The following is a 141,875-nucleotide window of genomic DNA, read 5'->3' on the forward strand; positions in this document are numbered from 1 at the left end:
CTGTATTACAGATGGGGAACCTGCTACCCTACAGTGACCCAGGCGTGGTCTACCTCTTTCTGGTGTCCTTTGCCATAGTGACCATCATGCAGTGCTTCCTCATCAGCACAATATTCTCCCGTGCTAACCTGGCTGCCGCTTGCGGGGGCATCATTTACTTCACCCTTTATCTGCCCTATGTACTGTGTGTGGCTTGGCAGGACTACGTGGGCTTTGGTGCCAAAGTAGTTGTGGTGAGTGCTGTGTTAACCACCAGAGTATCTGACGTGGAATGAGGACTGGGAACTGCATTTCACTGTATCTGTATTTACTGTTAAACGAATAATCCAACAAAAAATCTGTTTGCAGAACTGTTCCCTTTCCCAAAATGTAATCAGCCAGCCAAGACATGCTAGATGTCTGAAATTTGAGTCTTTGTTTTTGCCCTGGAACTACGAGGTTAATGTAGCTCATAAATAATGAAAGCTTGTCACTGGACAAAGAATATGCATGCATATATATGTGTCTGTGTGTCTCTGTTTTTCAGAGCCTCTTGTCACCGGTGGCATTTGGCTTTGGCTGTGAGTACTTCGCCCTTTTTGAGGAACAGGGAGTGGGAATTCAGTGGAGCAACCTGCTCTCTAGCCCACTGGAGGAGGACAGCTATAGCCTCACAACTTCCATCTCCCTCATGCTGTTTGATGCTTTGCTCTATGCTGTCATGACCTGGTACATCGAAGCTGTCTTCCCAGGTAACTTTGTACTTTACTGTATTTGGGGTTTGGCTTAAAGGAATACAGAGTTTTCCGCCCTAATCTGCTTCATCTGGTCTTCATTGTCAGTTGTCATTGACAAAGTAGGCACAAACAACTGAAAGCCTGCTAACTTGAAGCATGTTTATAGTAGGATTCAATGGCCACTGTTCTGTTATAAGTGCCAACAGCTTTTCTGTTCTTTGACTAATCACAGGAAAACACATTGGCTTTAACTGTAAGTTCACAAAACACATTAAAAATAGACTATGTCCAGGTGTTAAAATAACTGCCCACTGGCTTCTGTAATAACGCAGAGAAATTATGGTCTTTTGGAATCAACTGTACAACACAGACGCAGCAGATATTCTCATAAGCAGTCATGTTATTTTCTGGTGGTGACTCAGAATTACATCAGTGTTAAATCTAATTATTGATCATTCACAAATCTTCACTGTTGTGAAGCATTAATCAGCACACATTATCACTGTGCTGTGCAGTGCCTAGTCATTTAATTGCGGAAGCTGCAACTATGATAGTATCCGGAATTATACAGGTCCTGTATGACCGACTGGGCTGAATATATGAGGAGTGTGTGGTGTTCAAATTGTTTCAGTTTTGTGCATTGGTAACATTTCTTAAATGCTTTCTGTCTACAATAAGGTCAATATGGTATTCCTCGGCCATGGTATTTCCCCTTCACTAAGTCCTACTGGTGTGGAGAGAAATGTGGCTGGACTTCACCACCAACCACCAACAAAAAAGAAAATGCAGAAGGTAGGCCTTGTAAAACAGTTGAATTTAGTCTCTCTTATAATAATATGAGATTAAATCAGCTTGCTGCTGAGGCTAAATGAATGATGTGTTTCCTTAAAGCAATATGCATCGAGGAGGTACCAGCTGATCTGGAACCTGGCGTGTACATTGAGAATCTGGTGAAGGTGTACAGACATGGTAACAAGCTAGCAGTGGATGACCTGACTCTGGGCTTCTATGAGGGACAGATCACATCCTTCCTGGGTCACAATGGAGCAGGAAAGACCACTACCATGTAAGACCACTAATATGTGTGTGTGTGTGTGTGTGTGTGTGTGTGTGTGTGTGTGTGTGTGTGTGTGTGTGTGTGTGTGTGTGTGTGTGTGTATATATATATATATATATATATATATATATATATATATATATATATATATATATATATGTCACTATCACATTAGAATATATGAGTTATAAATACAGTATTTTGTATTAAATGCTTTCTCTTTTAGGTCTATTCTTACTGGCCTATTCCCCCCGACGTCTGGCACGGCCTACATCATGGGCAAAGATATCCGCATGGATCTGAGCGCCATCCGTCAGAATTTGGGCGTGTGCCCACAGCACAATGTCCTCTTCAGCATGTGTGTAATCCCATTCTCTGTTAAGCTAAACACTGAACATCAGTTTGATTAATTTTTGCTTCATTACTCAGAGAAGAACACAAGATAGCAACTATAAAGTGATAGCACTTTATACTTCATTCTTGCTGTATCTCAGTTAACCCGATTAGCATCTCTGTTGCTTGGAATTGCTGCCATAAACCCAGCTATGAGTGTCCTGTTTCAACTTGTTGTGCCCGGTTGGTCTCTAGGCTGACAGTGGAAGAACACATCTGGTTCTATGCTCGGCTGAAAGGTCTTTCTGAGGACAAGGTGAAGTTTGAGATGGATCAGATTGTAGCAGACCTCGGCCTGCCTCACAAGCGCAAATCTCGCACCAGTCAGCTGTCAGGTAAGCATGTGGCAAAAAGTATTTCTGTTGTTAAACACCCTGCAGCACTGTTACCATTGTCATAGTACAATATATAATTTCTATTAATTCCATTACAGGTGGAATGCAGAGAAAGTTGTCGGTAGCACTGGCATTCGTTGGAGGTTCAAAAGTTGTGATCCTGGATGAACCTACTGCTGGGGTTGACCCATATGCCCGCAGAGGCATTTGGGATCTGTTGCTGAAGTATCGTCAAGGTATAGAACATGGACGCTTCTTTTATATTTTAAAATATTGTCTTTTATACTTCCCTTTGGGCCCTTTGTGTGGTGAATGGAGTATAAAGAAGTATTGAGTCTGTTGTAGTCATTTTAGCTGCTTAAAGCATATAAAATGTTTGATCCTTATTATACAAAGCATCATTGCTTAGTAAATCATGTACTTATTTACCGATACAGTTGCAAATAGTAATAGTTTTCACAATTTTAGGTCGAACCATCATCCTTTCCACCCACCACATGGACGAGGCAGACATTTTAGGCGACCGCATAGCCATCATTTCCCATGGGAAGCTGTGCTGTGTAGGCTCCTCCCTCTTCCTCAAGACACAGCTGGGCACTGGATACTATCTGACTCTGGTCAAGAGGGACTTTGACCTCTCGTTGAGCTCCTGCCATAACTCCAGCAGCACTGTCTCTTACTCCAAGAATAGCCTCAAGAAGGTGGGTATCCATTTAACCAAATAATAAGAGTAAGTTGCTATGTAAATAGGGCATTAATGATGCAGTAACCTAATAGAATGAAAAATAATTAACATGCTTTTTTCCATGTTCAGGAGGACAGTGTCTCTGAAAGCAGCTCTGATGCTGGCCTGGGCAGTGATCATGAAAGTGAAACCACTACCATTGGTAAGCTTTCAATTTTTCAAACGAACGGTTTCCTAAGGAATGAAATTTTTTATGAGATTGGAGATTTACCTTTATCTTCATTTCCTTTACAGATATCTCCCTCATCTCTAATGTCATCTTCAAGCATGTCCCATCTGCCAGAATGGTAGAGGATCTGGGTCATGAGATCACTTATGTGTTGCCTTATGAAGCAGCCAAAGACGGAGCCTTTGTGGAACTGTTCCATGAGATTGATGATCGCCTCACTGACCTTGGTATCTCCAGCTATGGCATCTCAGACACAACCCTGGAAGAGGTACTTCAACATTAATGTCCTTGTTGTATCGTTTTTCATTCTATTACCTTATTGTAACTGATCAAATGGCTTTTGATGCTTGGTTTCATTCAGTCCACTATATGTAACAGTGTAATATAATGTTCATGTTCTGTGGTGCAGATTTTCCTCAAAGTTGCAGAGGACAATGGAGTTGACGCTGAAACATCAGGTAAGCTCAAACCTGTTCTTTTGTTGATGTCACTGTAGAGTATGGATTGTAAATGTGCATAATAGTATGCATTAATGAATTCATTTCTCTGGTTATTTCACTTCCAGATGGCACTATTCTTCCCAGAAGGAACCGTAGACATGCATTTGGTGGTGACCATCAGAGCTGCCTGAAACCATTCACTGAAGATGATAGCTTTGATTTCAATGACTCAGAAGGTGATCCAGGTAGTTCTGTTACCCATCACTCATTTCACTCCCATCTTAGTATATATTAGTACAATAGTAGTATATTACAATCACATCATACATCACATCTCATCTGTCAAATCATGAAATGTGTAGGTGATTTGGCCACAGTTAGCCAAGCGATGAAAATAAAAGGTATTAAGAGTGAGAATTTAGCTCACGCATTTGATGTGTAATGCTGCATCTCCAGAATCTCGTGAGACGGACTGGTTGGGTGGATCTGACGGAAAAGGCTCATACCAAGTAAAAGGCTGGAGTCTGAAGAGACAGCAGTTTGTGGCTTTGCTCTGGAAACGCTTCTTGTATGCCCGACGCTCTAGAAAAGGATTCTTTGCTCAGGTGAGTTCATCATCCCAGAACATTTGTTAAATGCGATCACAGCTCTTTCTCACACTTTCTACAAATACATAGGATATCTCCAACCAAATTTGCTTTCTACAGATCGTGCTGCCGGCTGTGTTTGTGTGCATTGCTCTGGTCTTCAGTCTTATTGTTCCACCCTTTGGGAAATACCCCAGTTTACAGCTGGAGCCCAGCATGTATGAAGAGCAGTACACCTTCATCAGGTATAACCCACCACAATATTTAATTAAAAGTATAAGGCTGCAGTTTCATAATAATGAAGCGAGTTGCTTCCCTTGCCAGCTATTAGCTATTAGTTTTGCAGATGTGCTAGTATATTTAGCTTCCTAGAGTAAAATTGTGCACTCAACCAATATACTATGCACATGGCACCAATCTGATGTTATAGCTTAGTAGCTTTTAAATAAAAAAATTAGTATTGGTATTGTCAGATACTCAAGGTTTCAGAATTGATATTGATGAAAAAGTGGTATTGTGCCATCTCTAATCCATCTCTAATCTCCTGATGACAGATCATAGTCATTTTTCTTACTCCTTGTTATGACTGGGAGGTAAAATAAAAAAAAAAAAAATCTTTGCTGTTATAAAAGCTGCATAAGCCAAGGACACTAACAGGCATGGTTTTACTCCAGCAATGATGCTCCAGAGGACATGCAGACAGGCAAGCTTCTTGGAACCTTAACAGATCAACCAGCCTACAGTGGACGATGTGTAGAGGAAGGAAAGTCTGTGTAAGTGCTGAAATCTTCTAATCATGTCCGACATCTGTATTATAGCACCGAGGTGGAGACAAAATTCTTCTATACATTAAATGGAGGCTTTGTCTTATAGAGGAAATCAGAAGTTTGTGAGCTTACAGAACATACAGAAAGGAATGACTGATTATTTATTTTCTATAAAACAGAGACAGCTCTTGTCCAATTAGAGAAGAGGAATGGGCCCAGCCAGATGTTTCTGAGACAGTGAGGGACATGTTTGTGATGGGAAACTGGAGCATGGAGAACCCTTCACCTCTTTGCGAATGCAGCTGTGAAAAGAAAAAGAAGATGCTGCCAGAGTGTCCACCAGGAGCAGGTGGTCTACCACCACCACAGGTAAAAAGCACAAGAATTACATTAACCCCTGAACTGGGTTAACTACATATTAGTTTTACAGTTGTTACCAAGTAATTTGTAATATTTATGGAATAATAAGTCTTAACATAACTAAATAACAAGCCTAGAAGTAGATAAAAGCTTGCCCTTATTTTATATAGAATATAGTGTTCTTCTTTGTGCTTTGTCTTCTTAACCTTTTCTTTTTCATTTATTGTCTGTAGATAAAAGTTAGCAGCACAGACACTTTGCAAAATCTGACTGGAAGAAATATCTCAGACTACTTGGTGAAAACATATGCACAGATTATTGGCAGAAGGTAAGTTAATGGAGACAAAGAAGCTATGAAACTCCAATAAATGCCTACGTATTATGCATATTAACAGCAGCTGTTTTTTGTTCTTACAGTTTGAAGAACAAGATCTGGGTCAATGAATTCAGGTATGTATATCAGCTTTGTCTTCAAACTGCCTTTATGTTGTGATGTCTTAATGATATATTATAATTGTATGATTTGTCGAGTTCTTGTGTGAAAAACCTTGATTCACTGACACATTTACTGACATATTACAGTATATTAAAGCTAGTCTTCATAAATGTGTTGGATTTTGTCACTCATTCATTGACACCTCTGTCCACAGGTATGGTGGATTTTCATTGGGTGCGAGAAGTTCACAGGCCCTGCCCCCTGCTAATGAGATCATTGATGCTATCGCTCACGTGCGCCATCGTTTCAGCTTGGAAAGGGTGAGTTTCAGCTTGTGTCTGACAGGATCCTATAGATAATTTCTATAGGATAGTGCTTGATTCAAATGTGTACCTAATTTCCATAGGAGTAAAACCTATCACATCATTTCAGTTTACTTCCTTCTGGCCAAAATGAGGTTGATTTAAAATATTTTATTCCTGTGAAGATGGTGCGCATATTTGAATCAAATAAATTATTTTTATTAAAGGATCAAACCATTAACAGACCATCAGTAGTGACTGACACCTTCAGTCAATCTTACTAATTTACTTTACTTGATTTGGTTCCAGGGCACTGCAGCTGACAGGTTTCTGAAAAGCCTATCTGGTTTCATCCAAGGCTTGGATACTAAGAACAATGTCAAGGTCAGTAGACTTGTTTTATGTTTGGGAATGGTTTGTGTTTGATAGCATAAATATCATAATGTTTTGGCTTGTTGGGTTTAATGAAAGTACTATATGCTTGTGTTAGAGAGGTAGAAGTTGTGTGTTTGGGATATTTTTCTTATATATCTGTTCCTTATATGTCCTTACACAATTGGTTCTATAACTACAATGAACAATGGTTGATCACAGCAGAGTTGTTTATTGTTTACTTTAAACAAAGCTGCCCTTATCAACTAAGGCCAAATCAGTAATACTATTAAGTGAGCTGCAGTAAAAGTCTTTATCCACTGCACTGCGTATGCAATTTGGTTTCCTCAAAGTGGTTGTGTTCGAAGAACTAAACTATCTGTTTAGAATAAATGATGTATGTAGAAGATTGGAGACTCACTGTGAGCAGTACCTTCACTGTAGCTTTGTTCATACATATTGCAAACCAACAAGTGTTGAATTGTACAGTACAGTTAAAGTGAAGCTGTTGTAGTTATAAGCTAAAGCATGTGTGAGCTTTGGTGAATCCTCACTAACAATTCGTTCTCCTGTCCTCGAGCAGGTCTGGTTCAATAACAAAGGCTGGCATAGCATCGGAGCTTTCCTCAATGTGATGAACAACGGCATCCTGCGTGCCAGCCTGCCCGCTGGACTGGACCCTGCCAAGTTTGCCATCAGAGCTTTCAACCACCCACTGAATCTAACCAAAGAGCAGCTCTCACAAGTGGCCCTGTGAGTAAAGACAATTTCAGTTAAAAAAAAAAAGAACTTTAAAATTTGCTGTCAGTAAAATATCACAAGCTACTATTCCCTTATTTTCCCAGGATGACCACCTCTGTCGACGTCCTGGTATCCATCTGTGTCATTTTCGCCATGTCCTTTGTCCCGGCCAGCTTTGTAGTCTTCCTCATCCAGGAGAGGGTGAACAAAGCCAAGCACATGCAGTTTATCAGTGGAGTGCAGCCCTTCCTTTACTGGCTGGCTAACTTCGTCTGGGATATGGTAAGAGCTTACTGGATTTCTGTGGACAGCAGACAAAAGTAATATTAAAATGGCATTGAGATGGTACTATAATATATAGCTTTCATTGATAAACTTGTACCTTTAGAGAAGAAAACATTCTTAGCTTTAAAATACATTAATGTAATGAGAATTTTCTAAATAATTTACGAGTTACAAGGTTTTGATGTGACCGGGACAGTGTACTAGTACATGGGAAACACAGGAGTAGAGACTTTGTCTGTGCAGATTGAATGCCAGAGTGCAAACACATGGCTCATACACATACCTCTGATCTGTCCCTTCAATTCCAGTGCAACTACATAGTCCCAGCAACCCTGGTCATCATCATCTTTGTCTGCTTCCAACAAGATGCCTACGTCTCCTCCACTAACTTACCTGTTCTGGCTCTTCTTCTCCTTCTCTATGGGTAAGGCCTTAATCTACCTGGCAACACACTGTTTTCCTACTCAGCACATTTTATGATAATTAAATTTCTTGTAGGCTTTATTCTCCAAGGGATTGTTAATTCATGTGCTTCTTTATCTGTGTCTATGTGTGTACAGGTGGTCCATAACACCTCTGATGTACCCAGCATCGTTCTTCTTTAAGATCCCCAGCACTGCATATGTGGTCTTAACTAGTGTCAACATCCTGATTGGAATTAATGGCAGTGTGTCCACATTTGTATTGGAGCTTTTTGGCAGCAATGTAAGTACTGACCTTTCACTAAAACAGACTAGATTTCAGTGCTTTCCTAAACGTCATAATTACATCAAGATAAACTCTAACCTCTGTGATGTCTCTGATTACAGGAGATTGGTGGCATCAATGACATTTTGAAGAATGTATTCCTGATCTTCCCCCACTTTTGTCTGGGCCGAGGACTGATAGATATGGTGAAGAACCAGGCTATGGCTGACGCCCTGGAGAGATTCGGTAGGATATTGTCTACCGACTCACTTTCCAGATTCACGCAATCACTAAAGCTTATGAAAGCTGATAGCTGCTTATAACAGCCATTTACACATACATACCAACACTTGCCTGTTGCAAAAAAATGGTAATGATCCCATGAAGGTGTCTCCTTATATCAAATTGATTTGTTTTGTTGAGAATAAGAATTGAATGTAGTGGGGCATTATAATGTAATACACTTATTAAGTCTTAATTAGCAAGTATTTGTAATTAGTTGGCTATTTGTATAGTTTTATAATAAGCAGATAGTTATTTACCAGCTACTGGCTTATGAAGCCAGTATAAGCACATTACAAGGGCATTATAATATCCCCCTATACTTTTAGATTATAAGACAAAAACACCTTCAGGAGCATCAATATAACCCTTAATTGCAATATTAAAAGAAGTTTGGGTAAATTCTAATATGACCGTCATTTGTGTTCTCAGGTGAGAATCGGTTCCGTTCCCCTCTGGCGTGGGATATGGTGGGCAAAAACCTTTTTGCTATGGCTGTGGAAGGTGTAGTATTCTTCTTCATCACTGTGCTCATACAGTACCGCTTCTGCATCAAGGCCAGGTAAACATTCCAGTCAGGTGTTGTTATCTTATGAATTTTTTCACAAGATATTGTGAGACATTGTAATAAAGCTGCTTCTTTTAACCCACATTTACATCTATACTGGCTACATCTTTGTTTGTACAGGGGATTTAGTGCTCATTTAAAGCCGATCGCTGAGGAAGATGAGGATGTAGCTAGAGAAAGGCAAAGGATCTTGAGTGGAGGTGGACACAGTGACATCTTGGAGCTCAGGCAGCTGACCAAGGTAGGTTTTTACACATTAGAAGCAATACGAAGCGTCCCTTGTAAAGTGATAGGCCAGCAAAAAACAACCAGGCATTTTTTAGCAATATAGTGATGATTTGGTGGTTCTGCAAAATAATATAGCCAAACACTTTTAGCAGTAAAGTGATGATATGATGTTCCTGCAGGTGTATAAAAGGAAACAAAAGCCAGCTGTGGACAGGCTGTGTGTAGGAATTCCACCTGGAGAAGTAAGTACATAATGTCAATGAGCTTTATGAACTGAGCATATTCAGCCTACATGCAATTGAGAGTGGTTCATATTTAAAATTTAATCAGCTTTACTTTTATTAGGTTCATGATTATTCATATGATTTTTTTTCTTTGTAGTGTTTTGGCTTACTTGGTGTAAATGGTGCTGGAAAGACAAGCACCTTCAAGATGCTGACTGGCGATTCTGTAATCACAAGTGGAGAGGCCTATTTAGCTGGCAAGAGGTAAGCAAATTCAATTCAATGTGTTGTCTGTAACCTGATATATAGCTAATAAATCACTTTGTGCTTTCTATATGCAAAATGCATTTAGTAAAAGTTGTGAAAGCCTTTAATAATTATAATGTAGGAAGAATTCTGCCAATTTTTTTTTTAATTTTTACTTTTTGAGATGTAAAGTCTGAGTGATTTGATGTGAAATTATCCTTTGCATGGAAACTTTACAACTCAGATTTCTGTACAGTGCTGGTGATAGGAACCAGTGGTTGTGACATCTGTGACACAAATATAGGCACGATTTCTGAGTTTAACATATAATGCCGTTAATAGTTAAAACACTGGTAAATCAGAAAAAAAAATCTTTGGGTACTATTTTACCTTAGAACTCGCCTCATGTATCTCTTTACTGTTAATTTGTGTTAAACCTTGTCTGAAACATATTGTAAAATAATGTTTCAGGCTCCAAGCAGCGTATTTATAACAATTTCATGTAATGTTTTTCTTTGAGACATCTGGTTTTTATTCCCACCACTGCAAACAATTCTGCCTTGGCAAGTTTCTCTAGAATGGATCTTTTCACATCAAACCACTGAATGACTGTGTTTTCATCTTAACCCATTGATCTATGGAGAAGCTTTGGAAAATTGTAAAAAGGCTGAATGTACATGCTTGATTTCTTTCTCAGTGTGCTGACAGAGATTGATGAGGTGCATCAGAACATGGGTTACTGTCCACAATTCGATGCAATAAATGACCTGCTCACTGGCCGAGAACACTTGGAGTTTTACGCCATTCTGCGGGGAGTGCCTGAAAAAGAAGTTTGCGAGGTCAGTAATCATCAACTAAAGTTAGTATGGATAGAACTGTGAGGAACCTGATCTTTTGATAAGGATAATTCTTTAGGGAATGACTCAGTGTATCAGATTTCACCATAATCCAGTTCAATTTGATTATGTTGGTATGACTTCAGTATTACAAATGTGACTATGCAGTAGCGGAGCATCAAAAACAGTACACCAAACTTTGTGGGGACTTTCATATTTAATATCATTATAATAAAAATGAAAGAGTTTGAAAACATTCGGTTCAGTGTATCACATTGCATCAATCCATTTCTACCTGCTTATTAATAAGTATCAGTCTGTAGTTGACATTATTGTTTCATGCTGGATTACTGCTGTTAGGTGGCGGACTGGGGCATCCGTAAGCTGGGGCTGGTGAAATATGTAGACAGAGCTGCAGGGAGCTACAGTGGAGGAAATATGCGTAAGCTCTCCACTGCCATCGCTCTGATCGGGGGTCCACCAGTGGTTTTCTTGGTGAGTATGAAGCATATATAAAGTAACCTTCAACCCTTGCTTAAAGACATAACGCACACGACTGCATAATATATTAATAAATACAATGTAAATACCACAAAAAATAAGCCTAAAGATCATATAAGCCTAAGGGGGTTAACTAGTCATCTAAGTTAACATTTGCCATTTGCAAGAATCATCCAAGGTTCATGATGTCACGATTGCCCCCCCCCCTCCCCCCGGCCTGCCCATGTGTTTGCGCTGTCTTTTGGTTTAGCCCATGTGTTTTTGTTTTGGTTTTCCCAGCCCCTTGTTTGGTTACTCCACCCCTGATTGTCCCCACCTATGTTTCCACCTGTGTCTTGTGATCCCATGTTAGACCTTGTGTATTTAAGCCCTGTGTTTGCCTTGGTCTGTGTTGGTCTTTGTAATGTTTGATGTTTGGAAGCTTGTTCTGTTTGTACTGTTTGGATGGTGTTTAGATGTTTTGATCTTGTTTGTTGTTGGATTCTTGGTTGAGGTTCTGTGTTTTTGTTTATCATGTCTGACCCGCATTCTCTTCGAATCGGCTACCGTCCCTTTTTTAAGACCCAAGCAATACCAATGTGACCTCTGTTACTGTCTTTGCACCTTCTGATACTTTAAGCGCCTCCCAGAGGCTTTTAAAGCTGGATGGGTCTTGTTGCACTTGTCACATAAAGCTTGGCCACATCCCTTTGGAAATATGCAGAGCGAGAGACATCATGAGCCTTTTGCCGCTGTTCATACCTGTTCTGCCTGTTCTTCTTGCTCAATCTGTGGGTAACGCTTGTCCTGATTGTTGCTCTGGTAACAGGATGAGCCCACCACTGGTATGGACCCCAAGGCCCGGCGAGCATTGTGGAACTGCATCCTCAGCATCATTAAAGAAGGACGCTCCGTCGTTCTCACCTCACACAGGTAAGAGAGACAGCCAGTTCAGCTTGAAATGATGAAGTTGCACTCATTTTGGAACTGCATTAGTGATGTCGTATAATATACGTATAACTAGTCATATCAGCTTTCCCTCGTCCCTTCAATGCTTCTCACGGTCACTTAGTTTGATTCTTAAGTTAGATGAAGTCTATGTCTAACCTAATCCACTCCTTTTCTTTTGCAGTATGGAGGAGTGTGAAGCCCTCTGCACTCGCATGGCCATTATGGTCAATGGCAGGTTCCGCTGCCTGGGCAGTGTCCAGCACTTAAAGAACAGGTAGGAACTCGGAGAACTGACGCTTTTCAACACACCACAGGATTTCTGCTCAGAAGCCAGCAATGATTGTCATGTGTTGTGGGAATTTATTCAAATTTGGTTCTAAGATTACACCAACAAAATCATATTAGCACTACTAAACACTAAATTCAGTGCACCAATCACTTTTGATTTGAATTTGTTTTTATTACTTTATATACTGGAACAATGTAAAATGTAGTTCTTAATACTTTTAGATGGTAATTTTAGCTGTTGTACTCGATATGTCAGGTATCTCTCCATTACAGGAAAGATATTCTTGTAGACATCATAGATGACCTTCAATAGTCACAAACACAAAGTAAGAGCAGCGATTAATCAGCGTTTTGTTTGCGTATTCAGGTTTGGCGACGGCTACACCATAATCCTCCGGGTCGCAGGGGCCGACCCGCAGCTGGAGCCAGTGATGCAGTTCATTGAGTATGAGCTGCCTGGCAGTACTCTGAAGGAGAAGCACAGGAACATGCTCCAGTACCAGCTGCCTTCCTCACTGTCTTCTCTAGCACGAATCTTCAGCATCCTCGCCAAGAACAAAGACGAACTCCATATCGAGGACTACTCCGTCTCTCAGACCACATTAGACCAAGTAAGTGTATGATTTTAGATAAGCTGCTTGTTTGTTGTTAGGAAATCGGGCTTATCGATTGCTGAACCAGACTTTCTTGAAGTAATTCAACCTTAATAACTAACGACAGTAACACTTCTTTTCCCAGGGTTAATGTCCTGGTTAAAAATAAATGACTTTGACTTGAATGTAAATGAAATTTAGAATAAATTTAAGAATAAATTCAAGTTAAAATTTCAGTTAATAGCGTTTTCCCTCACTTTCATACCAAAACATGAAACGTAGCAAATACAAAACCTGTCTACTTTTATTGTATTTCTAAAACCTCTGTTTTCAGTTTGACCTGTATTTGATGCTCTTCTCCATTTGATGCGCTTCTTTTAGGTATTCGTCAATTTTGCCAAGGACCAAAGTGACGAGGACCACTTTAAAGACATTTCCATAGGCAAGAATGATGTGGTGGTGGACTTTTCTCAACTCAACTCTTTCCTCATGGACGAAAAAGCCAAGGAGACAGTTGTGTGATCCGCCAAACTTGCCACGAACGGATGTGCCGATATCCGTTTTATGAGACTCTAGTGTCATTTTTCATACTTTTTTTTTTCATTTCTTTTTTTTGGTTATACTTCTTCAGTGGAGTGTGCGCCCACAATGGGGCACTGGACTTACCACACACTACTGAGAGAAAACTCAATGCAAATCAATGCAAAAAACAAACAAAAATGGAGAAGAATCCACTACGATGTTGTCAAGGAAGAGCCTGGTGCCACTTGCTGCATCGCAACATTAGCGTGCGTGAAACTTGAAGCTATCTGTTCCAGTGTAGTGTTGTAGCGACAACAGACCAGAGTGCTTATGAAGATTCTGCCTAGTTTCAATCAGACACTGCCAGCAAGACTTATAATTCAGGGCCTAAGTTCATCTCTTTCAAGAACAGACTTACAGACTTACAATTGCTGTTAAGGAGCAGCAATTTTAGCGTCTCTTTGACTATCAAAACTGTTTTGTTTTGTTTTTTTGGCAAAAACACAAAGTGAGATTGTCCACTGCTGTTCAGTGAGGAGGCTTTCGTGGTTGAGTTGACGGTCAACAGTCAACCAATGGAAAAGAGGACAAGATACTGGCCATTCCAAGAAGTTAAGGAAGCAACAAATGTGATTTCGCCTGGATGTAAACCGAGACATTTTTTACTGCCTTAAATGGCTAAAATAGTTTTGCGGATGCTAATTCCTGGTTTCTTTGAGGTGTGTGCTGCATGCTTTACAAAGAAGCCGCATGGGGGACTCCTGCGCGAGCCGAAGCATGTGCTTTATTCCAGTTATAAGAGTGCTAGTACTGTCGCGTCCTACTGTTGTGTTTTCAAGAGGGTTTCAACAGGTGGATCACGGGGGGGATGTATGGCAGGACTTCACTGAGAGGTCACTTTTTTATAATAAAATACAAAACGATGGGGAAAAAAACGATGAGGAGGAGGAGGAGGCCTATAACTAAATATTACATAACCGTTGTGACACATTGTGCGTGCCAAACGAGAGTTCCTAGTGCGCGTCGGGTGACTACAAGCCCAGCGAGTCAGGCTAATGTGTGAGAGCGCCAGCTAGCTAGTTGAAGGCGTATTGTAGTGTGGTGTACTGTTGGTCCACCATTGTAGACTACTCCATGCGCTGTGGTCAGTGATTTTCGTGCTGTAGTAGCCTATACACCACATGCTTGTTTTTAATACAGACATTTACTCCTGAATAGCCTTGGACATCTAACAGTTTAGTCGTTTTGCGGGCCAAATGTGATCTAATAGCGGAACAGACATCTGGGAACAACTTGTTAAGCTTTTACCCTGCTGCAAACAAGAGTGCGGTCCCTCTAAAACCCACCCCGGAAACCAAGCTAATGCTAATGTCACCTGACAGAGCCGTTTTTGGGGGACTTTTCAGCCGTGTTAATAGGCTAACAACAGGTTTGCTGTCCACTGACAAGCAAACCATGACCCCCCCCCCCAAAAAAAACTTTGAGAGCTGCCTTAAAACCTCAGCTTATCCCCACATCCCCCGCCCTGTTAAGTCTACATTCTCACCCACATTTAGCTCAGTATTTCTCTTTGGTGTCCCCCAGATGTTCCCATTATGAGACCATATCTGGCACCACAAGACTACCAGCTCAATTGTAGGCTGCCTGTCCTGTCAATGGGTGTTGCTCACAATTGAGTTGATAACTCAGGATTAAATTCCTTCTATATTTCAGAATTTCTTTGCAATTCAATTCTCGCGTCGCTGTCGGAACTAAATGTATGAACTCTTCCACACCAAACCCTTTCAGTCATCTGCACATTTCATAAGGAATGGACCAGTAGAAACGGTCCAAACATTCAAAATCTCATACAACAGTAGTGCGACTGCTTTCTTACGACAGCGACGTTCTTGTGAAACCACTATGGGCTCTCCTCTCAGAGGCGCTGTTGTTGCTAGCCTAAAGCTAAGAGTGACCAAAAGTGACAAAGTGCCACCGATAGGCTTTTCTGCATAGCTGCTTTATCATTCAATTCCAGATCAAAGAAACAATCCTCACTGCGATTTGAGAGACACGGACGAGAGTCTTTCCAGTCAGAATGCAATTCTAGTTCTGTGGAGAGCAAGTAGCCTGACACCATAGGCCCAACATTGAAGCACTTTATAACAGTCTTTGTTGAACTGGTTTTGTTCTGGACTTTCGAACTTTTTAAAAAGTTTCTACACAGGATGCTCTTTGTTTAACAGAAGTTATTATAAAATGTCTCATGGTCAATTTGTGTTAAATTATGTGTTTACATTTTAAGTATTAAAAGGCTATTTTAGTCTCTTTTATGTCTTTTCTGTACTTATATATGAATAAAAAGACTACATTCAGTTTCCTTTGTTGTGTTTATTCCTTTAAGATGGTTTTGATCAGTACATTGCGGTGCCAGTGCTACAGTAAAAGACACACAAGCTGTTGACATGAATAATTCTTGTTTTTGTAACAGGCCAACGGTGATTTTTAACCCTTAAATTGGCTGAGATATTCTGAATCTACAGAAGTGTCTAATAGATGTTGAACTGCGTTAAGAATCAAAGCGGCGTGCATTATAACTATAACAACAGGCCACTAATGGATGGTAATGACTACCTAGTTAGCTGTGTTCCCTGCCAGAATAACCAGCGTGACTGGTCACCAAAGCAACCCCAGCATATGCTGTTTTTTTTGGGTGCTGGTATGTTGGTCAGCAGTAACCGACATTATTAATGTCGTTGCTGTCAGAACCTTTTTTCAGTTTTTTTTCTTTTTTTCCAGTTTTTAAGAGAATTTGAACATGCATGTCGCCCTTTACATTCATCTTTTGGCCATGTCCCAAAGTGACTGGATGGTGGTGGGGGGTTGGGCAGGGGGCGTGTAAAGTAGGCTTCTTTCTTCCCCTGTAAACGTGTTCTGGACGCTCATATTAAAAAACAGGATATAAAGTTGTTTATGTTTGTGCTGGTTGAGCTGGTCACCCAGCGGGGTCATTTCTATGGCTTTATGTGCTGTTGTTTTCAGCAGGGTAGTAAAGGGCCATCTGCAATACCACGACCAGCCACCAGAGGGAGGCACAGCCTCGACCCTGCGGTAATGAAGTGCAATTAGTGCCACCTGTATTCACGCTTCTTAAACCGAGCTCAGCCGCAGACTCCTGCTCCGTCCTGCTGACTTCTGGCAGCAGCCTGGCCGGAAATTTCGGTAGAGGCTTCATGAGTTTAGTTATGCTGTATTCAGATCTTCTCTCTCTCTCTCTCTCTCTCTCTCTCTCTCTCTCTCTCTCTCTCTCTCTCACTCTCACTCTCAAAAAATCTGACTCTCCTCAGACTCTCTCCTCTGAGCCAGGAGGGGAATCCCTGGGCTTTCATTGGTTGTCTTTTTAGTAGAAATAAGGTTAAACTGTAGTCACGGGAGAACCGAGAACCGAGGCTTTCTGAAGTTTTGAACCGATTCCAAAAAAGATTCATTGTTTTGAAGCGCTCGAAGCACCGCACTCTGGCGCCACCTGCTGGTCAGATTTGTGTACATGCGTCATGAAACCCGAGTTTATTATAGGAGGCAAATCCAGCCAGAAAGGAACCGAAAACAGTAAAATGTGAACGCAAACCTCTTTTTGCCATTTCTTATTACAAACATCTGCGCAAATATCCTGGCAAAGTTGAAAATGAAATGAAATGCCTTCATTTGCGATTTAATTTTTCAGCCGTTTGTGACAAAATTAAAAATAAATTGAAAACGCCGGTTTGTCACTTTATTTTAGTCGTTATTCTGTTTTTCACGGCCAAATCTAAAATGCAGAAGCTAACAGACAAAAGAAAACAAAAGCTTCACTTTGGCTTTTCTTCATGAAACGCAGAATACGTGTCAAAACTAAAATCAAAATGCCAAATTTACTTTATTTCTTTTTCATAGCGATCGGCTGCAAATCTGACTAAATTAATGTAGCCCCTTGTAAATTTGTGGCTAACCTTTTCTTTCATTTCATAAAGCGACCTTGTTTTAAAATGTTTAAAATTATTTAAAAACTATAAAAATGTTAAAATGCCACGTCTGATACTCCGGAGTTAAGTGTTCTCATTTGCTGTAAAAAGGTGTCAATCTCTGTTTAACACTTCCTCGCCTGCTGATTGGCGCTCTGTCTGTGTGGGGGCGGGAGGAGAGGTGTGTGTGTGTGTGGGTGGAGAGAGGAGAGAACACTGCAGATACAGGTAGACAAAGTCATGTAAAACACGTTATATTGAGGTTTCTCATCAAGTCAAGAGCCAGCTTGTCGACCAGAGAACCCCCCCAGTGGACTGCCTTGTGGGAAACGAGGGAAACTCTCCCTCATAAAGTGAAGCTCTGCCCGGAGTCACTGCTGCACTAAGCTCTGCTGGCATCAGCCCAGCCGGCTATCCAGTCCGCCCTCTCGGTGAGCTTATCAGTGAGACTGGGAGACCCACCAGCTGCTGGTGCATCTTCTACACCGCCTCGGGAAAACCAGAGAGCGGTCTGAGCTGCCGCGAGGCTCAGACTTCCTCTGGCCACGCTGGGTTTCCCTCTCAGAAGCAAGGTAGCAGCTCTCCACTCCATCCCCCACCTTAGACCCTGAGTGAGTCCAGGCAAGTTCAGTGTTTGTGGTTTTTTTTTTTTTTTTTTTTTGCGCGGCCATTTAGTTCGAGGCCCCCACGAGAGACACACCCAGAGAGAGAAAGGGGTCCCCGCATTTATTTCTGACCAGGTCAATTTGAGCTTACTGATATAATTTGAGTGTGTGCCCACATTAGTGCTGTGTATTAATAGGGAGTTACTAGATATTTCTGGGAAACCACTGAACACTAAATTGTGTATTTCATGTTTTTTTTGTTATGTGACCAAAAGAGACATCAGATTTGAGTGACCAAATTGAGTGAATTCCATTTTTTTTAAAGCTGGTTGTAATAAATACCCCAGCCCAAGACACAGTAATCCTCTGTGTTTATTTGTATTAATCAATAGAAGCTGGTTTGTTTTGTTGTAAGTTATAATAGTCAGTGTTACTCTGGGTAAACCTGTCATATTTGGGAAGGTAAATTATAACTGAGGTGAAATATTATTCAGAAGGGTTCCTGCACTAGCCTGTATTTATAACTGCCTGTTTTATTTAAGCACTTTCTGACAGCTCATAATTAAATTAAAAAAGAGCACGAACACACCGAACTCATACAGCATAGCCGAGAGTTAAGGGGCGCTACATTAAAATGAAAATGCAAAACGGATAAATCAATAAATCTGTGATTCAGTTTTCGGCGTGGACGCGCTTTAACTGTCAGAATGAAAAGGAGAATGAAAACGAACCTCAGCGCCACCGGCTGGAGATTCACTTTTCATTTTCCACTTTTCCATTTCCTTTTCTAACTGTGCAACATGCAAATATATGTTAATTATATTAATTAAGATCTGGTGACCAAACGGCCCCAGAGAAAACTGTGAAAATGTTACACTGGCATTTATATCGAGATACACCACAGATTGCTGGTCACCACGATATGTGATTGAACCTGAACATTCTGCAAGGAAGAATGAACAGGAAGAAATATTCCCCAGTCTATATCCCAAAGCTGAAAGGAACATGTCCAGCAGACCGATGGCTGTAATGAAAGCGAAAGGTGGCCCTACAAAGTACTGAGTCAAGGGACTGATCATTTTTCCAACCCTATTATTCCAGTTTTTCATTTTCAGAACCCTTTGCTTTTTCCCCACTACCCGAATGTTCGGCCAAATGTGTAAATAAAGCAGGAGGAAGATTTTTTGGGAGTTTTGATTTCTGGCTGTAAGACAAAGTGACTATTTCAAACGGGTATGCAGAATGTAGGTACAGTACTTTTGACTTGGTTTTATTCTGTATTCGGTAGCTTCTCTGTTTTATTTATAGCTCTTATTTACAGCTATCAACATTATTAGGATGTGTCAATTCCTATAAGGCTACATGTTTTAAGCACACTGAGATGAAGGTAGAAGCACAATATTTAATTGCAAAAAAATTGCATCACTGCACAGCAAATGATCAGTAAATATTTGAAAGAGAAGAAAACGGAGAAAACACAGAACAACAGATGAAGTAGTCCAGAAACCTGTATTACAAAATAGACTTCACCTTGGTTTTTATGACCTGTAATCACAAAAAGGCTTCCAGTCCTAAACTATTAAAGGCAATACTTGGCTTTCTACTGTTGGTATAAGATGTTGGTACATCCTCAGTGACACAGGGGTTCACTGTAGTCTACATTCCAGAAATATTATCAAAGTTATTGAATGTAGCATACATCATCCAGATGCAAGTTCAGATCCAAAAGGAAGGATGAATTGTACCTGTCAGTTATGTCTAGAATTGTTAGCCAACACATTCAGCTTTATCAACATGCCAGTCTTCATCAACATCAACATTCCTGTGATTCTTCTCCTCGTGAATACCGTGGCGAGTAAAACACTAATCAATAACCAGTAAAAACCTCACCAGAGTAGTTTATTGAATGGAAAAAGGTACCAGTGATCCTTAAGTAAGCCAGTTATTTTCAAGACAACACAATATAAGTACATTAGCACTTAAATTATTATGGATATCTGACAGGCTTCCATACAGTTCAGACACTCCATACTTTATCTTATCTGATTAATAATGATATAGAAGCACAGAGTATGTGTAAAATTTACTCAGTATGTTCTGTATAAAGTCATGTATTAATGCAAATAAATGCCAGTCACACGTTTCATGTGAGTATCAACATAGAATCAGTATTTTCTGTAATATAAAACATGGTTTAGTTTGTTCTAATGGAAAAAAGACAGAAATTCCAGCTGTTTTACATCATCACTGTCAGAAAAACACCTTGTCTCTCCAAAATGGCAGAATTACAGGAGGAGGAAAAAACATTATCATGGAAATGAATGTAATAAGCGTTTTTCCCCCAAGTTTTTTTAGAGCATTGATGCATCCGTTCATTACATTTTAACACAATGGAAAGAACAGCTGGAGATAGAAGGTTTTCATGTGATGGTGATATATTCAGTCGTAGTGTATGACTGCAAAAGAAAGGACCAAAAGAAGTGTGTTGAAGTGTCAAAGTCACAACTCAACCACAAGTGTTGTGATTTTATCCTAACATTAAATATTACTGTACTTTCAAATAGGAAACATGATGCTGTGATTCCAGTGATTCAAAAGGTCCCACACTGATTTGGCTGGAATGACAATTCTACTTAGACATGCTGAGCAGACTTGCTAGCTGCACACATAACTGCATGCCATGTAATAAAAGAGGATAAGATCACCAACTTCATAAGATCATACTACTACAAAGCTGCCCATCGGGTCTCTCCTTGCATCTTACTTTAACAGACGGTTATGCGAAATCTGTCTCTTATTCCGGGGCTGATCAGAGGATATAGTGATTTACCAGGTCTCAGGTTAGTGAAAGTGTAGATCAGTGATTTTCTATCAGTGTCATAAAAGGACACAGTGCAGTTATCACAGTCTACAAACACTCCTAGCGTTGAAATCTTTTTACTACCTGTTTTTAACTGTTCTGGCATTTTAATATTTACACTGTAAACTCCACAGTGCTCTTCAGGTTCCTTTTCATAACAGAGAACCCAGAATCCATTAGCTGGAGTTAAAGGGACCTTGTACATTCGCTCAGCTTCTTCACTCGCCACTCCAACATACCACGAGAGTTTCTCTTCATTCCTCTCCATCACCTTCACCTCCCAGTAATGTTTTCCAGAGCTGAACGCCTCTTTACACAGAGCGAAGATCTTTTCCTCATCATTTATGTCTTCTAGGTCAGAGCAGCATATTGACTTTCCTGATATCATGAGGAATTGTGGATTTTCTTTTGGGTCTATGGTGAGGTTCACTGCAGAAACAGATGAGTGTTTTATTATCTTACAGTACATACTCACAAGAGTACAGCAATGTTGTGTTAAAGTGAGGTCATTTCTTACCTTTAAACCTTTTCATCTCCTTCCACTCTGCTTAAATAAAAACATCACATTACCAATACAGCAGCTATGTCAGTCACAATAACAGTAGACTGTAGGTTTTCTGCTCAATATCTTTTCTACTCAATACCTTAGGCAGAAGTTAAGAATATGAACCAACTTCAAAATAAACCGACAAGCTGTAAGACTCATCTGAATTACAATAGTGTCCATATGTAAGCCTGATTATTAAAGTCATGCGTTATAGGAGTGTTATTCAGACTTTTGGTGAATGGTAGTACGTTGTAGAAAAGTGGTACACTGTATTTCATGCGGTAAACACTGTTACTTCAATATACCACGCATGTATTGATAAAAGTAAATAATAACAAGTGAATTCCCTTTAAAGTGTTAACTTCTGGATAGATTTTATACAGATTTGAAGGAAATGCTCTCTCAATAGAATAGAATAGAACATACTCTCAAGCCAGTTAAGAAATGGTCCAGGCCTAAAAGTATCTTCCTGAGATAACCAGCGTGGTACAAATGGTGTACATTTTAACAAATTAGTCAAATATAGTGTTGAGACTCCATATTTACAGACCACATTATTAGGAAAAACCATTCTAACACTGGGTAGGACCCCCTACTGATCTCAGAACAGTTTGGATTCTTTTGGATCCCTTCCACCTAAGGGTTCAGCGTGTTGTAAAACACTGTTGTAAAAAATAGTCCTGTTACCCACAGAACTGTCACTCACTAAATGTTTTCTGTTTTTTGCCCCACTCTTTATACACTATAGTGCACGAAAATACCAGGAAATCGGCAGTTTCTGTAATACACTGCTCACAAAAAGTTAGGATATTTGGCTTTCGGGTGAAATTTATGGAAGACATAAAAAGTTCACGCTACAGTGATATTATATCATGAAAGTAGGGCATTTAAGTAGAAGCACGCAATGTGAGCTCCTCATCTCAAACAATTTACTGAAACAAAAGCCAATAGCAGTGGTGGGTACACCCCAACAAAAAAATGTCAATGTCTCAATAACTTGTCATGTGCTGTTGAGCATCAATTACAGCTTGACAACGACGTCTCATGCTGTTCACAAGTCGACTTATTGTCTGCTGAGGCGTGGCATCCCACTCGTCTTGAAGGGCGGCCCTCAGGTCATTGAGGTTCTGTGGTACAGAGTTATGAGCCTCTACATGGCGACTCAGCCGATCCCATGGATCCCAAGGGAAACAGTGAACAGTTGGACATGTGCATTCAAAAGTTTTGAGGTCACATTAAGTTCACCTGTAAAGGTTAGAGCGCATTTTAGGTGGATCCTGAAATTTCACCCGAAAAGCCAAATATCCCTGACTTTTTGTGAGTGGTGTAGATTAAAGCACCCTGTTTAGCACATTAAATTTAAGAATACTTATATAGGATTCCATTAAGGTATATTCAGGCTCTTGTGTTAAACCAAGTGTGTGAAGTCCATGTGATGACTTAAAGTGCATGTGCTGTGAATTATTTGGTACTCATTAGAGTTTTGACCCACCTGCTAATGCAGTCTGAGGATCTGTAAGTACAGTTTGAGGTTTATTTTGCTCCTGATGATTTTTATCCACATGGGATGGGTTCACTGGGTCCTTTTCTGAGAACAGAAGACACAGGAGATACTACTATGGTACAAGTTCAGTTTGACTGACTTATTGCAACATTTGATTGCAACACTGACAATCAAGACAACATAGAGAACTGTATCCCAGCACTGGACAAGCTATTCCAGTTGGGATTCTGAGTACACTGAGTAGTTTTGAAAAGTTCATTGTTGTGTAGATTTCAATGAAACGTTCTTAGATGTTCTCTAAAATGTTCCATAATTAACATTTTAGCAGCAAATATTGTTGGTGAGAGCCCATGTTCTCTGCAAATAGACCCTCACTGTCCATTTTGTTAAGGAGCCCTCCATGACTCTCAGTCTCAGTTCTTCAGGACTTAAAATGTGCTTCAACAGTCCAGTTTTAGTGAGCCTTCTGAAAAAAATCACATTTTTTTCAGAATTCATTTTGAAGTGAACATTAACTTAAACCCTTGAAACCATGTCTGCATGATTTTGGTTATGCACTGCAATGCTGCCCCACGACTGACTGGAAAACTGCAAGATAGAGAAGCCGTACAAGCATTGTTAATAAAGTGGCTGATGTGTGTTTACCCAACCAAAAAAAAAAAAAAAAAATATATATATATATATATATATAACCATTTACAGAGATCACTTTCAGTTCTGCAGACATTTTTAATGTTTTGTGTGTTGTATTGTAAAATGTTGTTGATTTGATGTATTTACCCAAACTTGTACAATGTAAAACATCACTACTGGGTCCAGTACAGTATGTAAAACTTCCAACAAGTGTACACAAATATTTATACAAAGTGTTTTACTGCTGCTCTCCTGCTACCTACAGTCTCAGCTAGTAACAGGTAGGTGCTTTAAGTGTAGCTGTGCTTCAGGTGTAGCTGTATGGTCTGTTTTTGCTGATCTTTATCCATAGGAGATGAATTCAGTAGTTTAGTTTCTGAATAATAAAACAAATGGCTTATGCCTGTTTACTAACATTTCATTGAAACATCTTATATTATCTTTAGCAGGATGTTATCAAAGAAGTCTCCTTTATCCCTACACCTTAACATCTATATATATACACCTATTATTGCCTAGCTTTACATTTCAGCCAGTAATACTTAACCTTTTTACTGAAATGTATTCCACATTAAATCTAATGTAGTGTTTCTAATTGCTCGGATCTTTAATCTGCTCTAAATTGTACCTGCAGTGAGTGCTCCGTCCACCTGTTGTTCAGGAACCTGATGGTCATCTACTCCTACAAACACACCAAGAACAGACACTGTTTTTAGAATATTACCTGAGGTGGAAAGCACAGAACTCTTAGTCTGATATTTGTATGAAGATTTAAATCAATATGAACAAACATTAATAGATGGTGAGAGTTTTAACCAACCTTTTAACAAAGACTGATGAGGTGCATCTGCTGTGGGAGCTTCATGCGGCTGCTTCTCCGCACTGGAGTTCAGTGGTTGAATTTCTAAGTCTAAGACACAAAGTTATTGCTGTTTTGTAATTTGAATTTTTCTGATATTTAACAGAATTGGACCAGATTCATAAAACTCAACTGCACTACACAATTTGTTTGGCTTGGTAATGAATTCTAATCCATAAACTCATTGTGGTGGTGATTAGGCACCTCTTTCTCCTTATGATTTGATTTGATTTAGGGGCCAAAATGAAATGCTGTGTGAAAGAAAACCCAACATTCCCAAATCAGATCTACAGATTGTAAAAAAGGAAGTACAGGTAGTGTTTAGTCGAAATGTAGCAGCAGTTAATCAACATAGCAATATTAGGTAAACTACTACACAGCAAATGAGTCTTCTGAGTTTTATATGTAATGTTGATAATGATAAAATAGTGATACCCATGAATTTTAATTAAAAAATATGTTAAACAATGTCTCAAGCACAGGCAGTGTAACCTTTTCATGTAACTTTCATGTCAAAACACTGTGAATGACTTTATTTACATCTTAACCACTTAATATAGCAGGAATTTCACTTTAATATAAAATCACTAATAATTCTGTTGTAACTGGGACAGCAGCTCACCATTTAAATCATGTCCCTCTGACTTCAATATTTTAAGGCTGCAATAGTGCTTGAGTTTCTGACGGCCACCAATTAAGCTATTGCTGCTTTGTATGTAACCTGTCTTTACAGACATTCATTCATTCACTCAGCTTGTAAATAAGTTTTAACCCAGCATCTTACTTTCTGCATCTTCTTTCTTCTGTTTCTTGGAACAAATCAAACCTTCAGCGCAAGAGACACACATTCAGTGTTAGACAGCACTCTATCAGCCAGCAGTGTATCACTTAAAAATTCACAGACTTCAGGATTCCATGAGTTAAATGTGAAATAGATAACAGTGTAAGCAACAGTGCAGCCCTACTTTAGAAAAGCACCTTTCCGATTTAGGATAAAATACACTCCAAACCCCAAGATGGACAGCAGCAAGATGAGGAGGACCACGATGAAGGCTTCTTTCCATGAATCTGCAACTACACACATACAAAACCAACAAATTCATAGTCTTAAGGCTTTTCTGCTGTGACTGTGTTATGTTTGTTTAGAGAGATTTGTAGTGATAATTGCGTTTCCTCCGAAATATTGTGGTGTTTTCATTCAGAGATTCTCAATAATCAAAACACGACTGTTGTTTTAGATTTTGGGCCAAATTTGTGCTACATCACACAAAACGATTTGCAGATTGCAGTATGCTTCTTGCCTACTTATGAGTTTGCTGCAACAATCATTTGCTATTTAAATTGTTTAAGGCATTAAAACACCGTTTACCATGAACACTGTGCTTCTTCCACAATGATGGAGTTGTTAAAACAATTTAAACCACATTTGGTGTTTTTACCTGGCTAGTAAAGTGTCCTGTCAACTTGTCCCTGGTGCTGTTTGACCAAATCCACAAGTATATTGGGGAAAGATTAGGTTTACCCTATTCCATTTGGATGTGTGGATACTTAGGAAGGCTGCAATGATACATTTGCTTCCTGACAGCTAGGAACAGTATAACGCTTAATCATTTCCCCCACAACTCTACAATAACTCTGCTACAGGCTGTCGACATGAACAACACTCCGTTTCAATTCAACCTGAAGGGTTGTGACATTGGTTGTGACATCACAAGCATAACGAATTTAACATGAGCTGTTTTCACTGTTTAGTTTCCTTACATGCACTACAGTTGTTTACACAATACATGAAATCCTTTTATTTGAAAAAGCAAGACAAATTTCTCTTGATATAGTAATGGGAACATTTTCTGTGTAAATATAGAGCATCACCTGTTGGGATGTGTGGCACAACTCTGCTTTCTCTCATCTCTTGATTAGAGGCAGACAAAGCCACAATGCAGGACAGCCACCCTAAGTCAGAGGAAGATACGAGCAGCCAAGAGCTCACACTCATCAACCCTTCAGAATCTAATGTATATATATGAGAGAGAGAGAGAGAGGGAGAGAAGTGAAGAGTCATTTTAAGAGTGGATGTATGGGCGAAAATGAAAACCCGACAAAGCAGGAACATTAACCTGTTTACTACTGAATTTTTCATTCAAATGCTGTTGATCTTTATTGTATTGTAGGCTTTTTGCATTTATGTCAGGGTTTAAATCTACAGCTTGGCTAAAAGTCAAATGTAAACAATTTCTCTCTCACCCCAAACGTGGCCAACCAATCAAGACATGTTTAGTGTCTTTAGTTTGCTTCTTTAGTTTTGCACTGAGGCAATACCTCATCAATTAGCATCATGCAAACTGTACACTTAAACTAGTACTTTCTCCAAACCATGCAAGGTTGTTGTTTCTCAAATATTCTTGTTTATGTGGTTTTCTGTATGGTAGAGCAGAGCTTACATTTGGTGCCTATAGACACAACCCTGAGATTATTCCATCTTACAAAACTAAACTTTCCTCACATTTTATTAATAAGAGGATTTGATGTTCTAATCCACAAATGATGAATGAGCTTCAGAGAAAGCCTTCTCTGAATTTACAGTTTTAAGGAGTGTTTCAGCCGGGCAAGCACACAGGCAGCCAATCAGAACAGAGGCTTATTTACACAGATCAGTCTTAATGGCTCATTAACAACAGCAGCCTGTTTAACTCTGAGAGTTTACTCATAAAGTGATGTTGGCTTTGATTAATGTCATTAGTTATGTGTAGCTTTGGTATATATTATTGCTGCAGCTGACAAAACTACTGAGTTTCAAACACCGATTGACCACATTTAGAGTGAGAGGGACATTGTAAATCTGCTATTTGGCTGAATGTCACTGAAAATATAACGAAGAGCATTAAAACAGGGTTACCTTTGCTGAACGTGTCTTTGCTTTGGTGTTTCAGTTCTCTCCCCGTTCCATCTCTCCAGTTTAGTGATGGTTTTGGTAGCCAACCATGTGAGTGACAGGAAACATTCACCTGACCTTCTTCTGCATGAGCTACAGAGAGGATGGGAATGGAGCCCACCGCTAGGAGATAGAATAATTACACAATGAAATTCACCAATACCTTTTAGCCAGGCACATTCTGTGAGTGCTAGCACTGTGTCAAGAAACACCATTCAAATGGTGCACTAAGCCAACAAGAGTTTGACTCAGAGAAAGAGTTCAGCTTTACCTCGTATTTTGAGGGACATGTTGCTCATCTCATACCAGCTGTCACTGCTAACCTGACAAATGTACAATCCTTCATCTGCTACTGTGAGGTTGTCCAGTTTCAGAGACACATCCCCTTTTTCCAGGGCTCCTAAGAATGACACTCTGCCCTGGTGCTTTGCTGAGATCTCCACAATCTGGCCACTCTTGTACAACAGAACTGGTGTAGAGTACATTGATGGACGGTACCAGCGCACTTCAAACTTCTTCGCGTCTATACTCTTTGAGACAGTGCAGGGCAAAGACACCGAATCTCCATTCAGGCCTGAGACTGGAGCCTTAGGAACCTCTATGGAAAATGAAGCTGGAATAGAGAGAGGTTGGGTGGTACAGCTGGAAAACACCGATTCTTTGACAGAGTTTACCTATGCAGCTGTTGTGATGTGCTGTTAGTGAAAGAGTACCCGCCCCCCAACACATTTAGGCCCAATCCCATTTCACGCTTCTAGACTCTAAACGGAAAAAAAAGAAAAACCAGCAAGATGGCTGAGCAAGAGACCAAAGAAACCCACAAATGTGAGTCTTTTCTCAGTTAAAATTATGATGACCATTGTATTATCTTAGTTTAAAGTCGTTTCAATGTATTATGATCATTCCTTATGGTCAATTATTATGGTCACATCGCTAAAAGTATGCTAATGTCTCGGCAGCTAGCTAGCTAATTTTCCTGTTCCACCTTAAATAGTCGGGCAGTACTGACAGCTGAAGCGCCAGAATGTAACTGCTGCACCATTTAAAGTGGAACGGTAAAATTTGACAAGAATAACTGACTTCATCTTCATATCACCAATGAATTAGCGGTGGGCAATAATAAATAATGGTCTTATAGCCCCCCTTTGAAAGCATATGATGTCCTAAATGTAACCAAAGCTCAGCAGTGAGGAGCTGAACTTTTCCCTTCACTGCTATCACTGATGTTGGGCCGGGTCGCCTACAGAGCAGCACTAGTAGCTCTTAATAAAGCAAAGTGTTTTATTTTTGTTTTTAATTTGAGGGTCGTCCCATTTTGTAGGGCAAGATTTCAACTCCGCTCCCAGGGGTTAGGGTGACACTCGAAAACAAAGGGTAGGGGTAAAAAGAAGAAATGGGATTGGGCCTTATTCAGATATATTAACACGGTGTAGAATTTCTAAGAAGAAGCATGGACTGAATACTCAACTTTCTCTCAAGACCTAATGAGATATATAACAGCAAACAGGCGATACTACCTAATGAAGTGCCATTTTTCTTCATGGGGAGCAGATGTGGAGCATCTTAAAAGGGCTAATATACCTCTCACTGAATATCTATTGATATAATAAATTAGAAGTTGTCTGCATAAATTTCCCTGCTTGCTACCTTCTTTACCCATATGCAGATTTGATCTGAAGAAATTTGGTTTCAAGATGTAAATGAATTTGGCTCATATTAAAACCCAAGCATAGAAGATAACGAACAACTACTCACCAGAAGACACTTGACTGAGAGTCAGAGGGAGAAACAGCCAAACCCATCTCGGCACTATAGCTGTTAACACAAGCAGACATGAATATTCTCCATATGTGAATGCAGTCACCAAGGGCATCTAACTAATAACAGTATACTTCACCTGTGTACCAATTTTCACACATATAAACATAGTTTAAACAGCGCAACATTAAACAGAACAGCAAGAAAAAAGAAACAAAAGGTAGTAAAAAGAGTAAAACAGGTAAAAAAAACTGACAAAAATGCAAAAATATGTGAAAAATAGTGTAAATGTACAAAACTGTCTGTAGAAGTAAGGACAATAATAAAAGCGCAATGCTAAAGTGAAAATATGTTCTATAATCTACAGCTTGGTTATTGTTTTTTGTGAAATTTCAACAGCTCAGGAACAGTTATTCTACAGCGTTTACACGTTAGCCAAGAGCAGTGGTCATGGAGGAGTCCCGGCTGGGCACGTTCTGGTGTTTTCCCCGCTATTAACACACCAGATCATGCTGACCTGCAGATTAACAAGCCCTTTCTCAGTTGAAGTGGGTGTGTTTTGGCAGGTAAACCTAAAAATGTGCAGGACAGGGGGTCCTTTAGGACCAGGGTTGGGACCCCTGGCCTGGATCAACGGTCACCTGGACATCTAAATTCTTCTTGCTGAGTGATGTACCAACAACAATTGGTCACAACTGTTCCAGCTAACTAACTTCTTCAGAAGGCCTTGATTGGCTGGATCAGATGCCTCAGTGCTGTGTGAGGGGATGAGCAAACAGGTTGGGGGGGTTGGTGACCACTGGCCTACAGGCAGACACAGCCCCTAGAGCTTCTAGGGGTGCAGAAATAAGCAATGCTTTACTATCATTTAAGGAATGGTATGAAGGAAATCTCGTCCAGGAATAGATTCCTCCTTCATTTGTGTCCCTTTTGAATAATACACCAACATATATAAACAACCATTTAAAAGAAATAACACATATCAGGGCAAGAAATAAATGCAATAAACTAAAATAACCGCTTAAAGCCTCTGTGGGGTTCAGATACGTATCAAATGACAGAGTTGCCCCGTGGAGTATATTAGCAGGCAAGCTCCTGTTAATTTACCACGAGAAAATGATTTTTAAAGCTTAGCACAGCATTTAGCCTGTTCCCGCGCGTGACCTCACCACGCGCATCACACACGCGCCGATATGTCAGTCAGGCAGACTAACATTACAACCTAATACTTTTATAATACACAGCCAGCAGTTCTACATCCACATTTCATTCGCTCCAGCTCGACCAGCCTGGCCCAGCGCTGGAAAGCCTGCCGAGGTAAAACAGTCAGAACACGACGCAGAAGATACAGCTCACCAGCTAAACGAGCTCCTTACCCGCAGACATGGTGTCAGCTCTACAGTGAGAGGAACGTAAACCTGCGAGCTTCTTCCCGGGGTGTAAATTAGTATTTACACAGCCAGAGTTTCCACTGAATCTGTTCCTCACACAGGAACAGAAGGAAGGAGTAAAGGGGGAATTCCTTTACTTTCGGTTTCGCTCCTTTGGGTAAGATCCTGCAGGAGGATCCAAAGGAGGAGAAACACTGGGTCCTAAAGCTCAAGCAGAACTTGAAAACGATGCCTCTGAGTGTAACTGCTGAATAATAAGCATGTAGAGTCATATTTTCACGATTTATTCCAATTTTACAGTCCACCTTAAAACGCCGCAGTAGCGGTATGTCGCCGGTAGAGGGCTCTCTTTGAATTCCTGATACACAGCGGTGCTGCTGGAGTCCACCCACTGTCCCACTCTGTTAGACACTCCTACCCTGTTGGTCCATCTTGTAGATTGATCAGTGGTCACAGGACGCTGCTGGCTGGATAGGTTTGGTTCCAGCAGTGACACTGAGGTGTTTAAAATCTCCAGCAGCACTGCTGTGTCTGATCCACTCAGACCAGCACAACACACACTAACACCACCACCACGTCAGTGTTACTGTAGTGCTGAGAATGATCCACCACCCAAATATTACCTACTCTGTGAGGGTCCTGATCACTGAAGAACAGGGTAAAAGGGGGCTAACAAAGTATGAGAAACAGATGGACTACAGTCTGTAACTGTAGAACTACAAAATGCACTTATATAGTAAGCGGAGCTGATAAAATGGACAATGAGCATAGAAACAAGGAGGTGGTCAGAATGTTATGCCTAAAGAGTGTGTCTATATATATAAAATATGTATGTATGTGTGTGTATATATATATATATATATATATATATATATATATATATATATATATATATATATATATATGTATATGTATATATATATGTATATGTATATATATATGTATGTGTGTGTGTGTGTGTGTGTGTGTGTGTGTGTGTGTTTTTCAGACCGTTCTCTGTAAACCCTAGAGACGGTTGTGTGTGAAAATCCCAGTAGATCAGCAGTTTCTGAAATACTCATACCAGCCCGTCTGGCACCAACAACCACGCCACGTTCAAACTCACTTAAATCACCGTTCTTCCCCATTCTGATGCTCGGTCTGCACTTCAGCAAGTTGTCTTGACCACCTCTACACGCCTAAATGCAGGTGAGTTGTGGCCATGTGATTGTCTAATTAGCTATTTGTGTTAACAAGCAACTGAACAGGTACCTAATAAAGTGGCCAGTGAGTGTACACACACACACACACACACACACACACACACACACACACACACACACACACACACACACACACACACATATATATATATATATATATATATATATATATATATATATATATATATATAGTGCTCAACACAAAAATGTGTTGGCCTTAATCAGTGGTCACCAACACTGTTCCTGGACATCCACCTTCTTGCAGAATGAAGTTCCAACCACAATTGGTCACAACTGTTCCATTATCTCAAAATCACCTTTATTCATCATGTTGATGAAGCAGATTGAAATAAGCAGTACAAATGTGTGAGAAAGGAAAGCAGCCACAAATGCTAACAGCATCACAAGGATGTTGTTGTTTTTTCATAATTTCCAGCATGGCACTAAATATATGGAAGCCCATTCCCAGCGACCAGAGCAGCAAGCATTCACCTTTTATCCCTGTTCTGTTTCTGGAAGCAGTAAGTCAAAACTTAAAAGACTTAATATTTCAAAGTAATGTGTTCTCCAAATTCTGACTTAAATATTGACCCTGCTGAAAAAATGAATGCCATGCTTGTCTAATCTGGTTAAGCTGGTTTGGTGCTGCTTTAGTTGGACACCCAGCATCCAAAGCACAACACATGATGGTTTTACAGGTGACCATCTGTGCTGGTCCAAGCTGGTTTCATGCCTCAAAATCATCAAGATATGTCATTTTAAGAGAATATTTGTCATTTTAGGATAAGCCAAGACACAAAGTCATTATTTCAACATAGTAACTTACTATTTTGATAAAGTAAGTCATAATTGTGAGACATTAAGTCAAAACTTTGACACACTGCCACCAGCAAAATTTGCATCAACTTCACCTGATGGAAATGGGTTCCCTTCCTTAAAAGGCTTGCAAAGCACTGAAGCAGGCATACTGCATCTACATTAACTACGAATATTATAATATTAATATACAGAATATATATTTGGTAATGTAGACAAATAGAAAAACAATACACCAGATGTTACAGCATCTGTACACACTTTGTCAAATACTTTGTCACAGCATGCATTTGAGACATCAATACATTATATACCGTGGCTCCAAAAAGTATTTGGACATTTGTGCCAAATACTTCACAATGTTCAGTGTGCTAGGAGACAAAACGTCAAACCAATGAACGTTTATTCAAACAGCTGTCATGTGAGCAGTTTCTTTGTAAACTTCTGCATGCATGTATCCAAATGTTGTTGTACACTTCTGAGTTCATGATTTCCTCAATAATCACAAACTCATGACACCACTGTGAGAAAAACAGCCCCAGACTTTGCTGTTTTACCTCGCAATAACCTTACTTTAGTCTGGCTGGAGTTTCTTATCCCGGCTTTCTCCATACAAAACCATTTTCTTAAACATTCTATGAACCTAAAGCACTTAATTGAAGTTACGTTATGAATAGTCAAAGTGTCCAAATACTTTTTGGGCCACTGAATATTGGTATGCATCTGTATTCTAATACATTCAATATTTCTGACTCTGTCAGATAGCACAATGAAAATCTCTCAAGTTAGACCACACTATGTAATACAGATTTCTTACAACTGCCCGCTGACTGTAATTAGTTTAATAATATGCTGCGCTAGACTGACCACTGACCCTGCTGTGATGCACCACTGTTAAAGTCATGAAGGACTTTAATTAGCTGAATGTTAGCAGGGGTATTTCCAGAAGCAGCTCTGGGAAACACTATACTACACTTGGAAGGCTTACTTCTTAAACCACTTGTTTTTGTTATTATGCTGATATATGTAAATGACCTCTGATCTTATTGGCTGCCTTGTATTTTGCCTTATTCAAAATCCCACCTAGGCTAAAGTGCTGTAGGCTGATATATGTAAATACATTGCTGTTTGTGACATCACAAAAGCAGTGAATTCTAAAGTGGACTTCATTTCCATATGTGGACCACATGGACCAATACATGCTCAAAAAATAAAGGTGCCATAAATGCCAAATACAGCCATTAATGTCTAAACCACCGGCAACAAAAGTGAGTACACCCCTAAGAGACTACACCCCTAAATGTCCAAATTGAGCACTTTGATTTCTTGTCATTTTCCCTCCAAAATGTCACGTGACTCGTTAGTGTTACTAGGTCTCAGGTGTGCAGAGGGAGCAGGTGTGTTCAAATTTGTAGTACAGCTCTCACACTCTATCATACTGGTCACTGAAAGTTCCAACATGGCACCTCATGGCAAACAACTCTCTGAGGATCTTAAAGGATGAATTGTTGCGCAACAAGAAGATTGCCAACACCCTGAAACTGAGCTGCAGCACAGTGGCCAAGATCATCCAGCGTTTTAAAAGAGCAGGGTCCACTCAGAACAGACCTCATGTTGGTCATCCAAAGAAGCTGAGTGCACGTGCTCAGCGTCACATCCAAATGCTGTGTTTGAAAGATAGGCGCAGGAGTGCTGTCAGCATTGCTGCAGAGATTGAAGAGGTGGGGTCAGCCTGTCAGTGCTCAGACCATATGCCAATATCAAATTGGTCTGCATGGCTGTCACCCCAGAAAGAAGCCTCTTCTGAAGTCTGTACACAAGAAAGCCCGCAAACAGTTTGCTGAAGACATGTCAACAAAGGACAACCTGGATTACTGGAACCATGTTCTATGGTCTGATGAGACCAAGATTCATTTGTTTGGTTCAGATGGTGTCAAGCATGTGTGGCGGCAATCAGGTGAGGTGTACAAAGATAAGTGTGTCATGCCTACAGTCAAGCATGGTGGTGGGAATGTCATGGTCTGGGGCTACATGAGTGCAGCAGGTGTTGGGGAGTTACATTTCATTGAGGGACACATGAACTCCAATATGTACTGTGAAATACTGAAGCAGAGCATGATCCCCTCCCTCCGGAAACTGGGTCGCAGGGCAGTGTAACACTAATGAGTCACATGACATTTTGGAGGGAAAATGACAAGCAGTGCTCGATTTGGACATTTAGGGGTGTAGTCTCTTAGGGGTGTACTCACTTTTGTTGCCGGTGGTTTAGACATTAATGGCTGTATATTGAGTTATTTTGAGGGAAGAATAAATGTACACCGTTATATAAGTTAAGACTAGGTTAAGAAGAGGTTCTTTAAACCATTAAAAGGTTCGTCATCCTCACTTTTTCAAATATGGTTCTTTAGGTGCCCAAAAGTGGTTCTTCTATGGCATTGTTTAGAGAACCCTTTGTAGCATTTTTAAGAGTGCATATTTGGAAATGTTAACATATTCCATTGAAGTCTCATGAGAAAATTTAGATTTCCCATGATGTGGGCCCATTAAGGAAAGACCTAACATACCAAACAACCGGCTAACCTCACATAAAAGTGACCACATTTTTTCGTGCCCTCAGTTAAGCTGATCAGAAGCAAAGGTGGGCTCGCTGTAGTGGCCATTTCTGGTCGTAGGTGGTGGGTTCTCTTTAGCACCATTGACCTCATGTTGGTTTTGGGACTTGGTGCTTTTCCGGTTGCCCTGGCGGGTATCGTCTCCATGGACGCTGGTGTCGATGCGGGACAGCGTGCACATGCTGCTCTGGTTGCGGGGGTTGAGGCGGGTGGCGCGCAGCTCCAGCTCGTCATAGCTCGATACATGGATGAAAGGACACCACCGGAAGGCTCTTTTGAAGCCTGCTCTGAACCTGGATGACGGCAACAGTTCGTTCAGTGGTCCATAAAAACATGCACGCAAGAATTTTAGTGACTCCTATATAAACTCAGTTTGCCTACCACATCTGGTCATAACTGAATGCCTTATTATTTACTAGAAGACATTTTTATACACATAACCAAATACTTCAGATACTTGGCAAATAATCTTTAACTTATATTCAAATAAATATCTATTACATTCTAACTAATTTTGCTAACCCTAAACCTGGCCCAACACTAAGTTGTGTGTTTTGATGTCTTCTAGTAACATGCGCGTGTACCTACTAGAGGTACACTAGAGGTAAGGCTGAATCTTTAGAACTAGAAAACAGTCACTAAGTTAGCCTGGGTTGCTGTAACAGCCTTCACAAACAGTGATCAGACTTAAGCATTCAGCCACAATGGAGAACTTTTATTTTGCTCTCATATCTATTTTGCTTTTTTATCTTCAGTGTCAGACAAGCAACAATTAGGCCTGTGTTTGACAACGCCCAGGAAATGAGCCTATTTACAGACCACTATAAACACAGTGTTGAGGTAATATGGTACAAAGTAACACATTACAATAATGTAATTCATTTTTCCTGTAATGAAGAAGTGTAATGTGTTACAGTAGAAGTTGCTGTATTCATATTTCAGTTACTGACTTAATAATAAATTTTTTTTTTAACTTAAGTCTCAAACAGACCAATATTAAATAGTGATGGGACTTGATTAAAAGTTTTAATCGAGTTAATTACAGGGTCTGTAATTAATTAATCACAATTAATTACAAAAATTATTTTGCTACTAAAATTTTGAATAAATGCACGTATATTCTTAACAACAAACATGTTTATTGCTTCCACCTTGTGGAAACATGCTGGATTAGGGGTTCATTTTCCTGGTCAAGTGCCCTTTGCTCTTTAGACAGTTCCATTGTGTTGGCTGGACTGTTTCTGAAATGACCCACAATCTTGCGGCACTTTGCTAGTACATCATTAAATCCACAACTGTCCAGGCACACAGTGATGGATCTCTGCAAGATATGCGCAACACGCGGCATGTGCTGAAATGGGAGCTGTCTTGCCGCTGCCATCGTGTTTCTGGCACAATCGGTGCCAATTGTTGTAACCTTTTGCTCAATTTTCCAGGACTCAGCTACAGAAAAAAATGGTCTGCGCAGTTTCCTGCATGATGTCTGTTGTTGTCTTTCTTGTATGTCTGTCTGTTCTTTTGTTGTAGTGCAGTATGCCCTCATTCCAAGAAAAATTTCTCCTTTGGGAGACAAATAAAGAAACTAACTAACTAAATCTACAGTGAGGGCGAAAGATGCTGATGGCCAAACTTTAACAACGCATACTGTAGTTAGAATTGCTGGCGGAAGTCCATTGGTCCCCTGTCAATGCAACACAAACTGCATTCAATATGTCTTGTTTTGACGGCTTTTCATCATCATAAAGCTGCCTGATCTTACTCGCCATGGTTTTCCTAGACGGGAGTTCGTGAGCAGGTCTGATGTCGCGATCTAACACAGACTGTAGCCCCCTGTCCTCTACCCCCGAAAGTGGTCTACAGTCTTATGCGATCCATTTGGCCGGGAGTTGTTTAGTTTTTCAGACCTAGACTTACTTATTTTGGCCCTGAACCCGGTCGCCTGGCCCAGTGCGGGCCGGCTGGGGCGGTTATTTACCGCTGAAAGCAGCTGCGGGGGCGGCTCTGCTCGCCACAACATGTTTAGCATTGAGATGGTATTTTAGGTTTGAGTATCTTCGGTGATGAGCAAACTCCTTTTTGCACAACTTCTATACAACAGTAGCCTTTTCAAAAGTCCCATCAGGACGTTTTTTAAAGCTAAAGTTGTCCCTCAGTGGACCAAGAGAAGCGACTTTGCATCGTCGTGCATCGTTTTTATTTGCGGATGTCGCTTGTGCATCAGATTTACAGGCGTGCTAGAACACGCGAATACAAAGGTTCCGTCTCCAAACTTTAAAAAAATGTGATTAATTCCGATAAAAGTTTTAACGCGTTAAAATCTTTGTAATTAATTAATCTAAATTAATTAATTAAATTAATCTAAAGTCCCGGCCCTAATATTAAACTTACAAGTCATACATTTCCTCTATATAGATTTAGATTTGCACATGCATGTTGTTGTCTGCGCACTGCAGAACTACTGTGTAATTTTGATTCAACCTCATAGGTGAAGTTCTGTAAAGACAAGTAATGTCTGCACATACAGATAAAATTGATGGGTATTGATGGGTACCAGTATCAGGGCGATATCAGCAGAAAAGGCTGGACTGGATATCAGAGGGGGGAAAAAAAGAATAAATTCGACCCAGTCCAGTAATAAATCCTCTCTGACACTAGCACTCACGCTGTTTGTTGTTAGCTGTGTATTTCTTCCTATGGTGTCAGTGGTGCATTTGAGTAGTTTGAGCATCTTAGATGCTCATCTTAAATGGCGTGCTTCAATTAGAAAATAGTTCATTTTAAACCATTGTACTGGCTAATACACAACGTTTCAATAATGGTGTCAGTATTAGGAAAGAAAAAGGAGGTGTTCTGTCATCTCCAACCACAAACGTTGAAAAGATGATGCTAGATAAAACTAATGCATTAATACTTTTAATTTGCCCATCAAATTAGGACAAAGTTGTGTCTGTTACAAAAATATCTGATCTGTGAATCACTGCTATATTTGTGTGTGCATGTAAGAAGGGAGAGTTTGTGTGTTTGTTCTGTCTGTGATTTACCTGCCATTGAGACAGCAGTAGATGATGGGGTTGTACATGGTGGAGCTCATGGCCAACCAAAGCACTGCTAGATAAACTTGCTGGATGGATTTCAGCCTGTTTAATCGCTTATTCAGGCCAGTCACAATGAAGTACACGTGATAAGGCAGCCAGCAGAGAGCAAAGGTCACCACTACTACAATCATCATCTTTACCACCTGAGGAGAGAGACGTGCAGTCAGTGTGGTTTCAGCAAAATCAAATCACATTCAATAAACTTATGGCCCAAATCTGAAAAGCCTGTTTTCTGGACACTAATAGACCCAGCCCTGTGCAAAAAACAGAAAGAAGATTAAATGTTATGTTAAAAATGTATAGCATTACTTCTACTTGAGCTGTTTCAGTGCCAGAGCTTTGACTCTTCCCACCACTCTCAGCTACCTGCTGTCATTCATAACATGGGGGGACGCAGGATGACTCTGGATTGGCATCAAACTCAAGCAGAGACAATTTCTGATTGGTCACCAGGCACCCCATCTTGTTGATTCCATCCCAAATGCAATCACACTCTGAAGCCAGTGCTGTTTTTTTTTCCCTGACAAAAGCAAGCAGGCAAACAGCAAATCCAGAAATTGCAATGGCTGGAAAAAAGATAACTGAGTAATTTCCATATAAATCATGAAAGCTGAGATTGTGCTCAAATCCGTTGAATGAAAATGGAATTCCTGGCCGGTGGACTCACACAAGAACCAAGTCTCTAGATTTATGGTAAAAGATAATTATTCGACAGAGACAGGCTTTGACACAACATATTCTTGGCTGAAATTTAGATGACATAAAATATATTCACATCCAGGGACCAGCTGCCCATGGGAGAGGGCGCCAGGGAGGCTGCAGTACTCCCAGTTTTCAAGGTTAACTAAAAATAATGGTTAAAACAGAACTTTAGAATAATTTAAGCCAAGCAAAGACATGAGAGTATGTACTTTTAGTTTTGCCTTTTTTATTTTTTTTTTGTATTTTTATTGTTTGCCTTATTTATACATTTTGAAAACCTGCAGTAGCGATGCAGTGTTTTCGTTAAAGCTGATTTTTCATTAGGGTAAGCAAACAAAAGCTCTTTGGCCAACTGCTTGTTAAAACACGTACAAGTTTAGATATTTTTGTGCAGAGTTCTGAGCCGGTTATGAGCTCCTAAGTGGCCTAATATTTATTTTAAAACTTAAAATCAACTAATACATGCCCAATGTTCTAAATACATTATTTTTTCAGTCTTGATTGGTGTGCATTTGAGGGCTAAGTAATCTCATTGCCTGACATTCAGCTTATTTGCATACAGAACCAGAATGAGAAGTCATCTTTCACCTCAATGTTTGATGTTAAATATGCAAATAATTACAGTGGAAAAATAGTACTTGGCATAATGTCACTGTGTCTGTCAAATAAAAGGTTCTCGAAATTTCAGTAACAATAAAGCACCTTTTTGCAACCCTGTCAACACCTACAGACGTTTTCTGACATCTACTCTAATGAATTACTTGTGGGCAGTGTCTGGAATGGACTTAATATTTGTGTTCTTTTTGACCTACATTTAACTTTTCACTGTAAGCGCAATGACCTCTTCTCCATTCGCTCAAATTTTCCCATTTTTTTATCTCATGGTCCTCATTTTGGCAAAAATATCCACTTAGAAATTGTCATTGATTCAACCTAACCTAACTCTGTTCTCCCATAGCTCTTGAAAGCCCTTTTAAAGGCCATTCCAAACTTTTTAAATGGCTCTATTAACTTCTTCACAATAAGACAAAGGAGCCGCAGCTAACAAAGACAACGGAATCTTGTCTGCCATCAAACAAGGACCACATTAATTTAGAACATGCCTTTTAATGAGGTGCCATGAGCCTGAGCACTAAAGAGAGCCTTCTGTAATTTAATGAGAAAGAAGGGTCAGCAGAGTCTCCCTTTAGCTTTGGGATTGACAGCTACACAAAGCACAGAAAGGTTAGCAGTGACGCAGCCTTCACAGCAGGTGTGGAGAAGCAGAGGCGGTTGTGGTGGTAGAGGAAGTCAGCCCTTCCGACTGATCTGAAACCAGTTTGGATCCTCTGACAGGGCTCAAGGCTAGGTTATGGACTGCGGTAGCTGGTTCTAGGTCGGTGTGTATGTGTTAGTTGAGCTAGGAGGTGAGGCAGACATATCCTGCCAGGCAGATACAGACAAAACAGGAAGGAAGTGTGTTAGGCAAGTTGGATGTGTTTCAACAGAGGGTTCCAGGCCAGCCTTTGAGGAAGCCTGACCAGACCACATACACACACCTGAGCCAGGTAATCAGCTGCTCAATGGCTCTTGATTACCTTACTCATGTGTGCTGGTAGCTGGAATAGGTTTGGATGTGATCTTGGAATTGCATTAAAAGGCACTGTGTTGGAAAGCATTCTGATTGTAGCTAATTGATAAAACACTGGATGCTGCGTTTGATTAAATGTGTCTTTGGACATTATCAGGTCAAGTCAGCTCAGAAAACTCTCATATCTTCCAGTTGGCTGTGTTTGAGTGAGTATTGCAACTTCTAAGCCTGCATCTTTAAGCATTTTAATCTCTGGTTTTGTCTGTTTTAGTTTTCATATTTGTGGACTTGGATTTACCCCTCAGAACTCTTTGCCTATTTTGTGTTGGATTTATTATGTTTATTTACCTGGACTTCAATTATGAGTGTTACAGTGGTTGTGTTTACATGCAAAGGTTTTCACTAATCTGATTAAATACATACAATTATAGATTAAGACTGAGGCGCTTATACGGAAAATCTGTTTACATGCGCACTACAAGTAATCCGATCAAAAATTTCATGCATATGTAGAGTGTTGATGTTCCCATGACAACAATCATCATTTGAGTCCAGTCGGAGTGAGATGAGCAGCAGTGAGCAGTGCTTGTGTTTTTAATTCCTTTCAAATGTCAGACTCAGGAAAACGTACTTCACATGTCCTTATTATAGATAAGAGGAAGACGTCATGTTCTGAGACACATAAGCTGGACGTCCGTCCCACCGCCGTCTTTTAAAGATCAGAGCATAAACTTTGTCTCCTCTGCAGACCAGTTTCTGCTCCACCATGTTGAACGGTATAAACTTTCACTATGATGTAAACAAACATGGACAGAACGTACTGACACTTTCCGATGTGGGAATGTAATCAGATACAAGCAATTACATTGCTAATATTGTTCTATTCAACAGATTATCTACAGGATTACTTACCTCGTTCAATCGGATAGAAACTGTTTTCCGAATAGCCTCATTCAGGCTAGTCTATTCCGACTGAGGTGTATACATGGACGTATTCTATTCCGATTTAGCTATAAATCGGATTGTTAATGGATTATTAGGCTGCACGTAAATGTGGCCAATAAGAAATAAGTTGTATTATCTGCACATCAAGCTCTTCTGTGTAAATGTGACATGGATGCAGCAGAATCTGTCAGGATTCACTGGTTCTAAACTTTTGCTTAAAAGCTGTGTTTATTAGTGGAATGGAATGGAATATATTACGATGTCAATTTGATGGAAAGCTTCTCTTCTGCATACATTCTTGTTTTGTGGAATAAATGAACAGCCTTGCCGCATTCCTGCCATTTCTTAAATTGAAAACAAATGGAAAAAACACGGGACGTGCAAACTCGAATGTAAATTAAATGCCAATGAATTTTGTTTTATAACTATAGATTAATACAATACTATGTAACTACATTTTAATATAGTAGCAAAACAAGAAGTAAACATACTTTTACCAGAACAGTTAGAAATGCACGTGCTCTGTAAATGAAACACAGTATTTATTCCTTTTAGTTGATATTAACAAGAATGCTGAGTGGTTAACTGTTGTGAAAATGCAGGTAGTGCTGGACCATGGTCCTTAACAAGTTAACAAGTTGTGCAGTTGTTCTTTCACACTGTACTCTCCCTCACACAAAGCAAACAAAGCAAAGCGCCAACACAGACGTCTCTCACAGCCTCAAGGTTATAGTTTAATGCACAGAATGTTGGTTACTATAATGATTACTTGGGGTTGAGGTTTTGCAGCATCAGGTCTGCACAGCGCTTGCAAATATGAATAGGGCAAAGTACCTGTTTATTAGGGTGAAAGTTCTACTACAGGCCCTGTTTTGGTCATCCTTCTGTTTACACAGCGCAGTGTGTAAAGCTGAATAAAAAACACCCCAGTTATAGTTTTTTGATAGTATTTTTTTTAAATCTGCCACCACTTTATTGTATTTAGCCTATTCTAGCTTACCAAACCTTAGATAAATTACATAAAAATGCATACTGTATATTGAAAAATTGCCTTAAAGTATTGGGATGTTACATTTTTGCCATATCACCCACCCCTATTGATAACTCTGCCCTGCTCTCCATTCTGCTCTGAAGCTGTGGAAGTATATTTGAATGCTTACTTTAGCTTGAAGATCTATTCATCTCACTAACTGCCTTACTTTTTCTGAAGGCCCAAGAGGAAACTGACTTAAAATCATTCAGTGAACCTGCTGCAAATTTATCTTGTACTTTGTTAAAACCATTGTTGGTTGTCTATTTGTTGATGAATAATATTAATTTGTCATGTGGGTGATGTAAAGTAAAGCTAAAAAACATTTTAGCTGAGGGTTCCTTGACATCTACAGCACCTAGAAACTAGTTAAAAATCATCTCAGAAGTAGATCAAAAGTTTAAAAAATATTTAAAAAATAATGTTTGATGTGTTAAATGTTGATGTGTGAATCCATTTAGCATCTTATTTTTCATCCATCATAAGTTATGATGATGTACATGTTAGTTTCCCATTTATTCAGTCTTGTTACCTTAATAAATATATAAAATGTTCCACAAGTGTAATGCTCAGCAGAAATTAACATCACCCAAATTTCCTGATCAGAAGGAGAAGAAAGTCTCTTCTTTATTTTCAGTGATACTGTGATATTGACTGACACGGTTTCTTTGTATAGATCGAAGTAAATAGTTACTTAAAAAAAACAAATAAGAAAATCATTAGAAAATTCTTAACGTCCTATTGCGATTAGTAGGGATGCTAGTTAACCATATTTTCTATATTTGCTAATTCTCTGTTAAAAACTACTAAAACTGTAAAAACTACTAATTATTAACTACATTATCTATATAATCAACACACTTTTCAGTGGGTAAATTGATGCTTTCTTGGATTCAAAGTCAAAATTTTAAATACCATGTTAAAAAGGTTAAATATTAAGAGTTACAGAGTGTTTTGGGTAATGGGGAGCCAGTCGGTTTCCCAGATGTTTCAGATAAACTGAACATGTTAGAATGTATAGTGTGAATGCATCTGTTTCAGCTGAGAGCTTTTGCCACTGCTAGGCCAGCTGTGATCTCAGAACAATGATTGTAAATGCCTGTTCATGCCTGTATATAAATAGCTGTACTGATGAAATCAGCATGTCTGACAAGACCACACTTTCTTATCAGATTCCGGATCCCAGCACGGATTCCAGCTGCTCTGAAAATGCCTTTCTTGGATGTGAAACTCATATCCAGGAGTTGTTATCCATCCTATCTGAAACTTGGCAGGTCACTCATCTGTTATGCTAAACTGGTGAGTCTGGAGCTCTTAGTGGTTTTTGGCCATGAGCACCTTTCTTAAAGCAGTACTGTGATTCTAGTTGGCTTTCAATTTCTTTTGCTATTTTTTTGATGAAGACTTTGAAGTTATACGTTAGTTTCCAAACAAACCATTGGTAACACTTTATTTGGATTGTCCGCTGTAGATGCTTTGTAAGTGCTCAGTATATCTTTAACCTCTTAAACTCCTTGGAGTCACCGGTGGTTCCAAAACACACTTTGTCATGTTCTTCATAACTTTCAAATTTCATAAGCTACGTTCAGAAGGTGGGTGTGGTATGAGGCTGTAACTGTCTTCTTTTCAATCAAACAGATGATGTCATTTTAAACCCTTATAATAAAAGAAGCTGAACTCACAGTTTTTGTTTTCTACTGAAAGTTGACCCATTTTTCCACAAATCTGGGCTATAAACTATAAACGGTGGCATCTCTTCAATGATCTCCTCTGTAACAATTATTTTTATAAGATTTTTGGCTTTCAGCAGAAAATTGTAAGCATATAGCAATATGTGCAATTATAAACACATGTTCTGTTAATTTGAGGGGTAGTTTTACAATAAATAAATAAATTCATTAATTAAATCATTTTATTCATTTCATGCAGTTACTGAATAATTTGCCTTTCGATTTGGTCATGAAAATTCAGGTGGACAAACCAAAATATACTCACAAGCATAAGAGGTTAAGTAACATTCAATTAAGTATCTATTAACTGCAACTTGACGAAGTTGAGTGTTATTTGATTGGTCCAATGTAGATGCTTTGTAAACTCCCTCACTTCATGCCCACTCTCTCCTTAAGCAACAGTCAACTAGATATCTATGAAATGTAATTAAACCTTAAGTTCAGTATGAAAGATTTGATTAAATCTAACCCTAAACCTTAACCTCAAGGCAAAACCTACACCTACTCCTAGCCCTAAACCTAACCATACTGTTGCTGATCAACTATCACCAGAAAGTTTGTTAGTGATTTAGGGGGTTAGTGATATAGGGGACCTTCCAAATAAAGTGTGACCCTCATTTTGAATTCATTGTTTCTGTGACATCACAAGACCTACACCTTTATGTAGATCAGCCAATTCAGCCTACAGCAGTTTGGCTCCGCCCATTCATGCTGCAGGTTATAAGGATTATTTCAGCCTGGACTACAGGGCAGCCAGTCAGAACAAAGCTCATTTACATATATTCGGCACAGTGACCAAAACTGTTCAAGTTGGAAAATGACCTGCTTTAGAATGAATTATGACTGCAAAAACAAATAAATAAGTAAATAAAAGAAGAATGTAAATTGCTAGTTTTTGCTCATTTCAGACACACAGTGGTATACAAGCTGAGCAGGCTCTGCTGTATTCTTATTTGCCTGTTGCATTGAGAATATTTTGATAATTCTTTTATTATCACATATGTTGAACATCTGTGGCAGCCATATTTCAATTAGCCACTGACCTGAATTCCAGTTCTACATATAAGACACCATATACCTTCTGCACCCGCATAAAGCAGGACCTGTGTGATTTTACAGCCGTGCAAAGCTAAGACATTCTCTGTTGACAGATCATTGAGGATTTCATATGATGTCAAATCGCTGTCAAACAAATCAGCCCCCTCGTGTTCGTCACCGGCCCACATGGCTGTCAACAAACCTTCAGGCCTCCAGAACACAGCCCAACCAATCAGCTTCTGGGCTGTGTCTGAAGGCATGGGTTGTAAAAAGGTGACTTTACAAATTCTCTAATCCGACGCAATCCCACCATAATCTCCGAATCTAAAACAATAGCGCTGGATTATAAAAGGAGACGACAGGAGATGAGAAATGATCCGTTGTGTCCCGGAATAATATTTGATATGGAAGAGTCGAAGCTCTGCTTTTAAGCTCACAGCTGGCATGAGGGATGTACTCAAAGTTATGACCTTAATCTGTGGAAAAACTCTAGCAGTAACACTGAAGTGAGATTCCCCCAATGCAGAAAGATGGACTGAGCTGAAAGGGCGCAGTGACATGTTCACATGCATAATAAAGTCATTGTTTTGTTTTTTTTCATTCATACGGTCTCATTCATAGCTTCACACTCTCAGCTATGATTTAGAAAACAGTCCGTCCCTTTTAAACTGATCCCCGCTTTGGATTAATGTTATCAGATTTCGCCTTAGATGTCTACAATCTACAATTGTTAAACAGTTAAAATAATTGGTGTAGTTAATCCCTTAATGATTAATCCCTTAAAATCCCAGGCTTACTACAATAAGGTGTATTATTCAGTAACTACAAGGACTCCAAAGCAACTGGCTGAGCTATTCTTAAGTTATAGAAGTGTGTAATAAAGCTTATAATAAAACAAGCTTTTTAAGGGGCGAATCGCATTTGTGTTATTTCCTCAGCAAACATTTTTTTTTTCATTTAAAAAGCAGTGCATTTTGTTTTTGCTATGTGGGCGGACAAAATAAGCTCCACATGAATGTATTTACTACTTTAATTAATTAACATTATTTTATTGTGGTTGCATGTTCACTGTCATACAGTTTAGGCCTGTTCCATGTTTTGTTGACTTACTACGTTAAAATAGACAATCCTCTACAGAGAAAACACTTCTGTACATTTTCTTACACAATTATTTGCTGAATTTAACAAAATGGGAAAAAATAAAACATAAAATGTGGAATGTGCAAAAGTTATGCCACATTTTTATATTGAATGTTTCCGTTTAAATTGAAATTTTGCTCTACAGTTTGCAGAAAAATAGGCGCTTCTTAAAAGGTGTATTTGAATGAGAGGCATAAAATCACATAGCAAACATACAGGGCACCTAACATATGCTCACCAGACAATTTGTGATTATATTTAGAGACAATAGCCCAAAATAGCTTCTAATATAATGACACTAAATAAGTCATTTGACATTAATGACATTAAATGGTCTCTCTAGAGAATTGAATCACAGTGAAAAGTGTAGCTACTTAAACCTTCTTTTAATACATCATTTCCCTTGAAAATTTTGGAAAAGCTACACTATGTAAGATTTGGGGTTCTGGAGACCTCTCTGGTGGAAATGTGTAATTGCAGGCAAAGTTCAGAAGAACATTTTGTTAAGTCAGTTGTACTGAATCTGATGATTAAAGAGTATTCAAAGAGAAATCAGTGAAAACTTGGTGATGGACTCTGAGGATATGGCTGGATGATCTACTGTTGTCATCTTATCTTCATCAGTATCATGTTGATTTGAGACCTAAACATTCTCCTGGACCTTTCTTTTCAATCTGTGCACGTGGCATAATGCATAAAGACATATGGCATGGTGCCTCTGACTTTTAAATTATTATTTCAGACTTTACAGGGTGACTCGCAGCAGCAAACCACATTTTAGTTTAAAAAACTTACATGGTGCAGCTTTACCAATTCACTCCTTAGAAGGTGTCTTATTCTGTCTAAGCGACTCTGAAAAAGAGAGTCAGCTGAGAAAGGAATGACATGTGAAGAACTGAAAGAATCCTAAAAGCCACTGGCACAGTTCTTTAGAGTTGCTTTGGGACACTTAGGTTCTATCTGTCCATTTATCTACCCGGTCCAGCCCGATCCATTAGGCACGGTCTGAATACTGGAGTTATTTGAGTACAGCGGAAGTGCCTACCTTCCTCTTGGCACGTAGCTGGCCGTGGTAGTTGTCTGATGAGTCTCCAGGGATTTCGCTTCCCCACAGTGTCACCCCAACTATGGTGTAGGTGATCCCCATCACCACTAGGGGCAGCAAGTACACCAGCACCGTCACGATGATATGGTACCTGTGCAATCATGAACAAAGTCAAGTTTCCCAAAGAAGCAGCCAGTCCAGGAACTAAAGGGAAAGAAAAAATGATGCAACAAATGGCCACAGATGAGTCCATGACCAAAGTGTCTCGGTATTACACAGAAAGCAGAAGACAGGATCAAAGTTAGCAGCTGGTGGACAGAAAAGATAATGAGAGGTGAGATCAAAGCATGATAGTCTTGGAGAAAGACCTCTGTGTCTCCAACCTTTAGAGTAGCACAGCCATTATCCATTATGTCCATGAGCTTTTATGTATTCTTATTCACACCAGTATATGGATGCTCCATAGATTGTGAACGGAGGTTACTGATTTTCTAAAGGGCCCCCCCAAAAAAGTGAACTCTACTTTGATGTGGTGTGTTAAAAGTTTACAGTCTATCTGAAAAGTAAGCTGCCAACACAATCTGCTCAGCCTGCTTTATGTTGAAGTGATAAAGAGTGTTGTTTCTGAGCAAAGCACAATACAGGGTACTTGCCAAGGGTCCAGCCAATCACAGAAAAAATCATTTGCATATATCAAACTTAAAGGCCTAGTAACCAAAACAGCTTGTGTAAAGAGGATTAAAAAAGGTTAGGATTTTGGTCACACTTAAAACAATTACAGCTGTTTTTGGCACACAAAATTCTTTAAATGTCAGGATGCAAATATTATCTTCTAATATTCTGGCCAATGTTATGCTAAATATTCGAATATTCTAAAAGAATAAGGAAAAAGAATAAAGCTCAAGACATTTTAGTTTTAATGACCAAACATAAAAGATATAATCAATAATAACCATCACATTTCAATATAAATACATAAAATCATTCTAATGTTCCAGTCCTGAACAACTTTACAGGTACCATGTAGGGGTGGGCAACATGAGGTATCTTATTAGTGTGATACATTTTATTATCATTATATACAATATGCTTTTCTGAACATATCCTGGATATTGCCAGTACAGGTCAACTGCCTGTTTAATTACAATTAAAGCATAATTAGGCATGTTTAACTGGACTTAGTGCAGTATAGCATATGCATTATTAACTAAAATCGTTGTATCCAGGGTTTTTAACTGCAGTTATTAAAAGTAGCATTACTGGTGCATTGCATATGTTGAAATATTGTGTTATGTATTGAGTTTCATGAAATTTTTTGCTATATTGACAACCCCTACTTTCCAGTAGTTACACTATGGAACTGTAAAGATAAAGAGAGCCATAAAATGATTTAGAAAAGCTCGACAGCATCAAAAATTACATTATAATAAAACTACTATGCAGAATTCTTTATATTTCAAGGCAGATCACTTGCCTAAAAAGGAAAATTACTGTATCAATTCTCATTTTATTCACTCTTCAAGTACTGTACAAAACATGAGCTGGCAGCTGTGTGCTGCTCCTGCCATGCTAGCATTTGGTTTGACACACAAACATATGTTTCCCCAAAAAAATGAGTGGGTTCAGGAAGGTGGCAGAAGTGTCAGGCATCCAAATGGCTGTACTCTTCTTACTATATTAATTAGCAAATTTGTCAAATATTATTGAAAATTCATTGCAGCCCTTATAAATGGACTTCTGGAGGGGTTGTGGGGGAAATAGAGGCAAAATGTAGAAGTGGGCCCTCATTAAGGATCTGATATCGTAGCTGAACATGCATCGTTAACATAGTAAATGAAGGAAAACGCAATTAGTCTCTCACATAAACGAATCCTCCGCCGGTCTTGGCCAGGCCACGTAGCAGATGGTTCTGCGAGGCAGTGTCCTGGTGGTGGAGTAGAAGCAGAGGGGGAACGCCAGAACCACCGCCAAACACCAGATACACGCGATCACCACTTTGGTGGCCGTGGCCGACAGCCTGGGCTTCAGGGGGTGAATAATGGCCATGTACCTGCCACAGAGAGATTAGCGATTAACGATTTGGTGGCTGTGCGATATTGTGCTTCCTTGAAGAAAGTGAGGGCAGGGAAGGAGCTGGCGGTGTAATAAGGGAGAATGTCATGCTTATCTGCTTTATGAGTTAGTCTGATCCCTCAGATAGTAAAGTTTTGAGGGAGTGAGCTGGCTGGTGGCCACCTGGGCCGAGCGGTAGGAAATGAAATTTCCCTTTCTTAGACTTCAAAGTCAGACGAAGAGGAATATTACATGTTCTGCATCTGAGTCTGAGTCTATGGGCTTCTCCTTGGTGGGAAAACATCATATCACAAGACAACATCATAGGAAACTCTTTCATTTATTTACACTTTTACGGATTTTTAAAGCTACATCAATAGGTGCTGAGTGGAAGGGGGATTCTGCAGTTTCCCATACAGTCGATAAGATGTGAACAAAAAGTGGTTTTAAGTGAAATGGTGCATTCTAAATAGTGGTGGTGATAGGAACCAGAATACTTAATGCAAAAGCTTCCTCACTGAAAGTTGTTGCAAATAGGTATCATTGTATTATGATAGTTTTGATTCAAGCTTTTGGGCTACAGTGTACTTCCACAATTCATTCATAGTGGAGGGATACATGCAGTGCCTTGTGGCAAAATAGTTCCCAAAGAAAAGTGTCAAGTTTACCACTTTTTTACCATCATCATTACATATAAATGTAACGTCTCTAAAAACACATGTGGGTTAACTGTTAATTTAGGATAGTAAATAAAATAGCTGTATTTGTGTTGGAGGAGTAGGCATCTTGCGATATATCCACGATACACTGCCCACGATAATGATCTCACAATACTGCTATTCTGTGGTGCTCGATATATTGCAAGACAATCCTCTACGATGCATTACATCTGTGTAACTGAAGAAAATACTCCTAAATAGGTAAATAGCAGGAATTATGGATTTATTTGTGTCAGTTCACCAAATTTGACAACCAGTATGAAACAATGTACAACAAAGCACTTAGCTTAGCTTCATGCCTCTTTAACACACATACACTAACCTTCATTTTGGACTACACTGTATGGGTGAAGGTCCTTGCAAATCAACCCAGCAATAGACTTAGTAATACTGGTAGCCCTCGGAGATGTAAAAGGTTTACACTATTCATTTGATTAATGCCTTAGCGCCACCAAGTACTGAATCTGGTGTATCAAATTTGAGTCCATTTAGAGCACTTACAGCGCATGCATGTTTCAATAAATAAATCAATATTTGCCGCCAGTGTATCGATAACGTACTGCAAAAGAAAGCCATACGATATATCGCCGTATCAATATTTTATCCCACCCATGGAATTGTAGACATCCTAGATCTTATCACCACCACTGCACACAAATCTGAGTGGGAAAGGTCCTCTACAATCACCATTTCACCACAAATGAAGGCTCCCAAACAGTGCTTGGCTTGAACGTATGTTTCTAGGAAAAGCTTTGAATTGGTACAGAACCTCTACATTATTCAGAGGTTCTTTATACTCTCGCACTTCCCATTTACAAAAATGTTTCTTCAAAAAAATCATCCACTGAAAGGTTCTTCAGGAAAGCAGAAGTAGTTCCTCGTGGCATCACTCTTATTCTTCTGCATGAGAGAATAAGAGAGGGAGAGAGGTGCAGTTGAAGAGACCAAAAGAAAGGTTCCTGACAGCCTGAATTGGCAGGCTTTATTCAGGCAGTTACTGTGGTTATTTCAGGTACTCTCCACTATTTTGCCTGTCATACAGTAAAAAGACCCTGTCAGAATGCAAAGTATGTGTTAAAAACGCCTTTAAAGACGTTAGAGTGGTAAAAATACAGTACTGTGCAAATGTCAGGGACTTTCATTTATACAATTTCCAGTCAAATGTTCGTTAAGTACAAGCTCTTCATTTTTCAGGAGATATTTTTGAGACTGAAGATCATCCACTTGCTTCAGGAGGGGAAAAAACAGCAGATAAACAGCACTTAAATTTTCCTCTTTGAGAGAGAGGAGAAAATCAGACTGCTCTCAGTCATCCTTTTACTGTGAGGAGACAACTCAACACTATGGGTCTGAAAGGATGTGGATCCGTCAAGAAGGTCTTACTGAGAAAGGGAAACAGACACATCAAATAAAGACTCTTCTGGTGTTCTCAGAACAATAGACTGACCACCGCAGAGTCCAGACCCCAACGTCAATGAACGTGTTTGGGATTATTTGGATGGTGAGAAGCAGAAAATGCAACCAGCTTCTAAGACTGAACTTTGGAGGTGTGGGGAAAATCTCCTATCAGACTTCTTTGAGAAGCTCAAAGAATGGAAGGGATGTATACCATTTAAATAAATGCTGAAAAACTAAATATTAATAGTTCCTAATAGTACTTAATGCCTGTTTTGACTGGATGTACTACAGGTCTTCAACCTCCTGCTCAGTGGTTTTAATTTGTAGATGTATAAGCAGGTAGGAGAGCCTAAACCATCCTCAGGTACAAGTAATGGACCTCATTCAATGGTATCTTCCTAGGTTTTTTCTTAAATTCGTTTTTGAAGAAGGTCTTAAGAGAGTCTACGTTCGATTCATGACATGTTCTTCAGCTGCAGAGCTGTTCACACCTTTGTGCTCTTGAGTGTGTGTAGATTCTGTTCTTACCTAAGAACAAATCCACATAGAAAAAAAACTGGTGAATGTCAGAATCTTTGTGAAAACCATAAGTGGATTTTAAGAAGAAATGTATTTTTCAGTATGATTGGTGAATGAGGCCCAGTGTTACTTTGGTGACATAGTGACTTGAGTACAAGTAAAAGGAGCTACTAAGTCAACCTAGGTAGGCGTAAGAGACTACTCGGAACCTGACAGTTCCTATAGAAGTCTATACAGCATCTCTCAGTATAGGAAGGTTTTCCTCTTGTGAGATCCATTTGGTGTAAAATGAAATGCCAAAGCTTGTTAGGAAGCAACAGCAGGGCTCTTATTAAATCAAACACAAAAAAGAAACCAAATAAGTGAAATAGTGGACATTTCCTCCTAAATTGGAAGTAAACCCATTATCGTCTATTGTCATCTGAGAACACTCAGAAAAGTACAAATCCATCCAAGTTCCCCCTGCTATTATCTTTGACCCCATTCAGCGTTTAACATCTCTCTCTCTCTCTCTCTCTCTCTCTCTATCTATCTATCTATCTATCTATCTATCTATCTAATTTATATATATATATATATATATATATATATATATATATATATATATATATATATATATATATATATATATATGATATATATATGTATATATGTCTGTGTGTGTGTGTGTGTATAGATAGATAGATAGATAGATAGATAGATAGATAGATATCAACAATTAAAAAAAAACATTGACCCCAAGAATAAAGGTGATTGTACGTTTAAAGGTAACAGGAGGGTTAAGCACATGGATCATCATAGTGATGATCTCCATGGTCAATCCACACCTCAAACAGACTCACTTGGATCTCTTCTAGCAAATCTATACCTGCACATATAGACTGACATCTGGTACATCTTCATATAATCTGGAATTTTTTGCACTGTTTTGGGCACAGAATGGTATTTACTTGAAACCATTTGGGATTTAACCTTTTACATCATGTAACTCTCTTACTACAGTTTATTTAATTGAAAATGGCATTAAATGAACAGCTCAATAAAAAAAGTTATTTTGTTTTAAAGTCTTGTTTTGCTGGAAGTAAAATCCATCCATCCATTTTCTAAGCCGCTTCTCCGTCAGGGTCGCGGGTGGAAGTAAAACCATTCTGTGCATTTCTTGAAACTTTGAAAAAACAGCTCTTAAAAAGCCAAAATTGCAGACTTAAAGCTTTTAACATACAGTTATTCAGTCCTGCATACACAATATGATTCTGGTGCATGGCGCCCACCAAGTAAGATGAAGCTTAGAGCCCCTACATATTCGGAAACAGGACAAACTGCTCATGGTTGAAAGTCCTACCGAGTGGGTTGATGTAAAATGGTTCACTGTAAAGAACCTCACCAACTGCAATTTCTTTACAGTGGTGCTGATGAGTACCAGGGGTCACCATGTCAACACAAATATAGCCATTTTATTCACTATCCAAACCAGCAGTGAACCTACCCTCTTAAAAATGGTTCTTCAAGGGTTTCTTAGTTAAAATGTGGTTCTATGTAGAACTATGAACATTCAAAGGACCCTTTGTGTGATTAAAGGGAGCCTTGCACCATGAAAGGGTTCTTCAGGTTGATGGAGAATGTGCTGTAGATGGTTCTATATAGAATCTTTTGGAAAAGGGTTCTTCTATTATGGCAAGCTTGACACCATTAAAATAGAACAACCCTTTTGAGTGCTACATAGAACCCTCCATCAGTCTAACAGACCTTTTCACCATACACAGAACCATTAAATCGCACAAAGGATACTTTGAGTGTTCATAGTTCTACCTACAACCGTTTTCTTTATTAAAGAATCCTTGAAGAACCATTTTTAAGAGTGGAGGTCAACTAGTGGTTTAGTGAATAACATGTTCTCCGTTAATCCGAAGAATCCTTTAACGATGCAAAGAACCCAGAGTGTCCATAGATCTACACAGAACCATTTTCTTCTCTAAAGAACCCTAGAAGAACCATCTTTTACATGTGTATTGTGTACATCATTTTGATAATGCTAAATGGAAAAATAAAGAATTAAAAGAAACTACAAAGAAAACTTTTTTGGGGGGACAATTTTGTCTTACACCGCCCTGCACGCACCAACTCTGCCATGAATGTATTCAAAACCTTCTCAAACCTGTCCTAAAACAATGTTACAGGCATGAGGCGGTGTGTTTCTAACCGTTACATGCCATAGTCCTCTGTGAGGGAGCTTTTCAAATGCCTTTTAACCCTTCAGACGTTTGGTTCCCATCACGGTGACTCTAGACTCCATCATGCCACATCAAACCGCTCTGACTCTGTTTTCACCTGAATGATTTAATCATGGAGAAATTTTGGAATCTCGGAGGAAGTCCCCTTTATTCCCACCAGGTCAGCAGCAGCAGTCCCTCACCTGTCCACCGCTATGGCGGTCATGGAGTAGATGCTGGCGAACACGGCGGTGACGGGGAAGAAGTTGTGGAACTTGCAGTACGCCTCCCCGAAGTACCACTCTCCGTGCGTGGCGTACACGAAGTTGACCAGCGTGTTGAAGGCGGCCATGGACGCGTCCGAGAAGGCCAGGTTCAGCAAGAAGTAGTTGGTGACCGTGCGCATCCGCTTGTGCGCCAGGATGATCCACATGACCACCAGGTTGCCGAACACGGCCACGGCCAGGATCGAGCTGTAGGCGACGGACCAGAGCGCCACGCGCCACGGAGGCTGCACGAACTGGTTGGTGAGGTTGCGCGTGAGGTTGGAGCCGCTCTGAGACGCGGCCATGCTGGCGGTCAGGCTCGCTCGCGCTCTCTCTCTCTCTCTCGGTTGTTTTTGGAGGAACCGCCCGTAAACCGGCGCCACTGTGCGCGAGAGAACAGCTGCTGTGTTTAGGAGCTGGATGTCCGCGTGGCGCGCGCGCCTGTTGCAAATGATTCTGCCTTTGGGTCAGTTGCGCGCGCGCCAGTTTGTGGGTGTGAGTGTATGGAGAAAGAGAGAGAGCAGAACCACATAAATGCAGGAAAGGAAGGAGACAGTAAAACATGGTTCATGGTGGTCTCTCACACACACACACACTCTCTCTCTCTCTCTCCCCCTCATTCTCGCTCTCTCTCTCTCTCTCTCTCTCTCTCTCTCTCTCTCTCTCTCTCCCCCTCATTCTCGCTCTCTCTCTCTCCCCCTCATTCTCTCTCTCTCTCTCTCTCTCTCTCTCTCTCTCTCTCTCTCTCTCTCTCTCTCTCCTCTCTCTTTCTCTCTCTCTCTCTCTCTCTCCTCTCTCTTTCTCTCTCTCTCCTCTCTCTTTCTCTCTCTCTCTCTCTCCTCTCTCTTTCTCTCTCTCTCTCTCTCTCTCTCCTCTCTCTTTCTCTCTCTCTCTGTCGCTCCCTCTCTCTCTCTCTCTCTCTCTCTCTCTCTCTCTCTCTCTCTCTCTCTCTCTCTCTCTCTCTCTCTAACTTTCTCTCATTCTCTCTAACTTTCTCTCCCTCTCTCGTTCTCTGTAACTTTCTCTCTCTCATTCTGTCTGTCTCTCTCCCTCTTTCTCTCTGTCTCTCTCTCCCTCCCTCATTCTCTCTGACTTTCTCTCTGACTTTCTCTCTCTCTCTCTCTCTCTTCCTCCCTCAGAATCGTGTTTTTAGACATTGCCAAATCTCACCAGTTGCCTTGTCTGACCATAGTTTAGTCCACTGTACAAAGGGTGAGGCATATTAAGCCTACGAGCACATACGGGCTATTTAACACATCGTTGGTGGATGATGCACATTTTAGAGGCACTTTTTTTGGCATTGATTTCAAGCAACTAAGACTACTTTTCAGTCTTTACAGCAGTGGTGGGTTTTTGGCAAAGTCCAAATAAACCAGCTCTGTCAGCAGGATACTTACAGCGCCACGAAACATAGCCTGGTCAATGAAGAGTCTTGAGATAGAAACAGTGTAACTCCAAAACTTGACCACAGGAAGTTGAGGCAATATTGAGGCACTCAAGACTTAAAAAGTGGCACTTGCTGATCTGCTTGGGGTAAAACCTCAGGGGTCTCTGGTCCGGTCATGCTTTCAGAAAGTGGCACAGATGGATGCTCCATCCAAATTCTTCTTTAGTGTGGAGCGCAAGAATGGCCAGAGAAGGTGTATACATGCCCTGCAGTCTGAGTCTGGAGACTCAGAGACTTTCAGACCCTACAGGGATTCGTAGTCATGCAGCTAAGCTTTATAGGGAGCTCTATACCTCTGAATAAGAAACTCTGATAAAAGGGTCACATCTGGATGTGACAGGGGAAATTAATCCTTCAATAGAAAGGACACTGTGCTGCAATGGGCTGACAACTTTAGGAAATCTAGTGGACTTTGCAGGCCCTGAACTCAAGGATGTGGACTCAGTAGCTGCACGCCTAAAGACCAGATCCACCCGGTTTGTGGCACAGCTACTGAGCAAATGGAACGCAGCACTGACAGAAGAAGAGCATGTCATGCTTCAACCACACTGTGGACAAAACTAATGATGATGATGATGATGATGTGTTGTTTCCACAGCTGAGCCTCACACCTGACCTTGGTCAGTGTGAGGACCAGCTATTGCAGGCATTTGATGTTGGTGGCATGGATTTAGGTCAAACAACTGGGAAACGGTTTTATAAAGCTTATGTAATGGTTTTAAACAAAACTAAGCTGAATGTGAGAGTTGGTGCACCTTGGCGGCCCAAGCTTGCCATAGGAGTTGATGTTAAACCGTCATGGAGAGCTTTTTATTAAACACCGTTAACAAAGAGCTATAGTGACCCGCAGTGGAAAGTTCTGCGTGGCATCATGGCTGTGAATGCTTTTATTTCTATTTGAAATCCAGATATACCTCAGGAGTGTCTGCACTGTGGTGAGAGGGAAACTGTCTTTCATTGTTTTATGGAGTGTCCCAGACTAACCTCCCTGTTCTGTGTTTCAGAATCTGTTTTCAGTTGTTTTAGTTCAGCTTTTACAAAATCTATTTTTATTTTGGGTTTTAAGAACACTCAGAAGCGTAGAGCGCAATGTCAACTGCTGAATTTTATACTTGGGAATGTGAAAATAGCAATCTGGGTGAGCAGGAAGAGCATTGTTGAGGGGCTCAGGGACACGGACCCTGTGTCTGTGAAAACCTGAACACTCATTGATTTTACATTCTACTCAAAAAAAGACCTGGGCAGCTTTGAGGAGATCTGGCCTGTATGAATAGTCTGTGCCCTGTGAATGATGGCGAGCTTCACTTTGGGGAGTTTTTGGGAACCGTGCTTTGTTAGACCTCACTGTGCAGTGCAGTGTCCCTTAGTGTGTGTGTTTTTGTCCCCCTTCCATTTCTTATTCTGTTATCATCTTGATTGACTATGTGCATTACTAATAAAGGGTATGGAAACTCTCCCTCCCTCATTCTCTCTAACTTTCTCTCTCTCTCTCTCATTCTCTCTCATTCTCTCTAACTTTCTCTTTCTCTCTAACTTTCTCTTTCTCCCTCCCTCATTTTTTCTAACTCTCTCGCTTTCTGATCTCCCTCCCTGATTCTCCCTCTCATTCTCTATCTCTTTCTCTCTTTCTGGGTCTGTTTCTTCTTCACTCTAATTTTGTCTTTGATTCTCTCGCTCTAACTGACTCTCAAATTAGTTCATTAGTTTTTTGTGTCTAGCTATCTATCTAGCTATCTATCTAGCTATCTATCTAGCTATCTATCTAGCTATCTAGCTATCTATCTAGCTATCTATCTAGCTATCTAGCTATCTAGCTATCTATCTAGCTATCTAGCTATCTATCTAGCTATTCCTCTTAATCCCTGTGAGTATATTTCTATGTATCAGTCAGCCAGATGTTGCTTTGTTCATGTGGACATTTCATATACAGTGTTGACTTTTCTTTTATCTTCTACATGACAAATGAGTACACGTTAAGTTAAAGCAGTCAGTTTCTGCAGGCATAACTAATATCTAATAAAAGGCCAGCAGTGGCACAAAATAATACAGCTGCTAATATGACAGCCTGCAAAAGGTGATTAAACATCTGGCTCATGTGTCTTGTCCAATGAATAATTTCTTTGTAGCCACATCCGTATCGAAGCCCATCAGTCACCGACGTCTGCAAGAAGCAGAGGTGGCTCATAGTTTGTGCTCCTTGTTCTCAGAAATGGGGCTTATGTCTGACTCCAGAAGCCTCTGGTGAATCTAGCTGTTCACTAGAATGCTGCCTGGGATATAGGAGTGTTTCCGCTGTGTGAGTGTGGGTTTGTGTACTTGGCTGTTCTCTGAATGCAGAAATGCCACAATGCACTCCCTCGTTACGCACCCTGGGTTCAGGTGGCTAAGTGCCTTTCATCCTCGGCTACTTTAAAATTCTCTTGATGCTTCCGCAGGTGTCTGAACACTAGGAGGGTCGCGTTTCTCTCCGTCCCTCTGCCTGGGGCATTGCTGTAATTAAACAGGATTAAACACTGCCGTGGCCTCCTCTAATGAGTCAGATCTCCCAGCCACTTCCTCTCACCGTATCCACAGGGTGCGCAGTTGTGTATGTGCGCCTCTGTCAGGTCGTACACTTGAATAAGGGTTCTTCTGGGTTCTTGATGAAGATGTGGACAAAACCATTCAACATTTGAAAGTGACTTGGGTTTATTATGGTTCTAGAAATGAGGAGCTATGAAGCCATACAGTCCCGTTCAAGCATGTTGCTTATCTAGAGACCACAAAACAGCATTTCCTGGCTGCAGTCCTGTAGTCCTATACAGTTTCAGGCTTTCTGGATGTAACTCACAGGGCCTTGTAAAATCTGTTAAATTTTCCACAAATTCCCATTTTCTGTTTTCTCAAATTTATTTATATAGTTCTTTATTCTTTCATTCAATTGTTTGATTTTTGCTGGAAGAAAATGTACCACAATTGGTGGAACTTCAGCATTCAAAGTTAAATTTAAGTTTATGAATGGATAATTTGAACTAGAGTTTAAAAAGCCATTTTATTAAATTTTACTCAATAATATCTTATGCAATATCATTGTTTTGACTTTTGAATGGTATTATGTAACCCACACTCTCACCTCCTTTCTCACTTTCAGCAGCATAAAGATTCTCCACAAGGGGACAACTTGTGCATCATTGAAAGAGAGGAATGCCACAATGCCATGAGCGGAAACCCACACCAGCAGGATCTCTCAAATGCACCTGTTTTCAGCCAGTTTCACTTTTGTTTTGGGACCAAAGGGATCGAAGAAAGCACAAGACACTATATGTTATTAGTCTATAGAGTATATTTGATGTTACTGCTACCAGAAAACGGCAATAAAAGTTCACTTATTCAAGAAATGCTCACTCAATTATAGAAACAATTGTAAATTCAGCCGATAAATCCTACAGTTAACTAGCTAACCTTCATGATTTTACTGACAGGCAGTAAAAGGTTGGACCCCACTGGGCACAGAAGCACAACAGGATTTCTAAAAATTGTCGGTAATCAGACAATGTGAACGTGTCTGAATGGTATAGTCATTACTCATGCTTGTATGAAAATGAACCATATTAAACCGTATTAATCAATCACATTTTAAAGTAAAGATTCTCGAACAGCCGAAAGCCGTTTTGTTCCTGTTTTGAGTGCATCCTGCAAAATATATTTTATTTTTATGTTTATTTTTTTGGTTTTCATTTCTGTTCCTGTGGCATTTCCAAACATGAAACTGTGCAGTGAGTGAGATTACAGAACTGAATCAATATGAGTGTAGAACTGAATCAGTGTGGTGTAGGATAATTTACTGATTTAGCCTTTTTGTTTTTGTGTTTTTGAAGGTTATTCAAGTTTGCCATGGTGGCGCAGCAATAATCCGCTATGTGATATTTACCTTACTGCTGTTGAATTGTATTCTAAAGGCTCTACCTGCTATTTAAAAGAGTCAAAGAACCCTGCAAATCTAGCACATCATTTTCTTTCAGAACAATTTTCCTCTTAGCTCGGCCGTCGGTGGGAGACAGCAGTGAAAAGCAAACTGTGTCACAGTTTTGCCGCAAAAAAGCTGAACTGTACTTCATGAAAGGCTGGAATGTGGCCAGTGAGACACATTTTGCCAAAGTAAAATGAACTCATCTTTTTGCCGTTCCACCTGTACGACAAACATTAGCTTTTAAACCACTGATACTGAATGCTGTGATTCAACAAGCAGTCGAGTGGCTTTATTAACACTCTGTTGGAGGCATGCAGGCATCAGCTTCTTGAGGAGCTATTACTCCACAAGTCCTCATCAAAGACCCATTTTCTCTGTCATAATTCATGATGTTCAATCCCCAGAAGTGTTCATACTTTTCGTCCTCTGTGAGCTAAATTGCTGCTTTCAATAACAGCAACCAGCCACCACCATCAGTTTGAGTGGCAAAGTCATTTCCCCAGAGTGATAGAAAAGGAGAATGACAGGGAAAATTAGGCAAGCTGTATCTTCCTTTCTCGGGGAGTCCTACAGCAGTATTTTCTCACACTGGCACTGACAGGTTGTTATTTCAGGTGAATGGCTGTTTCAGGGGAATGTCAGCTTGGGGCAAGAAAATCATGAGTTACTGTGTGAGGGTATTTTGGGAAACCCATCTGAGGTGTGGTCGGACACCTGTGGCAGGGAATAGGAAGGATGAAAAACGGTTGCGCTAACAAACACTGCGTAAAAAACAAAAAAAAGTAACACAATGACAGGCAAACACAGTGTGAAGAAGAAAGTCTGGAGAGTTTTCAGTAGAAGTGCATGTTTTTTAGCCAATTCCAGCTGATTTTTTTGACTATTTATTTATTTATTTAGATTGTTTTGGATAGGAGTTCAACACGCTTGGAGAAAACTTCTGAATATCTATCAGCCACTGTGATGGCTTTCAACGTGCCGTGTTGGGGTGGAAAGGGTGAGGGATACGGGCGATGGTGGATGGTGGTTGGGGCGGAGCGAGGGCCAACTACCCCTTCAAAGTGAGCGAGGCTAATTATGCTCTCTTGGACTCCCGGCCTTGGATGGCTATGGCTTCACCAGGGTTCAAATTCATAATGACAAGCTCCTAATAATAGGGCTGTTGTTATGTACACTGTAACTTTGTCTAAACATTATTTACGCTTTAACAGGCCAAACTTCCATTCGTAAATGGAAAATCGATCACCTAATTCAGTAACATGGATCAAATGAAGTGCTGCATTGAACTGAAGAAGCTGGCTGTTTCGCACAGTGAGTCATGCATTACTATGCTACCACATTTTACTGTAGCTCTATATAGCAGCAGCATTCAAACACAGAGTGAGTGCACTTACCTGCCTCCTGTTATTTATGTCAGAAAACGGCAACAAACTGACCATAAAAAGTTGACCATAAAAACCATAAAAAAACCATAAGACCATAAAAAATTGACCAATTGCCGCTTTTCGTCTTGGCTGATTCTGATCCCTGTTTTTAATATGGAATTGCAGCATATTCCAAAACTGCGAGACCAGAGTTTAAAGCAATAGTTTGAAGGGAAATCCAACAATGTTCTCCTGAACCCAAGTGTAACTGATCCACCAAAACATCGTTAGTGACATATCTGCTTCTTCAGTTTTCCACTGGAGCTAAGAGGCTAATATGGTAGACAAACGTATGTGATAAATTTAAGTTTCAGGAATGGTCACTATGACACATGTTAGATACTCGGCATGCTTTTGTCCATTTCTATAGTCGTACAGTATCAGGATCCGCGTAAGCAAGTCTATTTAAGATTACTGAACAAACCAGCTTGAAGCAGGCTTGTGATGATATAGTTAGTGCAGCGCTAAACAACATACACACCCAGTATGTTCTGTCCTTTGTCAGTGAATGCTACAAACAAGCTAACAGCTTACTACACACTAAATGACTATTGTCATTTATAGCTTATTCTTATATATTCTTCATTATATTCACAATATACTGCAATAGCAGGGAGTGACAGAGGGAGATTTACTACTGTAATGTAAAAAGTGGAACCCCCTGCTCAACCAATCACATGAAGCCTTGGGAGTTGTAAGCCAGAGAACTTGCAGAGAGGGGAATTTACCACTCTGCAATGTCTTGGTTTTCTCCGGCGCTAGAGGGCGCTCCCGAGCGAGTCCAAAAGGAATGGGTTAATATGGAGCATTTGAGCAAGATCATAGTTTATAAATGCTGAAACATTTTTAACGTAAAAGAATGCATTCATTTCCTAAACAGAGAGCAGCAGAAAACATTCTAACACCGCTGTTATATATTTTAAGAGCTTTTAAACTCGAGCTATAGGTGTTTAAAACAGAACCTCATGTAGGTCCAAGACGTCAGTGAGCGCGAACAGCCAATGAGCTGCTCCGCTCGCCAATCAATCAAGCAGTAAAGCCCGCCTCCTTGTGCTCGAAACCCGTTTACTGTAGAAAAAAGGAAATATACAAGTGAGTTTTATTCTACTAGTCATCCTGCTACTTTCTAACGTTAAAGAAACGGTCACAAACTATTTTAACTGTCCGTTTTTAGCCGTTGAGCGCCATTCACTCCCATTCATTGAGGACCCACTCGCGGCCTGTATTTGATATAACAGGGGGAATAGGAAGCGGCCCGGCTCCTCATAAACCGGCTCTGGTGGAAGCCGATCATATTATGGATTCGTAGCAACATGGATTTGTAGCAAACCATGGTCAGTATAGCTGGCAAGCGGGGTTTTAACCGGAATATAATCTCTTTTCACTCAGTTACTTGTTAGCCTGGCTAACTTTGGGTTTCCTTTAGGAAGAGAAGGGGCTGGGCTAACATTGGCTAGCTAGCTTAACTGACAAGCCCACTAGTTCAAGACTTTGAAGAAACCTTTCTTTATAGTGAGAGTCTGAACGAGTGGCAGAGATAGAAATAATTATTGGCAGGTTTTGATATGGTATATTTCTTTTCAGTATTTGGAAACAGTAAGGCTGTTGTCGGAACAAAACCTTGTATCTCCAAAATAGCAACTTTACAGGAGAAGGAAGAAACCTACTTTACTTTTAATGTAAGTCAATGGAACCAGAATTTTTTCCAAGTAGTTTTGGCCGGTTTCTTTTGGTTCATTCTTCAGGAAATTTGCACACAATGTGAAGGGCAACCGGTATTTTCAAATTATGTCAAAACCTCAAAAAAGACAAAAATTGATATTTTTACATAGCGATTTGCTGTGTGTGATTGTTTACAGTACGTTATTGTCAGTGAAAAGGTCATATAGTGTTGATCATAACGTGGTTGTATGTCTCTCACTTCACCCTCCATTTGTTTTACCAGCTGGAACAAAAAAACTGAAGAGCCACCCTTTATTTCACTGAGTTCATGTGAATCTGGGGTTAATAAAAAGAATGTTTTACTAAATGCAGGAAGAGAGGGAGGATTGATAGGACTGAAGGAGCAGAATCTGATGGAGGTGAGTGATCACGAGGAAAGTAAGGGACAGTTGTTTCAGCTTTCAGTTAAAAATAATAATTGAACTTAACAGGGAAAACATATGACCATGAAATTCTGTCCCCTAGCTTATTACACATGCCTACAGTGCAAAATGACACTATGAAGGCATCACCCGAGACGCTGTAATCTCTAATCTGTGTATTTCAATAATAGATTTAGGCCATAAAAGTATTTTTCATTATTTTCCCTTTTCTTACCCATCTTTATCAAAGGTGCCAATAATTATGGAGCTGACTGTAGAAGTCAAGCAGGCAGAACGGAGAATAAAACAGTAAAAAAAGATTCATAAGATTTTATTGACATGATAATAGCTCTAGGACATCTTTGCACACATCTATCAAGGACCTCCCTCAGGAATTATTTGTGATAAAATAATTTTTATTTGAGAGACTTCATTTCCTTTTGATGATGTATTTGTTCTCTGGCTAGAACATCTTACGAAGTGTTGGCCATTGCAAGCCTGACCACCCTGCAGCTGTGTATGATATGATCATTTTGTCTGGTAAGCTGCCAGCTGTGCGTGTTTGAGTGAAGTAATACTATTTAACAACCAACAGAGGGCGACAGAGCTAAAGCTTCATTTCTTTATAATATAATGTAATATTTGACTTGATATAATTATATGATTCTAATTGAATGGGCTAATAAACTAGTCAGTATCCACGCCAAGTGAACCATGTGTGTGTTCTCTAAGTCCGGTAAGTGTGTGATCAGCTCAATTGGATTAAACGTCTTATCTGAGCAGCTCGTACAGCAGCACTGGGAGAATGTGTGACAGAAGAGGAGGCAGAAAATGAGAGAAGCACGGTGGATATGGAGGGATGAACAGGTCAGCCAGTCCTTCTACAGCACTTTCTTATTCTAGAAGATTCACTGCCGTTTTTCTTATGCAGGCCTGTGCGGTCAGTTTTGGTGACAGTGTGGTTGTTGCAAATGCTTAAAGGCATTTTATTTTAATTTGTCAAAAGTCTGTGTAATTCAGTGGTTTAGATGTAAACAGTCACTCAGAGTGGTTTGATGTGAAATGGCACGTTTCTGAGAAACAGCCATTACAGATTTCTTTACAGTGGTTGTGATGGGAACCTTGGGTCACAATGTCTACAACACAAATATAGACGTTTACTATGCAAAACCACCAGAGAACCTGCATGTGTCACCTGAGTTCTGATGTGTTGTTGATAGTGGTCAAATAGTAATAAGTCTGAAAAAAAAACCACACTGTAGCCCGGAAGCTTATCGTAAAACTTATGTTTTTTTAAAACTTATGCTTTTTATGTTTATGTTTAAGGAATGTCTCAGGCGTCAGGCAGTGCTTTCATAACTACACTATATTGCCAAAAGTATTCGCTCGTCTGCCTTCACACATATATGAAATAGTCTAAGATCCCATTTTTAATCCATAGGTTTTAATATGATGTCTGCCCACCCTTTGCAGCTATAACAGCTTCAACTCTTCTGGGAAGGCTTTCTGCAAGGTTTAGGAGAGTGGTTATGGGAATTTCTGACCATTCGTGAAGTCAGACACTGATGTTGGACAAGAAGATCTGGCTCGCAGTCTCTACTCTTAATTCATCCCAAAGGTGTTCTGTCGGATTGAGGTCAGGACTCCGTGCAGGCCAGCCAGGTTCTTCCACACTAAACTCGCTCATCCATGTCTTTATGGACCTTGCTTTGTGCACTGGTGCACAGTCATGTTGGAACAGAAAGGGGACGTCCCCAAACTGTTCCCACGAAGTTGGGAGCATGAAATTGTCCAAAATCTCTTGGTCTGATGAAGCATTAAAAGTTTTTTTCACTGGATCTAAGGGGCTGAGCCCAGCTCCTGATCCCCCCACACCATAATCCCTCCTCCACCAAACTTTACACTTGGCACAATGTAGTCATACAAGTACCATTCTCCTGGCAACCACCAAACCCAGACTCGTCCATCGGATTGCCAGAGAAGTGGGGAAGTCTCCACTACTCTAACGTCAAGTGGCAGCGCTTTACACCACTGTATTCGACGCTTTGCATTGCGCTTAGTGATGTAAGGTTTGGATGAAGCTCTCTACGCTGTTCTTGAGCTAATCTGAAGGCCACATGAAGTTTGGAGGTCTAGCGATTGACCCTCTAGAAAGTCGGCGACCTCTGCACACTATGCGCCTCAGCATCTGCTGACCCCGTGCTGTCATTTTACGTGGCCTACCACTTCATGTCTGAGTTGCTGTCATTCCCAATCACTTCCTCTTTGTTATAATCCCACTGACAGGGACTGTGGATTATTAAGTAGTGAGGAAATTTCACGACTGGACTTGTTGCACAGGTGGTGTCCTCTCACGGTACCTCGCTGGAATTCACTGAGGTCCCATTCTTTCATAAATGTTTGTAGTCTGCATGCCTCTCTGTGAGGGAGCTTTTAGGGACATTAATCTCTTCAGATGTCTGGTTCCCATCACCACCACTCTGGACAAGTCTGGCTTGCTTGTCTTGAACAAAGAATTATACATTAGGCCACTATGAATAACTTTGTTTACATCCTCCTCGCAGAGCAGTGCTTTATTCGGCTTGTAACAATACAACACATTGTACCATTATTGTTAAGTCAGGGCTACTATGTTAGTTTGGGCACTGTTTGGTGCTGGGAAACCAGTCTGAATGGTTTAAAGGAAACTCCACTGTGCCATTCTAAAGTCTGCAGTACTTATAGAATGTTGAGCACTCTTATTATGCTTATAAACTTTGTGAATTGTAACAAGTATGTTGATGCATACTATAACTCCTAACGTACTGTAACGACTAGTAATAGTGCTTGGCATTTATACCAAGTGATATTTAATGAAGGTGTAGAATAGCATGAAAGCATTTTAAACAGGTGAACCTAATCAGTGAATAGAATGTTATAGTGTACAGAAGTGATGGGCAGTATATTTTTTATACTCGTAAACCTGTATTGGAGTTATACATCAGTACTGGTGCACCGTTTTTTGTTATGGCTTACTTGAATATCATGTCATACAGTGATATTTTTGGAATAATAGCTCTAAATTGTCAGTATTACCCAGAAAGAAATGTAACAAAACAGCTGTTTAGAGTCTGCAGATGTTGGAACACTTTAAAGAATTCTGCCTTTCTATTCCCATTTTACTAGATGGTCCCCACTTGAAGCACCTGCAGACCAAAGAATCTACACTGCATGTAAGTTTCCTCCGATGAAACTGTAGATGCTCCACATCCTTTTTTTCTGCCTCCCTCTGTCTGATCCGTCTCTTCCTCTTTCCCTCCTCCCCTTTTCTCCTGAGTTTGGATGACTCAGCATAATGTTTACAGTTGTCCCGTGTGTTTTTTCCTTCTCGCTACTCTGAGATCAGTATGCTGTGCTACATAGACTGACTGCGGTTGTTTTCTGAAAGGAAAGACTGACCCCAGATCTACCCAGAGCTGCCCAGTAGAGAGAATTACTGTTACAGCTGGGTGAAAAATGATCCAGGGTGGTGGCCATATGAGGAAATACGCTGGAGGAGAGGGAAGGGGTGGAGACAGGAACCTGAGGAAGCTTTTAGTGAAGTGTTAGGGTTAGTGCTGGTGTGTGTGGGTGTGGAGGTCAAGTAGCAGAATGGGTGGTGGAGAATGTGCATCCACCCTGAAGGCGTGCGTGTGTGGTGCGTTTATGCACGGGGGGTGACGTATATTGTGGTGCATTGACTTTGTACGCATAGCAGTCTGATTTAGCCAGCTAGCTGCAGTAGTGGGTCACTGCTGACTTTATATTTGTAGCTTGTGCACTCTTGCTCTTTGGTCGCAAGTCACTGAAGGTTCAAAGGTTTGTGGTTATCTTGTAACTTGTGTAACTTCAAAAACGCAGCAAGACGAAGGCTGGGAAGTACAAGCACATGGTAAGGCTCTTATGTTTCTCTAGTCTGCTTTCATTTCATGAATAGGAAGTTAAAGGAAGCAGACATAACCAAACTGTAATAGAACTTTCCTAACTGGGGTCCAAGCACTGTTATTTTTATCACTGTTACTTTAAGTAGTGTTAGTAATGTTATAGCGTTGTTCTTCATTGTAACGAGGTTTTGAACTCTGCTGCTGTTCCTTTCTAGCTTGTGTAGCTGCAAAGAGTTAGCGGTTGCTTGCAACGTGAGTGGGCGGACATAGAGGACACGGTATGGAAAGACTAAACAAGTCATTCACTGTTATAAAAATGGAAAACAGGTAGTCATTTTTGCTTTATGCCTATGCCAATTTCATAAGAACATACAGTCAGCACTCAAAAGGGATTATTGCACATATTTTGCAAAAATCCTACAAAATTCAAGCATTGAGACATAAACAAAGTCTTTCGTGTTGGCTTGATGTTAAAGGATTCATTGCAGAGCAACGTATCAGCTTGTGTATCTTTACAATGGAGGAGAATGAAGCCATTGATCTCACTGAATGCAAGTATAGCCAGTTTATTAATGATACAAAATGACAACTGAACCTACATCTTCTGAGTTGTGTATGTAACATTGATTATGATGATATAGTAGTAAATCTTTTCTTTGGGAGATCCTTAAGACCTCATGTAGTGGTACAGTGGTGTGACCGGAATCTGAAGCTAAGATCCAGGTCAGTGTCCCAGATTCATTAGCAGCCCTAGTGGTGTCTCCTACCAATACAGCGAGTCCGGCTCATTCTCAGTATTGCTCATCCCTCTTCCTGGAGGCCCACTGCCCTTGCACTTCTTAGTTTTTAGTTTTCTGCTTTAGGTTTTCTGCTCCCAACGCACCTGATCCAGCTAATTAGCTCATTAACAGGACCTTATTGAGTTAAAGTGGCAGGAAAAGAACTGAAATGTGCAGGGCAAGTGGGCCTCCAGGAGCAGGATTGAGAAACACTGCAGTAGAGCATTCGCTGTTCTCCCCCTATGCTCAAGGATTCAGTGTTAATGTAAATAAGGTATGCGCTTACAAGAAAAATATATGTGCTGGGAGAAGAATGGCTTTGTGCTAAGAAGTGTCACAAACTAAGGATTTAATAACGGTCATGCCGTTATGTACCTTACTGTGCAGAAACAGACACCACCCTTCATTTACTTGAGTTCCAGTCAGTATAAATTATTCATTCAAAGCAGGAAACAGAATCCAACAAAGTTACACAGATGTTTCAACAACTAAATATGTCATATTTTAAGTGTTTAGTTTATACACCTTTCCCTTTACTGTAGCTTCCAATCTTTTCAGGAGACCTTCTTTCCGTTTTCCAAATAAATCTGCAGGGATATTTTTCCACACCTCCAAAGTCTTAAAAGTTACACAGTTTGTCTTCTCTCAGTGGAAGGATGGAGCTCCTCGGCCTCAAAGATGAAAGCTTGAACTACTGTTTATCTGATGGGTGCCATTTTGGTGGTGTGTGAGGTCTTGCATGGCTGTTAGGGGTCCCATTTTTTCAGTAGCTTGAACTTCAGGTTAGGTAGACCTGTTTTTTCACATTTAAATTTAAATTAAATACATAAGTTGTTCTGAATTTTGCACTGCACTGTATATGCATGTATACGTCTATGTAGACGTCTTGCATGTGATAGTCGTTCCCATTACACTTAGCTATGGATTGCCTTCTAATGTCTGTATGGGTTCCATATGATTAAAATACATGACATCAACATTTCCATTTAGTGATATAATATATCACTGTTGTCGGATCAAAACCTTGCATCTCCAAAATGGTAACTTTACAGGAGAAGGGAAAAAACATACTTTACTTTTAATGTAAGTCAATGGAACCAGACATCTTTCCAAGTCATTTTGGATTTCTATTGGTCCATTCATCATGAAATTTATACACAATGTAAAGGACCATGAATGCTTTCAAATTAAGTCCAAAACTGAAAAATGTTTTGTTCCGACAGCAGCGATATACGTAATACATTAGATTCATGTGGAATTTGAATTAAGTGAATTAATAGCTCTATAGCTGATCTGCATGATTAACATCACTGTTGTTGTCAGATGGAGCTGATCACTTTACCGGCCCTGCACCGCATGGCTGTTTGCGGTGGTACCCATGGCAACGAGATGTCAGGAGTTTTCCTGGTCCCCGAACTCGAGAGACAGAGGAAAGAGAAGGGAGACGCAATATGGCCCATTCCATTGACCACAGTGCTGTCCAACCCTCAAGCTATTAAAGAGTGCAAGCGATATGTGGATAAGGACCTGAACCGCTGCTTCACCAGTGCCATCCTCAGGTCAGTAGTGGGTTTACATTACATTCTTGGGTGTTTAAAGGGTCCATATTTTTTTGTTGTTGTTGTTTCATATGTTGTAATTTCACATCTGATGTCCAGTTATAACATGTTTCCTTGTTTGAATATAGTACACATTGAATGGACACTGTAGCTCAATTTTCAAATGCTTGCATGCTTTATAACAGATGCTTATCACCACCAGAATCTAACATGAAAATAAATTGTATATTAATTTAAACTGATAGGGACAAGCTGACTATGAATGTGTGCTTTTATGTACCAAAACCTATAATTATTTTTACATGACCATTTTCCAACCTCTCTTTAAGCCTAACAACAAATCAGGCTGTTTTTGTGCTGATACTGATATATGTATGATATATGTAAATGAGCTCTGTTCTGATTGGCTGTCCTGTGTTGTGCCTCAAAAAGTAGTCCAGATTGGAACACTCCTTATAAATTCAGTATGAATTTGCTGTAGACTAAGTAGGTGGATTGATGTAAATATGTTAGAAGTGGGCCATAGGACAAATATCTAATACCTCAGTACTTCAAGAAATTTCCTCCATATACAGTATGCCACAATATTTATTTTTTTCAGACGTCTGATCAGTTGGAACTGAAAAAAGAAACTGTAGTGCTACATTTGAATACAATTTTATCAAAACTGTGAATGCAAGATTTTTTACTCAGTAATTGATATACTATGTTGCACTAAATCCAGTTATATGGGACTAACTTTGCTCTCTTTATAATGAAACATAGTTTTCATTAACATAGTGAGGTAACTAGTAAGTTGAAAAGTGATAAAGGCTTACTGCTAGTACAAATAGGGCTTCTGTCACTTAGAATGATTTATCAGAGCGAAGGTACAGAATGCAATGAAAACTAACTGTCTCTCACAGTTCTCCCATCACAGACTCCACTCCTTATGAAGTTCGGAGGGCTCAGGAGCTGAACACTCTGTTGGGTCCTAAACAAACCAATGATGCCATAGACATGATCTGTGACCTCCATAACACCACTGCTAACATGGGCCTCTCAATCATCTGCTACTCACACACCAACTGGATCTGCCTGCACATTTTCAAATACCTGCAGGCAAGACCAAACCGCCAGTGCACAGTGCTGTGCTGTAACTTTGCATTGGTTATTTGTGAATCAAATGCACTGTAAAATAAGAAAAATAATTTTTAGGTGAACCATCTGCATAAGTTTTTCTTATTTTCTCAACATAGATTCTCCTTTAAAAAGTTTTTGAAAGTTTTGTTGGATTTTTAAAAAAACTTTGGAAATCCTTGAAATACGATTAAGTAACTGACTATCTTAACTGTGGGGGAAAAAAAGCACATGAATTCTGATTCGAGCGTCACATTAACGTCACATGGCCACGAATTGGATACGTATCCGATCTAGGATCACATATGACAGTGGTTGGATTTGAAAAGATCAGATTTCCGTGTCCACACAGTCCTGAAAACATCAGATCTGACTCACATAAAATCATATTTGTGCCACTTCAGCCTGGTTATGTGACTGTTAAAGCTGTTATTAATTAATTAATTAATTGCATGCTCCCCCTGTTGGAGAAACATCAGACTGCTAGGCAGAAGTTCAAAAGCCATGGTGGCATCCTTTGTCAAATAAGATGTTTTCCCTTGTTATAGAAGAGGCGATGTTGAAATCAATTTTAGATGCCTTTGGGAAACAATGTTCCTAAAATAGTATTCTCATAATTTTACCACTTTTAATATTTAAAATGATTTAACAAGCTGTTTAAAATGAAATAAATCCTCTTGTTCTCTTTCCCCTTAGTGGTGTAGCGTCACCCGTATTATTATGTTAATTTAAAAAGCATCAATAAAACATCAAATTATATATAAAACAACAGTTTCTTGAGGTCTGCAGCTGATTGTGCAGCTGAAGTTTGGTTTTAGTCATGAAAGGTCTTGGTCTGGGCCCTCTGTGATCTCACAGCCAGCCAGCCACCAGAAGGAGTCACAGTGCATTCCTGTGCTAATGAAGGGTAATTAGTGACACCTGTATCTGATCCTCCTTAAGCTGAGCTCGCCCTTAGATTCCTGCTCAGTCCTGCTGTTTCAGACTTAAGGAAGCAGCCTGGCCGGTATTTTTGGTAGAGGCTGTTTTGGTAGTTACTCTCAGGTGTGAACATGTGCTATGCTCAGTTGCCTCTCCTCTTCAAAAAGATGAAAAAAACATTATATAAATTAAAAAAAAACAAAAAAAAAAACCAAACCTCCCTCCTTCAGCTAAGTCAGTGAGGTCATTCCTTAGCCTTCCGTTTTAAGGATGAAGGAGTAAACTTTGTGCTTCCCTTTTGTTTCTCCCTTACTGATGTCTTCAGTACATTCCTCTGACACCCTGGGATTGCATCTTCACTCCTTTAAGGCTGGTTGAGTCACTACATTACAGGTCAAAAAGTTTTCATTTCTGTGCATCTTTTTCTGACCTGAACTAAGTTGAGAAAAGCTATGCAGAAGGTTGACTTTATTTCAAGTTACCCACATATTTTTGCTTTCAGCATAAGTGGTAGGCATGCTTAACATGAACTAGACCAGGGGTGTCCAACTCAACCACTAAATGGGCCATATTTAAAAATCTCAACTACTCGGCTTTAATTCATTCTTAACATTTGTTATACACCGAACTGACCATTGTTTAGTCAAAATGTGCAAGATCTTCAGCAGTAAATTCTAAGCAATACTTGAAATATTCAACATTTAAATGTCACCTTGATCCATGTCTTTTAAACCTACCTATTTGAATGAACTTCATGCCTGGCAACCTTTGTTTGCTGCAAGTTCATTAATAGTTGGGCTCAATTTCTGATGCTGAGCTAACTTTAGGTGTTTATATTGGCTGAATTGCACTTGTTTGGTAATACGGCAGTTGTGGAACTGTAGAATTAAGGTGTAACTCCTGTCCCGTAGATTGTTGTTCAAGTAGGAGAGTCAGAGCCTACATTAAGTTGCAGGGCTTGCTGGGGACTGGAGTGTAGTGTGCTGTGAAACAAGCTAATTTTAACAGAAAATGAAAATACTTTTTGCAGCCTGTATCTTATGTTTGACACATAGGAACTAGACTGTAGGATCAGCTCGCAGTTCTTTAGCTTTCTAGGTTTTTTTTTTTTTTTCTTTCCCCTGAAAACGTCTACTCTGCTGATTCTTTACGCTGGCAAACGTCATTGCTTATTTGTGGATGTTTTGGTTTTTGTCACAGGCAAAAATAACCACTGTGCCTGTGAGGCTGGTCTTGCTAAACATTCCAATCGGCGATGCTTATTCTTTGGAGTCCGTGTCCAAGTATGGCATTAGTAAGTGTTCTGGTTTAGCACTACGTGCCTGTTTTGTGCAGCATACAGTTCTATGTGCAGCACTAACTGGCTTATGGTTGTGGTTGCCCAGGTTTAGAGGTTGGACCACAGCCACAAGGTGTCGTCAGGGCAGACATCTTTAACGCCATGAAGGAGGGAGTTAATGCCGTTCTGGACTGGGTGAAAAACTTCAATTCAGGTACATCTTATGAGCTGAGAAATCTGTCTTATTGGGTTGAAGGCTCTTTTTTTTTAAAGGTTTAATCTGTAACTGCAACTACAAAAAGTCTGGATATGCCTGATCTGTATCTGCAAAGCCAACTCAATACTTTGTGTGTTGTAGGAGAAGTAATTGAAGGAGGGGATGTGGAAGCTTTCATGTTTAAAAAGACTGTAGATTACCCCCGAGACCCAGAGACTAAGACCCCCATAGCTGCCGTCCACCCGCAACTTCAGGTAATGGCATCTGTATTGACTGTACTCGTACCATAACCTAGCTAGCGTGTTTAACAGTAAGGGAAAAGGTGAAGTTTGCATGAATTTGTCAACTCAGTTTTACACAATATATACAGTACTGTGCAAAACGGTTGAGGCTAGTCAAAACAGACATTAAGATAAAGTTACTCATTTTTCAGGAGATATTTCTGAAGTGAGTAGGCATATGTTGCATAAGAAATAGGGATGTCAAAGAAAAATAAGTGAAACAGGAGTGTTTATAACCAGACTATTAAAAAATGAGTGATAAAACGGGAAGAAAAGAAGCCACTAGTGTTCTCAGAATGTGGACTGACCACCATAGAGTCCAGAGCTCAACATCATTAAATGTGCTTGGAGTTACTTGGATTATGAGAAGCAGAAAATCCGAAAGGAACTTCTAAGACTTTTTAGGTGTGGGGAAAAAAACATCCCTGCACGTTTCCTTTGACAGTGTGAAAGTGAGTCTCCTAAAAAGAAAGGAAGCTGGAATAAAGGCAAAAGATGAACACACTAAGTATTGAAAAAAAATTCAGGCTTTTTTTTTTTTATGTCGTAATTTTTTTTACTTGACACTGGAAAATGAAAAACCTAATGGCTGTTTTGACAGGAAATTCAATAATAGAGTTTAGCACAGTACTATAATAAAAATGTATGCGTCATATGTTGTAATAGTTGCATAGTTGTGTTTTTCAAAATTGTATAAATAAAAAATTTTTAGAACTAAAAATGGATCTTAAAATGAAATTGAGGCCTCTATTGATTTGTCTTGAAATTTCTACTGCATTTTAATAAACTGCGACTAAAGACAGCAGTAAACTAAACATTTAAAAATATTACAGAGTATTGTCATTATATTACATAATGATTCATTGTTGTTAATAGAACAATAATAATAATTTAAAGAAAGCAGTGTAATTCAACATTGGTAACCCATGAGTGCAAATGACCTAACAGATCATGGTGGATGAAGCTCAATCTACAGCTAGCATGCAAAGCTAATGCTAGCTAGCCAATGAACTTTGTCCACTGTTGTCTATTAACAGTAAATCATTAACAAAAACATTTAAAAAGTGACTGGGGAACGCAGCGACCCAGAATTCCAGTATTAATTAAACCACTGTTGGCTGATAATGTGTCAGAACTGCCCATCATTTCTTCATGAGAGAAAATAAGGAGATGGGCATTTTAAGCTTTTAACCTTTCCCCAAGTTAGCCTGCATTTATTAGCTGATGGTATTGCCAGTGTTGTAGCCTATTTACTGTTATATATTATCTCTTATCATTCCAAGATTACAGTTGGAAAATGTCTAGCAAGGCAGTTATCTTGAATAAATAAGCGGTTCATATCATCCTCCAGGATCGAGACTTCTGTCTCCTCAAACGTGGAGATCCCATGTTCCTCACCTTCTCTGGAGAGACGGTGAGGTACGAAGAAGAAGAGCCACTCCATCCCGTCTTCATAAACGAGGCTGCTTACTATGAAAAGGGAATTGCCTTCCATCTGGCTCAAAAGCAGCCCTGGACCATTCCCAGCATACAAGCAAAGAAAGTGTGAGAGAGCTTCAAAAAGACGGGACATGAGAACAGAGGTGCAGTAGATGATCTACGAACAAAAATGCCAAAGTAGATTTTGGGCCTCGTGCAACATCGTACTCGTATCTTAATTTAGTGGATTGTGTGTGTTTGAGCAGCAGATTCAGAAAAACACTTGTAACTGCATAAACATTTCACCAGATTGTAGATCGGCTCATGTTAGCTGGGAATCAACACTCAAGCATGTATTTGCGTAATTAACACCCCTCTCTTATTAATGCAAAAGTGTAAAGCCAGAAACCTGGTCTCCTTAAGTCGCTTTGCAGGGATATTGAAAATATTGCAATGTTGAAGAGCCCATATCTTACTCTTTTACATTGTATTTTTTCCCTAAATCATTTTATATGGACAATTTCCAACCTCTCTTTACCCCTTAGAATTAAACAGCTTGTTTTTGTTACCATGCTTTATATGTAAATCAGCTCTGTTCTGATTGGCAGCCACGTACTATGCATTTTTCACAAACAAGGGCTGAAATACTTGCCAATATGAGCCTTTTAAACAACAGCCTTAACAGACAATTTAAAAGAAAGTTAATATTTTAGTAATGAAATTTAGAAAGTTTTAGTTTTACATCCAGACTCATGTACTTGACTTATTTGACTGTTCCAAACTGTCCACGGCCTAAGAGAAGGATTGTTTCTTTTTATTTAGGTAGTCGCCCATAGATGAACTACTGATTGTTGAAGTTGTTAAAGTATGTACTGAAACTCTGAATGTATTGATTCTAAACAGTGGTGAGGTTAGGGTTAAGATTTGGACCAGGGTGAGGGTTCGGTTTAGGTTTGGGGTTCGAGGATGAGGTCAGGATTAGAGTTTAAATTCTGGTCAATTTAGTAGATACTTAGTTGAATGTAGCTCAAAAAACAAATTAAGTATCTGCAAAGCATCTAAAGTGGACTGTCCAAATAATATTGCTGCCAAGAATTCCAATTATGATAGTACATATGAAGGCAGTGAGTATGACTTGGTGCTTGCATGAGGCCTAATGTCTTTAATAATTTGATCCTCAGTACTGATGTTTTATTACAAATCACAACCTCAGGTATATTAATCTCCTAATACTGTGATAAAGGCATCATTATAGATGGTACGATCAGTCAGTTTTCTATAAGATGTCCTATGGAATGGAATGTATCACTTGAAACATTCACTTTTTAACATAATTTAATTTTTACATTCAATTCTTCACCAAATAAAGTCACCAAATGCATATCCCACTAGAAAAAGATGTTTATTGTGATCACTTGGAATGAAGACCTTATAAAAATATGTATAAAAGGCAGAAAGATGCTGAGTGTTTTGGACACTGTTGAAATGTCACAGTGATCTGCCCTGGTACACCGCAGAGTGAGGTAATCTTTAAACCCAGTTTTAATGTATTGCATGTATTGATTGTGTTCTTCACGTATGCATTTCTAGCTGTTTTCTGAAAGAAGCTTGTTTCTGACAAACTTGGAAGAAAAATTCAAACATTACAAAGAAGGTCAAGCACAGCATCGGTAATGAGGCACATGCAAAATGAAAACAAAACATTCCAAAGAAACTCTAAAATATACACATATGCACACGCACACGACAGCCATGCTAAGTGGTATTACAATTTCTTGAGCCATCAAGAAACCAATCTGACAGCAATCCAACCGAGAAACCAATACAACAGCTTTAAAGACCACAATGTAGTGAAGACCATGTTCCAAAACACATACAAGGAAAAGGTAAAAAGGCTTAAGTGGTCGATGCTCATAATATTGCTGCACACTGAGCTGCTGTGTTATTGGTTTGAGAAACAAAGGTAAGAATTTACGGCTTTTTTTTTAATCCTTATAGCACACATGCATATTTACACATCTAGTATAAACCTTATGCTACATGATGCATTCATGTGGACAAAACTAGACACTGCTTACATCGAAAAACATCTACCAGTGCACACTACCACAGGAAATGCGATATCTAGGCAATTAATTGAGGTGAGTCTTCATATCACATCTGGCTACCTGACTTAAATTGGAAAATTTCAGCATAATTCAATCAGTTGCAAATAGTCGTTCACAGTGGTTTGATGTGAAATGGTTGTTAGCAGAGAAACTACACACTTTACATGTTTTCTTTGGTGCTAGACTTGGGTTGATACAAAAAGGAAAGTAGTGGTGGAGGGTTTGGGGGCAATGTTTTGCCCAGTGAGAGAGGAAGCCTCATGCATCTGTTATACAATGACAGAAAACATGAGGCACATACAAAACTCCAGTCCTACACACTATAATTGATAGATTTACTGTTGCCAATGCATGTGACATAACTCCTCAGGCCTATCAGGCTGATGTGGATAATATCCTAAATGACTGATGAAGCTAGATATGTCTGTTTGCTTTATAGCAGCCTGCTTGTCCCTCTCCAGGAACAAACTTTTAAAAAATGTTTCAGGCAGAAAAATGGTTACAAGCAGATCACAGTAGGAACAAAAATCAGGCAGAGCTTTTAAAGACATTAAACACTTAGGCTGTCACCACGAATGTGCACAATCCTGACGCAGTAATTTACTCTGCAATGGAGCATTTCACATCAAGCCACTTTGCATGACTGTTTATCATCTTAATGATTTAACTATGCAGATTTATTTTAATCTCAGGAAATTTCCCTTTAAATCACTGACAGATTGCTTAACAGAATGTCTTTTTTTCAAAACGTGCTAAATCTATTTTCTGGCATTTCTGGCCCAGTTCCTGGTACTAAACCATCTCCAACTGGCCACAATTCCAATGTGTTTGCTCTTTTCCAGGCTCCTGCCTATGTAGGTGATATTAAGAAGTATAAAAATAATTTAGCTTGTGTGTCATTACTTCAATTACACAGGTGCAACACAAGCAAATAAAAAGGGGGAAAAAAAACCAAAAAAACAAAAAAAAAAACACAGGTCCTGCCATGAATTTGATCACACAGCAAAATCACAAAAAGTCTGGGCCATCCAGAAAAATAAAACTATCCACTTGTCATATTAAATCTATATCCCTTACAAAATCTATTGGCAGTGGCATGGGTGGATCTCCGGTGATACTACGTTACATGCTGGAGAATAATTACGTCGGTACTTTCTGGCCATGGGTCCATTTGGTGTCTGTGGGGTCTAACAGTGTGGTAAACAAGGCAGTAATGAAATGAAGGTGAAAGCCTCCTCGATTTAAGCACTTGGGATCAAAAGTGAGAATACATGGACAAGGAACATGTGATTAGTACAAGCCTGTTAACTGTGGTCTTGAGTAGGTGCAGTCCTTCAATTTAGTGGTCAAGCATTAGCCTAGGCTGTGGTGTAGCGTGGGCTGTGCTTTTTAAGAACTTAACTCCTAGAAAAACCATGCAGCTGTTCCCTTTGGTTCACAGAGCTGGCTGCATGGGGGGGGTCCACCATCGACTAGGCGACCCTGTAGGCCGTCATGCGAGTGTAGTTTTTGCGGTGGCTCCTGGCGGCCCAAATGAAGAGAGCAGCTGCCATCATCTGGAGTGGCGAGGAGACCAGAGCCAGGTAGAGTGACCAGCCCAGAGAATAGTCCATCCCTTCAGGCCAATCTAATGCTCTGTGCAGCAGGTCTATACCAGCCAGGAAACAGCATACTGTGGCCAGAGAGCAAAGGCCTGCAGGAAGGAGGGGACAATTATATGGTTATTTAAATAGAAATTCAGCCAATTTTTCAAAAAACTTTTAGCGCCATATAGAAATGCAGCCAATTTTCTGAGTAATTAAATAAACAATGTACATCAAGTAATTTGGAGAGGTTTGACATGAAATGGAGGAATACAGAGGTGGTGAAAGGAACCAGAGATCAAGCTGTCACCAACACAGATGACTCTTTGCGAACTGACATGAAAATGACGTGACGGCAGTCTTTTCTTAAAAGATGCCACTCAAGTCTATCTAGTAATTTTTTTTAACATCTTTGAGATTGAAAAGCGTGTATGTGCGTATCTAGGATGTCTTACCAGCCAGCAGATGGAGTAACCCGACAAACAGGGTGGGGGTGATGCTGCGACAGAGACAGGCACAAACTCCGATCAGCGCTCCCAGAAAAACCAGCCCAAGAGACACCAGCGGGAACAAGAACCGACACCTCCACAGATCTTAGCACAGCAGAGGGGAAAATATTTCAAAGAACATTCTGAGATCATGCAGAAGATTAGCCAGGTTTCCATTCAAACATCTCGCAAATATTAAGTGCATTTACAAAATTTAGTTCGGAAAAAAGCAAAGCAAGTTGTGCCTCCATCCACTACAGTTATGGAAAAGAAACTTAAGGTGATGTAGGCTACCGTGATTAGAGGCTGTATTGAAGAGCAAGAGATTTAACTCCGCTTTAAGTAGAATTCTCTTTACAGTCATTTGCCATCTTTTTATGATTGCTTGCAGCTCAGAGACCCCAGGCAGGGTGAGCAATGCCTCCTTAATGAAGGCTGAAATCTCCATGCCACACAGACAACATCCACCTTGCATGTGCAACGGAAATGTGCCAGACAATTCTGGAAACACGTTATTCATACACGCTTTAGATCAGGTTTCAAAAAAGCTATGCGCCATGACTGGACCATCTGTAGGGCCAATCATTTCTCACTTAACGCTTGATACGTGGTCGTTTATTCAAAAAACCCCTTTCCATCATTCATTCTTGCATTTCAGCTTTAGCGGTATTCTTACTTTTCCACCTTGTCCTAGAATAAAACTCTTCGCGATACTGGGGTATTTTTTTCTTTTTTATTTCGAGCTTGTTACATTTCAAAATTCACAAAAGCGGGTGGATGGAAAACCCGCTACAGACGTGTGTTAATATGGCACTGCTGTTTTGCTGGCGCATTTACTTTGTTCCAGCCAATTCTCGGCACAAAAATAACTATCTGTGACACATACTGTGCGTATCGTTTTCATGTACATTTGTGACACATTCCATATAATTCCTTTGCTATATTTCCTGGCTATCAGGCCACTTACAAGTGCGGAGTAGATCCTCTTCATTACTGGAGTTGCCAGGGTGCTTGTACTTGGTTTCAAACTGCTGGGGCAAAGTGAAGGGCTCACAGTCAGTCATCATTTTAGTTTCTAAAGAAAGGAAGAAAGCACCAGAGACAGGGAGAGATGATGTTTTACTTTAGTAAAAAGAATACATCTTTCGAACATTTCTACAAAACGGCCCCAAGTGTCTCTGTGTAACGTACTGAACAGGAAAGTAAAATTAAGCCTCTCATCTTCTGGGAAGGCTCTACACTAGATCTGTGTGTTCATCTCTGAACATTGCCGTGAGGATTTTACTGCATTCCATTACGAAAGCATTAATGAGGTCAGGTACGGATGTTGGCTTCGGGTCACAAAACCCACTTTAAAGCATAATAAAGCTCAAACTAATTATTCAGTCTTCTCCTTACCAGGCTGTTTGAACCAGTGTGGTTCCTTAGGCACCAGAATGCAGCGCCACCACAGCCCCAGGGTGCCGTTGAGGCGGAACAGGGCTTCGCTGTATTTATTCTCATCCACTTCTTCAGATTTAAAATTTTCCCTCAGCTTCTGCAGGTCCGTGCCATTCATGGCATCGTTGCTAGCTGGCAGGCTCCGGTACTGGTACCAGTGCTGAGTGCTCACTGCCACCGACAGATACACGCTAGCCAACAGACTCAAAACGGAGCCGATCACCAGCGCCGTGGCGTAACGATTATCGACCATCTTTGGAGGTAAAAGGAGTCTTCTGGAAGTCCTGTGTACAGTAGTGTAGGCTGAAGGCTCTCCTTTAGCCTATATTTTGAAGTCTTTTATAACTGAATACTGAAGAATTTGTGAGTTTTCATCTCTTTACTCTCTTGAGCGTGAGTGAATCATGGGTGGGCTTTTCAGGAATATATGGGGAGAACCTTCATTATTACAACCTGTTCTGTCCATCAGGGCCAATAACATTGCCTTAGTTTCAATACATGGATGATTCTGATGGTCACAGTCTGGGAAAGGCAAGTCATAGTCGTCTCATTTTGCTCATCACCTGAAATATAGAGAGAAGAAAAGCAGTTCAGTTTAGTCTGCAGTTGTGTGAGTCCAATGAGTATAGCAGACAAATAACTGCGCTGTTATATGTTGTCTTAGGCTACGTTGGCAAACGAGAGCAAGAGAGCCTTGTTTGCATGAAAAGGTACCCATTACAGGCTTTTGTATTTTATGAAATCTGCCACTCGTTCCACAGTGCATACAGTCCATATATGGCAACTAAGTGGGCTGCTTTGAGCTCGTTCTTTTTTGTGATGTCAATGAAACTCAACACGTTCACACGTCACCCAGCTGTCAAGCCTGTCCATTTGTACTGAAGCTATAAGGAGGGGGACAGCCTGGACAGCAGGCAATCAGACCAGAGACAGGTCTTCCAGACAACAAAAGCAGCCTGTTTAATTCTAACAGATAGAGGTTAAAATGTAATGCAAACAATAATTACACAAACATAAGTGTAGCTCTTGAAAACAAATAGGCACAAGAAGACATGATCCTCATCTAACCAGTGACTCAATTATGAGCCAAGTCCAAGGGATAAGTTAGTCCCTTGTCCTCAGTAAGTTACTGCAAAGTAACTTAGCAAATGTGAAGTTGTGCCAGATGACCCCTGGTTTAGAAGGTAAAACATAATCCGCTGTTTATTTTGTCAGATTTGAGCTGACGTGAATTCCAGCTTAGGAGTGGGCAATATGACAATGTTTTAGTGTTATTGTGACAGTTTAGGGTTAGGATTAGGTTTTGGGCTGAGGTTAAGGTCAGGGCCAGGTTTAGGGTTAGGTTTTATTGGGTGAGGTTAGGTTCTGCATAATGGAAGTACCATATAAACAATATAATCCACTTAGTGTAAGTAATGTATCAACAGAACATCTACAAAATATGTTTTTCAATGTACTAAGATGCTTCACTACAGCTACCCCACTGATATGTTGTTGGGGGTAAGGTGCCTCGCTCAAGGATGCCCCAGTCACGTACTGAGGTCGAATCAGTGACCATCACAGGGCCGGCTCCCTAACCTTCAGCCCACGACTGCTGACGCTGATCATCTATAAATTATCTACAAAGTTATTGATAATCTATAAAGAGTTTATTATCATCTACAAAAGGTCCACTTCAAATAAAGCGTTAACAATTATGCTACACACAGACTAACTACACGTTTCATTAGAAAGTGGACACAATTAGGCCCGTTTAATTGGACTTTGTTTGTAAAATCACTGTAGTTGTAGGATTAACTATTAGCATTATTGTTTTTTATGTGACCCACGTTTTGTTCGTCCGTTCCAACGTATATCTTAAAGTATCGCGAGATGATATCGTTGCCATATCGCCCACACCTGAACCACCGCAGACCATAGATAAGGTTCAAAATCCTCTAACGTTACCACCTCTACCAAGACTCTAACTAAGCGCGAACACAATATAATCACGACAGAAAACGTTTCAGAGGGTCTGTAGCTACACTGTAGTTACAACCGGCCGTTGTTATTACTGCTAATTCTGTAAACGCCGTGACGTTAGACCCAGGCTTTCCCTGCGGCTAGGCTAACGGCTGTCAGCAGTCCGCACAGTATCGCTCTAATTCCTGAGTGGACATGCTTCTGAACACCTTACATTAAGATACCAAATGGAAACGGCTTCACTAGCTACACAGCAGAACCTGCGTGTGTGGTCTGTAACCAACCTCGGAGAAAACGAAAGGACAGCGGTTAGCCAGCGCCGCTAGCCGGAACGCCATCCAACACATAGGTTAGCTACAACAGCAGCTTGGCTTCAGCATCAGTTTGTCTGGCTTAACTGGCGTCTGGCCGACGCGCATATCCAGACACTGAATACCCCTCGGTTAGTCGGACATGCTGGTTGTCTTTATGTAGGAGACAGATATTTGCTAACGCGGGCTAAATTTAGCCAGACTCACCGTTTTAGCCGCCCAGTCCAGTCTGTGTATCTGCATCTGCATCTGCTCTTTCCGGTTGTGTTGGGCGCGTCCGGACTGCGCAGCCAGCGCATTGTTCACTGACATCAACACGACCTGCCGTGGAACATATTCGCCGGGACATAGATTATAATACCGCCGTCGAATATGCTGTAATTCATACTCTCTTAAATCCAGTCCCGACAGTGCTGGTGCTCAGTGCAGCACTGGATTACACGCCTTAAAGTGATGAATGATAAGAGCAATACTTCCCTCAACTATCCAGAGCTCTGCACCGCATGTTGAACTCCTCAGCACCTTACAAACGCCCGGAGAGGCCATGAGGTAGTTAATTTTATTGATTGATTGATTGATTGATTGATTGATTGAGAAGTTAACTGTCTTGTGATCTCAGGATAACAAAGTTGTTCCTTTGAGATCGCAAGATAACCAATTCATATCTCAAGATAACAATCTAGAAATTCTTAACTACCTCATGGCCTCTCTTAACTTAATTAATTATTAATTATATTATATTAACTTAATTTTTATTATGAAATGAATTTTCTGAACACTGAATAGCATAACGCATTTTAACGCTGCTGTTATTTTTAAGTGCTTTTAAACGAGTTTTAAATGGTGCCTCAGGGTATCCGTGACGTCAGATAGCTTGAAGGCCAATGAGCTGCTCCGCTCGTCAACCAATCAGCACTCAGTCGACGGCGTCCTGCTGCCCAAAGCCCGTGTGCTGCAAGGAAAAGGGAAAAGTCGAGGTGAGTTTTCTTTGTGGTTTTTTCTGGTGAAATACATCCTTCTACTTTTTAAAATTACGGGCAAGGGATTAGAAACTGTTTTATCTGTTTTTGAGTCATTCATTGAGCACTCGGGCGCCCTCTGGCGTTTTACGGTCATATCGTTGATGTACCGGGGAGACAGGACAAGGTCAGACTCCTCACAACCCGGCTCTGGCGAGGCTCGGTAACTGAGGATTCACCTGCACCGAGGCAGATTCTACCCGTATTGAAGCGGATTCCACCTATATTGAGGCAGATTCCACCAGTATTGAGGTACATGCTTACACTATATTCCCAAAAGTATTCAGTCACCCATCCAAATAATTGAATTCAGGTATTCCAATCACTTTCATCGCCACAGGTGTATAAAACCAAGCACCCTTGCCTGCAGACTGCTTCTACAGACATTAGTGAAAGAATGGGTCGCTCTCAGGAGCTCAGTGAATTCCAGCGTGGTACCGTGATCGGACGCCACCTGTGCAACAAGTCCAGTCGTGAAATTTCCTCACTACTAAATATTCCACAGTCAACTGTCAGTGATATAACAAAGTGGAAGCAACTGGGAGCAACAGCAACTTGGCCATGAAGTGGTAGACCACTGTAAATAACAGAACGGGGTCAGCGGATGCTGAGGCGCATAGTGCACAGAGTCAATCGCTACAGACCTCCAAACTTCATGCGGCCTTCAGATTAGCTCAAGAACAGCGTAGAGAGATTCATGGAATGGGTTTCCATGGCCGAGCTGCTGCGTCCAAGCCTTACATCACCAAGTGCAATGCAAAGCGTTGAATGCAGTGGTGTAAAGCGCCGCCACTGGACTCTAGAGCAGTGGAGACGTGTTCTCTGGAGTGATGAATCATGCTTCTCCGTCTGGCAATCCGATGGACGAGTCTGGGTTTGGCGGTTGCCAGGAGAACGGTACTTGTCTGACTGCATTGTGCCGTTTGGTGGAGGGGGAATTATGGTGTGGGGTTGTTTTTCAGGAGTTGGACTCGGCTCCTTAGTTCCAGTGAAAGGAACTCAGCAGACCAAGAGATTTTGGACAATTTCATGCTCCCAACTTTGTGAGAACAGTTTGGGGATGGCCACTTCCTTTTTTGTCAGGAAAAAAAAGTATCTGTATTTTTTAGGCATGGAAGCAGTGCCTGTATTGATTTTGAAAGGCATAAATGCTTGTACAAGTTTAGTTAGTCAACAGAAATACGTCTGTATCCGTTTCAGTTGTTGAAGTTAGAATTTTAAACCTTTACCAAATGTTCTGTCTTCCTACACATATTCATCTGGTTCTCAACTGATCAGGACTTGTCCCAGGTACTTTCACTTAGTTATAGTTTTTCTGACATTTCAAACGTATTTATCATAGTGTATGAAATATTATTACATACTAGCCCAACCAACACATCAAGTAAGAAATGGATTTTTTTATTCACTGCTAAAATCTCCAGCATTTGCAACAATTATGAATCAATTTCAGTGCATTACAACAGAAAATATAGACTTTTAAACCCTGACATGTAAAACAGCACAACATATTATTTCACATAAAACCCAGCAGAAAAGTGCAAAACAAAATTTGGATTCATCCCAAAGTCAAGCCTTCATAAAAGACACCTGATTCAAGTTACAAGTCCTCTGTAGACAAGCGACAGTGAGTCATTCAACCATGATTCAAAGTGGCAGCAAAATAATTAGAATAGTCACAGCTGCTAAAAACAGTCAAGAATTAAGAGATACGTAGGAGTCCCCTTTAAGTAAACCAGTGTTTCCTGCAGCCTGTGATTAGAATACACCATATACGCCAAATATCCCTGTGAGGTAGCATAATACATGATCATAATGTAAAGGGAACAGACATTAAATGATAATAAAATCTCTCCAACTGATAAAACATACTTTGTGAAATATCTCACTGGATAGATTATCATTATTTTTCTTTTCTATTCAATTATGAATTTATGCCAGCAGCCTCTGGTGATGTATAAACCCAATATGACTCAATATGAATTTGGCATAAAATGCGCTACGTAGGCATTGGTTTATGTGCTCTATAGTGCAGACTGCTACTACGAGCATTACACACACATGACTCAATGGAATGAAAACAGAACTGCAGAATTGTAGATTTAAACATTTCCCAGAAAACAGTGCAGACAGCAGAGATTTAGAGGAGATCCTGTTTGCTGAATGGTTCCCTCATGAATGGCTTGGTGTATCTGGTAGTGGCGTTAATAATGGGAGTGCTGATGAACTCGACTACGCAGGGACCAGGGGAGCAGGGAGATGCCTCCAGCTCCAAAACCGTGATGTTGTTGGGAGCGCGGGTGCTGAGAAGATACTCTGGCACAAAGAGGGTGATCTGCGGCCCACGAGACGGCCAGTATCGGCCCAGATTAAATCCATTAATCCACACCTGGCCCTGTTGGGATGAAAAAGGCAAACAAAGTTACAACCCCAATTCCAATGAAGTTGGGATGTTGTGCAAAACATAAATAAAAACAGAATACGATGATTTGCAAATCCTTTTCAATCAATATTCAATTGAATACACTACAAATACAAGATATTTAATGTTCAAACGGATAAACTTCATTGTTTTTTGCAAATATTCACTCATTTTGAATATGATGCCTGCAACATGTTCCAAAGAAGTTGGGACAGGGGCATGTTTACCACTGTGTTACATCACCTTTCCTTTAACAACACTCAATAAGTGTTTGGGAACTGAGGACACTAATTGTTGAAGCTTTGTAGGTGGAATTCTTTCCCATTCTTGCTTGATGTACAACATCAGGTGCTCAACAGTCCGGGGTCTCCGTTGTCGTATTTTGCACTTCATAATGCGCCACACATTTTCAATGGGAGACAGGTCTGGACTGCAGGCAGGCCAGTCTAGTACCCGCACTCTTTTACTATGAAGCCACGCTGTTGTAACACATGCAGAATGTGGCTTGGCATTGTCTTGCTGAAATAAGCAGGACGTCCCTGAAAAAGACGTTGCATGGATGGCAGCATATGTTGCTCCAAAACCTGTATGTACCTTTCAGCATTAATGGTGCCTTCACAGATGTGCAAGTTACCCATGCCATGGGCACTAACACACCCCCACACCATCAGACATGCTGGCTTTTGAACTTTGCGCTGATAACAATCCGGACAGTCCTTTTCCTCTTTGGCCACACAACGTCCATGATTTCCAAAAACAATTTGAAATGTGGACTAGTCAGACCACAGGACACTTTTCCACTTTGCGTCAGTCCATCTCAGATGAGCTCGGGCCCAGAGAAGGCGGCAGCGTTTCTGGGTGTTGTTGATATATGGCTTTCGCTTTGCATGGCAGAGTTTTAACCTGCACTTGTAGATGGAGCGACGAACTGTGTTCACTGACAATGGTTTTCTGAAGTGTTCCTGAGCCCATGTGGGAATATCCATTACAGAATGATGTCAGTTTTTAATGCAGTGCCGCCTGAGGGATCGAAGGTCTGGCCGTTCAATGTTGGTTTTCTGCCTTGCTGCTTACTTGCAGAGAGTTCTCCAGATTCTCTGAATCCTTTGATGATATTATGGACCGTAGATGATGAAATCCCTAAATTCCTTGCAATTGCACGTTGAGAAATGTTGTTCTTAAACAATGACTATTTACTCACGCAGTTGTTCACAAAGTGGTGAACCTCGCCCCGTCCTTGCTTGTGAACGACTGAGCCTTTCAGGGATGCTCCCTTTATACCCAAGCATGCAACAAGGCTTTTGTTTTTGATCTAGGTTGGAGATGTATGGCCTAAACTGTAGACCTCACTCTAATAGTCCCACTTTGTCACTAAAATCTATAAGCATTGTATAAGTATGCATTGTATAAGTTCTAACTTTATGTAAAATAAAAAAACTATTAATATGACTAGTGCTTCCAAGCTTATAAATGATACTATATATGCAACCAATTCAGTGAACATCCCACCTTCCTCCAGTCCGGAAACTGGATGTAGGTGTCCTGGGGGAGATCAGGGATGTCATCAGGAATGTTGAAGGAGCCGGCATAGAAGGCTGGTGGGGAGAGGGTCGTGGTGGGTGCATTGTCGGGGGTCCGAGGAGAGCTATTTTTCCAGAAGAGACCTTTCTTCACTGCCTCATCTATACTCAGACTGTACACAGTCCAGTTAGAGAGTGTGTCAGCACCGAGAGTCAGGTTAGAGACCAGGCCCTTCAGAGTTAAGGAGCAAAAAGTACAAGAAACAGAAAGACAGAAGTGACTCTTTCACTGTAGGTTTGTGCAGTTTGTGCAATTTGTCCACATAAACTCTAAACAGTTATTTTCCAAGGGAAAAATGAATGGTGCCTCCAAAAAATTGCTAAAAAAGGGTATGCATACAAAAATATTTGTACAAAATCAATCGTTTTGTCCTACATACATTTTCTTCAAAATATCACTGAATACTGTGTTTGAATAGAGAGACAAGGCATAGACCCCACATTCCTGTCCATAACTCCAACTACAACACATCAACATATCCCCCCTCTGCTGTTTTTGCTAACCTTGAAGTCATTGATGTCTTTGCCATAGTTGACTCTGCCCATGTTCTCCACTAGGATGTCCAGACGGCTGCCGATTTTGCCTGTTATGTTGATGCTAATGGTCTTGTCCCTCTCCAGGACTCCAGCAGCAACCTGAACCAGAGGATATCATTTAACCCTGAGCAGTAATATGATAACAGTACGTATTTTAAATTCTACTGTTATTGTGTCATCTGTATTTGTTCTATAATTTAAGGGGATTAAAAAGCAATTCTGTAGAATGCCAACCTCACCCTGCCTTAGATATATTATAGAGTTTTATGTCTTAACAGAGGCTTTCCAAAAACATCACAGGCTGTACAAAGTAGGTACTGGTGGAGTCTTTTGAATGCTTTCCAATTGGATAAGATGAGCTTATAATGCTTTTAACAATAATATATGGTTGAGAAAAGTAGAATTAAAATAAAATAAAATGGTATACTGCTCACCCCATCAATAGTCACATAGGCACGGTCATGCACTCCGTTCAGAGGAGAAGACAGAGGAGTGGGCTTTGGACAGTCTACTGGAAGTGTGATCTGATACAGCATAAAGCCAAAAGCCTAAAGAGAAAAGCATCTGTTCATGATTAATACTGTACTTATATCCTTTTAATGATGTATTACATAGTATAGCCAAATTGTGCCTTTCTTTTAATCATTAAAGGAAGGCAAAAAGCAAAACTGATATTGTATGGATGGATTACCTGATTAAGATCTTCAAAGGTGAGAGGGTAAGGGGATTTGACTGGTCCAGAGAACGACAGGATATCCAGAGATTCCGACACTGTCTGCAACTGTACAAACACAACCAAGCACTGCTTAAAAAGTACAGGGTACTTGGGATTTACAACTCAACTAAAATTGTGCCCATCCTTACACAAGGGTTCTTCAAGTGTTTCCTTATTAATGATTGTGGTTATATGTGGAACTGTGAACATCCAAAGAACCTTGTGAATGCATACTGTCGGGACCAAGAGCTGTTCTCCCCCTTGCCTTTGGACCATACATATGTGGTTTTAAAACTAATTATTCTAAGTTATGTTTTTTTCTAAATATATTCTGATCATCCATCCATCCATCCATCCATCCATCATCTTCCGCTTCTCCGGGGTTCGGGTCGCGGGGGCAGCATCCTGAGCAATGAAGCCCAGACCTCCCTTTCCCCAGCCACTTCCACTAGCTCCCTGGGAGGGATTCCGAGGCGCTCCCAGGCCAGCTGGGCGATATAGTCACGCCAGCGTGTCCTGGGTCTTCCCCGGGGTCTCCTCCCCGGTGGACTTGCCTGTGACACCTCCCAAGGGAGGCGTCCAGGAGGCATCCTAACAAGATGCCCGAACCACCTCAACTGGCTCCTCTCGACGTGAAGAAGCAGCGGCTCTACTCCGAGTCCCTCTCGGATGACCGAACTTCTCACCCTATCTCTAAGGGAGAGTCCAGCCACCCTGCGGAGGAAACTCATTTCAGCCGCTTGTATTCGCGATCTCGTTCTTTCGGTCATTACCCAAAGCTCATGACCATAGGTGAGGGTGGGAACATAGATCGACCAGTAAATCGAGAGCCTTGCCTTATGGCTCAGCTCTTTCTTTACCACAACAGACCGGTAAAGAGCCCGCATCACTGCTGACCCAGCACCAATCCGCCTGTCAATCTCCCGCTCCCTTGTACCATCACTCGTGAACAAGACCCCGAGATACTTAAACTCCTCCACTTGAGGCAAGAGCTCATCCCCGACCCAGAGAGGGCTCTCCACCCTTTCCCGCGTGAGAACCATGGCCTCGGATTTGGAGGTACTGATCCTCATCCCGGCCGCTTCACACTCGGCTGCAAACCGATCCAGTGAAAGCTGAAGTTCACGGCCTGATGTCCCCAATAGGACCACATCATCTGCGAACAGCAGCGATGTGACCCTGAGGTCACCAAACCGGACACCCTCCATCCCCTGACTGCGCCTAGAAATTCTATCCATAAAAATTATGAATAGAATCGGTGACAAAGGGCAGCCCTGACGGAGTCCAACTCTCACTGGGAAAAAGTCTGACTTACTGCCGGCCATGCGAACCAAGCTCCTGCTTTGTTTGTACAGGGCCTGAATGGCTCGTAGCAAAGAGCCATGTACCCCGTACTCCCGAAGCACCTCCCACAGAATACCCCGGGGAACACAGTCGAATGCCTTCTCCAAATCCACAAAGCACATGTGGACTGGTTGGGCAAACTCCCATGAACCCTCGAGAATCCTGGAGAGGGTAAAGAGTTGGTCCAGTGTTCCACGACCAGGGCGGAACCCGCACTGCTCCTCCTGGATCCGAGGTTCGACTATAAGCCGGACTCTCTTCTCCAGTACCCTTGCATAGACCTTACCAGGGAGGCTGAGGAGTGTGATTCCCCTGTAGTTGGAACACACCCTCCGGTCCCCCTTTTTAAAAAGAGGCACCACCACCCCAGTCTGCCAATCAAGTGGCACCACCCCCGATGTCCACGCAATGTTGAAAAGGCGTGTCAGCCAAGACAGCCCCACAACATCCAGAGCCTTGAGGAACTCGGGACGGATCTCATCCACCCCTGCAGCCCTGCCGCCAAGGAGCTTTTTAACTACCTTAGCGACTTCGGCCTCAGTAATGGACAAGCCTATTCCCGTGTCCCCAGACTCTGCCTCCTCACTGGAGAACGTGTCGGTGGGATTGAGAAGGTCCTCAAAGTATTCCTTCCACCGCCCAATGACGTCTTCAGTCGAAGTCAGCAGCACACCATCTCCACTATATACAGTGCTAGTGGCACACTGCTTTCCCCTTCTGAGTCGCCTGACGGTTTGCCAGAATCTTTTCGGAGCCGACTTAAAGTCACTTTCCAAGGCCTCACCGAACTCTTCCCACACCCGGGTTTTTGCCTTGGCAACGACTGAAGCCGCAGATCGCTTGGCCTGTCGATACCTGCCAGCTGCCTCTGGTGTCCTACAGGCCAACCATGTCCGGTAGGACTCCTTCTTCAGCTTGACGGCATCTCTCACCTGGGGTGTCCACCACCGGGTTCGAGGATTACCGCCCCGACAGGCACCAACTACCTTGCGACCACAGCTACAGTCAGCCGCTTCAACAATGGAGGAGCGGAACATGGCCCATTCTGAGTCAATGTCCCCCACCTCCCCCGATATCTGGTCAAAGTTCTGACGGAGGTGTGAGTTGAAGATCAATCTGACAGGTTCTTCTGCCAGACGTTCCCAGCAAACCCTCACTATACGTTTGGGTTTGCCTGGTCTGACTGGCATCTTCCCCCACCACCTGATCCAACTCACCACCAGGTGGTGATCAGTTGACAGCTCAGCTCCTCTCTTTACCCGAGTGTCCAGTACACATGGCCGCAAGTCCGCTGACATGACTACAAAGTCAATCATTGAACTGCGGCCTAGGGTGTCCTGGTGCCATGTGCACTTATGGACATCCTTGTGTTCAAACATGGTGTTCGTTATGGACAAACTGTGGTTTGCACAGAAGTCCAAAAACTGAACACCACTCGGGTTCAGATCAGAGAGGCCATTCCTCCCAATCACACCCCTCCAGGTCTTACTGTCATTGCCCACGTGAGCGTTGAAGTCCCCCAGTAGGACAATCGAGTCTCCAGGAGGAGCACTTTCAAGCACCCCTTCCAAGGACTCTATGAAGGCTGGGTATTCTGAACTGCTGTTCGGTGCATAAGCACAGACAACAGTCAGGACCCGTTCCCCAACCCGAAGGCGTAGGGAAGCTACCCTCTCGTCCACCGGGGAAAACCCCAACATACAGGCGCCGAGTCGAGGGGCTATGAGAAAGCCCACACCTGCCCGCCGCCTCTCACCATGGGCAACTCCAGAAAAGAAAAAAGTCCAGCCCCTCTCAAGGAGATTGGACCCAGAGCCCAAGCTGTGTGTTGAGGTGAGCCCGACTATATCTAGCCGGTATCTCTCGACCTCGCGCACCAACTCAGGCTCCTTCCCCGCCAGTGAGGTAACGTTCCAAGTTCCAAAAGCCAGTTTCAGCAACCGAGGATCAGAACGCCAAGGCCCACGCCTTCGGACACTGCCCGATCCACAATGCACCGCACCCCTACTACTGCCCCTCCCATCGGTGGTGGGTCGATGGGAGGGGGGACTCATGTAGCTCCTTCGGGCTGGGCCCGGCCGGGCACCATGAGTGAATGCCCGGCCACCAGACGCTCGCTGGCGAGCCCCTCCCCCAGGCCTGGCTCCAGGGTGGGGCCCCAGTAACCCTGATCCGGGCAGGGTACACGAGTCCTGCTTTGTTGTCCTCATAGGGGTGGTTATGGATCACACTTTGTCTGGCCTGTCACCTAGGACCAGTTTGCCATGGGAGACCCTACCAGGAGCTTTTGCTCCAGACAACATAGCTCTTAGGGTCCTTCAAGCACACAAACCTCTCCACCACGATAAGGTGGTGATCCATGGAGAGGATATTCTGATCACTCATGCAAAAATCATAAAACTAGAAGGGATTCTGCAAAAGGTGAAATAGAAGGACTTTAGTCGCTGAATTCTTTGAGGAGGGAAAGGAAAAGCCCTCTTCTTTATTGAGCTTTAGGTGGCCTAAAGGACAACCAAAATGTAAAGCATTCTTCTTTATATCCTTAAATCCATTATATCTTTATATCCTGTTTCCTCCCTCTTTATATGACTTTGAATCACTTTTGGTTCCTGTTAATTCTTAATTTGACACTTTCCTTGGAAACCCTGATCTCCAACCATCATTGGGATCTATTTTTTTAAACTTTCCCAGCCTGGTGGTACCAGGCCCTCCCATCCTCTCAAGGCCATCATTTTGACACTTACTTAATATTTAAGTAATCTTGCTGCACTCTCCAAACTTGCTGCAGTCTCCGCTCTAATTCATCCCAGAGGTATTCTATCGGGTTGAGGTCAGGACTCTATGCAGGCCAGTCAAGTTCTTCCACACCAAACTGGCTCATCCATGTCTTTATGGACCTTGCTTTGTGCTTGTTGGAACATTGTCCATGTTGGAACAAGAAGGGGCTGTCCCCAAACCCATTCCATCATGCTCTGTATGCTGTTCTTGAGCTAATCTGAAGGCCACACGAAGTTTGGAGGTCTGTAGTGATTGACTCTGCAGAAAGTTGGTGACCTCTGTGCACTATGCACCTCAGTATCCGCTGACCCCGCTCTGTCATTTTACGTGGCCTACCACTTTGTGGCCGAGTTGCTGTCATACCCAATCGCTTCCACTTTGTTATAATCCCACTGACAGTTGACTGTGGAATATTTAGTAGTGAGGAAACTTCACAACTGGACTTGTTTCACAGGTGGCATCCGATCAGGGTACCACACTGGAATTCACTGAGCTCCTGAGAGCGAGCCATTCTTTCACTAATGTTTGTAGAAGCAGTCTGCAGGCCTAGGTGCTTGGATTTATATACCTGTGGCCATGGAAGTGATTGGAACACCTGAATTCACTGATTTGGATGGGTTAGTAATTATTTTTGGCAATAGAGTGTCCATGCCACTGGTTGGGAAGATGCCATGCAACAAGTAGCAGTTGTAAAGGTGAAGAAAGAGTTTCCCGAAGTCCTGGGGCAACATTACAAAACAACACTCAGACGTGAGAAGCTACAGATCCCTGACAAAGATGCTAAACATCCCTTTCAGTACAATTAATTTGTTCATCTGCATTCATGGAACCTAATTACTCATCCTCGGACAAAAAGCAGCACAGAGATAAATAAATTTGTAAGCATTAGGACAAGTCAGGACTCTTTTGGAGCAAATCACTGTGGTTAGCCGAAACAAAATAGGCATAATTTCAGCGGATCATGTTTGGAGAGTAAATAGTTGCACCTATAATCCTAAGAACACCACACCCCCAGTAAAGCATGAAGGTGGGAGCATCGTGACATGGGGCAGCTTCTCTCCAAACAGTACTGGCGCATTACATGTCAAATAAGGAAACACGAATGAAGCAATGTAAAACCTTTAAAGAAAAATGGGTCCTCATAACACCAAAAACAGTTCCACTGTTGATAGAAGTTACAGAAGCTTTTTGGAGCGTGAACAAAAGAAATTTGATTTACTTTTGTTAAAGTGCTACGAACAGTTGAAGCTCTAACACGTTAACTCAAAGCTAATATTCCACTATCAGCCGGAAACCTGTGTTTACCTTCTTCATTGTCACTTGTCCGTATGCAAATTTGGGTGTAGATGGGGGCACCGCCCCTTCTGGAATTTTCCTGTACTATTTACAAAAAACACAAACATAATTCAAAATGACATCATCTTCAGTCTCTCCAGTTAGTAATAGTTTATATGTATACTTTGGGTACTCCTCTATCTCAATACAAGCAAAATTAGACCAAGTACAACCTGTGTGGATATCTTTACCTTTTTAATGACATCACGGATAGCAAAATACTTTTCAGTGAGGTCTCCAGCCTCGGTCAAGGGGGCATCATAGTCATAACTGGTAGGCTGGGGGGCATAGGGTGTGTTGGCACCTAAAATATCCCAAAAAAAGAACAAATTAGGATATAATGGCTCACTCCTACTAGTCAACATTTAGTTTGTTCAGGGACACTGCATGACTTACCATTCCAATACTCAAAATTGGTTCCACCAATAAACATGTATCTTGACAAGGACAAAAACAAAAATAGAATGAATACGGTTTATTCATAACTGATGCTATACAGAATCACTACAATGATGCTGTTCACTCACAGGTTGACGTTGGCATCTATTTCCAGTATCTCATTGAGGGACTTGACCAAAACTGCTGTGGAGGTTACAGAATGAGGCGAACCCCAATGATCCAGCCACCCAGTATAGAACTCCGAATTCACCTATAAGTAATCAAGAACCATTAAAACAGTACAAAGTCTTCAAGTCTCACCAGTTGTGTTGAGCCAAATTAACAAACTTCCATAACGCTAACAGGCAGTTATTTACTTTCACAAATTATTAGCAACTTTAGCTTGTTTTCAATCAACCTATTATTTTACAGTCCTCACCAGAGGTCCATGAGGTTCTGCATGCCTCTGGGCTTCAAAGGCTGCAGTCACATTTCCACCTGTTTAAAACAAATATAAGGAACTCTATCAGATGTTTCCTTAAACAGTATATTCCATAACTGTATGTGACTTCAGAGTTAGTCATTTATGGTATTTTTACTAAATTCTGAATCATTTACTTCCACAGGCAACAAATGATAATGAATCACAGTGTAGGAGTAATTTGTATTTTTGTGGCCTATATTCATGCCTGGTACTCGCCCTCTTCACATTTTCAAGTGGTTAAGAGCAGATGAGACATGACTGCATAAAGTGGTCATTAGAAAGAAAAATTATTATGACTCTGTAATAAGTATGTGCCATTTTAAAAACTAAGAAGCATTTCCTGTTTTATGTGCCAAACTATGAGCCATCTGACAACAGCCACAAAAATCTTAATTTAAAAGTCTGGATGCACTCTTTAACAGAATAAAACCAATTTAATTCAGATAGATGTAAAATATACACTCACAGGTCACTTTATTAGGTTTCAATTGCTTGTTAACACAAAAAGCTAATAAGCCAGTCACATGGCCACAACTCAATGCATTTAGGCTTGTAGAGGTGGTCAAGACAACTTGCTGAAGTGCAGACCGAGCATCAGAACGGGGAAGAAAGGTGATGTAAGTGACTTTGAACGTGGCGTGGTTGTTGGTGCCAGACGGGCTGGTCTGAGTATTTCAGAAACTGCTGATCTACTGGGATTTTCATGCATAACCATCTCTAGGGTTTACAGAGAACGGTCCGAAAAAGAAAAAATATCCAGTGAGCAGCAGTTGTGTGGATGAAAATGCCGATGTGAGAGGTCAGAGGAGAATGGGCAGACTGGTTCCAGATGAACCAGCAACAGGAACTCAAATAACCAACCAAAATATCTGAGGAATGTTTCCAACACCTTGTAGAAAATATGCCATGAAGAATTAAGACAGTTCTGAAGGCAAAAAGGGGGTCCAACCTTTTACTTACTGTACCTAATAAAGTGGCCAGTGAGTGTATATTCTAATATGATGCTAATATTCTAGATGTAGGATGATTCCATTGATTCCACTGTAACTGGGAAAGCTGTACAGCATTAAGAATGAACTTATTTAAATTAAAATTAAATAATAAATGAATAATAAATAAATTAATTAAAAATTAATATCCAGTAATATAACAGAGAAATTTTATTCCAAAAAAGTTGGGATGGGGGCATGTTTACTACTGTGTTGTAAACAGTCTGTAAGCATTTGGGAACTGAGGAGTCCAACTACTGTAGTTTTGAAAGTGAAATGTTTTCCTGTTCTTGCTTTGCATAGGATTTCAGTTGCTCAACAGTTCAGGGTCTCCCTGGTCATATTTTTCATTTCATGATGCACCAAATGTTTTCCCTGATGACAGTTCTGGACTATTGGCAAGCAGCCAGCACCCATACTAGCACCCAGACTTTTTAAAAACAGAGCAATGCTGTTGTAATACATGTAGAATGTGGTTTAGCATTGTCTTGCTGAAATAAACAAGGCCTTCCCTGAAAAATACGTCATCTGGACGGCAACATTTGTTGCCAAAACATTTACATATCATTCAGCTTTTTAATGGTTCCTTCACAGATGTGCATGTCATCCCTGCCAGGTGCACAAATGCAACCCTATACCATCATGAATACTGGCTTTTGAACTGTGCACTGATAACGAGCTGAGTGGTCTTTAGCCCAGAGGACACAGTGTCCATGATTTCCAAAAAGAATTTAAAAGTGATTTGTCCGACCACAAGACACTTTTTCACCTCCTCTCAGTCCATTTTAAATGAGCACATGCCCAGAGAAGGTGGTGGTGTTTCTGGATCCTGTTTATATATGATTTTTCTTTGCGTTTTAACTTTTATTTTAACTTGCATTTGTGGATGCAGTGATGAACTGTGGTCACAGACAGTGGTTTTCAGAAGTGTTTCTTAGTCCATGCAGCAATTTCTGCTACAGAATCATTTATAATGCAGTGCTGCCTGAGGGCCCACAGCCAGCAAATACTGGTTTTTGGTCTTGACTCTTGTATACAGAGATTTGTCCAGATTCTCTGGATCTTTTAATGTCATTATGTACCACAGATGATGAACAGCAAAAGTTCATCGCTATTTTACGTCTTTCACGGAGTTGTGGTCCCCTCCTCATCTTTACTTCTGAAAGGCTCAGACTCTCTGAGATGCTCCTTTTATACCTGATCATATTACTAACATGTTGCCAATTAACCACCAGGTGTTTTACATAACTTTTACCAGCCTTTCGTTGCCCCTGTGCCAACGTTTTTGGAGTGTGTTGTTGCCGTCAAATTAAAAATGGGCAAATATTTTTAAAACAAAAACAATAACGTTTCTCAGTTTCAACATCTGAATTGCCTTTGTACTATTTTCAATGAAATATAGGGATTCAATTATTTGCACATCATTGCATTCTGTTTTAATTTACATTTTATACAGAGCCCCCAACTTTTTTTGGAAATGGAGTTGTATTTTACACTATTAGTAAACCTTTGGGTTTCATTTTTGTTTAGTTTCTAACACTTCTATCTACACCGCAAGATATTATTACATAATAACTACCTACATGACAAAAGTGATTCCAAACTTTTGATTTAAAGCCAGGTCCCTTTTACATGAGTCTGATGCCCAATACAACTACAAATTCTAATCACAGTAAGTCTGCAGTGATTCTGGTCTACAGATTTTGGGGCGATGGGAGTGTTTGGTGTGTTCAGTTCAGCAACAAGACAGTTTGTTTCAAGTGTGTCTTAGACATAACAGGAAGTGCTGAGCAGCTGTTTTCTGTCACAATGCAGTCCAACAGTCCAGCAGCTGATTACATCAAGGAAAGCAATCCTCACCCCAACTCACCTGGCCCAAAGTCTACAGTAGCATAGACGCCTTGCAGGGACCCACACTTCAGGTAGCCCACACCTGCTCCATCTGTGCTGAACAGCACCACCTCCTCACCCAGGTGAGAACGGAACAGCTTGACAAGATGCCTCAGGTAATCAAAGTCACAGGCAAAGTAGCTCCCGTACTCATTTTCCACCTGTTAATCAAGTGTTGGGAAACACTTTAAATACAAATGTGAGACATGACTGGTGAGAAAGAGAACAGAGAACTGGTGCTTATATCCCCTTTAAAGATAATATCTTCACAGGAGATATCAAGACACAGAAGTTCTTGGAAAGATATGCTATGATAATATGATAATTCAGCCAATGCACAATATGCAGAATTGTGCTCTATGTAGAAGATGTGTTACTATATTTTCACTTGGAAAACCAACAAAACATGAAATTTGACCAGGGCTGCCCAAACAGACTCATCGATGAACAGGGTAGAGGGTAACTGATAAAATGAGAACCAGATGAGTGATGTAATGTAATTCTACACTTATATAAGTAGTTGGGGCTCATAAAGTGGCCAGTGCATTTATGTGAAGGAAGATGCCTTTTAATGAAGTGGACAGTAAGACAGCAGAAATGACTCACCTGTACTGTAATGATGGGGCCTCCGTTCTGGTAGAGGTAAGGCTTAATCATAGGCAATAACTTCCCCATCCATCTATCCACAGCCGCAATGTAGTCTAAATAAAAAAAAAACTCTAAGGGCTACGGGTCATATAGACAAGCTCGTTATAAAACACGTTCAAATGCTGCATCTGGTTTAATTAATAACTCTAATAGTCCCACCTGCATCAGATGAGCGGAGGACGATGTCCTTCTTTTTTAACAACCAGGAAGGTAAGCCACCCTGGATTAACCAACAAGAAGACATGATAGAAAAGAAATCAGTCAAATCTAGATGTAGATCTTCATCGTATTGGAACCAAATCACCACTGACAATCATTTACTGTAAGCCAGTCTTCACAGTACTAGTAATGTTATCATAAGACGTCTGCAGACTTCCCTTCTAATCAGCGAATTCAGCCACTTTGAGGTGCATCCTATTCTGGTGAGAGTGAAGTAATGGAACACCACAGAATATTGGGGGATGTGTTGGTTATTGTTATAGTTCATTTGATAGTAGGTAAAAGCTGCCAGGTGGGGGACCCAATTCAGAGTTGAAAAGTTAGATTCTCCCATTCCGTCTTACAGTTTGATGCAACTTTGTCAACTCATCCGGACCCTCCAGGCAACAAAAGTAGAATAAGACAACCTGGCACTGCCAGCACATGTGCTTTTCCACACCTCCCCATGTAAAGCTAACCCTGCCTGAACAGTACATTAAATGTCTTCTCCTCTAACCCCTCCCCCTAACCCCACCCACCCTTGCGTTTACCGTCCCCTCTCTCACCATGTCCCACTCGCCACAGATATAAGGGCCTGGCCGGAGGATGACCAGCAGGTCGAGGTCCTTGCACAGCTGAAGAAAGTGCGTCAGGTTCCGATCTCCTGAAAAGTCGTAGCGGCCGGGTATGGGCTCGTGGAAGTTCCACGGTATGTACCTGTTGGTGAAACCACACATGGTGAATGAGATGTGAAGCTTGTTGAGAGGCAGAGCTACTTCTGCCCAGCGTAAGGCATCACAATGTGTGGTCTGCCTACGTTTGGATGGCATTTAGTCCTGCCATGTACATCTTTAGTAGCCGGTCCTTCCAGTAGACCTGAGGAATCCTGCTGTAGTGGATGCTGCCAGAAATGTAGCGGAAGGGCTGGCCATCTTTAAGGAAGCAGTTGTTTTTGTAATCCACAGTAAAATTTGAAGAACTTGTGGCAAGCTAATGGAAAGAAAACACAACTGTCATTGTATGTGGTCATGCCCAGTCCTAAAACCTTCAGATATACTGTTAAGGTCAGTTTCACAACTGTAAAGAGCCCTTACAATGAAAGTCAGTTTACCGTGCTGTTCACTTTCCCATCCATGTATGGGAAGAAAATGTTAAAAACAGCCCTTTCTGAATTCACTATTTTTGAGATATCAGTGCTTTTACATATATTTATGTACAGCGCATCCAGTCAGAACAGTGAATTTACATATGTTAGTCATAAAGTCACAGTAAAACGTTTCATTCCTTTCTCAGATTTTTTTATACTCACTAGTGAGGCCTCCCTCATAAAGAGCTTCCTCATAAATATATGAAGCAGCACAGCATCTCCTCAAACTGCAGCAATGTGAATGGACAGTTTAACATGCTTGGAAGAGACTACCAAAGGTCAGAAAGAGAGCAAGAGCGCAGACCTGAAGATAGAAGACACAGCCTTACGTGCTATTTGCGTAAAGTACGTTTCGGGCCTAACAGCTAACAGATAATTGCATTGGTCAGCATGGTGCTGAATGACCGAGCAGAGGGAGGGCCAATTACGCTCTCTTGGACTCCCGTCCACGGATGGCTTTGGCATCACAGAGAATGAAACTCACCATATCCCATTGATAGGGCTAAAGCTAGCCTGTTTAATTCTAAGGGATAAAGAGAAGCTGGAAACTGGTCACATACACTGAATTATAACTGTTTTCTGGTACTTCAGTCCAATCGAATGTTATAAATAGAGCTCAAGGAAAACAATAAAACATTTAGGATGATGAATTTTTGGTTCAGTGCCTTTAAAAAAAAAAAAAAGTTTGTCACTTTAAAAAATAAATGAAACTTGCTGGTGTTCCTGCACTTTCTGAGTTTCTCCTAAGCATAACCAGCATGTATTACTTTACAACACCTTGAAGTGTGACAGGTCACAAGACAGCAACATGACAAAGCCCACATCAGATAAGTGGATCTGTGTCTTCTACTAATCTTTTATTGTGCCAAAACACTTCAACTCATATCTCCAAACGACACATTTGACTTTAACACAAAACATCTACGGAGGAAGATAAGCATGTCAAGAACTGGGATGTTTTACATGGAAAGTGATGTGGAAAGTTGTTTCCCTCAACACTGAACCTTTTAACTTGGCGACATTCGCAGAGCATTACACCAGGCAGGCTGGGCACAACAGTATCTGGATAAATAAGGTTTCGCTTCAGTTTCACAGCAGGTTTTGAGAACTGAGTCCACTTCTCAATGAGAAGTTCTGTGCGAAGACTCGGCGGATAACAGGAACTTATGACATACCAAGCACTGCAGCAACCCGACAAATAAATGAATAAACACGACGGGTTTTCTCAGGTAATACTCACTGAAACAGGAATAACTGCCAGGAAGAGCAGCCCTGCAGCAGCCCTCGGGAAGCCCATCGTTTCTCTACGGGTCGCGAAGCGAAGCAACGCCGAGTCAGTTTGAGAAAACTCGGAACTTCGTCACGTGATGTGGCTCCAGGCCGCGACGGGGCGGTCTCGCGCTTCAGTCTTCAGTCTCCTCCGCTTTCAGTTCGATTCACTGTGTGGAACCGGCTCATTGCGGCCTGATTCTATCAGTGATTCGATTCAAAGATTCAAAGCGCGTTAGAGTCATTAAAATTGCCTGCCAGAATGAACAGAATGGGCCATGCAGTTTATCATTTATACCCAGAAGCAGTGAGATGTCTTCACTTCGACATGCACTTGCAGAAGCAGCCTAGAATGTATTAAAGAATATTTACACTCAAATTGGCTTTAAAGACAGAATCAGTTAAGATGAGTTATATTACAGATTGCAACTTTAGTTCAGAATGAAATAAATGTAAAACAAAAACATGCTTATATTGGCCACTGTTTGTGCTACTGCCTGTGATCTTTCAGTTGGATGGCCGAAAGAGCAGTTCGCTCGATTCGATTCATTTGGGCTTCGGAATCGGTTCGACTGATTCATTATAAGAACCCCGCTCATATGAACGATTCGTTCACGTGTTGGACAGCGGTAGTCAACACACGAGTGCGCACGTGCGTTCTTCCACAGCCGCAGGTTACTTGTTTTTGCAGCAAAACAAACAAATAGACAGACAGACAGACAGAAAAAGAAACGCAGTAATGCCGCCGCGTAAGCGAGGAGGGGCGAAAGCTGCCGGGAACAGCCGAAAGAGGAAAGGCGAGGAGACTCCGGAGGCTCAACCGGACACGGAGAGCCGTCAGGAGGAGCCAGAGCGAGAGGACAGGACCCCGGTAACGGGAGAGGAGAGCACGCTAAGGGTGGATCAGATGACCGTAACGGGAGCGCTGAACTCGGACCACAGCGGGGAGAAAGAAAACCAAAAAAACACGACGGACACAGATCCTGGTCAACGCAGCGTGGGCGCAGCGCATGCGCAGACGTGCGCGCGAGCAGATCGGACTGTACCACTGGGCAAACCGAGGTCTGGCCGAGTGTGGAAAGACCGAAACAAGCAGAGGTGAGGAGGAGGAGGCTAAGGGGTCCTGCTGGTGACATCTGGTATACATGAAAATAACGCGTGGGAACGAGATCCTAACGGCCACAATTTAGTAAGGAGTGGGAAAGAAATTGTTTTATTCAGCTGTTTGTCTTAATTATGGCATTCCCGCGCCTTACTAAGTTGTGACTATGACTTAATTATCTCGTTCCCACGCCTCATTTTCATTTAAACGGGATGTCACCAGCAGGGCTCAACCTTACACCACACCGAGCTGCAGTGGCAGACAGAAACAGCTGCTCACATGCACGCACATCTGTCACGCATGGCTGTTTAGCCGTTGGTTTTGATTGGTTTATTTTGTCCGTTCGTGAAAGGGCCCCCAGATCATGGAAATCGAATTTTTCCACCCTCTTTGTATTTTTTCATAGAATGAAACGTGAGAAACATCAAACAGAACAATAAATGAACTAGAACAGGGGAAAGGTTTAGACTATATACAGCCAGGGGATTAAAACCATGCACACTTTGCATAGTTTGCATAGTTTCAGTGTTTTGACAGCTTTCTTACTGTCCTTAAGGAATGAAATGAAAAGGGTTTGTTTGGAATGTTTGCGTGTGTAAACAAGAGCAAGCAAGATTGATTATAAAGTATTTGTCTGCCATCATAGGGTTATGAGATCAAACAACACACATTCAAAAAAAGAGGAAAGTTACAGTTACTATCAATATCCTATCTAATAGAAGGAACAAAAGCTGTAAGAGTAAGGGCAGTTCAAAAATAAGTGGAACGGATTCTCCGGAATTGATCCTGTGAAATAAGTCAGATGTAAGTAAACACGACATTTCATTCTTAACTTCATCCCATCCATATAGGGAGGCTAAGCAGCAAGAGTGAGTTGTTTTTGTGATCTAGTTGAAAAGAGTGAAGTTGGAGAGTGGTTGGGTAAAAATCAATTCGGAGAGGTTTTTGCTGATAAAATCACAAATGTCAGAGGTCCCAGGGGACAAACTGAATACCAGAAGAATATGTTAGCAAATGGAATAGATTTAATAGTTTTTCGAAATAATGACTTGAACTCTATGTGAAGGGCTCAAATGGAGCTGGAAAAAAAAATACATTTAATTTTAAAGCTGCACTATATAAGATTTGAAGAACGCTGTGGTGGAAATGTGACATTGCATCCAATGTGAGGAAGACCATTTCATAACATGCGCTCCTTCCCCAAGCGGAATCTGATGTTTGCAAGCATGTTGAAAGAGTATTGAAAGAGAACTCGGATGAAAACTTGATGATTTAAGGGCCAACTGTGTGTGTGCGTGCCATTAATACTTAAAGATATGATGAGGTCCAAAAACACGCCTTTGAGGTGACCACACACCTTTGACTTTTACATGACTATTTCAGGCGTTACAGGGCGACTCGCACAACATACACACAATATTTTAGCATGTTTTCTCTTTCTTTGGCTTTACCAAACAAGCTTAACTATGTACACACATCTTCTACACCGCTTCTCCTTCTGGGTCACGGGGGGTGCTGGAGCCCATCCCCGCCAGTCCATCACAGGGCAGACACACAGACATACACATTCACACACGACTAGGGGCAGTTTAGTGTGTCCAGTTAGTCAAACTACATGTCTATGGACTGTGGGGGGACACCGGAGAACCCGGAGGAAACCCACGTGGAGACGGAGAACATGCAGACTGCTCACAGAAAGGACCCTGGTCACCAGGCCAGGGAATCCAGCCCAGGCCCATGTTGCTGTGAGGCGGCAGCGCTTGCCACCGTGCCACCATGCCACCCAAGCTTCACTAGTGCACTTTTAAATTCAACCGCTTGTAGTGACACTGACCCTTTCAGCTTGCATTCATTTATTGTCAAACTTCTACACCATGGTGGTTATAATGATTGAGAGACAGTCTACAGTTGTACTTTAGTTGGTTCCACATACAGGCCACATAGAATAACACAGGGTGCCAGTGTTAAACTAGACAAATGGAACCATCTGCATCCCTAAAGGACTATTAAAAGGTCTGTTGAAACACACTTGGCTGTCCTTAAGCTCTGATATGATTTGCAGTCACTCCAGCTGTATGATGGTCATCGATGAATCTTTAGATGATGTGTAACGTGAGCTGGTTTGACCCCAATCTGCGGGTTCTTTTTGTCTTTTTGAAGGTTCTCTGCCCTTTTGAGAGATAAGCCTCTGCGCAGCTCCTGGCAAAAGAAGATGGAGGCTAAGAGGGAGAAGGAACTGGTGAAGCAGTATCACCAGCAGCTTAAAGATCAGAAGGCCAGAGAGAAACAGGTTTGTGTGTGTTCCTTCCAAAATGAAATTTTATTTCAGACTTATTTTTGTTTATGCGTAGACATATTTTTGTAGGGTAACAGTGCTTTTTTTATTATGGGATGTTCCTTCAAACCTCTGAATGATTTTCATCAAAGAAGCTCTGATATGGTTTTATTGTGCAAAATAGTTACAACTGCTCCATTTAAGGTGGAACTGGAAAAATCTGATACGAAGCTCACTTTAGCCTCGTCAATTTCTCAAGTCATTTCTCTCATTTGTTCGCCCCATACAGTCGTTCCTCCAGCTGGCAGGCACCACTGGAATATGAAAAATAGCAGTCATTCACGCTTTAGTACTAGCTGGTCTTTGACTTCTAGGGTAGTCAAGGCCATGACCGTATCGTTGTCTGAAGCATCTGACCGAGTCAGCCAGCTTCACAGGTGGTGCAAGAGGAAACAGAAGCACAGCGATCACTCTAATGACCCCCCGAAACACTATCCATTCCTTTATGTCACTTTATGAGCACGTGAAAAATGTTGGCTGTTTGTAGTGAATTCCCAAGCTAATGGTGAGGCTAATGACACATTCACTTAAAACAGAAAGGTAAATGGTTAGGGTGAATGAAAAAAATGATTAAAAATTGTTTTACTGACTTTTGGGCTCTTTTCTGGAGTTAAGGCGGTACGTAAATCGAGTAGCCACTCCTATCTCTGTCCTCTAGACCAAGATTCCTTATACTGTTTCAGTTGTGCATAAACTTTACAGACGTCCTGAGATTAATTGGCATTGGTTTGTTTAAACAGTATATAAAGGTTTAGGTAAATGTCTAAGGTAGGCAGTGTATAAGCCCTCTGAATTAAGAACATGCTGGTTTTCCAGACCAATCAAAAGCCTAGTCCTAGATTAATGATCATTTCCCTTGTTGCATTAGCTGTGGCACTGCAGTAAGGCCAGGTCTAGGCTGTCTTAGAACTTGTCTCAAAGAGCAACTGTGCATCGAATCTACTGTTTTATCTGTACAATGCAAGTTTGTACATCTGCATGTCATGAATGAAGTACGCCATGAGGTGGAGCCAAAGGCTCAAGCTGGACCTCCTCTAGGTAGAAGTTAGGGGATTTTGGTTGTACACTAACGTAATTGCTTGTGACTAAAGACCAAAAGGTGATCAAGTCTGTTCCTGGAGGGCTGGGGTCCGGCACAGGTGATTTCCCTGCTTGAAATGACCTACTAAATATGGGCATCAGCTGATAAGTTGAATCAGGTGTGTATGAGCAGAGAAGTCATCAGACTGTGGTGGATTCCAGACCTCCTGTATGTCAGAATGGGTTTACACTCAGGTTACTTTTTAGTATGGCATTTACTGTCGTTTTGAACTACATATTGTGCCTCTGGTCAGAACTGAGTGGTGCAGCTTTCATACAGGGTTGGACAAAATAGTGGAAACACAGCACACAAAGCACTTTAAAGCAAGTTTTAGAACAAAGGCAGCTAGTGAATAACACTGTTGGATGACCGTTAGCAGTATGTGTCGAATATAAAAGAGGTCTTTGGCTTGTTTGTCTATGTGGAGATACCTTTGTATTTAGGGAAAGCCAAAGGCCAAGTCAGTTAAACATGGTGGAGGGTTAATAAGGGTATGGGCAGCCATCAGCATTTTACAGGACCATTTGCACCCAGGTGTAAAGATTGTATATTCACAATGTTCTCATAGTCCAAGCAGTTAAATGGACGCTGGATATAAGTAGAAAGCCTTGAGTTGCTTCCCTAATCACAATCACTGGATCTAAATACCTCAAATAAATCTGGATTTCCATTTCCTCCATTCTTCTAATAACTAGAGGCCTTCTCTTTTAAAGAATAGTAAAGTATTTCACTACAAACCTGAAGTCCTCTATGCACAGAAAGCATTACAGGACTGTAACAGTTTAGCTGGAGGTGCTGTCTGACATTCATCACCAACTCTTCTTCTTATGTCAAAACTTTTTTCATAAGTCGCTACAAGTACTTTTCTAATTGTATTGGAAACCAAGTTTTAAAACAAACCACAGTAGCTTCAGATGGTCTCTTAGGCTTAATCACTCATTGTTGGATCTGCTGGATGGTTTATTTAATCCTCTGGCATCCAGACAATGATTAGAACAGAATGTAGAAAAAATGAGGGCAGTACATTAGTCTGTATGCAGTGGAGTCTATCGAGTGGGTAGTACAGACGATGGCTCTGCAGACACAGTTTAGGTCAGAATTTATAACGGGGCTTTACGCCACCCAACATTGAATGTGACCTATTGTCGGAATGCTCAACTTCTCTCATTTAGTTTGAAGTTTGCTTGTAAAGTATGTCATCGTTGTTTCAGAGGTGAAACATTTGGTCTTACAGGGTGAAGCTCACCACAATTATTGTCCACATTTTGTAGCTTTCACAGTCATATTTATGTCGCAATAAGCACAATGTGAACCAGGTGCATTTTCGTCAGTTGAGTTATGGCAAATACACATAAATAAAATAATTTTTTTTCTAAGATATGATATGGGTCTTAGCAAAGCAACAAAAATTGTAACTTAGATGGCAGTGGTGAGCAATGTTTGTTTGAGATTGAGTGAAAAACTTAATTGCATTTATTAATTTGTCATCAGTTACAGTTTCATGATGGTAATAGCCTATGTAATACACATCTTGTAATGTCTTGTCTATTTTATAAAATCACCACCAAAAAACAGAAAAGAAAAGCATCCTTCATAAAAGGTAAATAACAAGGAGCAGTGACTGAAAGCTCCCTGACGGGGATACACAGCTCTTTATTGTGAACAGATATTGCCTGGCATTTGCGTTGCTTTATCTCTCTACAGTATGTTTTGAACTTGTAGGATGTTTAGACATTGCTGAACATAATATAAAAGTAAGCCAGGTAATTCTGTGTTTTCTACACTGCAGGAGAAAAGGAAGAGAACAGAGGAGAATCTCAAGAGGCGTGAAGAAAACCAGAGGAAAGCAGAGATCGTTCAAGTGGTAAGAGGCATAAACAATAGTGTGCTCTCATGTTATGTGTTATCTTTTGGTAAAGTCACACTACTATGTCGTCTCCTCAAATAAGTTTACGTTCCGTGATGGGCGTGCACTCCTGATTTTTCAAAATCCAAAGTCTGGTAGAGATTATGAAGGAGGAAAAAATAGGGAAGGTCTACTCCTGCTGCCCAGATGTTGCATTTCTGATAGAACATCACATAGTTTGTATGAGTGGTCTACACCCATTTCTACAAGTTTTGGAGTAATGAGAAAAACGCACACCATTACAGGCTGAACTTATTCGCTTGTATTCATTGCTATAATGTTGGAAGCGTTCAAAACTATTATTATTATTATGTTAACTGCTGTCAAGTCGATTCCAACATGTGGCGATGAGACTGATGGAATTTCTTCAGAATTCAGTTCTTCAGATTTCTGTAAATTCCTCTGAATTAATTCTCACTTTAAAAAAAATGCTTTAAATGCAGAACATGATTAACCCTAACTAGACATTATTCCAAAACTAAGATCGCTAGACTGACTTTGTAAATTTAAGTTATGCAGTGCTTTGCCTTGTTAGTCTCCAGTTGTGGTCACATTTGATATTGATAATCTACCTTAAGATATTAACAAATGTTCCTGTGAGAGTTGATCAATAATATTATGACAGTGAGGTCTAGGGTTGGAGTAAGATTCGTCGTTCAGATGAGTTGCATTGAATAGATATTTAGTTCGATGTTACTTGGAGTGAGTGAGCATTGAAGGATCTGCTGTATTATGTTTTATTTTTTGTAATGTTATGGTCAGTAATGTGATTTGAGTGTGACCTGTGTATGTTTTCATTAATGAAACTCTCTCTTCTCCGCTTCAATTTCCCCTCAGATTCGCAACACGGCAAAGCTCAAGAGGATGAAGAAGAAGCAGCTGAGGAAGATCGAGAAGAGGGACACACTCTCAGTGCTGCAGAAGACTCCGCCAGCTGTAAAGAAAGCAGGCAAAGGAGAGTAGGATGTGAATAGAGCACACGCTTGCCGAAGCCATTTCTGTTTTTGAGCTGGTTAATGGAGGCAACTACTTATCCATGATGCTGCAGAGCAGTTGTACAGTTAAACTCATCATGTAGTTATGTACATTTTGTGTATCATATCTCTGTAAACTGCATATTTCCAAAATGGTGTGTAATTATACCTTTATTTTAGTTTGTGTTTTGTACAGGGGTTCAGCTTCCTAAAATGAGGGGGGGAAAAAACTCGCTGTACTAACATACCTGCTCTGAGGCCACAGAAAGCTAAGCAAATGAGATTTAACTGTTGACACAGTAGGGCAGGTTGTCCTCCTTTTAAGCCAGGTTGGTGACCTTGAAGCTGTAAGTATGTATACACTGTGTCCTTAGTCATCAATGTCTAATGAGATATAGGTAGAGGGATATCAGGCCAAAGTTAATGCAGGACAAACAAAACAGTGTAATATTGATTTTTTTGCCTGACTTTTTCAATAGGATCATCTGTTGTTGAGTGTATTTAGACATTTGACATTTTCCAAAATAAATTTCTTTATAAAACACCGATCTTCAAGAATCCTTCATTGTAGTCCTTTAGTTTCATGCATGTGAAGGCCTTTTTGTCTTCGAATGTGCAGATAGGTTGAAGGGGAGCTGATGTTTTTGTAGATAAGCACCATAAAGGAGACCCATCAGGAAACACGGTGCTTTTCTGTTGACCGATGCCAGTGCTGCCGTTAGACTTGGTGGCCTTTATACTGCCTGAGACTTCATCTTTCCTCTCACTGCAGTTGTTTTAATATCACTTATCTGAATGGTTTTCACACGCTTCAGTGTCAATGCTAGGTAGAGCGTGGACCGTCCAGGAGTGTCTCTATGGTTAGATGCAAAGATGAAAAGGGTTTTGCTATAGGGTGGTGGGTGGGGCTTGGGTCTGAAAGACGGCTGTCATTAAAGTGTCATTAAGGTTTAAATAAATTCGAAAATCACCAAATACACACCAGGAGTGACTTGATGGGCTTATTTATAAGAAGAAGCACATTGAAGAAGACAAGGTACAGTTGCTCTCAGTATATTGCAATGCTTCTTCTACACTTTTGTGCAATAAGTCGGATTAGAATACTTGTACTGTTTAGATTTTATTGCTAATTCGTGCAAAATGCATCTAAACAGGATTATACGCTGATCTATTTGCAGAACCTGAAGTAAAAGCAGCATCTTTTTATCATAGTGAAGTAGCTAGAAGAGTTCGGAAACCTAATTGTGTTTCTTTAACAACTTGCTGGTAAGTATCCCATTAAGAATTACTTTTTGTTTATGTGTATTATTTTAGGCTGTCACTTTCAGCATGAGCAAGATCAAAAAATTGCTCAGAGTTGCATCCAGCGACGAATGCAGTGGCAACAAGCCAACTCCTTCCTCCTTCACTGCTAAGAGCAGAAAGCCCCGCTGACCCTTGATGACATTGACGGCTTGCTCACGAGCATGGAGCTATTAAGACGACTGCCCAGGTATCCACTATTTACCACCGAAACATACAGCAAACAGTCAATCCTACTTCTTACTTCCATTTACTCTTTTGTAAAGTGGGGCCAATGTGGGTTAAAGTGCACTTGGCAGTAAATCTTTGCCTCAGAATGATTGTGAATTACATAGTAACTATATACTAAAGTCTGCATTTGCTGCCAAACTATAACTTGGACTAAATACAGATACGTGTTTTCTGTTATGCCCCAACCCTGTACACACTTAAAAAAGACGGTTCTTTAACCATTTAAAATCCCAGGCTTATTACATTCTCAGGCTTCTTATTCAGTAACTACAAGGACTTCAGTGCAAACTAGCTGAGCTATTCTTTTGTTATAGAATTGTATAATTAAACTTTGGGCCCTGCAGAACCCTTTTTGTTTGAGATCAAAATCAACAGCTTTGGAGAGACTTCCATGATCTACCTGTTACATAAACACTTCTTACCTCTTCAAAACAAAGTTTTAGTCTCACTAATATATGACAAAATAGCATTGAAGATGAATCAATTAACTGAAATTAATCGGTTTAAGAAAAGGCAAGATTTATACATTTGACATTTATATGACCCTCTCCACTTTGTTGTGTATATTACAAGGTTTATCATTAGTACAGTTCCTAAATGATGTGATTACTTATTGGTATTCTTTCCATTTTTGATTGATTAATGCTTTTTTTAAAGCGACTGATTAAAGTACTTCATATAGTAAAAGTCCCTGCTCTGATGAAAGGAGGTAGATCGGGTAGAGAGAGAGAGAGAAGAGTGCTCATTTCATTGGTTCGCTTCCTTGAGGTTGCACTGCTGGAAGTAGTGTTGGCAGCAGCAGACCGACTAGTCATCACCGTGGTTGTTTGTGTTGTGATTTCAGTATTGATGGTTGTATCAGTGATATTCTGATCTATATTTAAAAACACAATAAGACATGATATGAGTGCGAGATGAAAACTGTAAATAACTGAACTAATAATAATATATATACATGTATATATTGCTGTTGTCAGAACAAAACCTCATAGCTTCAAAATGGTATTTGGGCCATTTCTTTTGGTGCATTCATCATCAGGTTTATGTACAATGTAAAGGGTAACGAGCATTTTCAAATTATGTCAAAAAACGTGGTTTTGATCTGACAACAGCAAGATATAGAACTACAGAGAACACACTTCTGCATATTTTAATGCACAATTACTGTTTATTTGCTGTTCTTTTACTGTAAACAAACTTAAATATCCCTAACCTCCAGCCCACGACTGCCCCACACATAATGCACAGCTTTTACTTATTTGAAAAAAAAGTACAACATAAAATATCAAATGTGCCATAACTTTTGCACATGCCAAGTTTAAGTTTTTTTATATATATAAACCATCAGCAAAAAACAGTACTTATAAATTAAGCTGTGTAGAAATGCATTCTCTGTAGAGGTTGTGCACTTTTATCAAAGAGCACCCAAACTTTTGCATATGTGTTTCTCTTCTTTCTCAAGTTTTCAGTAATAAAAATGCACACAGATTTAAGTGGAAAGGAGAAAAACTCACCAGCTTGAATACTGGATGGAATTATGTCTAAGAAGACAGTGAATGTCTGAATTGCTTTCTTTAGCGAAGCCTCTGTGACTGTTATGTTGGGCACCGCTGTTTGGTTTTCAAAAATCAACTGGGTGGTCACTCCTACAGGACCCAGCCTGAGAGGTCAAAGACAATGTTGAGAGTCCTTTAACATCATATCACTGTTGTCGGAACAAACCTCGTATCTCCATTTTTGTGGATTTTCGGTTTTTGACATAATTTGAAAATGCATTCTAGCCTTTATATTGTCTGTAAATTTCACGAAGGATGGAGCAAAAGAAGCGGCCCAAAATGACTTGGGAAAGCATTGTGGTTCCATTGACTTTCATTAAAAGTAAAGTAGGTTTTTTCCTTCTCCTGTAAAGTTACCATTTTGGAGAGGAGGTTTGTTCCGTCTGCGGCGTCATGTTTTTCTTACGTTAATAATATTACTCCTAGTTGCGAAAACAGAAGAAAAGGTTGTAAAATGCATTAGTGGTGTATGATAGATGTTGTATTTCTGTGAGTAAAGGATTTAAAAATCATGCGAGTTGGAGAACAACGTGAGCATCAGTGAAACATATAGCAAACGTTATGACAGCAGGTTTACTTTATTTGTGCTACTTTTAAGTGTATAAGCAGGCTGATAGTAAAGATCAAACTGATTTGGACAAAAAATCTATATTTTTGACTCAAGAACTTCAGAAACACTACTTGCCAAAAGCTGATTATAATACATCTTTGGAAGGTCAGAGGGTACATTAACGCGTATCCTCTGTTCAGCTGGAAAAAAGGAAAAGAATAATTTGCAATAATTATCAGCGGTTTTTCAATTTAAATTTTAGTTTCAACACAAACTGTAAAATGAAATTCTTTTTTTTAATAATGGTTAAATTATAGCAACTTACCTCAGTTGTCACATTCTTTGCCTTTTACTTGATGTTAAAGTTTCACGGCTGTTTATCGCAAAAATGATAGTGGTTTCATGCATTGTAGTCTCAAATGCTTGCGTTGACTTTCCAGATCGTTCTGTCTCAGAACTTGTGGAGAATTCGGGTGAAGTTGGTATTAGAGATTTAGTCGTGGTTGCACCCAAACTTGTGAGGAATTCGTTTGTGGTTGTTGGAAGTGAAGCCGATGTTGCACATTTATTGGCAGGACGGTTGATGTATGCGGTGTAGTTTCTTCTTCCGTAGTTGATGTCAGCATTTTGATGGTGCTTAACGATGGTTGTTCAGCAGTTGTGTTTCGCTGAGCTGGTGCAAGTGTTACGGTTGTTGCTGATTCATTTGTAGGTGTCGCAGAACTTGCGGCTGTTGCTGGGAGTACTGTGGATTGTTGCTCAGTTTTGTTAGCATCATTTAAGGTTGAATACAAATTTGTTACTGCGAGTTCTGTAGCTGACGTGAGAATTTTAGTGGGGCTTACTGCTGATTCTACAGTGGTTGTTTCCTGGCCTCTTGTCTCAGTTAGTTTAGCTGGTGTTGCAGTTGACTGACTTGAGTGGAATTCACTTGTGGAGGTTGTACTAAGCAAAGTTGGTTGTTGCTCAGCTTTTGCAGAGGCATGAGATGATGATGTATTTGTATGTAGAGATAAAATTTGATTTATAGTCAATGTTGGAATTACATCAGTGCCTATACATGATTGTGCAGTGGTTGTGTTTTGCAGAATTGTTGGCAATTTAGTTGGTACAGAAATGGTGAGGGTTTCAGTTAGTTTTTTGAGATGACTGGGATGGTTTCTCGGGTGTTATAACAACACCAATCGAGGTTGTATATAGAGTTGTTGGTTCTTCCGTAGTTAGTGTTAGTTTCACTGCTGCTCATACTTGATTTTTTAAAGGTTGTTTCTCGCAGTGTGGTCTTAGAAGGTTGGGCTGATTTCAGTGGAGACTCTGCTGAAGTTGTCAAAGAACTTGTGACGAGTTCAGGTGTAGCTGTTTGTACAGCTGAATGTTGCTCAGTTATTGTAGGATGGTTATTTGAGATGATTGAATGCAGAGTTGTTGATTGTTCTGTAGATGATGTTGGAACATCTGTGGAGCTTCTCACTGATTGTGCGGTGGATGTTGCTGGTACTGTAGTCTGAAACGGTGTTGTTGGACATGGTATTATTTTGTTTAATTCAGCTGTGGCTGCTGAATGAAGTGGTGACAGTTGTTGCTCATTTGCTGTAGAGACATCATTTAAGGGGCTTGAGTGCAGAGCTGTAGTGTTTGGGACAGCCCTTTTTCTAGTAGTGGTAGCTGGAACCAGTGGGTTTGTGCTTTCTTTAATGGTAGTAGTTCCTGTTTCAGCTGAGATCAGTTGTTGCAGAAGGAGCATGAGGCACTGCTCCAGTAGCTGTTGGTGTAGATTCTCTAGTTGAAGTGAGTTGTTGCAGGCAGGCGGAGGCTTGGGTTTAGGTTGTGTGTGCACCTGGGTAATGACGGTCACGTGGTGGTGGCGGCGGTAATGATTTGTAATATCACCTGTTCACCAGTAAGTTGCTGATGTGAACGTTGCCTATGAAACGCTTGCCTTTGGACGTTTATGCTGTTTGTGGACGCTGAAGGTTTTAATGCTTGGATACTTGATTTTTGATACAGAGTAAAGCACCGTTAACTGAAGCTTGGACTTCCGTTTTGAACAGCTAGCGCGTCGGGCATTAGTTTCCTCTATTCAGCTGCTCGGCGACTTCGACGTTTTTTTGGACAGTCGCCAACATTTGGCAGCAAAAAAAGCGGCAACGCAGTTTCCCGGATTGAGCGCACAGCTTGAACGCCGACGCGAGCCCACACACCTCTGCCGCTACGCCTACGAAAGCGGCCTGCCCGACAGAGACCGGGAAGCGGGGAGACAGCGGTGGTATGTAACCGGCGCTTGTGCTGTGTTGGCTGTTGCTTGTTTGAACGCAGTTTGGCTACTTCCACGAGATGTTGTCCTTGTGACGGGCCTGTCACTGTGTTAGACCGTGGCTACCGCTGTTCAGTGCTGTGTGTAGGCCTGAGGTTCATTGGGAATTTGGCTCTGCGTGTGTTCAGAGAGCTGTTGAGAACTTGCCCCTGTGTTTGAAGTTGCCAAGCTGGTGTTTTATGCTGTTTGTCTTGAATGCTTAAAATGAGTGGATCACAAGCTGCGTCTGTCGTTGGAAAACCTGAACAGGATAAACGATCAGTTGTTCTCACTGGGGAAGCTCCTGCAAACAAAACAGGTTCACAGGTTAAATCACAACTTGATGAATTAATACATCTGAGGTTGCTAGTGCATTACATGAATCTCTACTGCCTTTAATTCCACTTGATGAGAAAGATGAGCAAAATACATGGTTCTCAAGCATTACTCAGTACAATAAAGGTTTCATTGAGGATGTTAAAATATGGCTTTCTGAGGCTGATAAATGTTCAAGCAGGCCATTTTTTGACACTGTGCCATCCCAGGAAACCCCATTAGAGGGGGAACTGGGTTGTCAAGACCACATTGAAAAGGAACCTCAACTGTCTCTTAATCTTCAGCATGATGTTCATGATGATGTGTTGCCATCTGATAGTGTATCAAATCAAGGCAGTAGGTCAAGTTCAAAAGTACTATCAACTTCATCCGCACATCTTAAAGCAGAAGCCGAAATGGCTGCCTTGCTTGCGCGTCAACACATGCTCAAAGAAAAGCACGCAATTGAAGAACAGGAGGAGCAATTGAGGAGAAAGAAAACAACTTCAGCTTGAAGCAGACTGTGGACGAAACCAGTCCTGCGTGTTCGTTGATGCAAAGTAAATGAGACAAGTAGATCAGACTGAAGTGAAACAAACGGTTTTATTACAGAATTCTGGAGAGGTTACAAACAGAGAACATGCATCATGTATCTCCCAAGTAAGCTCTGACCCCTTCTCATCTGACTCCCTTTTTATAGTCGCATGACCGCTCCTTCCTTACCCAAGATATCAGTAGATTCCATCAAGCCTCCAAATGTGTGTGTTAGGCCATCTCACTAATCCACATCATAAAAGTTTAAGGATGCGCTCGAGACGTGAGTGCGTCTGCAAGGTCAGCTTAAGGTATTCCCTGTGTTTACCAACTCCCCCCGTTTTCCAGACAATGGCTCTGCTTATCTGACCAGATGAACCACATGTGTGGTGTGCTAATCCCAGGGTCTACTACTATTAGCTTCGAGGTATTTCCTGTTATCTGACATCTTTGTGTATTCCACCATTAGTCAGCACACAGCCTTATGTGCTGACTCTTAGCTCTTAGAATCGTACAATATAACCATTAAGCTTTCAATGCTAGACATAATACATCTTAAAAGAGCAATATGAACAATACTAAGGCTAATAATTCCACAATTCCCCCTTTTGACCTTTCACCCGAAAGGTCAACATTCAGACATAGCATCGTAACCTCTATATGTTGAGTTCTGACCTGCGCAGTGAATGACAAATCAAATATCCATGCTGTGGAGCTGCCTAGGGTGTAGTCTAATTGTATTCCCCCATATCTACTAATACAACGGTCTTTGTTCGTAGTTGATCGTCTATACACCTCATATTCCCCCCTTTGTGGCTATACAGGGCCTCAAAAAACAAAAGATGAACATGAGTGCGACTACACATATAACACATTACATTTGCTTAACAACTGGACGTTGTCTGGAGTGTGAGAGCGAAAAAACCTTTCAGGCAACCAACTTTCCTGAAATATCCATCAAACAATTTGGACAGGAAAAATTCTCTCACGGTTCTCCTGCCACAAGCAACCTCCTTTATGGAACTCCAGTCCAACGTTAAAAGAAAAATTCAATATGTATGAAGTTGACTTAAGCTAATACATATGGAATCCCAAAAATAAACAAATTAAAATAATGTTCGTTAGCGGGCTAGTCGACCTATCGGACCCGATAACAAACCTAAAAACCCATTTCCCTAACTCGAGAAAAGAAAAGAAAAGAAAAGAAAACACACTTGAGGTCCCAACGTACTCAAGCAAAGACATATAAACACATCAATGTATCAGACTGAAACTCTTCCACATGTCGACTCCCAAGTGGTGTTGATGGTGTTGGGTGTAGACCTTCTTGTTCAGAGTCCATCCATGGAGGTGTGCACCCCTTCAACGCATCCCGATTTCCAAACACTAAACCCCCTTTCTTTCTAAAAGGGAAAGAAAACAACAGCGAGTCCTTGGGAAAAACAACAGACACATCATATGCGAATCACAACTCCATAAGAGAATGCCAGATCCACTAAGAATGAATATAAAATGATTAAATATTCAAAAAGAATATTCCTCCACCAGTTCACCTTCTTCCACCTCATCCTCGTCTTCGTCATTAATGTTAATGGGAGTGCTGCTACCCAATTTAAACCTGTCTGCTGACAGATTTTGGCAATGCGATTTTTCAAACTAGCATTCATTTTTTCACAATTCCCTTGACTTTATGGGTGGTAAACTGCTCCAAGATGTTGTCTAATCCCCAATTTTGCAAAATCATTCTTACTATCTTATCCACAAACTCTTTCCCATGATCTGAGGAGATCTGGAAGTCCCTATCTACCTATGACTTCTTTACACAAAATTTAGGTACTGATAAAGCTACTACCACTAATAAATATCTTTTCCCTTCAACTGGTTTTATGATGCCAACAAAAATCCACAACAACTCATGCATAGGACCCCTTGGAGTCGGAATGTGACCAGGAGGAACTATCATACCCTTCCGAACATTATTTCTCCAACAGATTGTGCACCTACCTATGACATAATCAATCTGCTCAAGTAAGTATGGTGCCCAAAATCCATACGCCTTTGTGATTTTACTTCTAACTTCCCCTCTTGCAAGATAAGCTAACCCATGTGCTTCATCAGAGCATGCAACAGCTGGAGGTATCAATGATAGCTGAGATAGTTAGAGCTGAACCTGACTCAGCTATTGTTGTGATGATAGCTGATTTAGCAGAGACTGACTCTATTTGACCAAAGCCTGCTTCTTCTCCTTCTTCTTGTCATCCCCAGCTGGTTGGCTATATGATCTGTATTCATACCTTTTGCCATACTTCCAAGGCCAACCACCTCTGCCAGTTTGCTCCTCACTGGTAGGGGCAACCTCTTCTGTATTTTGGCTCGCAAAATGGACTGTTCCATTTGATTCAAATCCGGATCATTTCCTGTAACATTTCTCCACACTTGAAGGGCTCTGGACACATAAGCTCTCGGGTTTTTTTCCAGTCCCAGTGGCTCAATCAGAATATTATCAGGATGCGCATTTGTCGGAAATGTATCACTCAATGCTCTCTACATTCGACCTCAAACTGCAGAAAACAGCTCTGGATTATTCACAGCAGTCCCCACATATCAATTTAGTCCAGCTTTCTGTAGAATCTCGTCCATAGCTGGAATCCCTAGGAGATTAGCTAAAAGTCTCCTGATACCTCCTATGGCAGGCTGTGTTCCCACCATAAACTCTTCCGCACAACATCAACCGGAGTAATTACATTTGACACCTTAGTTTGCTTTTTTGTCTTTTTAACAGTTCCCTTATTAACCCTTACTGTTAATTACAAATTTCTTTATTCATCAATAAATGAACACACACTGAAGATTTATAAACAGTGCTAGCTAGAATTAAATGCACTTACATCTAAATACTAATTTCTAAGTTTGTGAAAGAGTTTGTGGATAAAACAGACGCCTCTTAGTCCCCCACAGATGTCTTCAATGGAGCTCAGGTTAGGTAATGCACTGGTTCTCCGCCCACAGTCATCTGGCTCTCTCCTGCTCATTCAAACAAAAGTGAATATGACACAACAAAGAGTTAATCCCAATCCATTCTTTTAACAATGCACACATTTATACACTTATCTGTCAGCACAGTGGTTATTTACTTCCCCAACTATTCTGTCCTTTCTTGGGAGCTCATCTCATTTATATATATATTTTATCGACGTCTCTGAAAAGAGGTTCATAGATTTTACTTAACTCTTAGATGTCCACGATATAATCAAAGGTCCTCTTTTGTCTCCCGAAGAAGACTCATTGTTGTTTATAACCATATAAAGGTAAAACAAAACATAGGACTCCTTATCCATATGACTTTTCCTCCTCACATTAATAATATTCAAATTTTATAAACATTACTCACTTTAACTAGTGATTTTAATTGTCCTCCATATAAGACGCTCATACATCTATTTATTTATTTATTTTAATTTTTCAGCAAAGTCCCCTACAAAGGCTCCTTAAGTTTTAACTAAGTAAAGCAAATATCATTCCTTGTCAATCCTCAACTCTCATAAAGTTACTCTATAGACACACAGCAGGTCAGAGAACATAAACGCTTCACCCCCAGAAAGAGAAGAGGGAGGGGTGGCGCTCAGACACACACACAGACCCAAATCTGCGCACACACACACACGTCTTATTCAGAAAAGGAGGGGTTGACACACAGACGAAGTCCAGCTTCCTGTACACACACACAACGCACACACACACACAGAGAGGGAGAGAGAAAAAGAGAGAGAGAGAGAGAGAGAGACCAATCCCCCTTTCTCTTCTTTTTTTCTCTAAGAACGAAAAACTATACAACACACACAGAACGAGCTCAGCATTTTCCTTAAAGTCGACTCATTCATACATTACTATAGCATGCTTTTGCCACCATTCACTTTTCTTTAACTTTATCTACCCAATTCCCTGGGCCCGGGGTGTTCCCCAAATTTTATCAAGCCAAATCCGACTATTTCTCAAAGCCAATTTTCACACAGTGACTAATGTACAGATATCTTACCATTAAGAAGCTATAGGCCTAGTACTTGTTCTACCCATGCCAAGGCGTTACTTATTAAGTGAGTACTATTATCTGAGTGAATTCTTTTGGGAAACACGTGTTGGGGAATCCAGTGATTGATCAACATTTTACAGACTGATTTGCTATCTTTCCTCATAGTGGGGAACGCTTCCACCCAATCCAAAAATATGTCCACGAACATTAACAGATACCTGTACTTCCTGACTGTCTGAATCATATCTGTATAATCTATCTGAATGTGTTCCCCTGGGCAATTGGGCTTAGGGAATTTTCCTACCCCTGGTTTGCAAGTTTTTTGCCACATTATTTACATTACATACTTCACATTCTTTTACATGTGTGGCTATCATAGCGGTTAGAAATGGATGCCACCATCCTTTCAAGTTTTCCCTCATCTGTACCTCTCCTACTTGTGCCAACCCGTGAGCTTCTCCCAGCCCTGCTTTTACCAAAGTCCATTGGGACCTTCCCAGACTAATTCACTCTTTCTACCACCTTTATCCAGCCAAATAGTCTTTTCTTCTGGGCTAGCCTGGTCCTGCACTTGCCTGAACTTTTCTCCTGTCGGAATTGGTTCCCATGGTTCACCTTCCTTCAATACCATCTGCCAACTTTGTTCTTTTATAACCTGCTGCTTCCTTTGCTGCCTTGTCTGCTGCCTCATTACCTCTTTCCACCAATGAGTCCCCTTTCTGATGTCCCTTGCACTTTATGATGGCAACCTGTTTTGGTAGTTGTATCGCTTTCTCTAGTGCTAAGAACTCTTCCTTGTGTTTTACGGGTTTGCCTGCACTGGTGAGATAACCTGTCTCCTTTCATGGTGTAGTCTGGTCTAGCAAGGTCAGCCGCATGCACTAGTTCCTGCTTTAGTTCAATGAATGCCTGCTCTAGCTCAGGTGTCCATGTCAAAATGCCTGGCGTTAGGTTATCATAGGAGGGTGGGGATACTTGGGGATACTTACCATTCTATCCAGGTTGCCATTATATGTGCACTTCAACCTTCTGACCTTAGCTATTTCCTGTTCTGCATCTGATAACCTCTTCCTGGCTTTTCCCTTCTTAGACATTCCTACCTTTTCATGTTCTGCCTTAGCCTCGTCTAATTCCTTTATTGCTCTAGCTGTAAAATCATTTAACGCCTGTCCCAAAGAAATCTGGTCACGGGGAGACAGTTCTTTATCCAACATCCATTTTCTCAACAGTTTCTCTGTTTCTGCCTTCACTTTTTCCACTTTTTTGGGTCTATCTCTAAGTCATAAACCGCTTTAGCCAAAATGATTATCTGTCTCTCCAATGTTTTCCATTGCCAATTCCCCACTCCAACTGTATTATCCAATTCTTTTCTAAATCTCTTTTACTGTATTCAGCCATGTTGATCAAAAACTGGTACTCACCAAGACGTCTTCGAAGTTTTACTTGCTCAACTCACAATGCTCAGTTGTCACCGTTAGGTTTGCTGCATGTGAGGAACTTCAAACTTATCACGAATGGGCGCTTTAGAGGACCACCCTCAGGGACTCCAACCCGGTACTTTAGAGGACCACCCTCAGGGACTCCAACCCGGTACTTTAGAGGACTCAAACCTCAAGGACTCCAACCTGATACTTTTAGAGGACTTGAACCTCAGGGTCTCCAACCTGGTACTTTAGAGGACTTGAACCTCAGGGACTCCAACCCTGTTTTAGGGAGAGCCAATCCCAGGGACTTTCAACCCAGTCCTTATCCCATTCACTCGTCAGATGACGGGAGGGGTTCACCAATTCCCGGCAAAAAACCACAGACCCAATACCTTATTAATCACTCAGTATATTTTTACCTTATGTTTGTTCCAATTCAGTCCTTTAAATTTAATTACCTGATCCAACCTCTTTTACCCATCTATAATTTAGCAGTTGTCAATATGCAGAATTTATTTAAATAGGTTTCTGCTTACCTTTTTTTAAATGGCGCGCCTGTGATGAGTAATGGAGGAAGATCAAGCCTGTTTTTCTAATGGTCTCCTTTGCACCACGTCGGGGTCATCAAATTGTGGACGAAACCAGTCCTGCGTGTTCGTTGATGCAAAGTAAATGAGACAAGTAGATCAGACTGAAGTGAAACAAACGGTTTTATTACAGAATTCTGGAGAGGTTACAAACAGAGAACATGCATCATGTATCTCCCAAGTAAGCTCTGACCCCTTCTCATCTGACTCCCTTTTTATAGTCGCATGACCGCTCCTTCCTTACCCAAGATATCAGTAGATTCCATCAAGCCTCCAAATGTGTGTGTTAGGCCATCTCACTAATCCACATCATAAAAGTTTAAGGATGCGCTCGAGACGTGAGTGCGTCTGCAAGGTCAGCTTAAGGTATTCCCTGTGTTTACCAACTCCCCCCGTTTTCCAGACAATGGCTCTGCTTATCTGACCAGATGAACCACATGTGTGGTGTGCTAATCCCAGGGTCTACTACTATTAGCTTCGAGGTATTTCCTGTTATCTGACATCTTTGTGTATTCCACCATTAGTCAGCACACAGCCTTATGTGCTGACTCTTAGCTCTTAGAATCGTACAATATAACCATTAAGCTTTCAATGCTAGACATAATACATCTTAAAAGAGCAATATGAACAATACTAAGGCTAATAATTCCACAAGACATAGCTGCAACTGTTGCAAAGGTCAACGTGTTGAGAATTGGATCCACTGTGCGGAGCAACACTTCACAGAAATCTAATGGAATGGACTCATGTTTTAAAACGAAGGACAAAACCTTTGAAGTTTTGAATGCTGATGCAGAGACCTTTGTTCCACAGACACTTCATGTAAATGCAAAAGGAAATAATAAGCATTGGAAATGTAAAGCCTAAAGTAAAAACACTTCAACAAAGTGTGAAAGGGGATAGGCCTGCACCTTTCCTCATGGGGCCTTTTGATCCATCCAGACCATGTAGTGCAATTCCACGTTTGCCATTGTAGCAAGCTGTTTGCCCAGTAACCAGTGGAAATCTGCTGTCCATTATAGAGAAACGAAGTGAACTAACTAGTATGTTGGTCTATCAACAAGGTCTTTCATCATTACCTAAAAGAGAAATTCCACTCTTTGATGGCAGTCCTCTGCACTTCCATGCTTTCATGCATTCATTTGAACAGGTCATAGAAGCAAAAACCAGCAATGCTGATGATCGCCTGCATTACCTTGTACAGTACACTAGGGGCAGCCCAATGAACTTGTCGAGCTGTCAACATATTTCTGATGGTGCTGGATATGTGAAAGCAAAGACTCTGCTGTATGATCACTTTGGAAATGAACATGTGATTGCAGTTGCTTATTTGAATAAAGTCCATTCATGGCCGTTAATCAGATCAGAGGATGGAAAGGCTCTTCAGCTTTGGTACAACTGTTACTGCTTTTGAGAGAAAAAATCAAACAGAGGCTCAAGATCGTCACACTTTTGTGAAGATTTGTCTGTTTTTCAAGGGTGGACAAATGCTAGAGTCATGCTCTCTGCTTGATAAGAAACCTCATGATGAAAAGATTTCTTTTCTTAAAAGAAATGGCATCTGTTTTGGATGTTTGTGTACTGGACACATCAGCAAAGAATGTAGAAAATGCCTTTCATGTAAAATGTGTGATTCCAGACATCCAAGTATCCTTCATATCCATCACAAGGAGAAGAAAGGGGTCAAATCCGACACTGAAACAGATAACATTCCTCTTACAGTCCAGACTAGTGGTCTTACTGGGGCCGGTGGACAAGACCGCAAGCTTGCCGTTGTACCAGTTAAGGTAAAATCAAAGAAAAGCCAAAGAACAGTGGAAACATATGCCTTCTTGGACCAGGGGAGTTCAGCGTCGTTTTGTACAGTGGGCCTCCTGGACAGGCTGAATCTCGCTGGGAGGAAGACCAAGATTCTCTTGCGCACTATGGGGCAAGAGAAAGTGGTAGACAGTTTCATTGTGACTGAACTGGAAGTTGCCGGCTTGGACAGTGATGTTTACTGTGAAATGCCTGACCTCTTTACTCAACATAGAATGCCTGTTAATGTGTGTAACATTCCAAAACAACAAGACCTGGATGACTGGCCACACTTGAAGCACGTTTATCTGCCAGAAATTGAGGCGCATGTGGAGCTTTTGATGGGCATGAACATGCCCAGAGCATTGGAACCTCTGGAGGTTGTCCGGAGTGTAGGTGATGGACCTTTTGCCATTAAGACTGTGCTCGGTTGGACAGGGAATGCTACGGAAATCCAGGATGTCCAACAGTCACAGCCAACAGAATTTCTGCTGTTACGCTCGACAAGTTATGGAAACAGCAGTTCAAGATGGACTTCTCTGAGAGCAGCCAGGTTGAGCAGCTGGGGCTATCAAGGGAAGATTCCAAGTTTTTGAGGATGGCTAGTGAGACTGTGACTCTGAGCAATGGGCATTACAGCATTGCCCTGCCTCTGAAAGACCGGGACATAAGATTGCCTGACAACCGTGCGATTGTGGAACAACGTGCCTTAAGCTTGAATAGAAAGTTCATCAGAGATAAAGATTTTCACAAGGTTTACACTGCTTCCATGGAAGATCTCATATCCAGGGGATATGCACAAAGAGTGCCGATTAAAGATTTGGAGTGCAGCGATGGCAAGGTTTGCTATATTCCCCATCATGGGATTTACCACCCTTATAAGGGGAAAATCTGGATTGTCATCGACTGTGCAGCATCATTTCAAGGTGTTTCTCTTAATGCCCAGCTCCTGAGTGGCCCTGACTTGACGAATGCATTGGTTGGTGTGTTGACTAGGTTCAGGAAAGAACCCGTTGTGTTGATGTCTGACATCGCAGCTATGTTTCATCAGGTGCGTGTGCCAGAGGAAGATGCTGACCTGTTGAGATTTCTCTGGTGGCGATTTCAGTCAGAGCATGCAAGAGTATAGGATGGGTGTTCATTTGTTTGGGGTGACTTCTTCTCCGAGCTGTGCTAACTATGCTCTACGGAAGTGTGCAGAAGACAACAAAGCACAGTTTAGCCGGCAGGTGATTGACACAATCTTGTACAGTTTCCATGTGGATGATTTGTCTTGCTTCAGTAGCCTCCGAAGAGGAAGCCATATCTCTTTACATCGACATCGGAGATATCTGTGCTAAGGGTGGCTTCCGCTAGACAAAGTGGATAAGTAATAGCCGCAACGTTCTTGCTGTAATACCTGAGGATGAAGGAGCAAAGGAAGTTAAGGACTTAGATCTGGACTGCGATATCTTGCCTGTTGAGCGAACATTGGGAGTGCGGTGGTGTGTGAAGTCAGATGCATTTAAATTCTACATATCCATCCCAGACAGACCATTGACCCGCAGAGGAATCCTTTCCACAGTGAGCTCCTTCTATGACCCTCTGGGGTTCCTTGCTCCCGTTATTTTCACAGCCAAGAAGATTCTTCAGGATCTGTGCCAGAGGGGCATAGGATGGGATGACACTATACCATCCATAGTTGCTCAAGAGTGGAAAGATTAGGTGGGAGAATTGAGTTTGTTGGACAACCTTAGCATCAGACGATGTTTAAAACCTCCTGACTTTGGAAATACGACAACTGCTCAGTTACATCACTTTGCAGATGCAAGTGAGAAGGGGTATGGTGCTGTTACCTACCTGCTCCTGCGTAACAGTTGCTCACACACAGCTCCGGAATTGACGGCAGCTGTGGTGGCAGCTCGCATGGATAGACTGTGGAGGAGGGAGCTAAGGCTGCCTCTCCTAGACTCAGTGTTTTGGACAGACAGTAACTCGGTGCTGAAATATATCAATAATGAGACATCTAGGTTTCATATTTTTGTAGCGAACAGAGTGTCAGAGATTTTAAAGGCCTCTAAGGCCTCCCAGGGGAGGTATGTGAACACAACACACAACCCCGCAGACTTTGCTTCCAGCGGTATGAGGGCAGAGATCTTTTCAATTAACACTGAATGGATATCTGGTCCTTCATTTCTTATGCAGCCAGAGAAGGAATGGCCTGTAAACCCAGAGTACTTGCAGGAGCTCCCACATGAAGACCCTGAAGTTAAAGTGTCTGCCGCTATTAATGTTTTGCAAGTAGATGGTGACAGTCCGTTGGCTCATTTGATTACTCTTACCTCATCTTGGACACACCTTGTCAGGGTGATGGGTCGGATCTTGAGGTTCAAGACATTGCTCTTGCATCATAGAAAGGACAAGGCACATTTTCAGTCTGCATCTGATTCAACTCAGCGTAAGGATGTTCATCACAGAGTGGGGTTCTGTGATGGCTTTCTCTCGTTGGAAGAGATTAAGGATGCTGAGATGCAATTAATAAAGTTTTGTCAGCGGAAGAGGTATGCTGAAGAAATCTCCTGCCTCCAAAGGGGAGAGAGTGTGAAACGAAGTAGCTACATCTATAGGTTGAAACCTGTTTTGGAGGATGACATGCTGCGAGTTGGCAGACGTCTTAGTAGAGCTGTTATGTCTGAAGATTCCAAACATCCTGTCATAATCTCTAAGGATTTTTACATTTCCAATCTCATTTTACAGCATATCCATAAAGACGTGGGTCATAGTGGTAGGAACCACATTCTCTCAGGGCTGCATCAGAAGTATTGGATTCCTGGTGTGGCGCTTTGATAAGAAGCATTACGTCAAAGTGTGTGTGTGGTCTGCAGACGGCTTTGTGGATCTCTAGGCCAGCAGCAAATGGCGGATATGCCTGAAAGCAGAGTGACCCCTGAGAAACCTCCCTTGAGTTTTGTTGGAGTGGACTATTTCGGCCCGTTTGAAGTAAAGCGTGGGAGAAGTATTGTGAAGCGATATGGAGCCATCTTTACGTGTTTAGCGATTAGACCTGTACATATTGAGGTTGCCTCATCTCTTGATACTGACTCTTTCATTAATGCTTTACGCCGTTTCATCGCAAGACGAGGCCAGGTTCAAGAGCTGCGTTCCGACAATGGTACCAACTTTGTGGGAGCAGAGCGTGAGCTGAGACAAGCTATGGAAAAGTGGAATCAGGAAAGGATTGCTGATGCGTTGGCTTTGAAGGGGGTTAAATGGATCTTCAACCCTCCAACTGGATCGCACCATGGTGGAGCATGGGAGCGGTTGATGTGTTCCATCAGAAAGGTTCTCAACTCCACCTTGCAGACACAGTATTTGGATGAGGAAGGCCTTCAAACTGTCTTTTGTGAAGTGGAGTTGATCTTGAACAGCAGGCCCATTACACAAGAATCCACCAATCCCAACGATTTGGAAGCTTTAACACCTAACCACCTCCTCCTCAAGTCCAATCCTTGTTTACTACCTGGTCTGTTTCAGAAAAATGATCTCTATGCACGTAAGAGGTGGAGACGGGTCCAATACATATCTGACCTCTTCTGGAAAAGATGGATTAAAGAATATTTGCCACAACTTCAACAGTGCCAGAAATGGGCACAGATTAAATGCAACTTCATTCCTGGAGATGTGGTTCTCATAGTGGATGACTCTGCACCTCGTGGTTCCTGGATCATTGGCAGAGTCACAGCAGCTGTACCAGACAGGAAAGGACTTGTACGTCAGGTCTGGATTAAGACCTCAACCAGCCATCTATGCAGACCAGTCACAAAGATATGCCTTCTTCAGGAGGTCTCTGACTCATGACATCTTGGAGCCAACTTGATGCAACTATAATATGACTTGATGTTGAACATTAGACATACATCGTAGACTGACTTGATATCTAGGCTAAGTGCTGGTAACCTCTGGCCCATGACTGACTGATAAGAAGAATTATTTAGATGGACTTTAAGTACATTGTATTGTTTCATTGAGAATCTGTGAGGTTGTATGTCTTGGATTATGGTGTCGGATGTGTAATTATTACTGTGTGGTGATGTAATAATTAGGGGCCGGAATGTTGCAGACAGGCGTAGGCTTGGGTTTAGGTTTTGTGTGCACCTGGGTAATGACGTGCACTATCTAGGTCACGTGGTGTTGGTGGCAGTAATGATTTGTAATCTCACCTGTTCACTTGCTAGGTGAGAGTGGTATTTTCCCACATTATTGCCTCAAATGATGCTGATGAATATGTGGCAGGAGATTCAGTTGTATTTGTTATTGCAGAGCTTTTGTCAAAATCCATTAAGGTTTTTGCTGTAAGTTTATAAGTGTGTTACTCAAGGTATCATTGCAAAATAAAACATGACAGGCTACAAACTTATTTTATTCTAAAGGGAAAAAAACATGTTTGAGAATAAAAAAAGTTCAGAGTAGAGAACCAACTTCTGTTCTGAGTGCAATGATATCTAAGGAGTCAGAAGAGCTGCTTATAATTTCCTGTAAAAATGCTCTTGTGTTGGCCGTTGCTGTCTGGTTTTCAAAAATGGACTCGGCAGTCACCCCAACCAAAGCTAGACCTAATGACCAGAAAAACATGTATCTCCATTTTTTTATTCTTACGTTTGTAATTTATATTGTTTGAAAAATTCATGATGATCCGTTTGGAAAGAAAGCTATTAATACTTGTTTTTCTTTGGACAGCGACAAAATGTATATTGAATAATTAATGTTCATTATTGCTGCTTACCAGAAGTATCTCCGATAGGCACATGGGTACTTTAGTTTGTGTTCTCTATTAAACTGAAAGAATACATTTAACCCAGATGAATATCAGAATGTGGGAAATATTGATTAGACAGATTTGAAGCATTTGTATGAAGGAAGACATTTAACTCTGAATGACTTTGGGTGATTTTGCAGTACCTCAGTTGTCGCATTGCTTGTCAGCATCTGACAGCCAAATGGAGTTGAATGGGTAAACACTTGGAGTGGTGCAAACAGTGATGCTGAAATGGATGTTGTTGAGGTTTCAGCTGGACTTAATAAAGACCTCATGAGGAACTCTGTTGTGCTTTTGTTGAAGATGAAGTAAGCTGCTAAATGATGGCACATACAGTTGAGGTGGTTGTATACAGTAGAGTTGATATTGGAACTACAGTGTTGTTTATCATTGCTTTAGCAGTGATTCCTTCCTGCGCTGTATATGGGGTAGATGATGTGGATGTTGGTGATGATTCTGTTGTAACTGATACCAGGGCTGGAAAATTGAAAGTAGAATTGGTCAGAAGCAAAAAAAAACATGCTAAATATGTGAGTTACCCTGTAAAACCTGAAACAGGTGTCAACTGGATTTCTTTAGCTTTTTTTCGCATTAGTCATATGTATTTATGTGATCATCTCTCATGCTTAGAAAGAAGGTACAGCTCAATATTTAAGTCTCAAAAGCAAAATCAACATTATACTGATGACGTCATTCACTAACATCCTCAAAAGACGCATCCCTTACCAAGGTTTGACTGAGTTGTCTTTGAATGCTCTTTAGCTCACCATCAACAGATTCGTCCTCTCAGGGAAGGGGACAAAATGCAACTGTACAAAATGCCCTTCTGCACGTTGCATGCAATTACACATTTTCACCAGAGAGTTCTCCAAATCCATAAGATGGAGCTTTTCTTTTATTGTCTAAATTCTAACACACATTGCCTTGCTTCTTCAGTTCCCTTTAACTGAACTGACTTTTTGTCTTTCTACAACCTCTTCTCCTGTTTATTTTTACACCCCTTTCTGTGATGCTTTTCCTTTTAAACTAGCTCTTTCTAGTGGCATGCTGCAAGTGGCAAGCGGTAAAAATAGACTTGATTTATACTCATGCCCGCTTTTAAGTACATCTCCCACCCCTAGTTGTGGGAGACTTGAGGAATTCAATGTCCTTTTTAATCATCATTCAGTGTTGTGTTAACATAATAATTCAAGTTATTGGAATCATTTTTTTTTTTTCATTTTTGTATTTGAAGACATGGCCCAGGATGTTTGGCTTTGAAATGTGTGTAGTGCAGATAAACGTCATTACTGTTTAATAAGTAAACTTAGCATTTTGTGTATGTTAGTTCTGTTTACCTGTTAAGCACTGTGATGGTCCGACGGAAAAGTTCACTGTAACGGGAGTTCACTATAAAAACTCAGCAAACAAAGTGTCCTGTGTTCCTCCCTCGCTGAAAACATGGCTTTTGTTGTCAGCACCTTCAACTTTGTACAGAACAAAGTATTCATTGAGAATATTTCATTCGTTCAGATCTAGGATGTTATTTGAGTGTTCCCATTATTACATTGATATGATATATATTTGTGTGTGTGTGTGTGTGTGTGTGTGTATGTATGTATGTATGTATGTATGTGTGTGTGTGTATATATATATATATATATATATATATATATATATATATATATATATATATAGTGTGTGTATATGTGTGTATATATCTCAGTGCCATGCTTGGAGTGCATCACAACATCTATTGCAACTCACAAAAAATACTCTAAGTTACAATTAATTCTAATAATTTTAAATTATTATTAAATATTAAATATATAATATAAATATATTAAGTCCGTACCTGAGTCAGAATGGGGATCCTTTCATATTCCAAGCAAATGGCCCGCTCCTAGAGATGTACTTAAGTGTGTTCAGTGGCTGACACTGCTGATTTTCAGTGTTCAGTACACCTGATTATGTCAGAGGTGTGGCACCTGGGCCTGTATGAAAGGTGTGCATGCATAATATTTTTTTTTTTTTTTTTTTGAGAAGTGAAACCTGCCATGAGAGAGTGCACACTTCTGCATACTTTGGAGGTGGTGTTCACATATGTTGAGGGGAGAATGGGAAGTAATGACTGCTAGTGGCAAAGAGAGGTTGTGCAGCATTGAAGGGAACTGTGTTTTTGACTGAATCCAGTACAAGTACAGATGATTACACATTACATGATCTTTTTAAAGAGATGAAGAGATGCTTGTTTTGCTAATGTAAATTGTATTATAATAAGTTCATTGAGTGATAATGGGGCAGCACAGTGGCGCAGTGGATAGCACTGTCACTGTCTGCCCTGTGATGTTCTCACACCTATAAATATGACCCTGCTTTTGACTGAGATTCTCCACATGATCAACATTACTGGTTGTTACTGTTGACAGAAACCCATGCAAGATTGTATAGCAATGCAGAGTCATGCTTAAGTCTTAACTTGTAGTTCTTGGCAAAAGAGGTTAGTGGCTGTTTTTATGGGCTAATATGCAAAGGTTTAAACATTCAAATGACAGGTTTTGTTGACTTTCTAAGTGAAAATAAGTGAACTCACATACTTCGCAGAAAACTTAAATATGGCATTTTCTGCTCATTTCCGTGACCCATTTCTGTTTATTTGACATATTTGGAACAACAGTTATGCCATTTGACGAGTGTTGCTTAAACTTTTGCATATGACTATATGTGCGCATCTATGTTGTTCCACATCCACACTATTTTCAACTGTATGTAATCAGAACTGTATGTATTCATTTCTAATGATTATAAGAAAATGACACAGATCAAACTAAAAGATAAACACCATGCAATGTAGAGTTTTAATTAAATGCTGAGTTAGAGAGACATTTTTAGCTGCTTCTTAAAAGTGAGCGCAGAGCTTGACTGTCTAATAAAAGGGAGAATTAAGTTACACAGTTGAGTAGTATAATAATTAAATGAGCCTCTACAACTTCTGAAGAAATGAATTAGCTGGAGCAGATGTTGCAGAACTGTGGTTGGAGCTGGGCTATGCAGGAAGGTAGAATCCCAGGGCCAGGGTTAGTGACCACTGCTTTAACTCTTTTTCACAATAGCTACAAAATGTCATTTCTGTTTGTTTTACAGGACCTGTGCATTTTTTTTTTTTTTTTTTTTTTTTTTATTCAATAACATCAGTGGAATATTTTTTTTTTAGTGGAAACATGTGCAAGTTACAGAAGTAGAAGCCAACTGAATGTTCATCTATGTGAGTAAGCAAGTCAACATTTAGAAAAGTGTTTATATTGTGTTTAAACAATGATTTACGTTGTGGCAGCTAGACATATCAAGAAAGCTGCAGTTGAGGTGTGCGTTTTATCTTGGTGTGGTCGTCTTTGTGGAGAGGGGTGCATTGTTTTCACAGCAGGGGGTTCTTACTTATTCCATTTCACTCCTCCTTGCTAGCAGCTCAACATAGTCAAAGCATGTCACACACAGAGTCAACAATCTGATAGCAGAGTTAGAGGGAAAAGTATAGGGTGATTAAAAAAGATTCAACCGATTTCAAAGCACCATATTTTTCCAACCGTGAGGCGCCTAGGAACCAATCATACCAATTGAAAGAGGGGGTCATAGAGCTTCTGACTGGCTTCCTTCAGTCTGAGAGGAGATGAGACCCCTGAGCAGAAAGCATTCTGCGTTCTCCACTTCAAAAAGAGTGAATGTTATACCTGTGCAGTATGATTTTTCATCTGCAGTGAACCTCCAGCAGCTCAGAGCGTCCGTTGATGGTTCCACAACACTGGATGAACTCCAAAATCACACCGAAAAAGGTGCGAGTGCAGCGACGCCAGACATGCTCAATCGGGTATGGGGATGAATATGACTATGGCATTGATGTTGTCTGTACAGCTGCAGGAGGTTCATACTGAGACCTTGTACAATTACATAATAAGCTTTATGCTCATTTAAACCATTTACAGTTTACTGCGTTGTTCTGTAATGATTTACAAGAGAAACAAATCATTTTGAAATCTTGTCATATTTTATTCAATTTATATTGGATATGTAAAAAAAGTTTCACAGGCAGAGTGGCCACTAGAGGGCATGCAGAACCAGGCTAAGCTTCTGGAGCATAGACTGATGAATAGGCATCCACTTCATTTATCCCTTAAAAAACAAATGGCTTTTCTTCTTGAAGTTGCATGCACTCTTTAAAAAGATGGTTCTTCAAGAGTTAGTAAAGACAGTGGTTCTACTATTTAGAACCACAAAGCATTTGCATGGCGAAAGGTTCTTCAGGTTGATGGACGATGTGCTGTATATGGTTAGATTTAATGCTTTTTGAAAAGGCAGCAAAAAGTGTTCTGCTTTTGTTACAATCTTGACCTTGTAACAGTAGAAGAACCGTTTTTGGTAAGGACCATGCAATGTAAATGGTTCTTTGAGTGTTTGTGATCCTATGTAAAATTGCTGTCTTTACTAAATAACCCTTGAAGAACCATCTTTTAAATAGTGTACAGTGTCTCACTACACCAAACTGAGTGACATTACACATTCCAGTGGGTTTCTTAGGTGTTCCTTAGGATCTTTCTTAAGATTCTTTTCAAAGCAATGCGTCTGTTTGACATCCTGTCTAGCTACCATTTACTTCCACATACTTTAGATTCCACATCTTAAGGAATATACCTGAAAGTGCAAGGAAGAATATGTGAAAGAAAGGCCCTGTACACACATCTACCAGTCATAAAAGCACTAAAAGTTATACAACAACAAAAAAAAGAAAACGCATCAAAAAAGAAGGCTCCCTGATGTCCAAGTCTAGGTGAAAGTAGGTATCCATCAAATAAATCCGTAACCAAAACAGTGGATTTCCGAAATGGAAGTTTTATTAAATAATAATAATTTCCAGTCACTTAAAATGGAAAAACTGGATTCATGAGGTTTTAATATAACAGTTGCTGAATAGTTTCCTTTAAAAATTGTGATAAGCACCTGACATATACCTGAAGGTGGCTCTGCTTATATGTTTCAGTTGAAAGCAAAAGCAGTTGGAGTGAGTTTGTATTCCTGTTATCTGTTTTAGAGCAAGTTCTGTACCGGTTGTGTCCAATTTTATCCACAAAGGGCTGGTGTGGCTGCAGGTTTTCACTCCAAACAAGCTGGACCACCTGATTCCACTTGTTTAATCAGTTGGTATTAATCTTTAAACGTTTCATCAGGTGATCACCTGCAAGCACTTTGCAGATAAGATTGGACACTCATGTTCTATACAGTAGTCACTGCATACATGTCTGTCAACTCAAGCGGTCTAACATGCCTTCTCTGTGGCAAAGCTATGCAAATGGAATGTAACTGTTAATTTCTCCATGCTCAATTGTTGGTATTTCAGTCCAACCAAATATAGCTGCTGTTGTAACTGCAAACATTTTGTCATGAATGATATCTATTACAAGCATGTTTGGCATTTACCAAGATACATTTCCATATGAAACGCCAAAGCTCAATGATCTTTCTTAAAGCCTTTTAGATTTGTGTATACGCAGGCTTTTAGTTTTCACGTGTGCAGATAAACTTCAGGCCTCCACCTGTCGATTCTGTAAACAAACCCCCATACAGCTGATTTATCGGAAACAACGGTGCTTTCCTGTCAAGGTTTGGCAGCACGCTGTGGTTAGATTTGGTGATCGTTTTTTCTTTCACTTTCTGTGAGTGTAAATTCCCTAATGTACCCGCAGATGTCAACAAGCATGCCGTTTCACTTTCATTATTTGTAACTTGCAGTACTGCTGCAACAGTAAAACAGCAAATCAACACCACAATTGTAAAAAACAAAACCTTCCATGGCCACTTAATGAAGTCCACTTACCTTACAAGTCCTGTAAAAAAAAAAAAACATTCAGGTTAACTAAAGACAGTGTTAGATGACCTGTAAGGTAGGTGGTACAATCCTGATATTGTTTTGCAGCTTTTATGAGTTGGCTCCACTTGACCCGACCTTTGGGTCAGTTGGGTTTAGTCAGAAGCTTTCTTAGCCTGAATTTCAAATTAATAATATGGCTTAAGTTGAGCCTCCTCAAGAAAGTTGAGAGGGTGAGGGTGAGTGCTTCCTCCTCTCAGGTACCCATGGTAGCATGTGGCATCACCGGGATAGAAACTAATGACCTCTGGGTGATCAGGCAGTTTCTCAGTGGTTCCACTCTGGGGCCACAGAAAGAACAAGCAAGGTAAATGGTGTGATACCCTGGCAGGGTAGGTGTTAAAGCAGAATAGTGGAGGCAGTGGAGACACAGAAAAGGCATTTTGTATACAAATTGTATACTTTCAGCTTCACCCTCTCATGAACAAAATAAAGACTGTCAAATGTCCAGTCACTTCTCTGGTTCGCCTCTTCCGGTCTTGTGGCTCAACTCTCTCTGGCCTCTTAACACCCACGAGGCATTTTAGTAGGCTGTAGGACATACAGGTGAGCTTTGTAACTAATTTTCATCTTAGTCACCACAGCCACAGATGTTGCGTGACTCCCTGCTGCTACACTGTGCTTAAATACTTCCTCATGCTTGAAGATCGTGTCGCCTGCGCATGTCGCTGTTGTCCAAACAACACCTTGTATCTCCAAAATGACATCTTTACAAAAGAAGGCAAAAACCTACTTTACTTTTAATGCAAGTCAATGGAGCCAGACGTTTTTCCAAGTAATTCGTTTCTTTCGGTCCATTCTTAATGGAGTTTACGCACAATGTACAGGACAACAGGTACTTTTAAATTAGGTCAAAAACTGAAAAACGATAAAAACGGACATACAAGGTTTTGTTCCGACAACAGCGATATATATAGTAAAAAAGCAATAAAACTGTCTAAATTTACGCACTAATTCTAGACTATATCCACTTTTTGTGAAATTAGAAATGTATAATTGTACACAATGTGTGAAAGAACATTTCACAACATGGCTTGTGCTGTGGCCCCCTTCCCCAAAAGGATGAATCTGATGATTGCAAGCATGTTAAAAGGATTTGACTACTTCCATAGCGCATCTTTTAAAGTTTTTGTTTTGTTTTGTTCTTCCCTAATTATATGACTCCAGACTGGCATATGTGATTATCAGGAGGTCCTGCTGAAGCAACATCCCTCTGGGTTTGAGAGTATTTCGAAAAGTAGGCACTTGGTACACAGTGACCCTAAACCCCACCCTGGGGACTTCATGCAGTAAGGGGAGTGCTGTGCTACCCTATGGTTGGGAATTAGCAATGCCTGATTTGGGGGATGAAGAAACTGAAATCCAACAAACATTTCAGCTTGTAAGACACATGGATACCCAATATTGGCTTAAATAACTATATGAGCAAAAGTATTGGGACACACTTCTGAATCATTGAATTCAGATGTGTCAATCAGTCCTATTGCCAAAAGTGTGTGAAATCAAGCACCTAGCCATGCAGTCCACCTTTAGACATTTGTGAAAGAATGGGATGTTCTGAAGAGCTCAATGACAGGGTGCCATGGTTGCAACAAGTCAGTTTGTGAAAATTTCTTCCCTCCTAGATCTTCCACGATCAACTGTGAGTTGTACAATTGAAAAGAGGAAGTTTTAAGAGCCACAGCAACTCAGCCATGAAGTGTCAGACCATGTAAGGTTACAGAGAGTCACAGAGGCACTCTGCTGACTCTATAAATTTGACAGCCTGAAAGTTAAGCATTTACTTTCATTAGTACTCTGCCATACATTAGAGAAAAGTACATTTTTAGAGTTTTTGAGGCATAAAATGAACTCCATTCATGGAACATCCCATATGCATATCACTGCTTTCAGAACTAAACCTCCTATCTCTGTTTTTGTTCCTCAGTTTTTGAAGTAATTTTAAATTACCTGGTACCCTTTACTTTGTATGTAAATTTCATGAAGAATGGATGAAAAGAAATGACCCAAAGTCACTTTAAAAAAAGTCTGGTTCCATTGACTTACAGTAAAGATACGAGAACAGTGATATGTAATTTATGTATATATTCTAAATCTTTGGCCACTGCAAGACTGTCCAGTTAAGTAGGAGTGGCCTTCCCAGAAATTGCTACAAGGCAGCAAAGGAGCAAAGAATAAGCGATGATGGGAGGGGCTTAATTCTGAAGCATGACTCTCCTTACAGTTTAATTCGGGTACTTTCCTCAAAGCACATTAAATACTGGAAGCTCACGCCAGCAGAGCAGGAGAGAACACTTGCTGAAGAGAAAGAGACTTTGCAAATACATTCCGGATATGGCTGCAACTGTGTTTCCTTTACTGGTAGGCTTTCTTTATTGCTATGCGTTCTATGCTTTTTTTGACAGTCAAAATATGTTTAGACTGAGGTTTGTGGGTTCAGCTGTTAGCGGCAGTGCTGTGTGCTTAAGTTGATGCAGCAATATATCAGCTTTTATCATGGTGGGTTTTAAATAAGGCATAGGCAGAGATGAGTGCTGTGCAATGTAATGTGACTCGGTTCACTGATATTGCTGTCATGCAACACTGATTCTTGGTTTTTTGATCTTGAAAGAGTAACACACTGCTGTAGGGCACTATGTTGTTTGGGTGCTCGATTGTTTTTGAAATAATGGTTCAAAATGCATTTTTATTTAATGTTTTGTGATAGTTTAAAATCTGTAAGAGGTTCCATTTGTTGTCATTTAAGAGAAGCAGAGCAGAAAAGGCTAGCAAGCTAGATCAGGTGTGTGATCCTTGATGAAACGTAAATATTATGCAATATGCCCAAAATATTGTGATGCTGAATATGATCAATATCACTTAGAGACTCAATTCTTTCACTCTGATAAAGAGGATGTTGAAGGGCAGTATTTGTGTTCAGTGCGAGGATTTTAAAGCACCCTTTCGCAACTCTCTCTCTTGCAGTGCCATCAGGACAATCTTTGTTTTAGCCTTCCGGCATACGAGACCTGTGAGCCAGCAAAGGGGGACCCTCAGCACCCACCTTACTACTCCCACTTCGTTCAAGTCATTCACAGCACTCTGAAGGTCCATGAGCCTCTAGGATCCCTCCAGCCAAGCAATGGAGCCTTTGAGGTGACGGTGTACAACGGTACCGACAATACCAAGATTCCGTTCATCATGAAGAGCACCGACACTATTGGGAAACTGAAGAAGGCTTACATAAAGAAGAGGCCTCATATGATTGGAAGCCTGAACCTGGTCTTCAACGGCAAACCGGTTCAAGCAGAGAAAACCCTGGGTGAGCTGGGAGTGAAGACCGGGGCCACGTTCATTACTTTTCAGAGATGCATTGGCGGATAAGAAACAGGAATTTCCCAGAAAAAAAAAAATCATGATTCCCGTTATAAATTTGGAATTTTCACTTTCAAATTGTAATGATTGAGGAGCTGCCACTTTCTGTTTTAGTAGCTCACTGTCTTTCCAAATTCAGGGCAGTTTTGAATGTTCTGTGCTGTCACAAATCCTATTCTGGTGTTAAAAGTGACTCTTCTGACTTCAGTCAGTCCTTGTGGTCACTGCTCTCTTGCTCTTTTTCCTCTTAACATATTCATAAGAGATTCCCTCTCAAAGTGCTGATGCACTGCATATAGCTAAGAGGTTCACTACAAGTTTAAAATCCTACAGTTCCTAAGTGACGAGGATGTGCTCAGCGAATTTAAACAGGTATTTTACATCACCAACAATATTTCCAAATGGCCTCATCATAGCCTCAAGCTCAGTTCATCCCAGCAGCTGAAAATAAACATTTTCCAGTCGAAGGTATGAATGGGTCAAATTTATTTCCTCAAATTATGTTAAAATAGAATTTTATTTTCTCAAAATAATTGCTTACTTCAAACTTGTTACACAGTTTCTCCAGTCAGAACCTTACTAAATCAAAACCTCAAGAAATAAGTCAGTGTTTTCACCTAGTGAGTCAAAACTTCAGAAAAAGAGAAAGCGAAACTCTCTTTTTGTGCTTCTTTTTCAGAGATGGCCTTTAATGTGAAATGCATGTGAGCCAAACAGTTGGTTATATTGTGCTGGTCATATGGCTGCGTTTGCAGTAGCTCTTCTTCTTTCTTCTTCTTTTTTACTGTTTTGATCCCACAACCAGGGAAATTCCATCTCCGCATTTAACCCATCCATGCAAGTGAAACACCACATACACACTAGTGAACACACACACTAGGGGGCAGTGAGCACACTTGCCCGGAGGGGTGGGCAGCCCTATCCACGGCGCCCGGGGAGCAATTGGGAGTTAGGTATCTTGCTCAAGGACACCTCAGTCATGGACTGTCAGCAGGGCCAGATCCTTAACCTCCAGCCCACGACTGCCCTCTTAGTAAATAACTAGCTAATTTGGGCACCCCCACCAGTGCTAAGTGTCAGATTGTGCCTCTCTTAGTAAATCTGCCCCTTATTTGTCATCAGTGTAGTATATATTTCTATATATTTTTTTTTATTGCTGTGACCACTTTAACAGGTTTATTCTAGTCAAATAAATGCTTTAAATATAGCAATGCAAGGCAAAACTGTGGTTTAGCAGTGATTTCAAAAGATAATGGCAGTAATGTTGATTCAGGTACAGAAAATAGAGTATGACGTTCTCCTATGTTAGCTGTAGTTCAATTTAATGATATTCATTTATCTTCGTCTTGTATCACAATGTTTTTTTGTTTTTTTTTAAACCTCATGCTGTTTTGCTTTGCTTTGTTTGCATACCTGCTTTATGATCAGAACTGACCAAAAGCTCCTCTGCATTGGTATATTTCTGGTCACCCTGCCATTTCTGGCAGTCATCAAAGACCCATTCTGCCTCCAAATCCTTAAGGACGCTCTGTGATTGGTCAGATGTTATTGTCTCTGTTGTCTTACTGAGGTGCCAGAACTCTGTCTTCATTACCACCGATGACAGCCATGAATGGATCCTAGATCATTTTATTGCTTAAGAGGGAAGACGGACCACTTTAGTCAAAGGGAAAAGTTATATTTTAAATGTTCTTAAATTTACATTCATAGTTTTCTATACTTTGTCTGAACCCTGTCACTTATTTCAAATTTTGAGAAGTGGAGAATCTAAACTCTTAATAATGAAGGTGCCAGTTAGGACAAAAAAGGGTTCTTTGGAGTGATGCCAAGGAGAACCTTTCAGTGAATGGTTCCTAAACCCCTTAAAATCCCAGGCTTATTACATACTAACACTCATTAATCAGTAACTACAGGGTCTTCGATGCGAACTGGCTGAGCTATTCTAAGGTCACAGAGGGAATAAAACTTTGGGCCATTTAAGGGTCACAGAACCATTTTTGTAAATGAGATATGCGAGTGTGTGAGGGTTAGGGTTTAAACTGTACCAGGGAAACTTTCATTTTTAAGAGTGTAGCCTCTTCACCCTTGACGTTCCTGCTTACTTTTAGACATTTACTCACCTTCAAGACCTTTAATCAGATGGCCATTATGAAACTGCACTACTCCTTTAACAGCCGATCATTGTAACTGTTCAGTGTGTCTTAATGTACTGTTCTCTTGGGCATTAAACCATGACTGACATGTAATAAATCTCATCTAAAGCTATAAACAGAAATCAAAACCAAATTTGTGTTGTTTCCAGATTATCTACGGTGGTTTCCATGTGGAGTGTTTAGTGTGGCTCATATGATGGCATGCAGTCATGTGCTGTCAGACAGAGAAATGCCTGTGTTTCCTTTAAACCAGAATTGATTTGAAACTGTATTGGTGGAATTAAAGTTGTCTCTTTTTATTTGTTTGTCTGCTTGGACTTTTTCTGCAAACATTCATAAATGATAGCAAAATGAAATACATCTATACACACGGAATTTTACCAGAAACAGAAAGATGTACTGAAACATGTGGCATCGTGTAACACTTTCGTGACAGTTCAGTTGTAGTTGTTAATTCCAATTGAGTTCTGTAATTTATTCATAAAAAAGCTTAGTATTTAACACTAGGCTGGTAAATCCAACACTTGCAGATATAAAATAAAAGGACTGACACGAGAAACAGAACTTAAATAATTGGACACCAGACCAGAGCAAAAACCAGTGAAGTGAAACACGATGTATGGGCGAAACTGTAGCCAGTAAACAAGCGAGGGCCGAAACCAAAAGAGCTAACAATCAAGTAAACAAAGGCAACTGGGGAGAATCCAAAAAAACACAAAGAGAAACAAAGCAAGGTTATAAACAGGATATGTGACCAACAGGAGTACAGAGGCGATACTCCACAGCCTAGCAATGAAACAGAAAGGCTTGTACACACAGTTAAACATTTGATGGCAATCAGTATTCAGGCCACTTGGATCTGCTGCTTGACTAACGATTGGTTGACGGAGTTGCACCACAAACTGAGGAATCTTGGGAATTGGAGTCCGTAATAAAGTGAGATTCCAGCGATTAACCTGATGACTGATGCTTGTCTAATAACACTTGTATTGCTACAAAAGTTCCATGCCGTTGTCGTTCTGAGCATTAGGCTTAAGGTACAAACATCACAGTACTAGGTAATTACGTGATAAGTACCAAGACTGAATTACACCAAAACACCACTTCATTAGGTACGTCTTGTTTCTATACTTATTGGGCCTCATTCACCGACCATCCTTAAGAAGAAACGTCTTTTTAAAACCCTTTTTCCAACATTCACCAGTTTTCTTATGTGGGATTTAGGAAAGAGCAGAATCCACACACACTTGAGCACAAAGGTGTGAGCGGTGCTGAAGCTTAAGAACACATCATGAATCTGATGCAGACTCTTTCTTAGGACAAATTAAAAAAAAACAAAAAACAGGGAGGATATTAGTGAATGAGGCCCACTGTCCACTTCATCAGCTCCACCTACCGTTTAAGAGCACTTTGTAGCTCTACAGTTATAGACTGTAGTCCATCTGTTTCTCTGCACACTTTGTTACTCTTTTCTTAAACAGTCAGGACCCCCTGTGTGCCCTTTGTAACACACGGTTAGCCAGCTAATATTTTCTTTTACACTGCTTACTTTTTTAGCTAGAGCGTTTTCGGTGGCAGGCATCATTTCTCGTAAATGGGATGAAGAGTTTGTTTACAGATATTTCTTCCTGTTCGGTGCTTTTTGGCTGTGGTATTTATGGTTCTTATCACTGCTGGCTATAAAGCTGATTATGTTTGGTAATTTCCAGTTCCACCGAATGAGTTTCTCTTTCATTTGTCCAAGGTATATCAGACCAGCCAAACTAAGAGCCCGTCATTTCTAACTGAGGTTGCATGATGGCAACTCGAACCCTGCCACACCGGGTGAAGGTATGGAGAATTTCCTTTCTCTACGATTTACATTGTTATTTTCAAAGCAGCGGAAGG

At 40.7% G+C, this 141,875-nt stretch overlaps 7 protein-coding genes and 1 long non-coding RNA gene across 14 annotated transcripts in view; 4 read left to right on the forward strand and 4 right to left on the reverse strand.

The window, feature by feature from the left end:
* Positions 1-15,917, forward strand: part of abca1a (ATP-binding cassette, sub-family A (ABC1), member 1A) — a 50,331-nt gene extending 34,414 nt beyond the window's left edge. Inside the window, exons 16-50 of one of the 2 annotated variants that reach the window (XM_037532632.1) lie at positions 12-233; positions 527-731; positions 1,395-1,508; positions 1,608-1,782; positions 2,000-2,131; positions 2,362-2,501; positions 2,600-2,737; positions 2,970-3,202; positions 3,316-3,388; positions 3,481-3,683; positions 3,825-3,873; positions 3,981-4,100; positions 4,312-4,460; positions 4,563-4,687; positions 5,117-5,215; positions 5,389-5,578; positions 5,803-5,897; positions 5,987-6,019; positions 6,220-6,325; positions 6,617-6,691; positions 7,263-7,432; positions 7,525-7,702; positions 8,014-8,129; positions 8,266-8,410; positions 8,515-8,638; positions 9,107-9,236; positions 9,363-9,483; positions 9,650-9,712; positions 9,852-9,958; positions 10,638-10,779; positions 11,137-11,271; positions 12,086-12,189; positions 12,389-12,481; positions 12,863-13,106; positions 13,470-15,917. In XM_037532632.1, the coding sequence (XP_037388529.1) occupies positions 12-233; positions 527-731; positions 1,395-1,508; positions 1,608-1,782; positions 2,000-2,131; positions 2,362-2,501; positions 2,600-2,737; positions 2,970-3,202; positions 3,316-3,388; positions 3,481-3,683; positions 3,825-3,873; positions 3,981-4,100; positions 4,312-4,460; positions 4,563-4,687; positions 5,117-5,215; positions 5,389-5,578; positions 5,803-5,897; positions 5,987-6,019; positions 6,220-6,325; positions 6,617-6,691; positions 7,263-7,432; positions 7,525-7,702; positions 8,014-8,129; positions 8,266-8,410; positions 8,515-8,638; positions 9,107-9,236; positions 9,363-9,483; positions 9,650-9,712; positions 9,852-9,958; positions 10,638-10,779; positions 11,137-11,271; positions 12,086-12,189; positions 12,389-12,481; positions 12,863-13,106; positions 13,470-13,610 (4,689 nt within the window). In that variant the 3' untranslated portion in view covers positions 13,611-15,917. The remainder of the gene's footprint in view (positions 1-11; positions 234-526; positions 732-1,394; positions 1,509-1,607; positions 1,783-1,999; positions 2,132-2,361; positions 2,502-2,599; positions 2,738-2,969; positions 3,203-3,315; positions 3,389-3,480; positions 3,684-3,824; positions 3,874-3,980; positions 4,101-4,311; positions 4,461-4,562; positions 4,688-5,116; positions 5,216-5,388; positions 5,579-5,802; positions 5,898-5,986; positions 6,020-6,219; positions 6,326-6,616; positions 6,692-7,262; positions 7,433-7,524; positions 7,703-8,013; positions 8,130-8,265; positions 8,411-8,514; positions 8,639-9,106; positions 9,237-9,362; positions 9,484-9,649; positions 9,713-9,851; positions 9,959-10,637; positions 10,780-11,136; positions 11,272-12,085; positions 12,190-12,388; positions 12,482-12,862; positions 13,107-13,469) is intronic. The other variant, XM_037532633.1, reaches the window with a different exon arrangement.
* A 3,768-nt stretch (positions 15,918-19,685) lies between these two features.
* LOC108413303 (butyrophilin subfamily 2 member A2-like) lies at positions 19,686-30,957 on the reverse strand. 2 transcript variants are annotated; one of them, XM_037533107.1, is made up of 12 exons: positions 30,665-30,957; positions 29,286-29,345; positions 27,802-28,143; positions 27,495-27,653; positions 26,471-26,608; positions 25,577-25,672; positions 25,383-25,424; positions 24,560-24,649; positions 24,368-24,421; positions 23,095-23,190; positions 21,573-21,602; positions 19,686-21,484 (listed from the first exon to the last, which is right to left on the reverse strand). In XM_037533107.1, the coding sequence occupies exons 1-12, from the start codon at positions 30,672-30,674 to the stop codon at positions 20,961-20,963; spliced, it is 1,641 nt and encodes a 546-aa protein (XP_037389004.1). In that variant the 5' UTR covers positions 30,675-30,957; the 3' UTR covers positions 19,686-20,960. The 2 variants fall into 2 exon arrangements, with proteins under 2 accessions (XP_037389004.1, XP_037389005.1); XM_037533108.1 differs by having other exon boundaries at positions 21,573-21,599; positions 30,665-30,955.
* A 4,003-nt stretch (positions 30,958-34,960) lies between these two features.
* On the reverse strand, positions 34,961-55,294 carry tacr3l (tachykinin receptor 3-like). The gene is made up of 5 exons (XM_017683802.2): positions 54,706-55,294; positions 49,466-49,654; positions 47,605-47,755; positions 38,351-38,547; positions 34,961-35,602 (listed from the first exon to the last, which is right to left on the reverse strand). The coding sequence occupies exons 1-5, from the start codon at positions 55,071-55,073 to the stop codon at positions 35,311-35,313; spliced, it is 1,197 nt and encodes a 398-aa protein (XP_017539291.1). The 5' UTR covers positions 55,074-55,294; the 3' UTR covers positions 34,961-35,310.
* An 8,267-nt stretch (positions 55,295-63,561) lies between these two features.
* Positions 63,562-76,531, forward strand: LOC108411971 (N-acyl-aromatic-L-amino acid amidohydrolase (carboxylate-forming) A-like). Of its 4 annotated transcripts, XM_017683798.2 has the most exons (11): positions 63,562-63,669; positions 64,140-64,212; positions 64,456-64,539; positions 66,838-66,884; positions 67,790-67,852; positions 69,677-69,912; positions 70,818-71,013; positions 73,153-73,246; positions 73,338-73,445; positions 73,590-73,702; positions 75,081-76,531. In XM_017683798.2, exons 6-11 carry the CDS (start codon positions 69,677-69,679, stop codon positions 75,276-75,278), a joined length of 945 nt encoding a protein of 314 aa, XP_017539287.2. In that variant the 5' UTR covers positions 63,562-63,669; positions 64,140-64,212; positions 64,456-64,539; positions 66,838-66,884; positions 67,790-67,852; the 3' UTR covers positions 75,279-76,531. The 4 variants fall into 4 exon arrangements, with proteins under 4 accessions (XP_017539287.2, XP_017539288.2, XP_017539286.2 ...); XM_017683799.2 differs by lacking the exons at positions 63,562-63,669; positions 64,140-64,212; positions 64,456-64,539; positions 66,838-66,884 and adding an exon at positions 67,106-67,582 and having other exon boundaries at positions 67,790-67,901; XM_017683797.2 differs by lacking the exons at positions 63,562-63,669; positions 64,140-64,212; positions 64,456-64,539; positions 66,838-66,884 and adding an exon at positions 67,200-67,582.
* A 2-nt stretch (positions 76,532-76,533) lies between these two features.
* cldnd1b (claudin domain containing 1b) lies at positions 76,534-83,383 on the reverse strand. Its single transcript, XM_017683800.2, has 5 exons — positions 83,248-83,383; positions 80,726-81,330; positions 80,295-80,402; positions 79,295-79,432; positions 76,534-78,949 (listed from the first exon to the last, which is right to left on the reverse strand). Exons 2-5 carry the CDS (start codon positions 81,018-81,020, stop codon positions 78,729-78,731), a joined length of 762 nt encoding a protein of 253 aa, XP_017539289.1. The 5' UTR covers positions 81,021-81,330; positions 83,248-83,383; the 3' UTR covers positions 76,534-78,728.
* Positions 83,384-83,461: 78 nt separating this feature from the next.
* Positions 83,462-98,538, forward strand: LOC108411974. 2 transcript variants are annotated; one of them, XR_005129416.1, is made up of 5 exons: positions 83,462-83,589; positions 83,893-84,017; positions 84,113-84,311; positions 88,683-88,743; positions 98,437-98,538. It is a non-coding gene; the product is annotated as an uncharacterized LOC108411974 (long non-coding RNA). The 2 variants fall into 2 exon arrangements; XR_001856604.2 differs by lacking the exon at positions 98,437-98,538 and adding an exon at positions 95,300-95,457.
* glb1 (galactosidase, beta 1) lies at positions 85,440-102,080 on the reverse strand. The gene is made up of 16 exons (XM_017683796.2): positions 101,745-102,080; positions 100,175-100,347; positions 99,924-100,074; positions 99,319-99,379; positions 99,118-99,212; positions 98,492-98,672; positions 95,588-95,646; positions 95,298-95,419; positions 95,167-95,207; positions 94,962-95,074; positions 94,741-94,815; positions 89,290-89,379; positions 89,033-89,146; positions 88,566-88,697; positions 87,991-88,233; positions 85,440-86,454 (listed from the first exon to the last, which is right to left on the reverse strand). Exons 1-16 carry the CDS (start codon positions 101,799-101,801, stop codon positions 86,200-86,202), a joined length of 1,962 nt encoding a protein of 653 aa, XP_017539285.1. The 5' UTR covers positions 101,802-102,080; the 3' UTR covers positions 85,440-86,199.
* A 282-nt stretch (positions 102,081-102,362) lies between these two features.
* Positions 102,363-109,719, forward strand: ccdc86 (coiled-coil domain containing 86). The gene is made up of 4 exons (XM_017683801.2): positions 102,363-102,871; positions 105,036-105,165; positions 108,081-108,155; positions 109,035-109,719. The coding sequence occupies exons 1-4, from the start codon at positions 102,513-102,515 to the stop codon at positions 109,158-109,160; spliced, it is 690 nt and encodes a 229-aa protein (XP_017539290.2). The 5' UTR covers positions 102,363-102,512; the 3' UTR covers positions 109,161-109,719.
* The last annotated feature ends 32,156 nt before the right edge of the window (positions 109,720-141,875 follow it).

The sequence above is a fragment of the Pygocentrus nattereri genome, chromosome 22, assembly GCF_015220715.1.
Source record: "Pygocentrus nattereri isolate fPygNat1 chromosome 22, fPygNat1.pri, whole genome shotgun sequence".
NCBI lineage: Eukaryota > Metazoa > Chordata > Actinopteri > Characiformes > Serrasalmidae > Pygocentrus > Pygocentrus nattereri.

Coding starts and splice junctions, on each gene's coding strand:
- ccdc86 (XM_017683801.2), top strand. CDS start 102,513: ATGCCGCCGCGTAAGCGAGGAGGGGCGAAAGCTGCCGGGAACAGCCGA. Junction 102,872..105,035: donor AAAGACCGAAACAAGCAGAG/GTGAGGAGGAGG, acceptor GTCTTTTTGAAG/GTTCTCTGCCCTTTTGAGAG. Junction 108,156..109,034: donor AAGCAGAGATCGTTCAAGTG/GTAAGAGGCATA, acceptor ATTTCCCCTCAG/ATTCGCAACACGGCAAAGCT.
- LOC108411971 (XM_037533087.1), top strand. CDS start 68,042: ATGTTAAAGGATTCATTGCAGAGCAACGTATCAGCTTGTGTATCTTTA. Junction 71,014..73,152: donor ACATTTTCAAATACCTGCAG/GCAAGACCAAAC, acceptor TTTTTGTCACAG/GCAAAAATAACCACTGTGCC. Junction 73,446..73,589: donor GGTGAAAAACTTCAATTCAG/GTACATCTTATG, acceptor TGTGTGTTGTAG/GAGAAGTAATTGAAGGAGGG.
- cldnd1b (XM_017683800.2), bottom strand. CDS start 81,020: ATGGTCGATAATCGTTACGCCACGGCGCTGGTGATCGGCTCCGTTTTG. Junction 80,403..80,725: donor ACACTGGTTCAAACAGCCTG/GTAAGGAGAAGA, acceptor TCCTTTCTTTAG/AAACTAAAATGATGACTGAC. Junction 78,950..79,294: donor GTTACTCCATCTGCTGGCTG/GTAAGACATCCT, acceptor TCCTTCCTGCAG/GCCTTTGCTCTCTGGCCACA.
- glb1 (XM_017683796.2), bottom strand. CDS start 101,801: ATGGGCTTCCCGAGGGCTGCTGCAGGGCTGCTCTTCCTGGCAGTTATT. Junction 99,213..99,318: donor CCTCCGCTCATCTGATGCAG/GTGGGACTATTA, acceptor TTTTTTATTTAG/ACTACATTGCGGCTGTGGAT. Junction 89,380..94,740: donor GACAAGTGACAATGAAGAAG/GTAAACACAGGT, acceptor GTGTTTGTACAG/TTGCAGACAGTGTCGGAATC.
- tacr3l (XM_017683802.2), bottom strand. CDS start 55,073: ATGGCCGCGTCTCAGAGCGGCTCCAACCTCACGCGCAACCTCACCAAC. Junction 49,655..54,705: donor ACCGCCATAGCGGTGGACAG/GTGAGGGACTGC, acceptor TCTCTGTGGCAG/GTACATGGCCATTATTCACC. Junction 47,756..49,465: donor CCGGCGGAGGATTCGTTTAT/GTGAGAGACTAA, acceptor ATGATTGCACAG/GTACCATATCATCGTGACGG.
- LOC108413303 (XM_037533107.1), bottom strand. Junction 21,603..23,094: donor TCCTCAGACTGCATTAGCAG/GTGGGTCAAAAC, acceptor TTTTTATTTAAG/CAGAGTGGAAGGAGATGAAA. Junction 21,485..21,572: donor GGAGATGAAAAGGTTTAAAG/GTAAGAAATGAC, acceptor CTGTTTCTGCAG/TGAACCTCACCATAGACCCA.